Source organism: Macrotis lagotis, chromosome 2, assembly GCF_037893015.1.
Source record: "Macrotis lagotis isolate mMagLag1 chromosome 2, bilby.v1.9.chrom.fasta, whole genome shotgun sequence".
Lineage (NCBI taxonomy): Eukaryota > Metazoa > Chordata > Mammalia > Peramelemorphia > Peramelidae > Macrotis > Macrotis lagotis.
The window spans coordinates 221,379,984-221,496,136 of NC_133659.1; the positions used below are offsets into that span (position 1 = coordinate 221,379,984).

Below are 116,153 nucleotides of genomic sequence, written 5' to 3' on the forward strand. Positions count from 1 at the left end.
TCAAGTTGAAGAATTTTCCATCAGTATGGTAGCTGATCTTGAGGCCATGTTCATCTTTAGTGAAGGCTTTTGATAACATGGCTGAAAACATCTTGCTAAAAAGTATGGAAGCAAGAACATAAAAAGCATGGGAAATCTCAAGAGCACTGTCCACTAATCCAGAACCTGGGTGTGTATGCTGTCGTGAAACTGATGTACAAACCTGATGAATTTTTGGGGGGCAACCAAATTTTGGCATAATTTCCCATAAACCCTCACAACTGATGGTATCAAAGACCTTGGTCAGATCTACAAATGTTATATTCTGATCTCTTTCTGTTCCTGGCATTTTTCTGCAGTTGTTGGCCAGCAGACATCATATTGACTGTTCCTTCACCCTTTCTGAAGCCACACTGGCTCTCAGGGAGGTGACCATCTTCCAGGTGAAAGATCAGCCTATTGAGAAGGACCCTGGCAAGAATCTTACCAGCAATAACTAAATGAGAAATAAATACCCCTATGATTGTCACAGGACAATCTATTCCCTTTACATTTATAGAGATGGACATGGAGGTATCCTTAAATTCTTGAGGGATAACCTCTTTATGCCATATAATCTGGAAATAAGGTTGAACCTGCGGATAGCTTGACTTTAGGAGTTCGGAGTTTTGGGAATCTTCCCATAATCTAGCACAAATATGGTAAGCTTCTGGGAGTGTAGAACTAAAGTAGTCTGTCTAAGGAAATGGACTCAGGTTGAAAAAAGAAAGTAGGCTGAAGCTTTTATGCTGATAAGCACTGGAATTGGGTCAGTGAGTGGTGGCTGCACTTGCAGCCTGGGCAGACTGAGAGAAAGAAAGAGAGAGAATGGTGTGTGTCTGTGTGTGTGTGTGTGTGTGTGTGTGTGTGTGTGTGTGTGTGTGTGCCCTGATTTCAGGAATGAGCAAAAGAACTTAAAAAGAGGGGCAGCTGGGTGGCATAGTGTATAGAACACTGGCCCTGGAGTCAGGAGGACCTGAGTTCAAATGTGGCCTCAGACACTTCATAATTACCTAGCTGTGTGGCCTTGGGCAAGCCACTTGACCCCATTGCCTTAAAAAAAAAAAGATATTAAAAAAGAAGGAACATTATACAAGAATATTGAAAACAAATGTCAGGGCAGCTAGGTGTGCAGTGGATAGAACACTGCTCCTGGAGTCAGGAGGACCTGAGTTCAAGTCTGCCCTCAGACACTTAATAACTTCCCAGCTATGTGACCTTGGGCAACTCACTTAACCCCACTGCCTTAATAATTAGTAAATTTTTAAAAAAGAAAACAAATGTCAAAGACTGGGAAATTCACTCATTCATAATCTGTGAATCACTTGATCTATATATTTACTGTAGAAGACAGTACTTGGGAACTGATCTATATAGCTAGATGGAAAAAAAGGGATATCTAGATGTGGAATTAGAATGATCTGAGTTCAAATCCTGTCTCAGATACTTACTATAAGACTCTAGGGTTGTTTTCAGGATTCAATGAGTTAATAATGGCTATATATACATAATATTTATATATACACCTAATATTTATACACATTTATATTATATATATTTCATACAAGATATCTGCAAAACGCTTTGCAGATTTTAAAGTGCCATATGAGCACAAGCTATACATCTCCCATTGAGGAAGAATTGTCAATCTGCAAAATGACTTAATGATTAAAAGAAGCTGAGTGGAGTATATAAGTCAAAAAGAAAATTCACCTTTAAGGAGAGTCAAAAGTGCTGGGTCTCTTATCACCAAATAAGCAAATAGATAGGGAAGGCTGAAAGTAGGCCTCCAGAGTTGGACATGAAATAAAATATCATGGAATAAAATACCACCTGTGAGAGAGATTAAAGGTAGATATTACCTTGATGAGAAACACCACAAGTTCACCTAGAAATGTTATTGGAGGACACACCATGTTTCCCTGGGGAAGTAACATGGGAAGTTTGCTTTGTTTTTATTGTTGTGAAAAAATATGTCCAGCTAAAGGTTTCAGGGGTTTGAGCAAATGCGAAAGAATTCACTTAAAAGATTGTCTTTGGAGGGCTGAAGGGCTATTGTTGGAGTACTGTAGAGATGAAAGGAGAGTATACTTAGAGAGACTGAACATGAAAATAGCATGAAGAGATATCTTTGCTTGATGCTTTGGCAACAATTGGAGGCAATGTGTTTGTTGGGGTGGGGGATAAAAACGTTTCATGAAATTTGGCTTTGCATGATGCTTTGGCTCATGATGACTGTGTGTCTATGGAGGGTACTTGAAAAGGAGGAAAGGTATAAAATGATTATTATTTGATGTGATTCATGACTCTTGCTTGAGAAGAGTGTTTCTAATGAGATGGAAGAAGGGAGGGTACTTAGTAATTATGAGGCAATGCTGCTTATTAATCAATCAATCAACCAATCAATCAATCAACTTTTGAGAATAGTACTTCTACAGGCAGCTAGGTGGCATGGTGGATAGAGCACTGACCTTGGAGTTAGAAGGACCTGAGTTCAAATGAGGCCTTAGACACTTAATATTTACCTGGTTGTGTGACCTCGGGCAAGTCACCTAAGTCCATTGCCTTGCAAAAAAGAAGCAACAAAAAAAGAGAATAGTACTTCTATCAGGTCAGATAAAAGCAGTATATTTTGACAAAGGGAATGTTAGGTACAAGGGTTAAAATAATAAAAGCATAAAAAGAAAGACTATACTAGGAGAAGGCTAGGCATTAGTGAATAACACCAGGTGAAGAAACACAAAGACCTATTATAGTAGAGGAAAAGAAGGGAGGGTGTAAACACTGAGTAAATCTACTCAATAGATTGACCCAGAGAGGGAATAACATACATTCCCAATTGGGCTTAAAAATCTATCCTACCTGGAGAGTAATTTGGAATTATGCCCAAAGGGCAACAAAAATGTGTATACCCTTTGATCCAGCAATACCACTACTGGGTCTATACCCTGAAAAGATCATGAAAAAGGGTAAAAACATCACTTGTACGAAAATATTCATAGCAGCTCTGTTTGTGGTGGCAAAAAATTGGAAATTGAGGGAATGTCCAAGAATTAGTAAATGGCTAAACAAACTGGTATATGTATGTCATGGAATACTATGGTTCTATTAGAAACCAGGAGGGATGGGAATTCAGGGAAGCCTGGAGGGATTTGCATGAACTGATGCTGAGTGAGATGAGCAGAACTAGAAGAACACGGTACACCCTAACAGCAACATGGGGGTGATGATCAATCTTGTTCATTCCATCAGTGCAACAATCAGGTAAAATTTTGGGGTATATGCGATGGAGAATATCATCTGTATCCAGAGAAAGAATTGTGGAGTTTGAACAAAGACCAAAGAGTATTAGCTTTAATTAAACAAAATCCATTATCTTATTATGTAATTTTGCTATCTCCTATATTTATTTTTCTTCTTTAAGGATATGATTTCTTTCTTATCACATTCAACTTAGATCAACATATTCCATGGAAATCAACAGATCAACAGACTACATTCTATGGTGGGGTGGGGGGGAGGAAGCAAAATTAGGGGAAACATTGTAAAATTCAAAATAAGTAAATAGATAACTTTAAAAGAAAATTTAAAAAGTAAAAAATAAAATCTATCCGACCCTACAGGGAAATAGGGGGGAAAGGGAAAGAAAAGGGAAGAGGTGATTGATAAAAGAGAAGATGAAAGTATAAATAAAAGTAAACTTAAAGTTAAAATTAAAAAAAAGTTAAAGGGGAAAGGGGGCAAAAACATAGATGAAGAGAAATAAGAGGAAATGAAGGAGAAAAGTACATACAGGAATGATAACATGAAGGAGAATAAAGAAGTAGTAATCTTAACTATAAATGTGAATAAGATGAACTCTCCCATAAAATGGGAGTTGACAGCAGAGTGGATAAAAAACAAGAATCCTACAATATGTTGTTTATAAGAAACACACCTGAAACAGAGAAATACACATAAAGTAAAGGTAAAAGGTTGGAGTAAAATATATTATGCTTCAGCAGAAGTAAAAATATCAGGGGTGGTGATGCAGATCTCAGACAAAGCAAAAGCAAAAACAGATCCCACTAAAAGTGATAAGGTTGGGGGCAGCTAGGTGGTGCAGTAGATAGAGCTCCAGCCTTGGAGTCAGGAGGACCTGAGTTCAAATCCTACCTCAGACACTTAATAATTAATTAGCTGTGTGATCTTGGGCAAGTCATTTAACCCCACTGATTTACAACACCTCCCCCCCAAAAGGATAAGGAAGGAAACTACATCTTCTTAAAAGGCACCATAGACAATGAAGTTATATCATTCTTAAATATATATGCACCAAGTGGTAGAGCATCCATATTCTGAGAGGAGTTGAATGAATTACAAGGAGACATAGGCAGCAAAACTATAATAATTGAGGACCTCAACCTTCATCTCTCAGAACTAAATAAATCTAACCACAAAATAAACAAGAAGGAAATAAAGAAGGTGAATAAAATCTTAGAAAGCTTAGAGATGATAGACCTCTGAAGAAAACTGAATGGGGATAGAAAAAATTATATCCTTTTTTCTGCACAACATGGCACCTCTACCAAAATTGACTGTGTACTAGGGCATAAAAACCTTACAATCAAATTCAGAAAGGTAGAAATAATAAATGCATACTTTTCAGATCATGATGCATAAAAATAACATATAATAAAGGGCCAGGGAAAGATAAATCAAAAATTAATTGAAAACTAAATAACTCAATTTTCAAGAATGAGTGAATCAAAGGGGCAGTTAGGTGGCACAGTGGATAGAACACCAGCCCTGGAGTCAGGAGGACCTGAGTTTAAATCCAACCTCAGACACTTAATAATTACCTAGCTATATGACCCCCCTTGCCTTGAAAAAAAACCAAAACAAAACAAAAAAAGAATGAGTGACTCAAACAACAAATCATAGAAATAATCATTTCACACAAGGAAATGATAACAATGAGATATTATACCAAAATTTATGGGTTATAGCCAAAGCAGTTTTTTTTCCTAGAAAGATTTTATTTATTTTGAGTTTTTTGAGTTTTACAATTTTCGCCCTATTCTTGCTTCCCTCCCTCCACTCCCCCCCCCCCGAAGGCAGTTTGTTAGTCTTTACATTGTTTCCATGGTATACATTGATCTAAGTTGAATGGGATGAGAGAGAAATCATATCCTTAAAGAAGAAAAATAAAGTATAAGAAATAGCAAAATTACATAATGAGATAATGATTTCCCCTCCAAAATTGAAGGTCATAGTCTTTGTTCTTTGTTCAAACTCCACATTTCTTTCTCTGGATACAGATGGTATTCTTCATCGCCTATAGCCCAAAATTGTCCCTGATTGTTGCACTGATGGAATGAGCAAGTCCATCAACGTTAATCATTACCCCCATGTTGCTGTAGGGTGTACAATGTTTTTCTGGTTTTGCTTATCTCACTCAGCATCAGTTCATGTAAATCCTTCCATAGCCAAAGCAGTTTTTAGGGGAAATTTTATATCTCTAAATGCTTATAGGAATAAAATAGAGAAAGAAGAGATCAATGAATTGGATATACAACTAAAAAAGCTAGAAAAAGAACAAATTAAAGAGCCCCAATTAAATATCAAATTAGAAAATCTGAAAATCAACGGAGAGATTAATAAAATTGAAAGTAAGAAAACCATTGATCTAATAAATAAAACTAAGAGTTGGTTTTATGAAAAAGCCAATAAAATAGATAAACCCTTGGCTAATCTGATTTAAAAAAAAGAAAGAAGAAAACCAAATTACCAGTATCAAAAATGAAAAAGGTGAACTCATTACCAGTGAGGAGGAAGTTAGAAATAATTTGGAACTATTTTGCCCAACTGTATGGCAATAAATTTGATAACCTGAGTGAAATGAATGAATATTTACAAAAATACACTACCCAGATTAACAGAAGAGGAAATAAAATACTTAACTTCATTTCAGAATAAGAAATTGAGGAAACCGTCAAAAAATTCCCTAAGAAAAAGTCTCCAGGTCCAGATGGGTTTACAAGTGAATTCTAACAAACATTTAAGGAACAATTAATTCTAATTTTACATAACCACATAAAATAGGAGAGGAAGGGGTTTTACCAAATTCTTTTTATGAAACCAGTATGGTGCTGATATCTAAATCAGGAAGAACCAAAACAGCCAAAGAAAATTATAAACCAATCTCCCTAAAGAACATTGATGCAAAAATCTTAAATAAATTTTAGCAAAGAGATTATAGCAAGTTATTACTAGGATAATGTACCATGATCAGGTAGGCAGGGATGGTTCAATATAATAACACATAATTGAACATATCAATAATAAAACAAACAGAAATCATATGATTATCTCAATAGATGCTGAAAAAGCCTTTGACAAAGTCAACATCCATTCCTATTAAAAACACTACAGAATATAGGAATAAATGGAGTTTTCCTTAAAATCATAAGTAGTATCTACCTAAAACTACCAGTATCTATTATGTATATTAATGGTGATAAACTAGGAGCATTTCCAATAAGGTCAGGGGTGAAACAAGATGCCCAATATCATCATTATTATTCACTATATAATTAGAAATGTTAGCTTTAGCAACAAGAGAAAGAAAAGAAATTTAAGGAATTAGAATTGGCAGTGAGGAATCAAAACTTTCACTCTTTGCAAATGATATGATGGTATCCTTTAGAGAACCCTAGAAAATCAACTAAAACACTTCTTGAAACAGTTAACAAATTTGGCAAAGTAAGAGGATATAAAATAAAGCCACATAAATCAGCAACATTTCTATATATAAACAACAAAGTCCAAGGGAAAGAAATGGAAAGAGAAATTCCATTTAAAATTACTGAAAATGATATAAAATACTTGGGAATCAACCCTGGAGTCAGGGGGGACCTGAGTTCAAATTCTACCTCAAACACTTAATAATTGCCTAGCTGTGTGACCTTGGGCAAGTCATTTAACTCCATTGCCTTGCAAAAAAAAAAAAACCCAAAAAATACTTGGGACTCTACCTCCCAAGACAAACCCATAAATCATATGAACACAATAACAAGAGACTTTTCAAACAAAGGCATTCAGATCTAAAATGTCAATTACTCATGGTTAGGTCAAACTAATATAATAAAAATGACAATTCTACTCAAATTAAATTACTTATTCAATGCCATACCAATCAAATTATCAAATAACTTTTATTGAGCTAGAAAAAAATAGTAACAAAATTATCTGGAGCAACAAAAGATCAAGAATATCAAAGGAACTTATGAAAAAATATAAAGGAAGATGGTCTTTATTCTACCTGATCTAAAATTATACTATAAAGTGGCAGCCATCAAAACTGTCTAGTACTGGTTAAGAAATAGAATAATGGACTAGTGGATTAGGATAGATATAAAAGAAACAGTAGTAATTGACTATAGTAATCTATTGTTTGACAAACCCAAAGACATTAGTTTCTGGAATAAGAACTCACTATTCAACAAAAATTGTTGGGAAGACTAGAAAACAATATGACATGGACCCATATCTCACACCCTATACTAAAATGAAGTCAAAATGGTATAAACATAAAGAGCAATACCCTAGACTAATGAACAGATCAAGAAATATTCTATGTCAGATCTATGGAAAGGAGAGAAATTTATGACCAAACAAGAAATTGAGTACATTATAAATTGCAAAATGGATGATTTTGACTGTATTAAATTAAAAAGGTTTTGTACTAATAAAATCAATGCTGCCAAGATTGGAAGGAAAACAGAAAAATGAGAATTAATTTTCACAGCTAGAGGTTCTGATAAAGATCTTATTTCTAAAATATATAGAGAATTGAATCAAATTTATAAGGTTACAAGTCACTCCCCAATTGATAAATGATCAAAGGATATCAACAATAATTTACAAATGAAGAAATTAAAGTTTTATATAATCACATGAAAAAATGCTCCAAGCCATTACTAATTAGAGAAATGCAACTTAAAACAACTATGGGGTATTACCTCATGATTATCATATTGGCTAAGTTGAAAAAAAGAAAACCATCAATGTTGGAGAGGTTGTGAGAGGATCAGGACATTAAATGCATTGTTGGTGGAGTTGTGAGCTAATCCAACCATTCTGGAGAGCAATATGAAATTTTGCCCAAAGAGCAATAAAACTGATCATACCCTTTGATCCATCAATATCAATACTAGGCCTATATCCAGAAGAAATCATAAAAAATGGGAAAAGTCCCACATATTCCAAAATATTCATAGTAGCCCTTTTTGTAGTGGCAAAGAATTGGGAATTGACAGATGTCCATCATTTGGGGAATGACTAAACAAGTTATGGTACATGAATACCATGAAATACTATTGTTCTATAAGAAACCATAAATGGTTGGACTCTAGAGAAGCATGGAACAAATTACAGGATCTGATTCTGAGCAAAGGGAGCAGAGCCAAGAGAGCATTGTACGCATTAACAAAACATTGTGAGTTGATCAACTTTGATGGATGCAGCTGTTCTCAGCAGTTCAGAGAACTAGGACAACTGGGAGACCTTCTATGGACAATGCTATTCACATCCAGACAAAGAAAAACAAAACAAAAGTAAACAAAAAAACAAACTACAGAATCCAAATGAACACTATGTTTATTTTTTTAATATTTCTCTTACATTTTTCCTTCCTATCTCAGTTTTTTTCTCTTCCCTTAGTCCTAATTCCTCATACAGAAAATGATTAATCCATAAACATGTTAACACAAATGCATATGTATAAATATTCACCAGATTGTTAGCTGCTAAGGGAAGAGGTGTGGGGGGAAGGGAGGAATTATATATATATATATATATATATATATATATATATATATATGCATATGCATATGTATATGCAGGTGGATGAATGTTGAAAATTTTTTATAACATGTAACTGGAAAAATTAAATTAAAAACAAAAAAATGATTGACTTTGACCTAGAAGAAACGTTAAGGACAAAAAGGCTTATTTAAGAATTGCAATGATTAGCAGAAGCTAAGAGAAAGACTAAAGGCAGGAAACCACCGATCCCTAAGTGGCCTAAACATTCTAAGCATCCTAAGTGGCCATGAGAGGATGAGCAATAAGGAAAAGTATAGAAACAAGAGAAGTTATACTCTCCAAGATCTGGCAGCCCTTCCAAAGGAAGATGATAAGTAGTAAAGAAGGTCACAGGGAAATGAGAGATAATTTGGGAAATCTTGTTCCCCCAGAATGGGCTGCCCAAAGGAGTGAATGAGCTTTTAAAGGGGCTGGAAGATAAGTAATTTAGGTACTTGTTGATGGAGAACAGAGATGAGGTAATTAGGGATATATAGTTGAGGAGTAGTAGCTCAAAGACTTAATCCTTTCCGGCAAAGGATCCATTGTTTTATTGATAAAGTCCTTGCCAGGGAGGGAACAGATACTTTACTAAAAGTTCATTGACCTCATCTCATTGCTTGGACAATGGGATTGGGAAGGATGGAGGTCCAGTGCAGAGGGAATAGATTAATTATAAAACATATTTTTTCAGACCAATATTCCCAGTACTTCATTATGACCAACTAATTTCTGGAAGTGGAAAAATTTGATGGAAAACTTTAGCAAAGCAACTGGACAGAGGTGCAAGGTCAGGCAACCTGATATTACAAGATGAGACTATATGCTATAAATGATATTACAAGATGAGACTATATGCTTAAGATATAGGGTTAAGATAAATTGACAGAAAATATATGTTGAACACGAAGTTTTATTCTTTAGGTAGAGGCCATCATGGTAAGGACCATCTCAAGCTGAGAGAGAGAGAGACAGGTATATTTATACTGGGGCTGGGGGGAGAACTAAGATATACACAAGAATAGACAAAACCTCCCTGGAGGCTAAGGTTATACAAAAACCTCATCAAAGAATATCATCCTTATACAATGCTATCTTGTCTTAGTGAAGATACATTCTTAGAATTAAAGTACAAGGGAGGGAGAACAAGTATTCCTTTCTAAGTCTAGAGGAGGCACACTCCATTCTTTACACTAGCTAAGAAAAATCAACCTTTGACAAAGAATATAGTTGTGGAAAACTTTTTATACTCTGACAATACCAATCCTAAAGAGTCAGTTCCTTGATGATGAGGCTCCACAAGAACTGATACTAACAATATTAACAATTCTATTATTTAGCTTGAAAGAGAAAAGCCCTGATTAGTTATTCAGTTATTCATAGATTGGTCCACAGAAACGAAGTGGTACCTGACAATGAGGATTTGGTTGATTATAGTAAGAAGAGTTTTGATGTACAGTGTGGACATATATTTTTTGTTTATTATTCTTGAGACCCAAAGGACACCATTTTCACTATTTATTGCACATAGTCTGATGATGCTTGTTCTTCATGCACATGAATTGGATTTGAGTGAGAGAGATTCCGTGCTTAGTCACCAGCCTCACGTTCTCCTCCAGAGCCATCTGGGTCAGTGGCCAGATATCAGGATGACTGGAGATGGTCCTAATTTCCAGGCAACTAGGGTTAAGTAACTTGCACAGGTCATACTGTTAATAAGTGTCAAGTGTCTGAGGCTAGATTTGAACTCGGGTCCTCCTGACTCCAGGGCTGGTGCTCCATCCATTACACCACCTAGCTGCCCATGGTCTAGATAATTGAATGTGCAGCTGAAAAGTGGGATTGCCACTAAGAAGGCCCAACCTAGATCAACTTTGCAGCCTCTCATATATTGATCAAGAAAAAAGGCAAAGAGATTCCACCATGAGCACATATTCAGGGCCTCCAAATCTTTGAGAGATGAAACCATGTACAAAACCACACCAATTAGAGCATTAAAGACATGAGAGAGTGAAACCATGAAGGCTTTACACACAAACAGAGGATAACCAGGGTAGATCTACAATCTATTACAATCGCAGATGGAAGTTTAAAGGTACATTAGGTGTATTTTTGTAGTTTTATTATTGTAGAAGCTAAGGTTTCTAGGACTTGAAATGGAAAAAATAAAAGATAGGAGCAATCATCTTGGACCCTGAAAACAGCGAACATGACTTTATCATCAATCATTTATATGCCTATTCTATGTAAGTCCCCATCTAGATGAGCTGACGTTGAAGGATGTATAATACACTTCTGTGCTGGAGAATTGGAGCACAAATGATCATCATTTCTCAATCAAAATTTAAAATCAAGCTTAATGGATAATGAATAGTTATATACATATAATATTTACATATTTTAATATGAGATATTTATAAAGGGCTTTCCAGATCTTGTTGTTCAGTTGTTTTTCAGTTGTGTCCCATTTTTTGTGACTCCATTTGAGGTTTTCTTGGCAGAGACACTCAAATGATTTTCCATCTCCTTCTCCAGCTCCTTTTACTGATGAGGAAACTGAGGCAAGCAGGGTTAAGAGACTTTTCCAAGATCACACAATAAGTGTCTTGAGGACATATTTAAACTCAAGAAGATTAAGTCTTCCTGATTCTAGGACTAGTACTCTATATACTGTGCCATGGAGACAGCACTATATAAAGGTTAGCTAAAAATCATCCTACTGAGGAGGAAGTGTTGACTAGTAGAATAGAGGCCTTAATGACTAAAGGAAACCGAGAAACTCAGAAAAAGACAATTCACCTGAAAGGAAGGTCAGAGTGGCTAGCTTTCCTTTATTTGTGGAAACCTGGATAGCATTCTACCTTCTTCAATCCTGCTCTATTTCTCCCATTCTTCATAATCTCTCAAAGACAGTAAGCTTTGAATCCAAAAGCCATTTCTTTTTAATACCCTTAGAACAGAAAGTTATCTTTATTACTTGTCTGGGCTAGCAGTTCATTAGCCAGTTTTAGTCCATCTTTTGTAGTCCAAAGATCATTCTCCGTGGCAGAGAAGCAAAATAAGCCAGATGGGGGAGGATCTGAAGAATGGAAGAAATTGCTGAACCTTGAACTAAAGAACATTGAGTATACTACGCCAAGTAGTCACGATGCCCAGACTAATAGGATGCAAAGGAAACTTGGAGAAATGGTTATGTACGTTGCCAGATGACAATGATGCTTTCCAGTGTAATGAGTGTCTTGCATGTTCTTTGACCTACATTTTATTACCGCTCACTCTGAATGCTGCTGTTTTTAATATTTTCTTCTTCATGCTTATTTGCTTTTGTGCTAGAATCATTTTTGTTTGGTACATATATTTTTTTCTATTATATGTGCACAATTTTGTTGTTTAAATATACACTATTACATACACATTTTTTTATTCTGTAAGCTTATTGACATTATTATTTTTTCACTTTTGTTTTATTGTGTTCCTCTAAATTCACTCACTAAACTTCCTCCAACCTTGTAAAAATGCTTATTCATTGCTTTGTCTTTGTTCAGGGTCCTTTGTCTGGATTCTCTTATTATTTTTTTCCCTATGTTTGGGGAAGGGGAGAATTATGACAAAAATCATCATAAAAATCTCTGAATCTGAATATTTATATATGGGACAGTCCTGTGGCTAGAGTCCCCTGGAGACTCATCTTCAGGAATTCAAATCTGACCTTCCATATTTGCTAACTGTGTGATCCTGGGCAAGTCACTTAACTAAGTTTGCCAATAGTTTCCTCATCTATAAAATGAGCTGGAGAAGGAAATGGCAAACTACGCCAGTTCTTTGCCAAGAAATCCCCAGATGAGGTCCTGAAGAGTTGGACATGACTGAAGTATATGTGTATTGCTGTAGCATGGTTCTTTAGACCTGTAGTCACTGAAGCACCCTGTTGAGAGATGATGCTATATGCTCTGTATAGTGAAGGTATTTGTTGACACCTTGAGTTGATTACTTGGGACTCCAGGTTAATAATCATCCTTGTTTTATTAGGTGCTGGTGTTTATTTTTGATGATAGAGTTAGAGCTGGAGTCAGGAAACCTGGAGTTCAAATGCAGTTCCAAAAACTTTCTAGCCATGTAACCCTGGGCAAGTCATTTTACTTTGCCACCATTTCCTCATCTGTAAAATAAGCTGAAGAAGAAAATGGCAAACCACTCTAGTATCTTTGCCAAGAAAACTCCAAATAGGGTCGTGAAAAGTCGGATGACTGAACAATAACAACATTTACTAGCTGTGTGACCATGGGCAAGTCACAACTTCCACCTGCCTCAGTTAAAGTCCTTTGCAAATTCTATGATGATGCTCATGTGGTATATAATCCTAGCTATTGAACATATTGTGGCTGATTTTGCAATGAACCATAATATTTTTAACCCCTGGAAAGAATATAATAAATAGATCTACCAAAACTTAAACTGAGTTTTTAATTTTTTGACATTGGAGAGCCTGTGTGGGAAAGCTCAATTTTCCCTCTTCCTGGCAGTTATAACAAGTTACCTTCCTAGGAGGTAAGAGCAATATCTTACTCACTCAAAGGAGATGGCATCAGTAGTGTACAAGTGTTGAGGTTAACTGGAACCATCTTAGGGGGAACAAGCCTCAGGAAGACTTCAGAAGACACTTAGAGGTCTCAGTTTGCTAATAATGATGATAGCAAAAGCTAAGTCTTGCCACCCTGTCTCCTGCTTTACTTTGGCTCTCTCCCAGGGAATCTGTTTTCTATTCCTACTTCTTTTACCATATTTATTTACTTTCTGCCTTTCAGTCATTTATTTTTAAAGAAACTAGTTATTCTAAACTAACATGTTTGTTGATGATACAGTGGATGATAGTGTGTGACCTGAGGGGGTGGGGATGGGGAGAATTAAAAACCTCTGTAAGGAAGATTAACAAAGCCAGATTTCAAAAATGAAATATGTATGTATTTTATTTTTGTTAGAGAAATTCTCTGTGGTTGAGGTTGAGACAAACTAAAGAGATTTTTATGATGACTATTATAATTCTCCCAAAGTAGGAAAAACAACAAAGGACCTTGACAAACCACTCTAGACTATGCTATGAGTAAGCAGTCTTACCTGGTGGGAGGAAGAATGGTGAATAGAATCTTTAGGAAGCTCTGGGGAAGCGGTGGCCTGTAGGCAAATTTTTGGCTTCTTTACTATAGGCTAAAGAATGCCCCCTACTGACCTCCCCCCCCCAATACTGGTCACTTAGGGAGAAGGAAAAAGTGATGGAAAATATTTAATACCCTTGAAGACTCAAGAAGGATGAAGTTGGGAAAGAGTAGTAATCCCTTCTCCCCTCTTTTCCTCAACCTCATAAAAGGATTGAACTAGTTCAGGTAATAAAAACTGGAGTCAAAAGAAAGACAGTTTTCACCCTTCTATTCTGATGAAGAAGACAAAATACTGTTGTCTGTATCACTGTCTCCATTTTGGGGTTTTCTTGGCAAAGAAGTTTGGCATTTCCTTCTCCAGCTCATTTTACAGGTGAGGAAATTGAGGCCAAATAGAATTGAGTGACTTGTCATGGATCACACAGCTAGTATAGCAAGAAGTATGAGTGAGGGCGGTGGCAGGTGAGGCAGAGCAGAGCCTCACCTATGATTTCGAAGGGTTGGGTGCATACACCTAACACAATCAAGTGCCTGCATGTCCCTAATTAAGCGTCTGAGGCAAAATTTGAATTCTTAAAGATGAATCTTCTTGATATTAGGATTGCAACTCTATCCAGTTTGCCACTTAGGTGATATGAAATGAGTTTCCTAATGCCTAAATCACAGATCTGATTCAACTGTTTGAACATAGTAGGTGATTTTTTTAAAAATTAGACCTGATTTTTTTTTTGATATAGGGAACTTCCAGTGAGGAAATGACACTTTGCAACTTAGTCTCAAGAGCTGGTTGAGGGGGCGGCGGCTAGGTGGCCCAGTGAATAGAGCACGCGCCTTGGAGTCAGGAGTACCTGGGTTCAAATCTGACCTCAGATACTTAATAATTACCTAGCCGTGTGGCCTTGGGCAAGCCACCTAACCCCATTGCCTTGGAAAAAACCTAAAAAAAAAAGAGTTGGTTGGGGTTCTGAGAGGATGTGACTTGCCAAAGGTCACAGGTGTCAGAGATGGAGATTGAACCCAGCTCTTTCTTAAAGAGATTCTGGAGTAAAGGGGCAGCTAGGTGGTGCAGTGGGTAGAGCACTGGCCTTGGCGTCAGGAGCACCAGAGTTCCAATCCAACCTCAGACACTAGCTATGTGATCTTGGAACAGTCATCAACCCTGATTGCCTCATATCCAAGGTCATCAGTTGCCCTGATTCATATCTGGTCACTGAACCCAGATGACTCTGGAGGAGAAAGCGAGGTTGGTGACTCTGCACAGCACCCCTTTGTTTAAATCCAGTTCACACGTATGACATGGCATCACCTCCCCTGATGTCATGATCCTCTTTGAGAACAAACAAAAATAATAATTAAATGTATTAACCTTTGGTTTGTCCTAGAAGGGACAAACCTTCAAAGCCTGTCCTTAAGAAAGAACAATACATTAATAATTACCTAGCTGTGTGGCCTTGGGCAAGCCACTTAACCCTGTTGCCTTGTAAAAAAAGAAAAAGAAAAAGAGGAATGCCTTATCAATTATGCTAAAGACCCAGGGGATGCGGAGGGTGTAAGAAAATTATATAACATAAATAGGCATGTGGACGAATGTTGAAAAACTTTCATAAAATGTAATTAGAAAAATAAAATCTCAATAAAAAGTTTTTTAAAAATTATGCTAGGGGCAGCTAGGTGATGCAGTGGATAGAGCACCGGCTCTGGAGTCTGGAGGACCTGAGTTCAAATTTGGCCTCAGACACTTAATAATGACCTAGCTGTGTGGCCTTGGGCAAGCCGCTTAACCCCCTTTGCCTTGGAAAAATCCTAAAAAAAAAATTATGCTAAAGACCTCAACAAAAGCAGCAGGAATCTTCCCCTCCAGGTGGTCAGCGCAACCAGTGACCCTGATACAATGGGCATCGTTATTAGGGGTCAGCACTGATTTCCAGTGCTTTGGGCAGTGGATGGAGTGCCAGGCCTGGAGTTGGGAAGACCTGCGCTCATACACATGGGCTGGGTGACCCTGGGCCAGTCACCTTCTCTGAGCGGCGCGCGGCCGAGCACTCCAGGGACTTTGCCAGGTGGCATCGGGGCGAGCCAGGCCGACTTTGTTTCTCTTTGCCCTCCCTCTCCGGATGGCAGCCTTTGGCCCGTGTGAGCACGATTCGCGCACTGGGGGAAGAGCCAGGCCGGGCTGGAAGGGCACCGCCCTGCCCGGGGCAGCCTCCGGGAGGCGGCGCGGGGGCGGGGCCTGCGCCGGGGGCGGGGCCTGCCCGCGGTGGAAGCCGGAACCTTGTTTCCGGCTCCGCGTGCCGGGGGATCGCGTTTGAGTGTGGCACCGGAACGTCGGCTGCGGGCCGAGGCCGGGCGGGCGGCTGCGGAGCGGGCGGAGGAGCGGGGCCGGGGCCGGGGCCGGGGCCGGATCTGCGGCTGCGGGACGCTCGGGGCGGCGGCGGCCATGGCCGAGAGCATCGTGAGTCAGCGGCGGGCGGGCGGGCCGGGCGGGCGGGCCGGGCGGCCGGTGGGGCGCCCCCGGCATGAGGCAGCAGATTTCACCGCCGGGGCCTGCGGACCCGCTTCTCCCCGGGCCCCGCCATCCGGGCCCTCCCTCGCGCTGGGCCGGGGCGCGGGGGGCGATCCGCCTGCCCGACCTTGGAGGCCGGGGGGAGCCCCAAACGAGAAAGCCCCGCGCGGCGGCGGTGCCCCGCAGCCTCCCCTCCCCCTGCCGCCCCCCACCTCTTCCTCAGGGAGCGGAGCGGCTACAAACAAGGCCGGACCGAACCTCCCCCGCCCCCCGAGACTCGGAGCCCGGCACCAGCGCGGCACGCTTGACTTGTAATTCTCGAATGCTAAAAGCCAAGTTTATTTTCCTTCCCTTGACCTCAGGCAGTCAGAGTTCATGGCCCCCTTACTTAATCCCTTCCAGCAAAATTAAGTCTCAATCAAAAAAGCACAGAAACTGCTCATTTCTTAGACCCTGACAAGTATTAAGTGCTTTACCAAAGAAGCAGATGATTCAGGAAGATTAGCAGGGATGGCCGGGGCAGAAGCATTTTAGGGGTGAATAAAAAATTCGAAGGGAAGTCTTGTGGAATGAGATGAGTGGTTCTTGCACCTGCTGTTCAGGGTGAAATCGACCCTCCCTGGACAGGTCTTAGGTTGAGCCCAACTTCTTGGTTCTAGACTTTTCACTAACCTCTACTGCTCCTAATTTAGGTTTTTTCCCTAGGGCCCCAGATTCACTGGTAATTCTATTTTTAGGGAGGAAGAGGATAGTTTATTTATTTATTTGAGAGAAAAATCACAAAAATGAAAGTATTGATGTTTTTAAATAAAAGGTTGTAGAAATAAAAAATGACTTGAAGCTAGAAATATTAGGAGCTGTTGGTTGTTTAAAAAACTGCATTAATGCCTTCCCTTTACAAGGAAAAACTAAACTCTTCATTGATGTTAAAATGGTCAGATCTTGTTACTGAGTTCTTAATCTAGTGGTATCCAAAAACAGACCACTTTTGTAAGGCTATAACTTTAATAGAACTAGATGCCTTCTAGAAATATTTTGACTGAATAAACACATTTATACAAACTACTCTGTTGAAATCTACTTAACTTTTAGGAGAAAAATGAATTTAGATAGATTGTTTCTTCTAAAGCATACTGAATGTATTGTTGAGGTCATCAAATCAGTTAAAAAAACAGGGATTCTTAACCTAGGTAATAGAATTTATATAAAAATATTTTGATAACTTAAGTATGTTGATTTCCTTTGTAAACCTATGTATTATATTTTATGGATTTAGAAACATAATTCTGAGGAGTACACCAAACTACCAAAGGGATCTATGTGCCCCACCCCACTCCCCCAAAAAAGATGAATGCCCCTAGAATTTAATTCTGAATATTATGTTTCTATGAGGTACATACTAAGCAATCATAGTTGTTCCTGTTTTAGAGATGGAGAAATTTTGTAGTTCCCCACTCCAGTCTGTGTCCCTTCTTGTGTCTTATAGAACCTAGTATAAATTAGTCTTTATCTTTTATTACCAGAAAACTTGAAATTTGTTTAGGAGCACATACAGCTCTACTATGTTTAAGATGATCAAATCAAAATAATTTCTTCAGTTTGAGGAACTATTTCATAAACCTGGAATTTAATCTCATAGAAGAAAAAGAAATACCATGTGTTTTTAAGAAGAATTGTTTGGTTGAGGAACTAGTTTTAATATCCCTAATTATTGTAAGAGAATCAGTTGCTGAACATTTTTTTAAAAATTTCATTTACTTAAGGCCATGGGGTTAAGTGATTTGCTCAAGGTCACACAACTAGGATGACTAGACACAACTATTACGTGTTTGAGGCAGGATTTGAACTCAGATCCTCCTGACTCCAGGGCCGGCACTCTATCCTATTGCGCCACCTAGTTAACCCTGAATATTTTTCCTAGTTAATTTAGAGCTAGAGGATTCAAATGTTAATATTTTTGTAAGTATGCATATTTTATATTGAAGTATTGAAGTGCTTTTTAAATGTGAAAACACTTGCAGAAATTTGATTCCATATATAAGACAAACAATCCCAAAATTAAAAGTGCTAATCTGAGTTAAAAAGTTTAGGGAAAACATGTCAATTTTTTTCTAAACTTTTGATGAGTGGGAAATTCATAATGTTCATTCAAAGAAACAAATTGCCTCAGACTTAGAAATTGACAATTTTTACACACAAAAGTTAGTGATTTATTAGACAACAAAGGAGACATCCCATTATTGTAGAAGAATAATCTCTGCATTGATGGTGCAGTGGATAGAGCACAGGCCTTGGATTCAGGAGGACAGAAGTTCAAATCCGGTCTCATACACTTGACACTTACTAGCTGTGTGACACGTAACCCTGACTGCCATGTATCCAGGGCTATCTCTAGTCATCCTGATTTTTGGCCACTGGATCCAGATGACTCTGAAGGAGAAAGTGAGCCTTGGTGGCTTAGCACAGCATCCCATCACTTAAATCCAATTCATGTGCTTGTCATGGAATCATCTTCCTGATGTCATGGTTGTCTTCGAGAATGAAGGACAAACATGGAGTCAGGACCTGAGTTTGAATTGAATCATCTACTTGTTATCTGTGACCTTGGTAAAAAAAACATCCTATGTCTCTAAATCTGTTTCTTTATCTGTAGAGTTGAAGGGGTTGGACTAGACCTTTAGGATTCCTTTCAGCTCCAAATCCCATGATCCTTTGTTTGAGGAGGACATGACTTAGTCTTGATGAATTTGATAACAATGTATCATGGTCAGGGAATCATGAAGCAGTGGAGCATTTTGCCATGTAATAGTGGAAATAATTTTTTAATAGGGCTTACATTTTTCGTATGAACTAACACTTTTATGCAATAAAGCACAATAAGTGTTGAGTAAAATAACTAATAGAAGTGCTTTCTGCTAGTCTGTTGTTGCATGGGCAGTTTCTGTTGCCGTGGTTAGAGCAGTATTTATCCACAATATTGTCCAGTTTCAGTAGCACTCTTTGAAGCGATATCTTTGATTCAAGTGAAAAATTTAAGTCCTCCTAGAAAGTGGTGACCTCTGCTCTGTGTCTAAACATATCTGCTTCCCAACTCACCTTGTACTTGATCTTTTAGGCTTGCAATAAAAAGTATAGAGGCAATATGGCATAATGGATAGGGTCTGGAAGAACTGGGCCCAAGTCCCACCTCTGTCAAGTGACTTAATCTCTTAGGGACCTAGCCAACACTATAGAACTAAGTTGCAGAGAGATGTACCTGACTGCATTGGCAGAAGTTTCTCTATTGTGGCATATAATACTATATTTCTTAATTTTTTGCACTTCTTATTAAGGATAAGCGGGGTTTAATTTCTTGTACTACAGGTCAGCTGGTGCTTTTGTAAAAAGATACCAGAATCAAGTGAATTTTTTTCAGAAGGACTTTGAATATTCTTTCAGTAATGATAGATTTTTTTTCATGAATAAATCTTAAAGGCTCAAAATAATCGTATCCCAGATCTAGTCTTTTATAATTCCTAAAATGCAAGCTGTGTTATTCAGCACAAAACATAAAACCATTGCTTTTTTCAAAATAATCTTAATCTTGCAAGTCAGGGCCAGGCTTTTAGATAACACAACATTACTTGGTGATGATTGCAAATCTACCTTTTCACCATTTCATTTTCTAGAAAGAATTGATTTGGTGTTGAGAAGAAAGACAAAAAGTATGGTTCATGACTTCTGAAGTTTCAGTGACAGTATTTTAGTGCTGAAAAGCTACTGTCATTTTTGTCTCAACCAGATAGTGGGACAGGGCTTTTATGTTTTTCTCAGTAACTCTTTTTTGTTTCATTTTTGACAGATAATCCGTGTCCAATCACCAGAAGGGGTGAAGCGGATCACTGCAACAAAAAGAGAAACAGCTGCAACATTTTTGAAAAAGGTATTTATGATTTTGATGTTTATCTTTCAGCAGTTTACCCTTCTCTGCCTGCTATTCTTCCCCCCTCCCCCCAAGCGTAATCGGATCAGCATTCTGGGGTTGGGTTTGTAGCAAAAACTGGTTGGCACTTGGGATCTTACAAGATGACTTTATTAACCATTTTTTGAAAAGTAAATTAAAAGATATTAAACATTTTTTCCATTTGTTATTGATACTCTTATTACCTATCCACATGGTAGGAAACAATTTGAATATATAAACAATATGAATAAAAGAAGAAAGTCCATAAAATAGTAACTGCAAGGGTCAAAGGAGTCTTACTGAAATTTTAAATTATTCATCTTTGCTTTTTTAACCTGAGTAATAGACATTTGCTAGCTTTTTTAAGAAATGTGAGTTGATAGTGATGTTCTTATTTTTAGATCTCTTCATAGACTACTTGAAAGAGAGATAAAAAGATTTAACTGAACTTAAACGACTGTTACTAAAAAAGGTTGTAAGGGAGAATATGAATTAAAAATATGAAGAGTAAATTGAATGAATTACTCTTTACTTTGAATTTTTGGAATCATTAGATTACCACAAGCATTCTAAGATTGGACTCTTATTTGCTAGAGGCCTTGATGTTCAGTTTCAGAAACAGAATTATCAAACACTGAAATAAGAAATATCAATATTGTTTTTTACCTGGGGGAAAATTAGAAGACAGTTCTTGGAGTTCTGACTTTGATTTACTAGCTTTTAGCTTGATTTATAATCCCAATATTTCCCTCTTAGCAGTTTTTGTTGCATCTTTGCCTTTCTTAGGGAGAGTGCATACATAACAGCCCCAGCTGTTGGTATTCTGGAGGGATTATATTGATGGGATGTGATTTGTGAGCATTGTTGTTTCTACTCTCTTCAGCAGACCATCATAGAGCACCTGTTGGCCAGGTGAAATTTCCCAGAATTATTCATAAAAATAAAGGCAGAACTGGTCTGAAACGTGCTTTTAAAGTGCACCCCATCCTGTCCCTTCAAAAAAATTGCCTTAAGAAAAGTAAGGGTAGTAAGTATTATTAACTCTTCCTATTCTATCTGTGTCACCATTTTATAAATAATCTCATTGATTAATATAAATGTCTTGTCATCTAGTCCTTAATAGCATCATACTTGGTAACATTTGGTAACCAGTTTAATATTTTACTTTGTTTCACCTTGGGAATTTAATATTTCCAACTCTGGTTTTAAAAAGTTTGTTGCATATATTTTATAGAATTTTAGAGATCTTACAAGTTTTATTCAGGTTTCCCATACAACTCATTAATCCCTTCTACAACATTTCTGACATTGTTTACCTTTGACTTTATTGAAAGTTGTTTTTAAAATCAAAATAGGGGACTGATTTAGAGTTGATCATTTGAAAGATGAAAGATGTGATTCTTGTGTTTCTGTTTTATGTCTTTAGAGCAACTGTTTAATATCAAGTCAGTCTATTACAAGATGCTCTTTACATTGATTTGTTTTTTTAAAAAAATTCTTAAAAATCAATAAATTAAGTTGCATTATCTACTTTGACTTGTTTTTTTATTTTAAAACCATGTAAAAAAATGAGTGAAATTTATAGAGATTTTCATTTTAAAATACAAAATGAGAAAATACACTTTTTTTCTTCCTTCTTTGTCTCTTTGCTCCAATCTGTTCAGCAAATGGATGCCAAAAGTAATCATCTTAAAGTGCAACTTTGATCACTTACCTCCATTACTTAAAAAACCTTCCATGTTTCTCTATTGTCTATTGAATAAACTACAACTCTGTGAACTTTACAGCCAGGACCTACCACAGTCTGGTACCCACCTTCCTTTCATTTAAACTGACAGTACTCCCCACTCCTTATGTCTTTCATTATCCAGTTAAATTGGTCTGCTCATCATTCCTGTGAATTTGTCCCACTTCTTTATTTCTTCATGCCTTTGCTCTGTGCATTGACTGTATCTCCCACCCCCATTCCTCATCTCTTCCTGTTGAAATACTTCTCATCCTTTGAGATCCAGCTCAGCTATTGCCTTCATTAGGAAGTCTTCCTTGATATTTCACTCAATACTGCTCCCCAGAAAATAACTCTCAGAGCAATTCAGAAAGCACTTTATTAAATCAGAAATCATCATCATCATTATTATTAGTATTATTATTTCCCTAGTAAAGTCCTATTCCAGTATATCATCATGATGTAGAGGTGATCCTGGATTCTTGAAGACTGCCAGAAAAATCACAAACTTTGGCAGGTTTTACCAAATTGAGTGGATTCAAATAGGGACAATTGATTGTAGGGCTGATATCCAAGGGCCAACCTAGCAAAGTTTAGAGAAACTCATCATCAGAAGGTTGATTTTTTTTGGGGGGGGGTCGGGGAGGGGAAAGCATGAAAGGGATTATGGCTGATTAGAAAGATTTATATTAACAAGCAGAAGATTGAGATCTTTTTATAATGGAAATACCTACACTAATGAAATACTGAATACTTGAAATAGTGAAGTATGATCATTTTTCTTTTTACCTTTTCTGTGCATTTATATTCTAATTTGTATTACAGTTACTTGTCTCAATTTCCCTGTTAAATTATATTTTTTTTGAGGTTAGAAACTATTTTATTCATCTACCTTGTATATAATGGTTACTTAATAAATATTGAATCAAATTGTGATTATATCCTGTTGCTTTATATTTTAATTAAATTTATTTTTACCTTATGTTTTGTTGATAGTATTTATGTTTGTTCAAGGGATTGACTTCTTTGAATTTAATTTCCTTACTCTAATTGACTCTGGAGTGAGCAGCATATATATAGGAGTGCCACCTGTCTTTCAGAGGAAATTCATTTTCTTGGAAACTGCAAAAGTTAGTGAAGGATCCTATTAAATGCAGGATTTTCTGAAATTAAGATTTTAGAAGACCTGAATGTGTTCTCTCATCTGTATGTGTGTTTGTGTGTGTCTGTGTGTGCTTGCTCAAGCACATGCACGCACACTCCTTTGTTTATGTGTGTGTATTTATCCCTTTTTTCTGGGCTCGTTTTAGGTTGCAAAGGAGTTTGGCTTCCGGAATAATGGTTTCTCAGTTTACATCAATAGAAATAAGACTGGAGAGATAACAGCATCACCAAACAAATCCCTCAACCTGTTAAAAATTAAGTAAGTACTCAGTGGGAAGACTTTCATGCTGCAAATGTCTATTGGAGGTAGATTCATTTGTAACTTAGCTCTTCAAGGCAGCCTAGATAATTTCCTATTTACAGACCAATATATGGGCTGTCATATTTCTTGCAAGGTGTTAAGCAGTCAAACTGAGTCTGCAGTTACTGTTGAGCTAGATTTGATTGACTTGCATTATTCTGAGAGATATGTCATTTCGGGAAAAGATTTGTAGCCTAAGTGTACTGAGATTGGTTAAACTGCACACTCAGCTTCTTAGGAACAAAAAGACCTTGAATGTAGTCCTTTGGGAGGAAATCAAGTCAATTAACTTTTTACTTGAAGACCTCCATTGCATTTGAGTTCCACAAGCTGCTGTTTTTTGTTTTAGGTGCTAGAATCCTCTTGAAGACATTACTTCCCTCTGTATCCAGACTCCGGTTCCAGTGTCTCTATAACCTCATCTATTATTCCTGCTGCTCCACCCTGGAGCAGGTTTTCTGGCTGTACCAGAGTCACACTTGTAGCCTGCAGAGCTCTTAAGTTAGTACAGTCTCCAGACACTGTGGACTCCTGGGATCAGTTTTGAGATTCTTGTATGGGTTTTGACTGTCAAGTAGCAGGTGTTCTTTGATAGGCATTAAGATCTCTATAAAGCTCTATGAGTATCTTACTTAGTAGGAGAAACACATGATGCTTTAAGTGTAGATTATAGGAACTCTAATGTCTGACACATAGATGCTTAATACATGTTTTTTGATTGATATCACATGTAACATTACTCTGACCAGTGGCATTTCTTACGTTATTAATTTGTCATCAAGAGACCTCATTATAACATTGCAAGACCCTGCTGTTTGACCGCTTGTGAGAGTTGCAAATTGTATAGTCAGCAATAATCCTTGCAATTTTTGGTTCTAAACACTTATAAACCAAGTATAATTGGTAAGTGGATGTTAAAGTGAATATATGGTAGCAGTAAATTAGGTCCTGGGGGTGGCTAGGTGGCACAGTGGATAGAGCACTGGCCCTGGAGTCAGGAGTACCTGAGTTCAAGTCCAGCCTCAGATACTTAATAATAACCTAGCTGTGTGGCCTTGGGCAAGCCACTTAACCCCATTTACCTTGCAAAAACCTAAAAAAGTTTTTTTTTAAAAATTATCTTAACTTCTAAATTTCATAGCCCTTCTCTATAGATTTGAAGTGCTTTGAGACCCAGGTGCTCCTAGGATGATTAAAATGAAGCAAAGATAATTTTTATCTAGTACCAGATTATAGCATTTTAGAGTATTGGGTTTTCTTTTGAGTTACTATTCTAAATCTGCTAGAGAACAGAGGCTTGAAGTTTTACATTTAAAATAATGGAAAATTTATTGCTATTTTGTTTTTTGGCATGAAGCACCATTAGAGATGAAAAAGTATTAAATTTTTTATGTTAAGGGACAAATCCAACAATTAAGGATGCTGGCATAATGAAAACTTGAGCCTTCATTGTAATAGTTGACAAAATCATTTGCTTATGTTATGGGACCCTACATAATTTAGTTTGTTTTTACATGGGTTTCCCAAATCATTATTGATAAAAGCATGTATTTGACATTTATTTGAATAGACATGGCGATTTGTTGTTCCTGTTTCCCTCGAGCCTTGCTGGACCCTCATCTGAAATGGAAACTTCCTCCTCACAAGCACTTCGTGCTTGGGGAGCTCCCAATGTGGTAGAAGATGAGATCGATCAATACCTCAGTAAACAGGATGGGAAGATTTACAGGAATCGAGACCCACAACTGTAAGTGTTAAGTATGATCAAATAGTTCAGTTTTTTTCTTTATTTAAGCAATCTTAATAAAGACAAATGATAGGAGGAATTATGGACTTTATAAAGGGACAGTATAGGCCAATAATTAAAATTAGAAATTGAAGTGAAAGTCTGAATCTAATAAGTATTTAATGGAAAAACTCAAGTATTAAATTTGAATAGTAATTTCTAAATCAGTTCTCAGATAAACTTGCTTTAAGTCATTTGATTACTTTTCTGTCAGTCTCAAAATTTCTCAAACATGTTTTCAGAAGAAATTTGTAAATTCCTGATCATTTGAAAAATGATCAAGGGAAAGAATAAGCTTAAGTTGATCCTTAAGAATGATTATACTTAAGTTCTATACTCTAAAACTTACATTGGCCATTTAGCAAATGAAGCTTGAAAAGTTTGAAATGGACAGAACTGAATTTTTTGCCAAAAAGTTATGACTGGGGGGGCGGCTAGGTGGCGCAGTGGATAAAGCACTGGCCTTGGAGTCAGGAGTACCTGGGTTCAAATCCGATCCCAAACACTTAATAATTACCTAGCTGTGTGGCCTTGGGCAAGCCACTTAACCCCATTTGCCTTGCAAAAAAACCTAAAAACAAAAAACCCCCAAAAAGTTATGACTGTAGTTTGGATTTGTAACAACAGATTTTTGATAGCATGTAAGTAGGATGGTGTTCCAAATGTTGAATTTTTCATTGATCAAGAAATCACTTATTCTCTGACTGTGTATGTAAATCACATGATTATGTGGGTTTGTTTTTTAAAGATTAAGCAAAAGTCTCTTGGTTTACACTCATATCAACATTTTTGAAATTGTCTCTGTTGTACTATATAACTCTTTAACTGTCAGTATGATGTAGTGCTGCATTGAAGCACTGAAATTTCAAATGCTGCTTTAGCAACTTTTATTTCTTAAACAGTCACAAGTGGGATTCTTACTTATAGTTGGCTTTTTTCTGTCTCAGCTGTAATCATTAGCTTTCCTCATCCATTTGGGTGTCCTCCTAGAAATCCAATACTAGCTTTCCTTTATTACCTGTAGCTTCAGCGGAAATCTTTTCAAACTCGAATATGCATTTTTTTTTTAAAACTTTGACATGTTATAAGTGGGAGATTTTGTTTTAGAAGACATAGACGTGATGGGGAGAACCCTGCATATGCATAATGTTGAATTTTTCCAATGGAAATGGCTGGTTGCTGATTTTTTTCTTTAAATTTTTTTAAAAAAATTCTTTGTTACAAGAATAATTCCTGTAGTAGAGAGGGATAGGGGGGAAATTTAGGTGAAATAAAAAAGATATCAATAAAAATCTTAAATTATGAAACAGAAAAAAAGATGCTCTTAATCTTCTGAAACTTCCTACATAATAATGTTTTAAATCATATTTATTTTAATTGGTAAAATGGTAGTGGGCAGCAGTAGCAAAACAAATTAATCTGTGCTCATTTTTTTGGCCTGTGATCTTCCTAGTTGCCGACATGGTCCTTTGGGAAAATGTGTGCACTGTGTACCTCTCGAGGTAAGAATTTTATGAGAGAGAGAGAGAGAGAGAGAGAGAGAGAGAGAGAGAGAGAGAGAATATGCATATATTTTTAGTGCTGGTTGATGGTTGCTTTCAAAGAACTGTCTAAATACTTTCCCTAAATCTCCCCTTGATCAGTAGTAGCAATTTGAAGAACTTAACGTATTTATTGCCCTGGGCCTCATATTCCCACCAGTGTGAGCTTTCAGAAACAGGATGAGTCCTTATTTATGGTAGTGACCTTCTCTGTGGATTATGTATGGTTAAAGCATTTGTTTTACTGTGATAAAGAGGCAGCATTTTCAATAGAATCCCCAGCTCATCCTTTTAAAAACCTGACACAAAGCTGTACTTGTCAGTTTTTATGTTTGTCATTGTATTGATTTACTTCTGCATGGAATCTTGGGTCTACTCTACCAATTTGCCCTGTTGAGATTAAGAGTTTCCATAATAATGCTGACTGGTAACCAGGAGCCCTGAATTGCTATAGCAAGACCACCCTGATTTTCTGGATGGGCTCATCTTATTTCTTATATCACTTTTCTGTAAAAGTTCTTCCTTGAATTGCGGACTTTCTTGGTGGAGCAGATAAGTATAATGAGAAAATTTGGGCTTTTGAATAGAATGGTATATTAAAATGAAGCATCCATTTTTCCTTTTCCTTTTTTCTCCCCTGTCATTAGTGCCTGTTTTATAGAGAGAGCACATGTTTCTAGGTTATTTTTCTCTAAGCAGTTCCATCCAGTTTGCTTGTTTTTCAGTAACCAGCATGTTTTCAGACAGGTACATAATCAACCTTTCTTAATATTTGCATTTTTGGCAGCCATTTGATGAAGATTACTTGAACCATCTTGAACCTCCTGTGAAGCATATGTCCTTCCATGCCTACATTCGAAAACTGACCGGAGGGGCTGATAAGTAAGTAATTAGACTATAGTAATTGCCACTTAATGGGAATAGAGAGAAATGTCCTTTTTTTTGCATAACTTGAAGTCACCTCATGATTGTTATAGAAATGATAAAAATATTTGATTGATTTAATTTGTCATATGGGAAGAAATCCCCAAATGAGTTAGTTTTGCTCAAATTAGGAGGGAAAAAAGAGATTAAGTTGATGATTGGTAATTAGTTAACCAGTGCTGGAGGTTCTGAAGAACAGTAAAAATGTCTATGAGAGGCTGTATGGCATGGACTTAGGAGTCAGGAAGACCTGGTTTTGAATCCTACCTCCAAGGTTTGTAATAGCTGGTTGACCCTAAGCAAATCATATAACCTTTCTGAACTTGAGGGACATGGGGGTATATTAATGATCTCTGAGGTCTTTTCCAAGTCTCTATCTGTGATTCTGTACTTCTTGTTGGAGAATCAGAAACCCCAAATAATGACTACTGGGGAATCCTAGTGGAGAATTTTAATGATCTCATCAAGCTCCTGGGGTTAATGGCTTAAAGGTAGTAGATGAAAATACCAGAGTTTTCTGCTATGGAAACATCTCATTATGGTTTTGGTTCATGATTTCTCAGCCTTTACCACCTCTTTTCTAGCTATAGCTCTACTTCTTTTCCAAGTTAGTCTTCTTACAGAGAAAATTTCTTGTGAGAATGGTGGAACTTTAGCAGTTGGTGTTGGAAATATTTTTTCTCACCAAGTGGATATTAAAATGGGAAAAAAAAATGGAACCATAAACAAAATCGAATTTGATGGCTTTGACTAGAAAGGATTGGGTAAAAACATTTTGATCTGACCAATCTCAGACATTGCCTGTGCTGTTTTCTTCTGTGTACTGGAGACCTATCATATTAAACAAATGAATTTAAGTTGGTTCTTTTATCATTCTTGTTAATATAGTAAGACCAGGCAATGACTGAATTCAAATCAGCAACATTGAGTGAATAAAGCATTGTCAATCAAGCCACTGATATCTTAGAACACTTTGCCTTTAGTCTTGAGTTGGAGGGAAAATAGAATCTCACTCTAATTCTTGCAGTGCAGTATGTAAAATTCTAGATTACCAAAGTAGAAAGAAAGGTTTATTAAATGGGACTTGAATTTTGTAAGGCTTTTATTAATTAGAGGAAGGGGCAGTCTGATAGACCATACACATTTTAAAATTTATATCTTTTAGTCCATAATGGCTTTATGGTGAAAAATCTGTTACAGTAGGTGATACATTTATTGTGATATTATCTGGAAATAGGCTTTTATGTCTAAAAGTGTACATTTAGAGCTTAGCTACTGATATGCTGACTGATATTTAATTATGAAAAATGAAAATAATGCCCTTATGTTCACTTGTGTATTTATGATACTTTGCCCTTAGGCAATTGTTACTTGTTCAGATTGAACAGATCTAGTCAGTGATAGAACCACTTGTTTTCTGGGTTGTTACTTCTAACTTTGGTTTTGACAAATAGAAGAATTTTGTGTTTTACTGAACTAAGATCTAATTTTCCCAGTTGTTACTCATGAAAAAATATTAGGGTAGAAAGTTGATAATTAATGAAATTCATTAAACCACCTTGCGACAGTTTTTTAGCAGAAAATATAGTATGGGGGCAGCTAGGTGGTGTAGTGGATAAAGCACCAGCCCTGGAGGCAGGAGTACCTGAGTTCAAATCCGGTCTCAGACACTTAATAATTACCTAGCTGTGTGGCCTTGGGCAAGCCACTTAACCCCGTTTGCCTTGCAAAAAAAACATTAAAAAAATTTAAAAAAAATAATAACTATTTTGGGGGTGGCTAGGTGGCGTAGTAGATAAAGCACCAGCCCTGGAGTCAGGAGGACCTGAGTTCAAATTTGGTCTCAGACACTTAATAATTACCTAGCTGTGTGACCTAGGGCAAGTTACTTTATCCCATTGCCTTGCAAGAAAGAAAGAAACAAAGAAACAAACAAGAGAGAGAGAGAGAGAGAAAGAAAAGAAATTATCCAGGAAAACTGCTCTGATATTGTAGAAGCTGAGGATAAAATAGAAATTGAAAGAAACTGTTTACCTCCTGAAAAAAGATCTCAAAATGAAAACTGCCAGGAATATTATAGCCAAATTTCAGAACTCCCAAGTCAAAGAAAAAATATTGCAAGTAGTCGAGAAGAAACGATTCGAATATTGTGGAGCTACAGTTAGGAAAAGAAGTGGATGGAAGAAAGGGAAGGTAAGGGGGCATGAGTGAGCCTTACTCTCGACAGAATTGGCTCAGAGAGGGAATACCATATACAATCAATTGGGTATAGAAATCTCTTCCCCTAGAGGAAAGTTGAGTGGGAAGGGGACAGTGGGGAAGGGGGTTTAGGGGAAAGAAAGGAGGGAAGATGGTGGGAGAGGGTGAAAGGAGCAAGGACTTTCTTTTTTTTTTTAGATTTTTGCAAGTCAATGGGGTTAAGTGGCTTGCCCAAGGCCACACAGCTAGGTAATTATTAAGTGTCTGAGACCGGATTTGAACCCAGGTCCTCCTGACTCCAGGGCCGGTGCTCCATCCACTGCGCCACCTAGCTGCCCCGGGTTATATTTATTTTTACAACATGGTTACTATAGTAATGATTTTCATGGCTACATATTTTTTTTAACCAAAACTGGTCTCTTTATTATTTAGTTCATAATTACATCTTCCTTATTTAATCTTTGGGATCCTGGCATGTTCTTAAAAAAAATACAGGTTCAAATAATGTTTACTGGGGTGGCTAGGTGGCGCAGTGGATAAAGCACCGGCCCTGGAGTCAGGAGGACCTGGGTTCAAATCCGGCCTCAGACACTTTAATAATTACCTAGCTGTGTGGCCTTGGGCAAGCCACTTAACCCTGTTTGCCTTGCAAAAACCTAAAAAACAAACAAACAAAAAAAGAAAATATAGTGTAGGTAAAGAAGTAGGTTTCAAACAGTTGAAAATATTCATAGATATCAATGATAATGGGTAGGTCATAACAATAAAAAATTAGAGTTTTACGATATAACTGGTTTTTCCCTCTTGAATCCAAATGAACAGAAGCTCATTTTTTAAATGTGCTGGAATTTTAGCTATTTGTAATAGAATAAATTTTAGCACATGCTTCCTGCTCCTGTCTACCAGATGTTTAGCTCCTTAGAGAGGATTCCATTCATGAAATATAAGGTATTTAACATATTCTTTTGCATCTCTTTCTACTCTCCCCAGGCCACATTTTGATATTTAATTAAAGCTGCTTTTTATTTAGGGGGAAATTTGTTGCTCTGGAGAACATCAGCTGCAAGATTAAATCTGGTTGTGAGGGCCATCTTCCCTGGCCTAATGGCATTTGTACCAAGTGCCAGCCAAGTGCCATCACACTGAACAGACAGGTGAGTGGTTACATTGTCTTAGGAGACTGTCAGAAAAGTACTTCTTTGGCATAAGCAATAAGCAAAAAAGGCATTTGGAGAACTAATTGGTTTGTTGACTATTCTGGAGTCATTTTACATACACACACACACACACACACACACACACACACACACATATATATACATATATAAAATTTTGGCTTTTGAGGGGAGAGAATCACAGACTGCAGGTTTTCCTTTTTCATTGTGCAGTGTAGTACTGTGTTCTCTCTTACTTGATAATGTCTAAAATATCATCATTGTACTGTACTCTGTATTAGAGAATGACAGACTATATAGCCCTAGTTTGATTCCCTCTAAAATAAGACAATTAACAATCTCTTCTTAATTGTGCTTTTAAATGCTTATCAAAAGGTAAGTTTTAGTGTTATAGCTTAGAGAACAAACTTCTGGACTCAAAGGATATAGTAAAAGATGGAAATCAAATGTAAAGCTAATCAGAATACCCTGAAATAGAGTACTGTCCTTCATGGTTTTCCCTACTTGCCTCTCAGGTTTCCTTCCACTTCCTTTTAAAAAATTTTAATAGTATTTTTATTCCCCCCCCCCCCAGTTATATGTAAAGATAGTTTTCAACATTTATATTTTTTAGAAAGATTTTATTTATTTTGAGTTTTACAATTTTTTCCCTAATCTTGCTTCCCTCCCCCCCACAGAGGGCAGTCTGTTAGTCTTTACATTCAGCATTTATTTTTATGAAATTTTGAGTTCCAAATTTTTTTCCCTTGCCAAATTGGACTGTCTGACTTGGGTTATACATGCACAATTATATTAAACTTATTTCCATATTAGTCATTGTGAAAAAAGAATCAGAACAAAAGGGAAAAAACAAGAGAAAGAAAAAAACATTTAAAAAAAGTGAAAATAGTATGCTTTGTTTTGCATTTAAACTCCATAGTTCTTTCTCTGGATGTGCTTGGCATTTTCCATCACATCTTTTAGAATTGTCTTTGATCACTCTATTGCTGAGAACTAAGTTTATCAAAGTCTAACTAAGAACTAAGTCTGTCTAGCATCACACAATGTTATTACTGTGTATGATTTTCTCTGGGTTCTGCTCACTTCACTCAACATCAAATCTTTCCAGGCTGTTCTGAATTCTGCCTGCTCATGATTTCTTATAGAACAGTAATATTCCATTATAGTCATATACTGTAACTTGTTCAGATATTCCCCAATGGCTGGGCAGCTCCTCAGTTTCCAATTCTTTGAGACCACAGAAGGAGTTGCTTTGAATATTTATGTACATAGGGGTCTTTTTCCCTTTTTTTATGCTCTCTTTGGAATGCAGTGGTATTGTAGTGGTATTGCTTGATCAAAGGGTATGCACAGTTTTATTGCTCTTTGGGCATAGTTCCAAATTGCTCTTATCTTGGTTTAGATATTTAATAAGTATATTGATCTGTTTTAGGTCTCTTTAGTTCTATCTCTATCACTGTTCCTAAAGCAGTCTTAGTACTTTTTCTCTCTTTTTTTTTTTTAGGTTTTTTTGCAAGGCAAATGGGGTTAAGTGGCTTGCCCAAGGCCACACGGCTAGGTAATTATTAAGTTTCTGAGACCGGATTTGAACCCAGGTACTCCTGACTCCAAGGCCGGTGCTTTATCCACTATGCCACCTAGCCACCCCAAAGCAGTCTTAGTACTTAAAGATTCTTCTTAACCCTTCATTTTGACCCAGATATTTATTAGTTTTATTTAATGATACTTATTTTTTATCAATGTTAATTATTAATGATGCTTATTTTTTAACAGTGTTAATTTTTGGTGATGCTTCTTCATAAAATAAAATACATAGGAAATAGTTATAAATGTATTAAGCTAGGAAAAATTATTTCTATACTATTGACTTTCATGAATCTCTTGAAATGAAAGTCATTCTGGTGAACCTGTTCATTTGTTTCACAGAAATATCGACATGTAGACAACATCATGTTCGAGAATCACACAGTTGCTGATCGTTTTCTTGACTTCTGGAGAAAGACTGGGAACCAGCATTTTGGGTACTTGTATGGACGGTATACAGAGCATAAAGACATTCCCCTTGGCATTAGGGCTGAGGTTGCTGCCATTTATGAACCCCCTCAGGTACAAACAAATAAAAACCTGCAAGATTTGGTAATTCTTTGTCATCTTTTTTTGTAGAACTAAAAGAAATCAAATTTCACTTGCATTTACCATTCCTCAAGGCTGTTTGTATGCTGTTTTCAGTTAGCATTTCTAATTTTCACACTGAAAGTCCTCATTTAAATTAAGCCCCCTCCCCCCTTATTTCATTTACACAAGAGAAAGCTTCCAAATATATGTGCATTTTATTTAACTTTGGAGTGGAGCTGAAAGCATCTGTAGCATATTGAATTCTGTTCCCAGTGATCTCATTGCTTTTCATGATATTGGGGTGCTGAGAATTCAAAGGTCTACACAGGTGCATGTGGATGCAATATAAGATGAACTTCTTGTTAGATATTGTCTTTTTATCTGATTTTTCTAGAGCATTTCATTCATAGTTCCTAATTAGGAAATCCAGCCAGTGGTATTTATTACAGAATATAGTCAATGAATAGTATTAACTGCAGAATGTATATGACCACCAATTGGAATATTGGAATGTCTTTCATTGCCACGTGTGTCATGTTTATTTGGTAATATTTATATTTGTTTTTAAGCTGAAATTAAATCCTGCAGTGTATTTTTATTTGAGAACATAGTGTAGGGTATTGTGGATTTTTTTTATGATGACTCATCATTTTGCAAAAGAGTCACTAGGTGGCAATGGAGACACTAGTTAAGAAGCCTTGGATACTTTCTTTCAATTTAGATCACGTAGTACCATCTTGAGATAACTTCAGATTTGTAGAATATTTATCTGGAGCTATTTTTCATAAACCATTTGTTAGTTTTAAAACATTATTTTAAAAGTAACAGCCTTGAGATTATTTACTTGTAATTTTTTCTAAGTTGAAGTTGCTTGTCCAACATCCCCTTTATGGAATAGAATGATCAGGTCTCTAATTTGGACATTCTAAATATTGGAACAGTTGACCTTGAGCTCATTAGGAGTTGAAATTCATGCTGCTACATATCATGAAACAAATATTTTTCTCCAGATTTGTAATGAAGTCTTGATTTGACCTCTGCCCTATAGGTATAAATGATCTCCATATGTGAGATATTCAGACCAACATAACAGTACTTTTGTTGGTTTGATAGAATTTGTCCAATTTACAAGGATATATTTAATTAGTAAAACTCAATCTTGGGATTAACTTTACCTTCCCATTCTTACCACTGGGAGTTCTGCTAAGTATGGTACTTATTCTTATTCTTAGTGTGCTACAAACTGCATTTAAGTGAAGATTAAAGTTCTCCAGTAAATTTCTTGACTAATAGGGAATTGGAGAGTTGATGTTCTTTGATCAATTTGTATGTCTTTAGGAAATAAATTTCATGAGTAAATGCATATTCAGAACACTGTCACAAATCTAAATCTGGCTATTCTGGTGAAATAAGATCCTTATTTTGTTGAGTCCTTTTGAATTTTTCTGGATTGATTGATATTGTCTCTCTTTCCTGCATAATATTTACTTTTCATATCCTTTAAATGGTGAAGTGACTATTAAACTGAGAGTTATTTAAACTACACAAAATTTTTTCAGGCTATTATCTGGTTTTGTTTTCTTTTTTGGTCTTACCACATGCATTGGCTTCAGTTTTGCCCTTGTCTTCAGTTGCTTCGAACTGTACATGCCCATTATTTGGAACAGGATTTCATATCCAAAAAAATTTTCAGGGGGTGGAAAAGGTGAGGAAAACCTTCCATTAGTCTTCAGTGATAATATACTTCGAAAAGAGCTTTTATCCCTAATCTAAACTAGTATAAACATTGTTTTCATATGCTTTTTTCTTTATCTTTCTCAGCAAAGCTGTGTGTTTTGCAGATCTGGGAAAGTTGGAGATGGTTTGTTTATATTTTCATTTGGTTTCTTAAGAGTTCTTTTTGTTGACAATTCTTTTCAGCATATTTGCAGCTCTGTGCTCATAAGAAAGGAAAGTGAAGAAGATACCCATGGATTCTGGGTATCAGCCCAGTGGTTAGTCTGCAATACATATTCTCTTTCTAATTCCCCCACAGATCGGTACACAGAATAGCCTGGAACTCCTTGAAGATCCCAAAGCTGAAGTAGTAGATGAGATTGCTGCCAAACTTGGCCTGAGAAAGGTATTGGAGCTTTCTGTCAACTGGTCTCAGTCTTTGCAGGAAGGAATGTTAAGGTATTGTATCAGGTGAATGACAGGCAGGAGGGGACTTACCTCATCTGGTATCAATTCTCCCCAGCTGCACAAGGTCAGTTGCAGACCTGACACATTTTGAAGCCTCATTTGTGTTTATTGGGCGCCAATAGCTTTTACTTTTTTTTTTTGGCCTTAAAATGAAATGGGAACATTTCTATGAGCATAAAAGATCCAAATGCCAGAGCTGTTGTACTTTATGTCATTGGTCACCTTTCTTAAGTATTACATTAAAGAGTATTAGAAGGAAGCCCCATTCTTTCTAACCCTGGCAGGAGTATATTCCTGAAGTGTATCTTTTGACATTGCTACTCTGATACAGTTCCCTGTCGTGGTTTCTCTTTTCTTGTAAGGTGTTGTGTGTATTTTTTGAGGTATTAGTACTCTCAAAGATTTAAATCAAACTAAGTTCCATTTTCTTTTTTCTATGGTTGTAGTTCCAATCCAACTGTCATTGAATTTTCTGTAGTTTAGATTTCCAAAAGACAAGGCTTATTGTTTTACTTAGACTAATCATAAATGAAAGCAGCTAAAAATTTTCCTTTTGGTTATGTTCATCTTCTACACCTTTGTAAAATTGCTGAATACTGCAGATATATGGGAGAAGAAACATGTGAAAGATATGCACGAATAGGACATCTTGGAAATTGAGGCAGTATGGTGCAGTGGAGAGAGCATTGAATGAAGATATAAGACTTCGAAACTCTGATTCATGACCTTGGATCAGTCACATTTTCTGACCTAGGTTTTTTTCATCTGTAAAATGAGTTGAACTCGATGTCCCTATCCATTTTTTTCTATTTCTAGGTCTATGAGCTTGTGATCTAACACAGTTTAAATGTCAGGACTTGTCAGATATGGAGTCTTCATATATTTAGGTCAGTCCAGCTGGGAGGCGAAGTTAGATTCCTGTACATAGAGGGGAGAAAACCTATAATGATTTTCAAACCTGAGCTTCTGTGCCAGAGTTGGATCTCCTCAAAGTTCCATCTTTGTCTTCCAGATTCTGACAGAAGAGTCAGAAACTTGACTTTTGTAATGTCTTTTGGCTCCACATGTTAAATCCTTGAGGTTTCTCTTGTTTGAAAGAGAAATTGATGTTTTGTGTTAATTTCTTCTACAAATCTATTAAGAGAAAAGGGAACAAGCACTTAAAAATGTGATATTGTGCTAAGTACATTAGAGATAACCCATTTAATTGATAATTGATGATCATAGCACCTTTTAGTGTTTAAACCTTTTCCTAAAGAGACTTTAATTCCTAATTGGGTTTTTATAATGTTTCATTTACTACTTAACCAACTTGTGCCATAAACTTTATTTTTCATTATTACCAATTTTCTCCAATAGTTCATTTTTTTAAAAAAGAAATTTCAAATCCAGATTCAAAACTTTTCCTGATTTTGAGAGACTAATTTGAATTCCACTGCATTATTGGTTGTATTTCTGAATACTTTACTATAGCCTCCTTATTTGTTTCCTAGACTTCTTTTAGACTAAGTCTGTTTGCCTTAATAATTTTGGGGTTTTTTTTTTTAATTTTCCAAATGATTGAAAGTCTTTTTGAGCATCTTTTTAAAAGCCTGGTAAGCAAAAATTAGTCATGATGAACTTAGGTGACCACATTACATCAGCTATAGTAAATGGTACTAAATGTTCTCCCAAGTAATTGGGCTTTGTTGGTAGTAGTGGTAAATAGTGGGTTGCAATCTGTATATATTTGTGTGTGTCTTTTTATAAGAGATGAAAAAGTCTTCTCTTCAATTCCTCTCCATTCCCAAGTTGGTGGATATGATTGGAGTGCTTTAGCTGAGAAAGATATAAATCCAGAAAATTTTAAGTGACTTATTTCTAGACCTTGTTAAGAGTAATTTTTCAAGGTATAATATCCCTTGTAGTTTCTTATTTCCTCTTTTCCTCCCTTCCTCCCTCTGATTTGTTTACCTTCTAGATAGGAATGTAAGTAGAAGTTGGCCAGAAATTGGTAGTCTTTGTTATTTGCAATAAATGTAATCTTCAAGATTGTGAGAAAATTTAATTTTTAAAGATTCAGAATTGAAAATAGTTGTTTCTTTATAAAATTTTTGGCATTTAGAAGCATTCTTTCCCACATCCATCAAGTTCTCCTAATTTTATGACTAAAAGGAGCTGTTCCTTGATTGAATAGGCTAATCAAGCTATTGGACCTATAATTCTTTCTATAACTCAAATCCCATAAGAAGAAAAAAACTGTCCTCCTTCCTAGCAGGGTTAAAGAAGTGTGGTTAAGTGCAAAGAGAGATCCAAGTTCAAATTCTGACCAAATCACTTAGTAATTACGTGATCCTGGGTATGTCAATTACTGCTGCCTCAGTTTCCTCATCTGTAAAGTTGAGATAATAATGCTGATGATTCTGTTGATCTATTTACCTTTCATATGGTTGTTTTGGGGAAAGTACTTTCAGCCTATTTGATTCTGTAGGACATGAGGCTTTATTGTTTTATTTGTCAAATAGGTAACCCCCATGCCTGCTCAGTAAAATTAATTTTGAGAATTGGAAGAATGGTTTTGGTGAAGAATTGATATTAATGTCACCTAGTACTTCTTGTGGCTGACTCTTGAAAGAAATGAGGCATCCTAGATGTCAATGATTCAGCTATTTTAAACTAGACAAACTAATCTTGAATTATTGCTTGCTCTATACCAGTATAAGATATATGGGGAGTATAGCAACTAGGTCAGATGCTCTGCTCTCATGCACAACCTAACTCATGTCTTCCTCATACTCAAAGTATGCTGCAGCTGTTCTCACTCTCAGCCACTCCCCTGCTCTCATGCCAAATACCTAAATGCATTTCCAAGGTTTTCAAGTCCCACATTCAGCCACTTTTCACTCTATTATTGCTGCCCAGATTCTCAGTCTCCCATTCACTCCCAAACCACTCCCCTCCTCTTATGCGAGCCCTAAAATGTATTGTGGAACTTTTCGAGCTCCACACCCAACCATTTTTGCCCCACTGCAGCTGCTCAAGATAGCTTCACACTTAGTATTAGGCATTCCCAATATATACCTTGATTGTAACCATAACTCTCCTTCCACACTTAAGTCACCCTGGGTCTCTAAACCACTTTGACATATACCAGTCCTTTGTCTCTTTCTTATGCTCCTGATTGCCCCCCAGTTGAAGTACAATCATTTGTTCTCCTTTGTGACACTATCAGGAGAAGAAATCTTCTCCTAACAGGGGTACACTTGCTTTCATCCTCCCTTTTCATTTCTACAACATCTCAAGCTTTTGCTAGACTTTGGCAAAGGATAAGATGTTTGAAAAGAATATATTTAACTCTCAGAATGAGGAGAGTGAAGAAGAGTTATGAATGAAGGTGTGGTAATGATGGATGAATTGAAATGATTAATTCCATGCCTTCTAATGTGAGAGTTGAATCCATTGATAGATTCTGATACAGAGAACTTTGTGTAAGGAATTCTTTGGTGTCCAAAATGATAATGCAAGATAGTACAAGGAAGAGTTCCGCTCTGAAATGAATTGTTTCCTGACAGAAACTTGGCTTATGTGGAAAGAATTTTATGATGTGAGATTCATAGGTCTTCTGGTTTAAATAGGTACAAGCCCAAAACATTGTGGACTGTTAATATAAGATTCTTCTCTTTTTAAAAGACATCCAAAAAGATGTGTCTTTTCTTTTTTATTAAGGTTGGCTGGATATTTACAGATTTAGTCTCAGAAGATACCCGAAAGGGTACTGTCCGATATAGCAGGAACAAGGTAAGGAAAATGCAGAGTAAAGTGAAAAATTTCCACTGTGTCTAACTTAATCAGCTAGTTTACTTTAGAAATATTTGTAATAAACCAGTTTTATTTTGAATCGACGAGATAATTTTACAGTCCTTCATTGAGTTTCATGTTATTTTTCCAGAAAAATCCCTATGATAAATTAGGGTTGGAGTCATTGAGTCTCCTGATATTAGTGATGTTTGATCCATTTTAACCTTAATAAATGCACTTTATCTGTGTGTGTGTTCATGGGAGATGCTTATGCTTTTTCAGACTAGCAGTTCTGGATAGTCAGTTTCAGTGAATGCCATTCATTTGGCATTAAATACTATGCATTAGGACTGTGCTTCATGCAGGAGTTATAAAAGTGAAGTCGGACAGTGCCGGAACTAAAAGCCCTGGTAGAGATTAGATTAGATATGGACAGAAGAAACTAACCTCTACTTTAGAAAAATGTCCACAAAAGACTTCCACATTGAGGGACTACAAGAGATTTGAGGAGAGATCAATTGAATCTTGAAGGAAGAAAAAGATGTAAATAAACAGACATGAATGTAAAAGGGGGAGTCCACTCCAAGTAGTTGAGGCATTTTTTCCTTCCTTTCCCAATCTCCCCCTCAGTTAAAAAGGATGTCAGTTAAAAAGCCTTTGGAGGGCTTTTTCAATCCATTTCTTCATCTTTGTCTCCTGCGTACTTAGCATTTACCTATTCATGTAGACAATTACTAAATGGTGATTGAATTTTATCTAACATTTATCAGTCTTGCATTGTATTTTGTTGAAATGAAAAGGAAATAGGAATGTATTCTAGTTTGGATTCTTCTGTTCTAGGACACATATTTTCTGAGTTCAGAAGAATGTATAACTGCAGGAAACTTCCAGAACAAGCATCCCAACATATGTCGACTTTCTCCAGATGGTCATTTTGGATCCAAGTTTGTAACTGTGGTAGCTACAGGTATAAACTGGTTCAAAGTCAAATTTGTAATATCACTATTTTGTGTGTTTGTCTATTTTTAAATTTATTTATCTTATATCTTTAAGTAGTTCATTTTACTTACCTGGCATGATCCATATCATTTCTTTTAATTGGCCAGTGAGGAACAGAGGAGACAGTTATTCTCTATTTGCCCGTCTAACAGGACTCAGCACAGAAAAATGACCTTATCAGAGTCTTCCTTAAAATTAATTGCAGACATGGGAATCCAATCTACTCTTATGGTCTGGAGCTTTCTCCATTAGATTGTTGCTTTTGGCAAATTAATTTTTGACTCCCTTGGGTCTGGACATAACTTCTCCCCATTCCCTCAAACAAGAATGTGAAGTCCAGCTGTGTGGGAGAAGGGTAATTTATTGTTTCCCAATGCTCCTGAAATTTGCCTCTGAACACCCCAATGACAAGAGGCATTCTCATTTTTTTATAGGGGTCTACAAAAAAATACATATTAGGGAAAACTGATATTTTTTGTTCTGTAATCCATCTTACTCCTTTTGTTTTGCTGAATGTAGTGGCCATTATGAAGCACCATTTCCATAATGGGAGCTTTGGAGAATATATAACATATATATATCTAAGTTTCTCTGTATCTTTGAGCACGCACACACAAACACATGTGTGCATGTGCATGCAAATTTATGGTAGTGTTATTAAAAGATTATGGCCTGAAAGAGGTATCACAAAATGACTTCCACAGAGTCTTGAGATATTACTGTGTAAAAGAGTAATACATAGAACCATCTGTTTTTTGAAGAATCAAAATTTGAATTGGAATCCTAATTTACAAAAACCATCCATCAGTATTTATGGAATTCCCATTTTATACTCACTGTGCTAGGCATTATGGCAGGAGTTTCAGAGAAAACAGACATCATTTTTGCCTTCATAGAGCTTATATTCTAATTCAGTTAATTTAACTTTAATTCTCCTTACATGGAATCCAAATTAGAATGAGGAAATCTTTGACTTAACGGATACAAAACTTATAAATAACTCATTCATACAAACAGTTGTTTCTACCATGCCTTTTTTCCACACCGCTGCTGACCTCTCCTGGGAAGCAATATAAGAAACATGGAACTCTTTAAGAGGCAACTCCTAAGGATTCACATGAGGGGGAGGGAGGAACATGTCAAAAACAAACACACTTAGCAGGAGGGGAGGGAACTGAGGCTTCTGAAGTGGTGATGACTTTTGGCCCCCAGGGTTTTTCATTATTGCCTCACCTCAGGGCCAACCTTAATCATTTGAATTAAAAGCTTTCAGGTTTTTCTTTTCCTGGTCTGTTTATATTGTTGCCATTGGGTTTTTTTTTTAACTGTTCTGCTTCAGTGCATCAATTCCTATCTTCCCCTATTTTCTTCATAGTTGTTATTTCTTACATAGCAATAATACTCCATTACTATGTGCCACAGTTTACTTAATTATTCTTTTAGATGGGCAGCTACTTTTATAAATATTGTCTTAAAAATACAAATACCATTCATTGGCTAAGAGGCTTACAGTCATTCACACATTTGTATGAATTAGTTCAATCAGTTCATCTTTGTTCTTATACCTTGCATAGTTCAACTTCCATGAGGGAATAGCAGTTTTGATTGAGTAGAGAGGAAGTAGGAAATTTTGAAGCATAGAGCCCTTTGGAAGGATGAGGAGCATCAAGCCAGGATATGATAGATCCAGAGAAGGCAGAAGGAGTTAGACGTTAAGGGCCTTTTCTAGTCTTTTTTTGGGGGGTGGGTGACTGGGGACAGAGAAGAGGAGTAAGGAAAGGTTGGAGGATTCCAGAGCTAGACTTGGCTTTTTTCAAAATTTTGCCTCGGGCTACAAAGAAAAGGAAAAGATATTTTTCCTTCCTTTTTTCCCTATTTACGCCTTTCACCAGAGCACTTATTCATGTCATCAGAATTACAGTCCTGTTCTATTATAGGCTAAATAGACTCTTACGAGCTAACCTGAGAATCTAATAATCATTTATATTTTATTTTCTATTATTTCTATTAGATGAGGTCCTATGGTCTGAAAAACCAATTTATAATGTAACTTTTCTTGAGTTGGAAACCATACCTTCACCTCTTAAGAGACAAAAAAAAAAAGCTGGACTTGCAGTCAGGAGACTTAGTTTTGAGTCTCAGTTCTTGACAAATCATTTAAGTTTTAGCCTTTGTTTCCTCATAGAATGGATACCATATTACATGTAGTACTTCTCACAGGGTGATTGTGCCTAATGTCGAACTTTTATAAACTGCAAAGTCTATTCATGTTGTTATGTGTTTATTACTGGAGTATTATTATTATTATTATTATTATCACTATTATTATTACTGAACTCAATATTCTTACTGCTTCATTCCATTATTACTAGATGTTTGTTTGATAGTCATTTGACAGAGCTAGGTTAACAATTCTAAAAGTATAAATTTGAAAGGTCCTTTAGTTGGATCTGCCTCAGAAGATTAGTGTTTATAATGTGATCTGTACTTTTCTTTTTGATATGAATTAATTTTCTCATTATGGTCCTCGTTAGTATTATATTCAAAATGAAACTGTTTAGTGAGCATTTTATTTTTTTAATTTTAATAAATGTCTAAGGGAGAATGGATGGATCCCGGTTGGTAGATTGTAGGTGGCTTAAATTGTGAAGAGGATAAAGTTCCTTAGCATTTGTTATTTTGTTTGTCCTTTCTCTAACCATATTCAAAATACCTCCTGCTTGAGCCATTCAGTGGTGGAAAAGCTTTCTTTTTTTTCATTTTGTGGGGTTTTTTTTGGCAAGGCAATGACTTTCCCAAGGTCATACAGGCTAGCTAATTATTGACTGTCTGAGGCCAAATTTGAAGCCAGGTCCTCCTGACTCCAGGGCTTTATGTCATGGAACCAGAGAGTAACTCCTAAGGCCAGAGTGAGAGTTTCATGTCCTTAATTAATTTCTTTGTCTCTTCACTGGGTGTCACAAGTAGCTCTATCAAAATATTTTGAAATTTACTTCTTTTTTGTTTTATTTATTTTTGGTGATGGTTATTTTGCTTTTACTTTTTGAGACACATAAAACAAGTTAAAATTATAGTTTAGCTACAGATTCAGTGATGTAGCTTCTTAAAAGAACATAGCATTATAGTAGATAATAGCAAAAATCTCACATTTCTATAATGCTTCTTGGTCTGTAAGTTTTCCTCACAGCAACCCTTTGTGGGTTGTTAATATAAGAAGTATTATTCCTGTTTTTCATTTGAGGAAACCGAGGTTCCAGAATATTAAATGACTTGCCCATGAAGCCATCAAGGGAAGATTCAAAACCAAGTCTTTTGATGCCAATTCTTTTTTTTAAAAATTCTTTTCTTTATTCAGAACTTAAAATAACAATTTTGGAGGATTGTACATGAAATTGTGAACCTCTGTTAAAAGATTTTTCCTTTTATGTGCATAAATAAATTCACAATGTGACTTTCAAAGCTGTTCTGCTTGTCTTTGTTTCTTTCTGGCCTTTTGGTTTCTCCTGCACATTAAAAAAATACTTCAATGGCCCTCATTTCTTTCTTTTCTTTACTTTCCTTTTCTTTTGCAATCTTATAAGTAACTCCCTTTTCCCTTGCTTCTAAAGAGCTGGATTTTTTTAAACAAAGAAAAAGTTCGCATCAAATACAGCAGAGCTTATTGGGTTTTTCTATTGCTACCCCTTCTTCAAATCTCAAATTTTTGTATGACTTAAAAATGTCAGAAAAGAATTATGTTTTAAGAACTCTCTTTGTTAGCCTAGTAACCTGTATATAAAATCTGTGCTGCCATAGGTATTACAGGCTTTTGAGGACTTTTGACTCCAAATGGTGAATTAAGGTAGAATCTTATAAAGGGAAATGATGATTAATTGATTCAGGATTTTTTTTTTTGAGTCTTAGCTCATATTTGGTTTCTGAGAAAGTTGAAAATTGAAGGTTAGGAAAAACATTTGAAGGGTTGTCTATTCCAGATAACTTCACAACACCATTAAATAAATTGTCATGACTTCAATTTCTTGATATTCTACATGATGGAGAATTTACAATTCATCTCATTGAACCTTTTGGAGTATCACCATATGATTAATTTTGCTTTCCTTAACAGCCTTCAATTTTTCAAGTTGCATTTCCCATTTTCCTCCCATTCTCAAAGGTCAGATTTTTTTCCTCCAATGTTCTGTTTCTTGTTTAATGATAAATTTGACCACTTCAAATTATAAATACTGGATTAGTTAACCATGTGGTCTTCCCTCCCATTTTCCCCTTATCTCAATCCATTTCATTCTCTCCCCTCCTTCCCCTTCAAACAAGTAGAACCAGGTGTTCGCATGTATGGTACTGGCAAAAGGTTGTGTTCGTGTGTGTGTGTGTGTGTGTGTGTGTGTGTGTGTGTGTATTTATATTTACATACACATTTCCTGACCTCTTTGGAAATTGCAATTCATTTGTATGAAGACAACTATTTTCCCTTAAATACTCCCATAAAGGCCTTACTTAGGTCTCCCAATTAGTTTAACACATAACACTGAAATCATTGTAGGCCAACAGAAGGTGGGTAGTTTTGGAAGTCACATGAATATTCTTGTTTTTTAGTAAACATAGTTTGCTCTATTTTTTTTAGTTCCTTCTATTTTTGTGATAGCAAAATGGAAAAAAAATAGGCAATGATTTTCCAAGAACATTCAAAGAGATTTGTCAGATCTGCCACTGAAAGAGATAATTTTTGTTTTTGAATAGAGGATGCCTTTCCCTCAGTAGGCAATGTACCTTTTTCATAGTGCTGCGATACTAACTTTACATCTCCCAAAAGGTTTTTTTTCTCATGAGCTAAGATTTTTTTTAAATAACATTCTGAATCATTTTTATTTCAGGAATTGAGTTTATTCTAGTATCCTATTAACAGTCTATCTTCATTACACTTCTCCCCTACAGCTTTTATCCTTTTTTGGCTGGATGGTGTAATAAAAGAGAAGAGTCAGAAGACTTGGGTGCAAGTTTCATCTTTATCTCTTTCTGCAACTTTGTGCAGATCATTTTAACTCCTCTGAGTCTCCATTTTTTTCTTCTGCAAAATAGGAATAATACTTCTTTATAGGGTTGTTGTGAGGATAATGTATGGGAGTCACTATTTTTATAAACATAAGCTATTATGTCCTCTACCTGATAGTTCTGTTTTTGTTTTGAGGAGGGGACAAGAGAGCCAGCTTTGCATAGGACTGCTAGGTACAATTGATCTTCTTAGCATGTGCTTTTTTTTTACAAAATTCCCTGAAGAAATGGGGTTTTCTGACATTTGAATTTTTCCCTGCTATTTGAAGGAACACATATTTGAAAGGGTTGCTTTGATAGTTTACTTATAGTTTTCCAATTAGGAAGAGGGTACCATAGACTTTAGCCTGCGCATGAACTTAAAGAATGTCTGCAATAATCTTAATATAGTAATGTTTGCTTAAAGGCACTTTTTTGTAAAATAAAATTCTTTACAGTTTCAAAAAAGTATACATGGAACTTAAGTCAACTGTGAGGAATTATTTTTCCTCTTTGAAGAAGCTGAAGAACAGAGCTGAAAGAGTTTTTATATAATTTTATATAAGATTTCCTGCAATGGGTTTGTTCTGAAGGTTTCTTTTTCTTCCAGGTGGTCCAGACAACCAAGTTCATTTTGAGGGTTACCAGGTATCTAATCAGTGCATGGCGTTGGTCCGGGATGAATGCTTGTTGCCCTGTCGAGATGCACCTGAGTTAGGTTATGCCAAGGAATCCAGCAGTGAGCAATATGTGCCAGATGTGTTCTATAAGGTAAGAAGTTTATATCAAGAATTTATCTAACATAGGCAGTTGTCTTCATTTTGAAATACTCAGATCTATTGTGTGATTAGCCATTTGTCTACCACAATTAACTGTTAGAACTCTTCTCTATGAACAAAGAGAATATAAAATTCTCAGGGATTATAATTGGCTACACAATCTCATCTTCATCAAGAATCCTGAATGAATTATTTGTTAGTTTTTGGCAGTTATCCACTGTGGTCTGAATTTTATACATATTTTTGGTCTTTTTTCTTTTGACCAGTACAATGGTGTAGTTAAAATCAAGCCATTACAAATCCTCTTTCAGATTCCTCCAAATGGGAGGAGTCAGAAAATATCAAGATATATATTTTTATGATATTAGGAATTATGATGTTTTAAAGTTTAACTTAGATCTTCAATTCTGGCACAGAATTTTAAATTATTTTAAATCTATTTAAACAGAACTAGCAAAACTGGATTATCTATAGCAGCCAAAATGCCTTCCAACTGGGAATTTGGTTGGTTTGTCTTAATTAGTATTTAATTTTAGATATCATACTATTTTTAAAAAACGAGAGTGCTCCACTGTCATATTTCTCTTACTACTTGGAATGAAAAAAAAAGATAAAGGAAGAGGTTTTTTGGAGACTAAGAAATGTCTTACCCATTTTGAAAAATATAACATGAATCAGTTTCCTACTTTTATTGTGTCATTTTCATTGTCTTGTTCAATTTGTGAATTTTTCCTTGATTATTTCTGTTCTTGACTTTGTCAAGAGAGAGATTTTTTTATTATGTTCCTTAAAATTAGTTTAGTTTACTCTTGTAACTGAGAGTAGGATACATAAGAAGAGTCCTTGTGTTCCCATAAATGCTGCTAAATATTAATAATAGGATTTGCATTTTTTTTCCAGTTTTCTTCAGTTAGAATGACAGGATTAGAAAATATGTTCAGTGGTGATCTAGGTTTATTTTGTATAAAACAACTACGTTTTGTTTATGTGACATGAATTCTTTTCTTTTGTGCTTCTAATTGCATCCATTGAACCCTAAGATTAATCATAAGGAAGTAGAGTTCATGTTGTCTCAATCTTCTCCTGCTCTATGGTCCTTTGAAGTTCTTTGATGTCCCTTTGGTTTTATATTCTAGATAACTATATCTTGATGAGGCTTGAGGATGATCTCTGTTATTTAGTTAGCTTACTTCCTGTGTTATTCTAAGTTTCTTCTTCTTGATACAATTTGAAGATTGTGATTTTGATTAACAGCTGACAATTATTTAGACTTGAGTGCCATTTAACACATTTTAGACCATTTAACCCACTTTGACCTTAGTCATAGTATAATCTCATATACTGTTTCTTACTTGATGAGACAAACCTACATTCTAAGACATTGGTGTCTATATCAGCTTTCACTGAAAAGCAAGCTTGTTAATCTGGAGTATGTGAAATTTAAAAAAAAATTATTTTCTGGTAACTTCATTTAAATGCAGTTGGTTTCCTATATAATCTTATGTATTTTATATTTTATTTTTTACATTTTAAATATATTATTATTTTGAGAAGGGATACTTAGTCTTCACTGGTTGCCAAAGTGGTCCATTAACAAATAGTTAAGGTTAAGAACCCTTGCTTTAAAGCAAATAGAATGAATAAGACCCTAGTAGCATTCTGTGGAAATTTCTAAGCTCTGAAAATTTTTTATGACTTGAGAGACTTTGAATTTGGGTGAAGAAACATATTTCATTACAAGTCATAATTGAATGTATTTTTAATAATGGACATGAACACTTCATGAAGATTTTGTTACCATTTGTTATTCCTGAAATTTGAGTTTAAAATATTTTCTGTATTAGGAGCCTAATGGGTAAGTTTTTAAATAATATTACTAATTTTGTTTTTAAGGCATAAGAAGGACTTTTATAAGTTCACATAATGAAGAGAAGTATGAATGCAGGAAGTCTTGATTCTCTCAGACCTGTTGTCCATACTCTCTTAGGGCATCACATCTCATTTGCTGAGGCATCACTGAGATTAGTCAGAGCCAGATGTATCTATGATCTTCTGTGGCACAGGTCCCCTTGCTGAGCAGTTGGAATGTGGATTGCAGTAGGTCTATCTCCTCAGGTCAATAGGGAGCCAGAAAAGCACTGTGAGCTCTTTCCTGTTTTTGAGCAGCCAGTGTGTTTATCAAGATTAAATTCTTTGGGGTGGCTAGGTAGTGCAGTGGATAGAATGCTGGCTCTGGAGTCAGGAGTACCTGAGTTCAAATCCGGCCTCAGACACTTAATTACCCAGCTGTGTGGCCTTGGGCAAGCCACTTAACCCCATTTGCCTTGCAAAATCCTAAAAAAAAAAAAAAAAAGATTAAATTCTTTGTTGCATTCTGAAACACAACTTGTTCGGAAGATTTATTTTTGTCTCCAAACAGAAGTAGATGTTGAATTGTTTTAATTTAAATTGTCCATAAATGAATCATATTGTCCTTTTTTTTAAATAGGAGAGAAGTAGTGCAGGTTAGTTATGATGTGAAAAATAAAAAAAAATCTTCCTCTATGGGAGAGTGATTCTTTGCTTGTAGATTAGCTTGACTTTCCCATTAAATTATTTCCTCTAAGCTTTTTGGATTGAAAGTTTTACCAGTGCCTTTGAATTATATTGATGCAGTAATCTATAGTAGTAACAATCAAAGCAGTACAGCTGGAGATAATTATTAAAAATATTAGGTCTAGTAAAGCAAAGAAGGTCTTCAAAGATGACAGGCATGTTTTTTCTTGTGAGTTATATTGTCTGTATGCTTTATGGAACAAGATTTTAAGGCTTTGCCATGTTCCAACCATTTAAAAAAAAATAACTCACAGTGAGATTCCCCCTGTTGCTGATTCATTTGATGGCCTCTAATTTTAAGTCTAAGGCAAGCAGAGGAAAAAATGGCTTCTATATCAGTTATGTAGGAAAACACTTATTAAGCCTTTTTTTGTTTGTCTTTTTTATGCTCTGGGAAAAAGCTTTTTTGCCATTGCTACTTTTGTGTTACTATCTTAACTTCCTTGTAGAGCAGACCTTCCTGTCTTTTGATAGGAAAGTATTTATACATGAGTCAGAAAACTCATTAAATTAACATCTAATTTGAGGAGCTAACCATTCTTTTCACATACGGTGAACCATTCAAAAGAATGTTGCCTAACCTATAAATTTTATAAATAGGTTTGACCCATTTTTAGAGCCTGATGGAAGATCTTGACAGCTACTAACCAACTATTCACTTAGATTTGGGATCCAGTTAGTGCATTTTAATCAATCTTTTCAGTCCATGGCTTGAAAACCAAAAGGGCAAAAGTAGTGTTTTCATTGGAGGATTTCTTCAAGCCACCTTTGATTGGTTCCTTTAAAAGGTGAATTCTGAGAACTAATTTGAATAGGCTTATTCAATTTGGGAGAATATTTTTTATATTGTTTATATTGTTTACTATAAAGATATTAGTATGAGTTTTTAGAGTATTGAGGTATACAATATTTCTGTGTTTTTTAATTAGAGAATTCTTGAATTCTTGATTTCAAGCTTCCTTTCCTGTTTACATATAATACATGCTATTTCCTTAATAGCTTTGTCTCTTGGGGCAAGATAAGATTTGAAATTAGTCATATCAAATTTTTTATTGAATTTTGGTGTCAAAACATTCATGAAGTGGATTTGTGCAGGCAGGGGGGAGGTTAAACCATGAAGTAATAGACTCTTGGGAATATTTAAGTTATCCCATGTTAATACTTTTGTCGCCTTTTCTTGGGTTGACTTTAAAAATATGCCTTTCACTATTAGCAGTAAGTAAAGATATCAGCCTTTTAGTAAGATGTCATTTTATTGCTGTTTTCATGTCCAGAGATCTTTTTTAAAAAATTTTATTTATTTAAAGCAATGGGATTAAGTGATTTGCCCAAGGTCACATAACTAGGTAATTGTTAAGTGTCTGAAGCTGGATTTGAACTCAGATCCTCCTGACTCTAGGGCTCTATGCACTGCGCCACCTAGCTTCCCCTATGTCCAGAGATCTTACCAAGAGATGCTAACTAACTAATGCAAGGGGACCATTTCATCTGGGCAACTTTGAATTCACCACCCACTCTACACTCTCTAGACTCCACCTCCCACCCCTCCAAGATCCTTTTCTCACCCATTCCATCAGAAGCTAAGTCTGATGGACATGATCATTTTTTTATCTTCCTGAGCATTTTCATGCTAACTGGTTGACTCTTATCTAACCTGGACAACTATAAGATGAGCAAGAGAGGGGGACATCTTGTGATTCAGAACCTTCCTGATCCCCATCTAACGATAAAATCTAACCTACATTTCCTCTTTTTTGGGGGGGGTCTTCACTATATCATTGAGTTTACTAATCCATGACCTCTTAAAGTTTCCATGGTGACTCAGTAATCAGACATAAGTTCTTTTTTTTTTTTTTTGCAGGGCAAATGGGGTTAAGTGGCTTGCCCAAGGCCCCACAGCTAGGTAATTATTAAGTGTATGAGGCCGGATTTGAACCCAGGTACTCCTGACCCCAGGGCCGGTGCTCCATCCACTGCGCCACCTAGCCACCCCCAGACATAAGTTCTGACCCAGTTATCAGGATTTTGATAAGTTGGAATAAAATCTATTTAATTTTCTCTTCAAATAAAAAAATAATCAAGAGGATTATTCCTTCCAGAAAAGATACTTAATGCATTCCAGAAATACTCCTTGGATTGTTTTTTATATTTGTGAGACTGGTGAACTTTATTTTGGATATCAGCCCCAATAGACATTAACCATTAAATTTTAATCCTATTTCAGACTCTAGGCAGTTTAGTTTCATCTATTCTTATGCAGTGATTTTATATCTTTTTAATTCCTACAATAAGCAATTTATAGATCCCAGACTGTATCGTAGACCTGAAGTGTACATTAGTCATATGCATTCTTACACATTCAAGTTCTTAATCAGGTTACATATCTGTTTCTTTCAGTTGTCCAAAGAAAACTCAGCTGTGTCTTTGATACAGGTCCTTTTGGGTGTCTTGTGTCCTAGATTCCAAACTTTTAGATCTGGGTTGTAATTTACATGCAATTTTTGATTGCCCTTTCAAATGTATGCTGCTCTGGTATAAGGACCCTGGAGAAAATATAGAATATAGGTTGCTTCTTTCTAGCTGAATAGCTGACATTTTCCTGGGAGTCAGGACTATTTCAATAATATATGCTTCCCAATGTCTAGCATTATAGTAGGTGCTTAATAAATGCTTGTGCTTGATTCATTGAGCATGTTTTCCTTTTAAAAAATTATGCCAGGGCGGCTAGGTGGCGTAGTAGATAAAGCACCGGCCCTGGGGTCAGGAGTACCTGGGTTCAAATCCGGTCTCAGACACTTAATAATTACCTAGCTGTGTGGCCTTGGGCAAGCCACTTAACCCCATTTGCCTTACCAAAAAAAAAAAAACCTAAAAAAAATTATGCCAGTTTGTTTCTATGTAAGTTTTTGTCATCAGTGACTTTTTTGATTGAATAGGAGTTTGAGAGTTTGAGTAAGAGTTCACAGGCCTGTGCCTCCTCTCAACTTTCAGAACCACACAGCCAAGAATTCTACAGTTATATGACTCATTAAGGCTTCCAGAAAATGTGAAGAATAGTCAACATTAAGGGTGGCTAGGTGGCGCAGTGGATTGAGCACTGGCCCTGGGGTCAGGAGTATCTGAGTTCAAATCCGGCCTCAGACACTTAATAATTACCTTAACTGTGTTGACTTGGGCAAGTCACTTAACCCCATTGCCTTGCAAAAACCTTAAGAAAAATAGTCAACATTTGTTGGAGACTTGGCTTGAATGAATGAATGGAAAAACATTTAACTGCTTACTTCCTTACTCTTCCGTACTCTGAAGAAGAGTATACATTGACTCTGCTGTGTGTAACCTGGTGGGGAGCAGTAGGACCTTATGTTTTATCTCTTGCCTCCAGGCTTTGGTAACATAGTGAAAGCATATGTTGAAAATTTTCAGTCAATGTTGGTTGCAGTTTGTCACCTGGAAGTACTTGAGATGTTTTTGTAACATCATCTTGTGCATAGTCTGGTTTAAATCATGCTAAAGAAAGTAACTCTGGGGCATCCAGTGTATTAGATCAATTATACTTATTATCAAAATGCTTTTGTGATAACAGGACACCTTATCAGCCCTGTGTTTGTAAAGTTAAAAGAATCTGTTCCCTGTAATAAATGAGACCATGTGGAAGGTGCTATTTAAGAGTCTCCTGCTCAGAAGGATAAAGTAACCTCTCATTTTGTGCAGATTTCAATGAAGGGAAGAATGTCTCCACAACATATGGGAAGTAGTTTAGTGTCGTTGCAAAACATTAACATTGCTCAGCATCATAGCACTTATCCCTAGTAACATTGTTCACCACTGCTGCTATATTATAGTTTGTTATTTTCTCCCCAAATACTTTCTTCTCAAAAATTAATTTTCTTATTGGTTTACAGGAAAAGAAATTAAGATCCAGGCAGAACTTCAGGAGCATCATTAGGAGTTTGTAATTATTGTCTTGCTACTCTGCATTTATTTTCCTTTCATTGTCCAAAACCAGAGCCATAGACTTCCTTAAAGTAAAAGGGGTTTTAAAATTTTTGTGATGTGATGGAGTAATTGAATTTAAGAAGACTTTTGGGGAAAATAGCTGATTGTTGGATACCTCATAAAAGAGTATGAATTACAGTTCTGTTTTTTAGGTGTTGATGATGTTATTACTTATATTTAATAGCAGCAGCTTCCTACTCTTTAAGCAGCAACCTCTGACTTGCTTAGTAAAATCACCTGACATAAGAGATTTGGAGCTATAGTATGTTTTTATTTACAATTTTAGTCATTATATTCAGAATTAGAGGAAGGGATGGTAAGAAAAATCCTGTGGATGGAGGATAGTTTTTTTTTAAGGTTTTTGCAAAGCAATGGGGTTAAGTGGCTTGCCCAAGGCCACACAGCTAGGTAATTATTAAGTGTCTGGGACCGGATTTGAACCCAGGTACTCCTGACTCCAGGGCTGGTGCTTTATCCACTGTGCTTTATCCTAGCCGCCCCAGGATAGTTTTTTAATCTATAATTTTAGAATATTGAATTGAGTTATTAATAATTTAATATTTATTGAACCTTTAGTGTGCTGCATGCTATTTAGCAGCTTAAAACATATTGAAGATATAGACTTTAGGGGGTGGCTAGGTGGTGCAGTGGATAAAGCACCAGCCCTGGAGTACCTGGGTTCATATCCGGTCCCAGACACTTAATAATTACCTAGCTGTGTGGCCTTGGGCAAGCCACTTAACCCCATTTGCCTTGCAAAAAAACCTTAAAAAAAAAGATATAGACTTTGCCTTATACATTCAGTAAGGAGGGAGCTCACGCCTCAGGTTGAATGTTTTGCTCAATGCTAGGCACATTAAGTGTCCAGTAAGTAATAACTTTCTTAGCAATGCACTCACAAAATGTTTATTCAAGTTGTGCAAATTTTTGAGCAAACATTTTTCACCACAGGAGATTCTGTTTGTAGCTTAAATTCTTCATAAAAAATTTCAGAATTCGTTAATTCCAATAGGGAAATTCTGCCAGATTGAGTTAAGTGATTCCCATCTCATGAAAAATGATCCTTTGTTTAAATGTCTTGGTCTGAACAGGCAGCTTTTAAACTAGGAACATTAAAGACAGCAAGGATCTTATTCTTTTCACTTTAAAGGAATTTAGACTGTTAGCAAGGACTTAACCTAAGACTTTCAGGAGATGGAGTGTTTGCTATACCTTCACTTCTTGACTCTCTATGCTGGGAAATCCCAGAGGAAGCTGCTAGTGTCACTGGTTTCCTATCCTTGCCAGTACCTTGAAAAAGAAGCCAGTGTTTTAAAGATCTCATTCTCCTTTTCTAAAAAAAGATGATGCTATCAGGTCTATGGAATTTCCAGCCCTCCTGTCCCAATATCAACTGCTTTTGGTCCCCCTTCAATACCTTCCCCCCCTCAAGAGACAGACAGACACCCACACCCTTATTTTCATTGATTCCTGCCATCTGGTACCTTTGCTTCTAAACAGTACATAGAGCTGGAGAGCTTAGCAGTGAAGAACTTTGATTTCTGACCCTTCCTTGTATCTTGTTACAAGTATAGATAAAATTGCTGACACTTTGTTGGTTGCCAAACTTTGAGTTAAGACATCTCCCTCCTAGTGTACTGGGTCTGACATTTGCTAAGGCCCATAAAATGTAATTGCCTTTTAAAATGGTACATGGGGTTAGGGATTGGCTGGCAAAGGCATTGAAGCAAGGGAAAAGGGAGAGTTAAAAGTTACCTGTTTTTCTCCAGGGAAAGGGGGGATTCAAGTACCCTTTTTTGAAAGGGGGGGGCAGGAAGCAGGTTTCACTTAGGTAGTTAAATTGAGAGGGAATAACATACCATACACAGAAGAGGGGGCATTTAACATGAAAATCCCTGGAGGGGAAGAAAGATTAAAGTGAACAGGTGCTGGAAAAATGTTTCTGCATATTAGAACTTAATTAGATTTGAAGATGATTTCCAGATGGGCTAATTATGTGTGTTGTTGCAGGTTATTTCTTGTAGGGGCAAGAGTGTATTTTTGGAAATGGTGATTTAGTTTGATTGGATTTGATTCCTGCCTACTATATAACATTGATCTAGAAGCTTCCTCTTTTGGGACCTGAAATCCCATTCAAAAGGTCTCATGTCTTAGACTTCTCCTGTCAAAACTTGTAGGACCTAAGAAAGCTAATGCCCCCAGTCACCCTGACTGCTACAAAATAACTCAGAAAGACAGCCACCTGTTATGTGAATGGATAAATGATTCTTACTCAGATTGGTTGGAAAGTCATTTCAGTTATGAAGGGAAGAAAACTGAAAGAAGTGACACACTTCCAGAAACCTACCTTTGAATCATGGTGGGTCATTATTTTAAATTAAAAAATTTTTATTTTCAGTTCCAAATTTGAATTCTATGCTCTCCTCTAACTTTGAGGAGGCAAGAAATATGATACCTATTATACATATGAAGTCATTTAAAACATTTCCACATTAATCTTGTTGAGGATAAAAAAGCAAGAAAAATTAATGAATAAATAAGCTTAAATGTGCATTCAGAGTCCATTCCCTGGAACATTTTTTATGAGTCCTTTGGAATTGTCATAAATGTTTATATTGACCCAAGTCTAACTAAGCACGGTTAATTATCCTTTTACTCATTATAATGCTGTTATTTTGTACAATGTTCTCTTCATTCTGCTTACTTTATTTGCATCAGTTCATGTAAATCTTCCCAGGTTTTTTTGAAATCATCCCCTTCATTATTTCTTACAGCACATCCTATTCTAACACAATTTGTTCAGCCATTCACCAGATGATGAGCGTCATCTCAGTTTCTAATTCTGTGCTACCATAAAAAAAAGCTGCTAAAAATATTTTTGTACATGGGTCCCTTTCCTTTGATCTTTTTCTGGGGTACAGACCTAGTAGTGGTGGTAATATTGGGTCAATGGGTATTTACAGTTTTATAGCCCTTTGAGCACAATTCCAAATTATTTTCCACAATAGCTGAATGATGGATCATTTGAAGGAAATATGGGAATCTAAAGTATTACTGCTCTGGAGGTTATTGCCATTGTTATTATAGAAAGCAAATGATGGTAGTGCTAAAAAGTGTGTCAGATAGTTAAATTTGAGTAGGGAAAGAATACTTTGGGACTTGAGATAGGCCTTGGAGACAGGAGAAAGAGGATTCTTTGAAAAATTGAGTTGGTAATAAGCATATTCCACCTATAAGGAAGGGGGAGAGGGAGCCAAATGGGAATCTGTGAATGCATAGAAATGAAAGAGGACAGAGAGTATGAGATTGGGGAACAACTCAATTTAAGCTAGAATGTAGATGTGGATGTATAGAAAGCCCTTATGCCAAAAAATTTAATTTAAAATAAGAGAGGTCCAAATTGGGGCCAAAGGATTTCTCATTCAGATAATGGAATTGTTTTGGCTCACAAGTACCTTGTGGTGATTGCCTCAGAAGATGATAGTGATACTGACTTCTGAACATTTTCCTGGAAGGATGTTAATGTGTTGGATGATACTTTAAGCCACACTATATACCTCAGGGAGATTCTACTTGTAACCACTTCAGTGCCTGAAAAGCCTTAATAGCATAAACTTTTATGTAGGTCCCTATAATTGGAAATTATGGATCTATAATTTATATATGATTCAATGAATGATTTATATAATACGTGATCATTTAAATAAAAAAATTACTCTCCCCTCCCCCTGCAGAAACTTTAATGAAATGCATCAGTTCTTGTGAATTTATTTCTTGAGCTGTGTTTGAATTCAGAATGTTTGACATAAATCAGATCTAATTGTCATGTTATGATTAATGAACATATGCTGGCCGTTTTTCCCCATAATTAAACTTTATGTTTGAAGCATCTGACAAAGCAACACAAGTATAGACTTTGACAGATTGTCAGTTTTTTTTAAAGTTCTCTTTATTTTTTGTATGTCTGTATTCATTTGTTTGTTTTTTTAATTAATTTATTTATTTTGAATTTTATAGTTTTTCCCCAATCTCATTTCCCTCCCCCCACAGAAGGCAGTCTGTTAGTCTGATATTGTTTCCGTGATCTAAGTTGAATGTGATGAGAGAGAAATCATATCCTTGTGGAAAAAAAATAAAGTATAAGAGATAGCAAAATTACATAATAAGATAATGTTTTAAGTTAAAGGTAATAGTCTTTGGTTTCTGTTCAAACTCCACAATTATTTCTCTGGATACAGATGGTATTCTCCACTGCAGATACCCCACAATTGTGCCTGATTGTTGCACTGATGGAATGAGCAAGTCCATTAAGGTTGATCATTACCCCCATGTTGCTGTTAGGCTGTCATTTGTGCTTATGTTTATCTATTACAACACTTATATCAAGATTTTTAAAGGAATGCTTTCAAAGATGGGAATGGAATTATTAGGTAATAGTAACTAAATGTTGCTTGTAAAGGACAACAATAGTACAAATCAGCCCTGAGTGGAAGAAGAAACAGGTATCACTAACCTATCAGCTTTTTTTGCTTAGCCAGCTCATAGTGCCACTGTGATACACTGAAGTTCCACCATTTGGGAAGGAAGCAGGGAAATGTTTTTAATTCGTACTCCCAATAGTGTCTTAACTAGTAGCCAGTAGTACATCTGCTTTCCTATCTTATGACTGTATTAAAATACTCCAAGAAATGATGGAAGATGGATTATTGTGAAAATATAAGCTCTGTTTTCATGAGCTTAAGAAGAATTGAAATGATTCCAAGACTTATTATGAAGGAAAAATATCCTGTCCTTCACTATTCCTGTATCAACAGAGTGCTTAACCTCTGACTTCTTTTTCTTTTAGGACATAGATAAGTTTGGTAATGAGATCACTCAGCTGGCCCGCCCCCTCCCGGTGGAATATCTGATCATAGATGTAAGTGTTTCCCTTATATTTAGTCTTCTGGATTAGTGTTAGAAGTTGTAATACACCATGAAGAACAATTTAGATTACAAATCTTAAGCAGCTCTGATCATGGCTGGAAAAGTTCCTAGGGGAAAAAAAAATTAGAAATTTAACAAAGAAAAAAAACATTCCAAGGCATTTGTTTTGTTCCCTTAAAAACAGTTGAAGATCCCCAGCCACCCCCCAGATGGCAGACCATTTAAGTCACTGATCTTATACTTTATGTAAGGATGGATATGAGAAAGCAGAAAGAAATATTGAAGTTGTTGTTACCCTAGAAAATAACATTTGGCTACTCCTGTCAAGATACTGAATTTCTTATCAATGGATCCATTTAAAAGTTCTTCAGTTTTGATTGTTGTGCCTTTTCTTCAAAGAAATCAGATCTAGTCTCAAGCCCATGACTTCACTATCTTTACTTGCAGGAAAACAACCCATCCCCTCACTTTTTTTTCCAAAAACCTAGGAAATAACTGATCTTTTGGTTCCCCCCCCCACCAAAAATGGTTTTGTTAAGTTTTTCTTGTCCTTACTCACAACACTTATCCTCCAGTGTTCGTCTTTTTCCAAGTGTGCTCTTCTACTGTGCCCTCAAGGACTTCTGATTCATAATCAATAAACTTCAGTTTAGACCCATCATGCCCTTTCCATCCTCTGACACAAAGATCTGGTTTCCAGGATGACATATATCTCTGGTCATCTTTTTCTGGTACCAGTTGTACCTTTACCTTCTCTCATACACCCCTGATTTACTGGTCCTCCTTTCTTGAATAATTCAATACAAGACTCAGTTTTCTGTTCCAAAAGTGGGGTCCTTATGTTGGGAGACTTCAGCATATAAACTAATATTCTTTCAAAATATCCTAGCTTCTCACTTCCTCAATTTTCTCAACTCCCAGACCTATTCTGCCATTGGCTACACTTGGTCTTCTCATTTCCCATATGCTTTCAGTTTACCTGATCAAGAACTACTAAATTTTTTTATCTGATCTTTCTGCCTGTTGTTTACCACACCTAAAGCTATCCTTCATCCCCAGCATGACCTCTTATCTCTCTACCCTCCCTACTTTCTCAGGTGATCACCCCTACTCTTTGTTCTCCTCTTCCTTTTTGTGCCACATGCTGTTTTAGGTAAGAGGGATATAAATGCAAAGAATAAAGAAATCATTATTCAAAGAGCTTATGCACTACAGGGAAGACATAAAAACATATATGATAACTATCAAGAGAGTAAGTACATGGTAGTTAAGCACAAGACAGTGATGGTGAAAGAATGCTTTCAGTTGGGGATGAGCTAAGGTTTCATGAGAGGGAAGAGAGAAGTATTCTCTAAAATAGAGGAAGGGATAGATTCCAAGTGAGGACATTGGTTGATACAAAGACACAGATATGGGAGATAGAGTTTTATGTGTGAGAAACAGAGAGAAGATCATATCCAAGCATGTCCATTGATGTGGACAGCTAACTTGAGATCAAGTTTTTGGTAGCTTTAAAAGGTAAATAGAGGATTTTGTATTTGATCCCAGAGGCAATAAAGACCCATTAAATTTCTTGAAAAGATGACATAATTTCATCTCTATTCTTCTGGAAAATCATTTGCTAGCTTTTTTGGAGGATTGAATGTTTTAGGGAAGAGACTTGAGACAAGAAGACCAATTAAGAAGTTGTGGCATTTATCTAGTCTTGAGATAATGAGTGCTAAGAGTAAGTAGTGTCTGTGTGAGTATCTGATGCCAGAGCTATTGTTGAGGTAGAAATGGCAAGATTTGCCAAGAATGAAGAGTGAATAGTGCTATGGTTATGAACCTGAGAGATGAAGAATGACACATTTGAGGGGGAAGGAATAAATCTATTTTAAACTCCTACTATATACTCTAGACACAACATATCCAAGTGGAATTCACTGATTTCTGCCCATTATTTTTTTTTTCTTTCAGGATATCATCTTTCTTCTAGTCATCTAGGATTGCAATAATAGTGTCCTCTTTACCTTCTCATTTTCTCCCAACTTCACCTATTGTCTTTCTCCTCTACCCTTGAACTCCACTCTCCCTTTCTTTCTGCCCTTTATTCTCTATACTTCCCCTGATATGCCCCAAGGGGGCACCTCTTCCCTTCTCCTATGTGTCCTCAGCTTTAGAATCAGCTCCTTGTAGACAGGGGAGGACTCTCTTCTTTTTGTTTGTATTTGTTTCCCCAGTACTTTCTTAGCACAGTGCCTGATATTTGATGAGCACTTAATGCTTCTTGACTTGACTTGTCACACTGTCTCTTATACATCTAATCAATGGCCAGATCTTGTCCATTCTGCTTCTTAATATAATTCTTACATCTGTTCTCCTCTTTCCGTTACACAGTTGTCTCCCTAGTTTATTCTTTGATTGCCTTGCCTTTTACCTGCACCATGGCAGCAACTGTCTGTTTGATCCCTGCCTCAGGTCTCTCCTTGTAGTCCAGTCATCCTTCACCTGGCTTCTAGAGTAGGAGTAGTACAAGGGAGTGAATAAGAAGACAAATGTAATGGCAGTAGTAAGTCCAGTAAAACAGGATATAGTATTGTTAACCTTGTCTGACTTGATTAGGTTAGCATGCCAAAAACTTTGATTCTTTTCCTTGTTTCTTGCATTTCTGTTGTGCCCGGGACTGTGTTTAGACTTAGATTAGGCATGTGATTAAGGCAGAAAATTATCATTGCTTTTAGAATAGTGGATCCTTGAGTAACAGCTATTGACAACCCATTCCAATTGACAGCTCCAGAGAACATATTTATTACCCCATCAGTAAAGGCATCTGTTTTTATCTACCTAGGGTTTAATCAAGTTGAAAACAGATTAATGGAATATATATTTAATGTAAGTCAGGGTGATTCAAAGCCAAATTTATGAAATGCCTTTCCCTCCTTTTGAAAATGAAGTTAAACCTCTTGCTGCAGTGGAATAATTGTTGATTTTGTGTTCAGTTACAAAATAAGAATAGTTCCATTCCCTGTAACCTTCTAAGATCTCTGAGTCAAAGTGCTTGAATCACCAGAACACCCTGGGTGAAAGTAGATCTATAGCAAACTGCCAAATAATACAACCCATAGAAAGCTAATGATAGATAGCTCAATAGAAAATAGTTAGCATGCTTGTTTTGTTAAAGAACTTCTAAAGGATGGCTCATTTAAAATGGGCTCAATTTTTAAGATTTAATTATTCCCAAATAGTGCACTAGGTGTTCCAAAGTTGTGTACAAATCTGAATCATCATGTTTTGAGAACTTCCAGAGTTTCTGGAACTGGACCAGAACCTGGTCAATTCACCCTGAGGAGAAATGAGAATCTGCTGCCGTTTTGCCAAGACTCTTGTCTAGAAGAGTGACCACCAGCTCATAGAACCAGAGTATCAAACCTTAGACTATGTGGCTTCCTTTTCTAAAGCTCTCCAAGGTAGTAATGAATGATGGCACATTAGCTCCAAGTTCACTTAGCAGTAAACATCTTGGAGCCACCTTTCCATTTCTTTCTTTCTATCCCTTTCCAAGTTCAAGATTTAAAATAGGATAATGCATTCCTAATCTTTTATCTTTTGTTTTCACACTTGACCATTGCAACATGGATCATAAACTTAAAAAGAATTTTGAAAATCTTACTCTCCCTTGACTGAGACTCTTTTGATGGTTCAGCCTATCCTCCTTTGGCAACTGGCACAATCACAACAGAATCCCAGGCTGGCTAGCCATGAAGCAGTTCGCTGCCTTTGCTTCTGTAGAAAGCTGAACAAAACAACATTTCTGAGGCTTAGAAATAGTCCCAGAGGATCTGGAATGGCCGCCCTAAATCTGAGATAGGTGTAATCTGCTAGTGCTGTAAGTGTCATATTACAGCAGAAAAGCTGTGTCAACCAAAAGGTGGTTAATAGCTCACACATGGGTGCTTTCATGGGGAGGGCATCTGCCAGTAGGAATAAAAAACCCTATTTGTATTGATTCCTGTACGTTTACCACTGTCCCTGTCACATGTATTGATTGTATTTTAGATTTAAAATGTTCTTTGTCATCACTTAAACCTTTCTGAGCCAAATGAAAGGATTGAGACTCGGCTTTTGGCATCAGCTCTTGAGACCAAGCTTTTTCCTTCATTGAAGGAAAGCAAAGAAACTGTTCTTTATACTTTTTACTTGCTTTTGTTTTCCTTCCCTTTTTGTACAGAACAAAGACTGCAAGGGATCTGTTCCTGGGCACTAAAAACTATTATCTATTGCCATTAATGGTTCTAGCAATCTGACTTTTAACGTCTTTCCATTTCCTAAAATTGTCACTAGTTGAGACTTCATGGTCCCAAAACCAGTCACAAGAATTTGAGCCTCTTAGTGCCTTGCAGAGATACCCTCTTATCATTCTTCTCACATAGCTTCCATTAATGCTGATGGGAGTTGAAAACCACCTTTTAGTGTATAGATGATAATAGAAAAAAGCCCTATGTTAATAAAAGGCCCATAATGGAACCTGCCTACCAACACTATCCAGGTAAGAACCGAACTGCTAAAAAAAAAAAAGGGTAGTGATAGGGTCCAGAAAATTGTCTCCAAATTTTGAGATTTTGCCATTAATTTTTTTGCTCTGAGAGCAACATAGTTTCTTAGTCTTCCTTTGGGAATGACTTCCACAGAAGTTAAATTTCTTTTATTTTATTGTAAATTCATTTATACATTTTATTTCAGAATTGATACGAGCACCAAGCTTTGGGGTCTTTTAAGTGTTCTGAGTTGAGTGGAGATATTGGAGTAGCTTCCACATCCCTGTCATATAACCTGGTTTACTCTAGATTCATGTTTGTTTATTCACGTAGATCACGACGACTTTCCCCAAGGATCCAGTTTATACTTTTTCTATTTCACAAAGTCCATTCCCTATTGAGAACCGAGATGTCCTAGGCGAGACACAGGTAAGCTCCTCATCCCCAGAAATATATCTTAAAAGATCTGAAGATTGACCCGGTGTCAGTGGTATTTTTCCAGAAAGTGCCAAGTACTTTATCTGTCTTTTTTATTCATGCTTCTCAAAGAACCTAACCAGACCTTTGACTGAGACAGTTTTGATCTTAATTGCTACAGGGGCTGTCTTCAGGTGACAAATTATTTGCCAGGCCAATCTCTTTTAAATCCTCAGAAACCTGTGAGACCTTGGAGGAAGGACCTTTTCAATTGACTTCACTTTTCCCAAAACTCAGTGGTTATGTTAGTACATTAGTAGCAGCCCCAGTATATTAATTGAGACAAACTCCTGTACCTAAAGAAGTGTAAATCAATGCTTTTCTTCTCCAGGGGCTGCCCTACACCCTGAAATGCCATCTTGTCCCTCATAGACATTGTATAGTAATTAGTGGTCCATGTTTCTTTAAAACTTTTCATAACTAATATTTCTAGAAGTATAGTCTTAAGAAATTTGTAAAGAATTGTTCCTCCTTTATAATGGAGGAAAACCAAGGCTCAGAGAGCTCAAGTAACTTTTCTTGAGTCATATAGCTAGTAAATGTTGAATACAAAAACTTAATCTGTTATTTCACTACACCATAAGGCCTCTTTTTTCTTTTTTTAATGTTTAAAATAAATGTTTATTTTTGAATTTTACAATTTTTTCCCAAATCTCACTTCGTTTCCCCACCCCCAGTCCCCCACAGAAAGCAGTCTGTTAGTATTTACATTGTTTCCATACTGTACAATTGATCTAGATTCATTGATCTAGATTGACTATGTTGAGAGAGAACTCATATCCTTAAGGGGAAAAAAAAATAAGAGATAGCAAGATGACATAATAAGATAAGGTTTTTTTTTTAATTTAAAGGTAATGATCTTTGGTCTTTGTTCAAATTCCACAATTCTTTGGATACAGATGATATTCTCCATCACAGATACCCCTGTGTATTGTCCCTGATTGTTACACTTATGAAACAAGCAAATCCATTAAGGTTGATCATCAACCCCTTGTTGGCTGTTATGGTGTACAGTATTCTTCTGGTTCTGCTCATCTTGCTCAGCATCAGTTCATACTAATCCCTCTAGGCTTCTCTGAATTCCCATCCTTCCTGGTTTCTAATAGAACAATAGTGTTCCATAACGTATATATACCACAATTTGTTCAGCCATTCCCCGGTTGATGGACATTCATTCAATTTTCAATTCTTTGCTACCACAAATAGAGGTGCTATGAATATTTTTGTACAAGTGATGTTTTTACCCTTCTTCATGATCTCTTCAGGGTATAGACCCAGTAGTGGTATTGCTGGATCAAAGGGTGTGCACATTTTTATTGCCCCATAAGACTTCTTTCAATGAAATTTATTTGTTGTCTTTTTGCCAGAATTGAGAATTATGGCAGTGACTGAAACATATCCTTTTTTTAAAAAATAAGTTTTCATCAATATTTTGTTTGGTGGGGTTTTTTTTTGGTAAGGCAATGGGGTTAAGTGACTTGCCCAAGGTCACACAGCTAGGTAATTATTCAGTGTCTGAGGCTGTCTTTGAACTCAGGTCCTTCTGACTCCAGGACCAGTGCTCTATCCACTGCGCCACCTAGCTGCCCTCTGATGTTATTCTTTAGTAGATTTTGAATACTTGGAATGAATGCCATAGATCTCTAATTCACATCACTCAAGTTAGAATAACTACAATATTTTGCCGTGTGTGCATATTTTTTGAAATCACCTAGCAGCAACTAATATATAAATAAAGATCTTACAAAATAGTATGAATTAACTATGTTCATAAATTAAGTTTCCTTCTGAAATGGTCACTTTTATAGATATCCAAAAGTGATTCATAGACTTGGCCTTTTTTTCCCTAACAACATCTCCAAAAAATTTAGAGTCAGGGATAAAATTCTCATAGAAGTGGTTTCCTGCCTAAAGTCTAAATCTTCTGCCACTCTCATGTACATTTAACCCTTGGTCCAGAGTGAGGAAAAGGTTCAAATGGACTAAAAAAGCTAAAAACTTTACCTTTTTCCCTTAAATGAAACATATCATTTTCCCCCAGATGTCTGACACTGAATTAAATTATGATCTTTTTTCCAGCTATTTGAAGGTATCTTCTTGACATTTGTGTCTTAACTACCTCTCGAATGTTATCCCTAAGGTTCTCTCTAACCTTATGTCTAAGATTCAGAAGAATATCAGACACTCTTCTAAAGCTATTCTTTCACTTTGGATCCCATGTTTTTAATCTTTTGTTTTAAAAAAAAACAAACCTTGTACTAACCTTTATTTGTTCAAATAAATCTACATTGGAAAATTTGTTATTTTCCTGAATATGGAGCTGGAAAACTGAAATAGAATATTTAAGCTTCCTTTTTTCTCTCTCTGATCACTGCAGGACTTTCATAGTTTGGCTACATACCTGTCTCAGAACACCTCCTCCATTTTCCTAGACATCATCTCAGATTTCCATCTGCTCCTCTTTCTGGTCACCAATGAAGTCATGCCTCTTCAGGTATGTAAACCAAAGAGAATTCTTGGCTAGAAACTTAAGCTAAGCATATGGAGTTCAAAATTGCTGTATGAGAATAATATTTAGCTGGGAAAGTGTTGCCATGCTCTCCTACGTCCCTTAGGAATTCTCCATAGTAAAAACTAGAATGTGGCCTTGGTTGTCCTAAATGGAATTTGATTCTAAAATTTCAAGTTTTGAGAATGTGGAGAGTAGTTTTTTTTTTTGTTTTTTTTTTGGCAAAAAAGAATGTTAATTAAGTAATTAAAAGATGAATTTTCTGATTTGGAATCTTCATTGGGAAGGCTTCATAAACTTGCTATATCTAATCATAAACAGTCAATTCTGCCCTGAGGTGGAAAATATTAGTAATATGAGAAGTAAAAATTCCTGTCATAGTTGAAAATTATAGCCTTTATTTTTTTCTCTTATACCTCTCTCCCAAAATATGCTTTAGTGTTAATATCTTGGCATAGAGAGCTTAACTGAATACCAGTCGTGGAATTAACATTTGCACAGTGGTATTTTTTGATTTTAAAGACACATAGAGGAAAAAAAGGCATATACTGAGAGTTAGAGACTGTCTGCATGTGCAGAACAATTAGACTGATAGTGGGCAGCTGATTAGCATTGTGACTGGTATCCTTCAACAATTAGCCTTTCATTTTTGGGAAGCTACCAAAGAAGGAAGGCTAAATTTGAAGTTCCCCGTAAGTTAAAGCATTGACTAACAACTCATAGTCTAGAGGATAGATTCTTCTAATACTGAAGTAAAGTAGATTGCTCCTTCCTTCTGCCTTTGTGTAATGTGGTGGGAGGCTTTCTGGTAGGTGCTACTTGGTTGGTCTTTGCAGCTCCCATTTTATCTGGCAGTAGCCTCATTTGTTTTCCTTTAAAGACCCATCTTAGTGCAGAGAGGTGGCACAGTGGATAGAACACTGGCCCTAGAGTCAGGAGCCACCTGAGTTAGCCTTCAGAGGCTAAGTATGTAAACCTGGACAAGTCACTTAACCCCAGTTGCCTCCAAAAAAAATAAAGAGGTAAAGACCAATCTTATTCATAACCCATATACCACTTTAAGCTTGCACTTTTTCTTCTCAATTATGTCCCAGTACTTAGACATCTATTTGTACATCTGACCAGACTAATCATCTGAATTGATGAGGTAGTTTGAAGAACTTTACAAATTTCTGAACTTTTTTTGGAGGGGGTTTATGCAAGGCAATGGGTTAAGTGACTTGCCCAAGGTCACATAGCTAGGTAATTATTAAATATCTGAGGTTGAATTTGAACCTCAGGTCTTCCTGATTCCAGGGCTGAAATTTTTGAACTTTTTATTTCACTAACTCTATTAATAAAATTTACCCTTCCTCAATTTACCTATCTGGAAAAAATACTTTGCAGAGTAATGGGATATGATGGAGCAGCCATCTGTCTGGATGTTCATTGTTAAAAGAACCTTGAAGGCATCACCTTTTAATTTTGTAACTTTTAAAATTAGCCTTTGTTAGCCTTAAGGAACTTGGGCGTGAAGTGTGTTCTTAAAAGCCATAATCCCCAAGATAAGAAGGAGCTGAGTTATATGAGGAAAAAGCTACAATTATATCACTCAATCAGCTCATATACCTATGACTAATTCTTTGTTTGCCTGTCCTAAGAATATGCACCCCCAGGATAAAGAACCCTCTCCTTTATCTTCTAGGATCCTGAACAACCTGTCAATACATGAAAGACAGATCCAGCATTCCTCACTTGGGATTATTTAGGAAGGATTTAGAAGCTTGATTTAGCATATGCATTTATAACCCAAAGGATAGTTTTTTGAACTTTTGTGGTGTGGGACACACATAAGATTTCTTTAATTCCCTCAGAATTTCTCCTTTCAACAAGAGTCATAGGAATCTATTAGTATTTTGTCTATACTTCATGAACAGGTTTAAATTTACTCACTTTGGGGTCTTTCAGGACAGCATTAGCTTATTGCTGGAGGCTGTGAGGACTAGGAATGAGGAGCTAGCGCAAACTTGGAAGAAATCTGAGCAGTGGGCCACTATTGAACAGCTCTGCAGTAAGTACCTTCACTCCATTCCCACAGCTCCAGCACCTCCTACCCTTTCTCTCCTCTCTTATTTCCCCCCTCCCCCTTTTCCAATTCTGGGAGTCATTATGCTCCCTACTGAAAAGAAGAAACAAAGCCTTGGAGTCTCTAAATGCTACCATTTGGTGTTTTATAAACTTAGTGTTTATTTCTTCCTGCTAGGACTCAAACCGTGGTGGAGTTTGAAGATATTTTTGATAGAGCAGGTTCAAACTAAAACTGTCTGCCATGACTTATTTTTAAACTTCTTAGAAACAGCTTACCAAACAGAATCTTGGTATTTTGATAAGTACTGTCTTGGCTAAAAGCCACATTTGGGCATTTCTGGCAGAGGAGAATGTCTCATAGACAGACCTTTCTCTATACCTACCCTTTTTCAAAGTGTCCTTGGCTAATAATAGAATATATCACAATCCAAAGTCCAATTTAGATCTTAGAAATATTATGACATCTTCAACTTCTAATAAATGTTTTTTCACCTCAACTATCACACACAAGCACTTTGTCAGTTTACATTGGCTACAAAAACATCCTAGTTTAATACCTAAGTTCCATTCCAATTTGAAAACTTGAAACAACTTCAGTTCCCGGCTCTTTGTAGTTGTAGGTTTTTTCCTGCAGTTTTGAGAATTTACCTAAGTGTCCTATACAAAGAAGGTTGAAAAAAGATGTGAGGTTGTTTTTTTTTTTTAATTTAGACTTTATCTTCAAACCAGTTTAGGTACATGGATTGTTCACCAGAAAATGAGGGGATCCCAATGGGCAGAGATATATTAGCCTTCTGTAGTAAAACAGTGAGAACTTTAGTAGTCAAAGAACTCTCAAATTAACTGTGAGAGAATACAGGGGAGGAGGGGGCATGTGGGGATGAACTTTTGTATTTACATAATAAAGCTCTATTATAAAGCTAGTAATATAGCTGACTAAAACCCCATTTTTTTCTTATTATCCTTTAGGTTGAGTTATTCTGAAAAATGACAAAAAATTAGTTATTCCCTCAGGTACCCAGAGCAAAATACCTTGGCAACTTCTTGCATGCCAAAGTGAGCAGGTGCTGTGAGCTTTTAAGTACAAGAGCTCCAGACCTGGTAGAAAGACAGTCACATCAGCTGTCACTGAGCACTTAGTGATAGTGTTGCGTAACAGCTTACTTTTCCCACAGTATTATTTTTCTGCCCTTTTAACAAGAAGCACGAAATATCAACCAGGCCAGAAAAATGCTAGAATTTATTATTAAAATAAAAATGAGTGAATGTTTAGAAAAGGAAAGTGATCACAGAGAACCCATATGGGTTTATCAAAAACAGATTGTGCCAGACTGATTGTTTCCCTTTTTGACAGTTACTAGACTGATAGATCTATCTATGTTATAGATTACCTAGATTTTAGTAAAGCGTTTGATGAAATCTCAATCTCTATTAGTATAAAAAAGAACCAGAATAATCAGTAGTTCAGTTAGGTGCATTCTCAACTGGCTGAACTTAAATAGTAGTCATTAATGATTTGATGACAGGAAGTCTCTAGTGGATCTCCCTCAGGTTTAACAGAAGGGTGGAATATACATAGCAATTCACCTAAAAAAACTTCTTTAGTTCTTAATGGAGTGTGTGTGTGCTCTTGCAGTGCAATATGGAAGTCAAGTAAGCTGAAACCATCTTAAGTTGTAACAGCAGGCAACTAGGTGGTAGAGTGGATATAGAACCCACCCTGGAGTCAGGAAGAACAGAGTTCAAATCTGGATCAGACACTTATTAATTGCCTAGCTGTGTGACCTTGGGCAAATCACTTAATCCCATTGCCTTAAATAAATAAAAAAAAACATTTTTAAAGATGCAAACTGCATTCAGAGCCCCAAAGGAGATGATGTAGATCTCACTTCCCTCTGCTTTTGTTAGACCCCATGTGGAAGATTGTGTTCAGTTCTGAATGTCAGTTTTAAGAAGAGCATTTGTTTTATAAGCTACTGAGTGACCAGAGAAGGATCACAAATATAGAGCTGAAAGGGGCCTGACTGAGAGGCCATCCAATCTAACCTGCTCATTTTACAGATTAGAAAATGGATCCAGGAAGCTTGAGTAAACTGCCTATAGCCTAATGTAGAAATTGTCCAAGGTGAGAATTGAATTGTAGGCCTCTGATGCTGGAAGTACTCTGGTGAAGGAATCTAGGCTCTTGCCATATGAAGATCAGTTAGAGGAAATGGGGATGAGAAAAGAAAATAAAGGGAAGGTCAGGATAGTTATTTTCAGTTATTCAAAGAAGAGAGAGACTTAAATTTGTTTTGCTTGACCTCAGATGAAAGGGTTAGAGATGATGGATAGTAATTCTGGAGTTGGCTCAATATAAAGAAAAACTTCTCAACAATTGGTACTACCCATATACAAAATGAATTTGCTCTCAATTGAAAATTTCAAGTAAAAAGGTTAGATAAGCACTTGACAGGTGTTTTGTAGGAGGTCCAGGTTTGGGTTGGATTGGATGGCCTCTTAGGTTCAATGATTCTGTGAATTGGCATTTATTAGAACCCTCTGCAACAAGACCTTGGGGAGAGTGTGAACAGAAAGATTTAGGAAGGCAGGAAAAGTTGATTTGTTTGCAGAAAATTTTAGTGTGATTTAAAAGAGAACAAGAAGAATGTAAGCTACAATAACTTTTGTACTTACTACAGGTTTATAGCTATCAAGAAGGAAAAACAAATATGAAAGTATGTCAATCTCAGCAATTTCTGAGAGCTTAAAGTCCTTATCCCTTCTTAGTCACTATAGATTACCAAAGGAAAAGGAAATCCTAAATCTGACATGATTTTACTTGGCAGATGAGTCTGTTTTCCCTTTTCAATTGATTGTGTGTCTCTGGCTCCATAGGACAATTGAATTTTAAAATTTTTATACTTATTAACATAACTTCTTTGTTTTTAACTTTGTTTTATTTGAAGTGTGACTGACTACCTAAAAAAAATTTATATCTTTTGGGTTTGCATAACCTTCTTTTCTAAATATAGTCCTCTCTAATACCCAGAGAGCCATCTCTTGAAACAAAAGATGGAAAAGAAAGAGGGGGTGAAAGCAATTAGCACAACTAATATTATTAATTGAGGTTGATAGTATATGCAGTGTCTCAGACTCATAGCCCTATCCTTTTCTTTTCTCCCCCTGTTCCCTTGAAGAGAAAGAAGGGCCATGTATTTTCTTATTTCTTTAGGGCCAAACTTGGCCATTATCCAATTATACAGCTATTCAGGTTTTATTTTGGTTTTGTTCTTTCCATTTTCCTTATTTATAGTCTTACTTGTTAAGAAGGGATCTCAAACTTTTCTTTTGAAATCCAGATATCAGACCCCAGTTTTGTCTAGGGGTACCAACCTTTTAGATATATTCAATAACCAGAATTGTGAAAGGAATAGAAGGGTGATGTTGCATAGGGATTTTGATGTTTCATCCAAGTTTCATATATCTACATATGTATATATGTGTGTATACATATATGCATGTTACCAGAGTATCTTCACATATTATTTCATTTGCATTCTCTTACATCCCCATAAAGTAACCAGGGCAGCTGTCATCCTCCCCATTTTTTTTTTTTAACAGCCAGGGAAACTGGTTCAGAGAAGCCAATTGCCTAAGTTTACAGAGAATAATAGAACTAAGACTAGAACCCATTTTTTCCAGCACACCTAGATGGCATCATATTTAACCTCCTTTTCACATCTGGGATCACAATTGTTTAAACTAAATATTTTTTAGCTACTTCTATGTGCTAACCAGTGTGCATGCAGAGAAACAGAAGTAAGTTAGGCACAATACCTATCTTCCAGGAAGTTTATAGTGTAGTAGAGACAGGAGCTTAAGGCAGATGGAACTCAAGAACCTCAGACACACAATACTACTGGAACAAAGAGAAAGTGTTCTTTTGACTGACACAAGTTCCCTAAATGAAGATCTCTTTATACAGCACCTATCCACATCATTCACAGGGGTAAAGTGTCCCTTTCTATCTTTCATGGTATGTTAATGAATAAGAAACTTTTAGGAAACCAGTATTTCAAAATACATAGTCACCACCTTACATCTTCCTCTGGGAATCTAAAAATGATTAGAATGAAGTAAGTTCTGGTCATGTCCAAAAGACCTCATTTGAATCTGCCTAAGGTATCAATTACAGAACCTTGGGAAAATCACTTAAGTGATTGCTGTTTCAGTTTCCTTATAAATTGAAAGTGATAACTGCCCCTACTTATTTTTTTTTAATTTTATTTATTTAAGACATTGGGGTTAAGTGACTTGCCCAAGGTCACAGCAATGCCAGAGGTCTGTGGTAGTTTGTCCAAGGAGATCTTTCAGAGCAAGGTAGATGGTCAAATGGTTAGTAAATAGTGACCAAGAGATTCTTTAGAAGTAAATGAATAGGAGCAGCTAGGGCTCAGTGGATAGAGCACCATTCCCTGGAATCAGGAGGACCTGAGTTCTTTAGAGTTCAAATCTGGCCTTAGACACTCAATAATTGCCTAGCTGTGTGACCTTGGGCAAATCACTTAACCTCATTGTCATAGATAGATAGATAGATAGATAGATAGATAATTTTTGAAAAGAAGTAAATGAATAAGAGAAGAGATATGTAGCCTTATCAGTAGAACAGTTTTTAACAGATTGCTTTAGCTGCTTCTTGTATTCCTCTCTTTAATGAGAATCCTTAGGGATGCTTACTTGAGGCTTGCTAGTAATGATGACTTCAAGACAATTGTCTAGTTAATGCAGGGTGGGTAGCAAGCAAAAACATTTCTTTGACTGTAGGGCAGAATTGGAAAAAAAAAAACTATCCTAGCACAATTATAATGGTAGTCAGGGAGTGGACTTCATATGACCATTCTTTATCTCATACAATGGTACCTTCAGAAACATTACTATTATTATGAAAAATGCTAAGAATTCAGATGGACTGGCACATCCTCCTTGTTTTCTTCTCTATCCTCAAGTGATAGGGTGACTCTGGTTCTCTTCCTCTCCCCACAGGTACTGTTGGTGTTCAGCTTCCAGGAATGCAGGAGTATGGTGCCATTGGGGGTTCAACACATGCCACCTCCTCTGCAATGTGGGCTTGCCAACACTGCACCTTCATGAACCAGCCAGGCACGGACCACTGCGAGATGTGTAGCCTCCCCAGGACCTAACACTCTCCACTATCCTCCTGGGCAAAGCTGGGGACCAGACTCACAACCCTCTTAGAAGCCAGGATCGTTTCTTATGATTCTTCCCCTGTAATGATGCCCCAGTGGCAGACCTGAAGGAGGGGAAAAGGCTATCCTTGGATCTCTGACCCACAGAAGCATCCTGGCACTGTTCTTTTCAGAGAGTACCCACTAGATAGAAGGATCCAAGGCTGGGTTTTCTGCCAGGCTGAATTTAATATCAAAACTGGAAATCCCAAAACTGTATCCCCAATGCAAGAAAGTCAGACATTTAACCTCAGTTTACAGTTTTGCAATTTGTATTTGATAAGAACTGCGCCCTTCTATATCACCTGGAATTTGCTTTTCCTGCAGCCTTACCCTTTCTTTTTGCAATTTTCACTTTTTTTTTTATTTTCTTGCTCTCTCTCCAGACTCCTCCACATCTTTACCCTTAATCCCTTTTTTAAACCTTATTGGCCCTCTGCCCTGTCCTCTGTTCTCTAATCCATTAACAGGTGTTAGGCGGCTGCTGACAGTGGTGGATGTTTCTATCCTTTCAGCTCAGCCAGTCATCTGGTGAGAATGAGAACCAACACAATCAGATGAGCTTTGTCTTGGGGCAGGAGGCTTCTTGTTGATTTGCATGATTTTTTTTTCTTTTCACCTCTTTTTTTTTTCTCTCATCAAACTAGGAGGTTTAAAAATCTGCATTAGTTATGACAGCAATTTATAATTCCTGCAAAGACCCTACAAAAAGGGCCTATAGGTTCTTTTGGGGTTTTTTTGGTTTTTATTTTTAAAGAGAAAAATACTGCACAAAAGGGAAATGTGAGAGGCTACTTTCCATTTCCCTTTCCCCCTTTCTCTAGCTTTCACCTTAATAAAATCCCTTTTGGGGTGTGTGTTTTTGGATGGGCGTGTAGGGGTGTATGTAGGTGTGTGGATCCACAGTTAGTTATCCTTTGAAGTAAACCTCAGTGCCTGAGTCTTTCCACCAAGATACAGAGTAAGGACAATTTTAAAAACAGAAAAATCTAGATTGGGAGAACAGAAGATTGCCACCCAGGCAAGTGGAACACTGAAGCTGAGCACTGGAGTTGGAGTTGTTTTGGTTTCATTTTGCTTTTTAAATTTTTAATTAGTGCTGATAATCCCTTAGGTCTACCAGAAGTGAGCTCAGCTCACCCACAGTATTCAGTTTTGTATTCCTACCCACACACTTTTTCTCCTTTTCCTACATCCTGAGTCCTTGGCCTTCTGAATCATTGGCATGTCAACTGTAGCCATCCTAGGAGGGAATTTAGGGTTCTGTTAAGTGTGAGGTCTGTGCAGAGCCCCTTGAGAAGGCAGCTGAGGAGTTGAATAATGACAGCCATGGGGCAAGAACAGATGTCCTAATGGGATCACTGGCATCCATTTACTAGCCAAGGCTCTGCCTGCAGGTAGTGGGTACATGGTAGCCCAGCACCTCCTGGAAAGTTCTTTATAATTTTCCCTCATGTTGAGCCAGTTGGCATGGCATAGGCACCTTGTTACCGTTCTTGACTTGATGCCAGCTGCAAACTAGCCTCAGTCCTTTAACATACAGGAAAACAGGCATGCTACAGGATGCTTCTAGCACGTCTACATATGATATTTCTTGCATATGCTGAGCCCCCTTTTCCTCTTGGGTTCTCGAGAGAATGTTTGCATCTGCTAGTTTGCATGTTGACTTCTGATATGTTATAGAAAGCTCAGTATAAGCTTTGGCTGATATCTTTGGGCAGTATTGACTAGTGGCATTAGCAGCTTTCCTGGTCAAAGGTTTGGTTTGGATGATCACATTTTTTGCCTGGGCAGTGATTTCTGTGGGGGCATGTGGTGCTGTTGCAATAGAGGATCCAGAATCCTTCTGCATGAAATCCCACACAGGGAAGCACCCTTCCAGGTAATCAATTCCAGAGCCATTGAAAATGGTACTGAAGTCTGACTTTTTTTGGATTATTGAATATCCTTATCAGTAGTTCAGTTGTAATCTTTAGGATCTTTCTGGAAGTTTAATGCATCTAGTTAGTGATCTTCCTTTTGTGCGCACACTGAAATCATTCTCTTTATTCAGTTTTCAACCAAGTGTAAACTTAAACTTGGAAACTTCATACCACAAATGTGGAATCAGATCACAAGAAAGAAAGACCCAAGCTCTTTCTCTGCTTGTTCTAGTCTCTCTTATTTGTTGCATTGTTTCACTTTACTTTCAGCCAACATTTTTCCCCTCTTATCTGACATTCACATAAGTCTTTGTCCTCTTGATTTTATTTTTCTTTTGGTTTGACTACCTTGGTTCAATAATGGATTTAGTTCCATTATCCAAAGAAAGCTCTCAAAGGCACTAAATGAAGCTATAACCAAACTCCTGGCTGTTTGCTGCAGAGTAGATGACTGACAGCAGTTCCACTGATGAGTGCAAACTCCTGGCTGTTTGCTGCAGAGTAGATGACTGACAGCAGTTCCACTGATGAGTGAAGACATAATTCAGCCTTCCTAAATTGTAGAAAGCTTATTAACTGAGCTTGCATCTTGTGCTATTAGCATAGACCAATTTCCCTTTGTTGTCCCAGCCAGAAGCACATCTCCCAGGATTGTAATCCATGGCAATGCCTACAGCAGAACCAGTAATGGTCCGCAAGTCAGGAAAGTGGTGCCTCACAAGTGCTCAGGATGGAGGGGCTCCTGCAGGCCATTCCAACAGCTCTTTTTGACAAAGATGTTGATCTTTTCTCAGCCCACCCTTCTCCCCTTACAGTTTGCGTAGCTAAAAACTAGCTCTGGGGGTGTTGGTGCTCCAGCTTTGCCTGTTTGCTGATGTGCATTTGTTGGATTTGGATTGGAGTTATCTTAATTACAGCCCTGTAAGTGAAACCTAATAAAAATAACTGAAATGACTGACTGAATCCCCCACTTTGTTGCCCCTCATTTAGTGTTTTATTTTTTTTTCAATAAACCATCACCTTCCCTGCCTCCCTTCACACTGTAAAAAGAAAAACAAAACCCTCATAACAAATACTCATAGTCTAGCAAAACAAATTCCCATATTGGCTGTATCCAAAAGTGTACATCTCACTCTGCATCTTCAAGTCTATTACTTTATCATCATTGCTCATGGATTCTCTGGAATTGTTAACCCATCATTAATCAGAATTCTCAAGTCTTTCAAAGTTGCTTGTCTTTCTTTACAAGGTTGTTAATATATAACTTCTTTTGGTTCAGCCCACCTCATGGTATCTTTTCATGCTCCAGTTTCTTTTGTGCTTCATTTCTCACTGAATAATTCCATTACATTCATATGTCATGATTTGTTTAACTTTTCCCCCCATTAAGACCAGCTATAAATAATTTTAGACACATTTGTCCCTTTCCTTTTCAGGCTCTTTAGGATATAGGTCTACAAGGGGCCAAGTTAGTTAGTGATTTGGGGAAGTAATTCAAATTGCTTTCCAGGATGCCTGGACCAATATATATTCGACCAGTTAGTTCACTGATGTTCTGTTCACCTATAGCCCCTCCAATGTTTTCCTCTTCTGCAACCTTTGCAAATCTGATAGGGGTGAGGGAGAGCTTCAGAGTTGCTTTTTTGCATTTTTCCAATGGCCTTTTAGAGCATTTGTTTTCAATAATTGTTGAGAGCTTGCATTTCTTTCTTGGAAAATTCATTTTTCATATCTTTTGACCATTAATTACGTGGAGAATCTACTTCTATTTACTTTTGAACAGTTGCAACCAGGACCTTTCCCACCCAAATCATCTTCCTTAATATTAAAAAATCACCACAAGATTGTGGCCTTTGCTTCACAATATAATTCCATCGTTTATTTTCTGATGTTTTACTGATGAAAAGCGATCCATTTGTTTCTACAAGTTAACTCTGTAACTTTATTAGAGATGTCCTCAGTGAACTTTCTTCCTCTTGTCCCTTAAATTCTATTTCTCAGCATATCTTTTTCACTATCTTTGGTTGGAAAATTGGTTGAAAATGCCATTTTTTTGCATATAATCTTGAGTAGTGAGGGAAGAAATGGTTTGTTTGCTGGTTTAATTTTTGGGCATGCTGGTGTGAGGGTGTTAAAATATCAAAAACTAGATTTATGTTCAGTGTGCAATTCCCACATATCACTCTCTGCCATTCCCAGCTATAAAGCCCAATGAATTAGTAAAGACTTGGCTGCTGTTTTGCAACTTTCCCAAGTTGATTTCTATGGACAACGTGATATTCAAAGACGATAACAGATCTGTTACATCTCTCTCTAGTCTGATTACTGTTCCTGACCCTAGAGGGACTACTAAGGAAGCAGGTGTGAAACCAGAGAAAAATGCTCCAAAGCAATGAATGCATTCAGAGGCGTAGTATCAACATAATCCTCTTTGATGACATATCCCTTAGAATATTTCTTTTAAAAGATATTTCTGGGCAGCTAGGTGGCGCAGTGGATAGAGCACCGGCCTTGGAGTCAGGAGTACCCGGGTTCAAATCCGATCTCAGACATTAGCCGTGTAGCCTTGGGCAAGCCACTTAACCTCATTGGCTTGAAAAATCTAAAAAATAAAAATAAAAAATATATATATATATATATTTAATTCTTTAAATATCAAGCCCCCAGTTAGCATACATGCAAGACTTGCATTGTGTACTCCCATAAGTTCTTTTGTTTTCCTATTTAAGGTGTATCAGAAGGTAACTTAAAATTCAGCAAACATTACTTTCTACATGAAAGGCACAATACAAAGCTGAAAAACTTTCTGCTCATCAGGAGCTTATGGTCTACAAAATTTAAGCATGTGCCTAGTTAAGTAAATAAAAAATGTTGGGGCATGGGGAGGGGACTAATAATGAAAAATTTAGCAAGGTCTCCTATAAAAGTAGCCATAAAGGGAGACTTCAGAGGTTCCCAGAGATAGATGTGAAGATGGAGACCATTGCAGACAAGAACAGCCTGCGATGAAGAGCACAGGCCAGTTTTTTATTAAATTATTTTTCCAATTACATGTAAAGATTGCTTTCAGCATATATTTTTGTAAAGTTTTCTACCATGCTTCCCTACCCCCAGCCCTGAGATAGCAGTCTGATATAGGTTATACATGCATAATCATACCACACATATTTCCTTATTTAGTAATGCTGTGAAAGAATTGGAACAAAAGGGAAAACTTTTGAGAGAAAAAAAATTTTAAAGATGAAAATAGTGATATTGGGGAGCAGCTATGTGTTGCAGTGGATAGAGCACCAGCCCTGGAGTCAGGAGGACTCAGGCCTCAGATACTTAATTACCTAGCTGTGTGACCCTGGACAAGTCAATTTAATCTACTACCTTGAGAAAAAAAAGAAAAAGAAAATTGTAAGCTTTGATTTATATTCAGACACTATAGTTATTTCTCTGGCTATAGATGGCATTTTCCATCACGATTCTTGTTTTTGTTTTGTTTTTGCCAGGCAATGGGGTTAAGTGACCTGCCCAAAGTCACACAGCTAGGTAATTATTGTCTGAAGCTGAATTTGAGCTCAGGTCCTCTGGACTTCAGGGCCAGTGCTGTATCCACTGTGCCACCTAGCTGCCCCCTACACAATTCTTTTAGAATTGACTTTGATGGCTGTATTACTGAGAAGAGCTAAGTCTATTATAGTTGATCATCACACAATGTTGCTGTTACTGTGTACAATTTTCTCCTGGTTCTGTTGATATCCCTCAGCATCTTTCATGTAAGTTCAGGTTTTTCTGAAATCTACCTGCTCATGATTTCTTATAGTACAATAATATTCTACATTCACATACCACAACTTGTTCATTTTCCAACTGAAGGGCAACCCCTGATTTCCAATTCTCTGCCATCACAAAAAGCTGCTGGGAATATTTTTGTACATGTGAATTCTTTTTCCCTTTTTTATGATCTCTTTAGGATATAGACCTAGTAGTTGTATTGCTTGGACAAAAGGTATATACATTTTATAATCCTTTTGCCATAATAAGGAGGCCTGTTTGATTGGATCTTAGAATATATGAGCAGTAATGTACACTGGAAAAACAGATGAACCAAGTTGTGAAGGCTTTTGCCGAACAGGATAGTTTTTTAAAGAGAGACCTGCCTGCAACTATATATACCAAAGATGGTCTGGAGAGACCATGAGTCTTCTGGCAGGGGAACCAGTCAACAATTCAGGTTTGTGAAGTAAGGGCTTGAATCTGAGTAATAGTGTGAATGGAGCAAAGGAGACAAATGTAAGAGATGTTGGGGTGAAATCAGTAGGTCTTGAAAACTCAATGATTGTTGGGGAAAGTTGTGAAGATGGAGTGTGATATTTTAAACCTGAGGGAATGGAAGAATGTTCAATCAATATTAAGTGCCTACCGTGTTAAGCATTAGTTGTGTCCTTGACAGAAACAGGAAATTTAGTTGGGGTATACATTGTTCTGGAAATGTAAGAGTTTAAGATGTTCATAGGACATCCAGGTAAAGATGTTCAGCTAGCAGCGAGAGATGCAGGACATGGAACTCAGAAGAGATGAAGGCTGGTTATGTAGATTGGGGAGTTCTCTGCCTAGGTAATGATAAGTGTACCCAGGCGATCAGTCATTAAAATCCTAGATCCCAGGGCACTGTGCTGAGTGCTGGTGATATAATGAAAGGGAAAAGCCAATCCCCTGCTTTCACGTAGCTTTAAATCTAATGGGGTACAAACAACGGATATAGGATAAACATCTTCACAGAGGGAAGGCATTAGCATTAAGGATGATCAGGAAAGGCATTTTCTATATGATGGGTCTTTAAGAGGGACTTAAAGGAAGCTAGGGAAACCAAGAGACAAATCAGAAGGGAGAAAATTCCTGGCATGGGGGGATAATGGATGAAAATTCCTGGAGTCAGGAGATGGTGTGTACCATGCAAGGGACCTGATTTGCCTAGGGAATAAAAAGAGACCATAGATAAATCCCATTCATACAAGCCATAGATGATGATTCTGGAAAGGAGAATGAGTCAGACAGGAGGAAAACCCAGAAAGATAGCATGAAAACCCAGGGAGGAAACTGGCTAAGAGAGTCAAATGCTTTAGAGTTGAAGGATGAGATGGCAAAAAGACTATCTTTAGAAATAAAAGTATCATTGGTGACCTTGGGGGAAACAGTGTAAGCTAAATGGCAGAATGACAAGGATAGAGAAGTAGAAAGTGAAAAAGTAGAGGTGATGAGCATAGATAAGTTTTTTAGGAGTGTAAAGTGAAAGAGAAGACAGTAACTTTTTAAAAATTATTATTTTTAAATAAAAAATATTTTATTTGTTTTCCAACTACATACAATGGTGGTTTTTACCATTCATTTTTTTAGCAAGATTTTGAGTTTTACAATTTTTTTCTTCCTCATTCCCCCCCCCCACACACACACACAGGTGAGAGGACAGTAACTTAAGGGGATGATTGGAACCAGTTAAGGTTTGTTTTTTTATTTTAAAGAATGAGTGTCATCTGGTAATATTTGTAGCAACAGAAAAGGAGGCAGAACATCATGAGACGAAGAGATATTCAAAGGGACATAATAAGGGAATGGGATCAAACACACAAATTGGCATTGGCAATTGCCTCTGAAACTCCAATAAAGGGGAAAATAAGGGATGTTGTTAAGATAAAGAGTAGAAGAGATCTTGTGATAGATAGCCCTGAGTTTGTTTTTTCTATGAATATGGAAAAAGGCCCTCTAGTGAGGGAAAGGTGAGGTGTAATTAGCTTGAGATTTGGAAAGGGCTTCTTAAGGAGTTAAGGAAGTGAGGTGGAATAATGGATAGAGTCTGGACAGTATCTGGAGTCAAGATGCATCTTCCTGAGTTCAAATCTGGCCTTAGAATCTTACTGTGTGTTTGTGATCCTGGACAATTCACTTAACCCTATTTTCCTCACTTTTATCATCTGTTAAATGAGCTGGAGAAAGAAGCAGCTAACCACTCCAATATATTTACCAAGAAAACCCAAATGGGGTCCCAAAGTCGAACACAACTGAAAAATGACTGAACAACTTTTGAAGAGTTAGATAATCAGGAAATACTAAAAGGATTGGCATGCAATAGTGAGAATACAGTTGAGATTAGATGTCAGTTGGCCAGGTCAATGCCATTGCAGTGACTTCTAAGAGCATACAAAAACTCAAGAAAATGGAACAGTAGAATGAAGGGACAAGTAATTCAACAGCTGAGAACAGTGTAAAAGCATTTAAGCAGAGGATTGAGACTTTGAAATTTAACCAGAGGTTTAAGACTAAAAAAATACTAGAAGAAGGATGTCTGCCTGAGAAAGCCAGGATGGATAGAGTGATTGGAGATCACAGTCAAACTAGAGTCAATACAGCATGTGTGATTCAAGTCTAACAAAAAATGCCATGGCTGAGCATAGTGGTTATGGAGCCCTTCTCAATTCAGACCAATAACTTGGTAGGATCATGTGCAATTTAGGGTCAGCCTTATCACCTCAGTGATCATTTTTTTTCTTAGTCTTTGACTTTCTACATTCTGACCTTGGTGTCCAGGGATAAGACACTTCCATGTATAAGACACACCTTAATTTGGGGGCCTGAAATTTGAAAAACATTCATTACATAAAGTTATTGAATTCGTTTTATTCATCATAAAATTCATACATCTCCTTATCACTGTCAAAACTCTGATCCATTAGTTCATCCTTATCTATGCTTGATGACTAGTCACTGTCTTAGGAGAGGCTCTGCCTGTTCTCCTGCTTGTGCCCTGATCTGTGGTTGACCACAAGCTCTCCTTGGGCAAGTCTGGTGCATGAACGTGTTCTGTTTCATGAACCTGAAGCACCAATTGTGTCCTACTTTGAAATCAATCACTTCTTTTTCATCAGCAATTCTTGCCTCATGCTGAACCATCTTTGTGGACACAGGAATTCCAATTGCCCTTTGCTCTTCAATTCCTTCTCTAGATCAGACCATTTTGCTGACTTACCTCTCATGACTTTTCCTCTGCCATGGCATTTTCAGTAGGATTTCTTCTTCCTATAGCCAGTCTTGGATTGTTTTCTCAATTGGAGGAAGACCAAACTTATGTTCAGCAGCACAATTTCCATTCACTTTTGCAGACTGGATCACTTTGAACTTGAATTCAGTTGGACAAAAATCTTTTCTGAGCCATTTCTGGGAAGAATGTGAAAAAACATAACCTAATATGCTAGTAACAAATGTAAAACAATGAGCACAAAAACAGCAAGTGGGAAAAGGCAGGAAATGCAAGTTAAAAAAAAATCTACAACCACTGAATAAGATGCTCCCAGTTTTTAGACTCAAATTTTTCAAAAAAGAGTGTGTCTTTATACCTGGGGAAATATGATAAATATTTAATTCAGACTCATAAAGTCTCCTCCAAAAAGGAGCAGAAAAATTCTTGTTCTTTCTATCTAGATGTGGGACAGGAATTTGTTCCCCACTTAAAAGAAATGCTTAGTATAAAAGTTCTCACTAGTTTAAATGAACAAAAAATAATAGTCACACAACTACTGTTATACTGATATTGACAGAAATTTAAATAATCAATGATAATAATTATTGTTATACTCTGTCCAGAAGTTGAGATTTTTCAAGATATTTTATATTTTACTTCTGCTTGATATTGCCTCCCTTAAAATCCATGCCTTTTGGCAGGGAGGTTGGAGATTAGGCTCATTTTTCCAGCCAGTGATCATTTCCATGAATAGTAGAGAAGTTGACAGGGACTCCCTCCAAAGACTGAAGATCTGGGATCTCCAAAACTGAGTCTGAATGTATCCATCTTGGCATCAGCACTCATTTTCCTAAGGCCAACAAAGAACAAACATCAAAAAAGCTGGCCAAAACCCAGTCTTGGGTAAAACATGAACTTTGGCTGCCATATCTTTATGATCATATCGTAGCCAAAATGGAAGGAATTGTCCTATCTCCCATGCCTCCTGGGAATTAACTCAAAAATATTTCTGACATGCAGTCAGGAAAAGGGAGAGGAAATAAGAGAGCAGGGACCAGCATAACTTCTTCTTGTTAAGATCCCAATTCTTCCTGCTCAGTGATCAATACAGGAGTTAATTCTTCATCTCAAAGCTCCAAGTACCCTTACCACTAAATCTCACACACACATGGTCAACAAAAATGACAGTTCTAAGTTTACTGATTTAGCAAGGTATAAAACAGATTTTGTATCTCCTACACCTGGAACAGATCCTGGCAAGATAATTTTAAAATAAATTCTTATTGATTAGTTGGTTGATTAATGGGGTCAAAGAATAGAACCAGCCATACAAAGTGTTCTAGGATAATTTGGGGAGGAAGAGAACTGGAAGATTCAGATGGACTTGATGGACTTGATGGCTCTTGACTTTGAAAGAGGGGGAAGCAAGCAGAGAGAAGGGAGTGCATTCCAGCTAGAGGAAATGGACTGAGAGAATACAAAGGGGCAAACCAACCATAAGACATGTTGAAGCCAAATTATGATGTATTTTCAATGCCAAGATAAGGACTTTATGTCTTCCTCAGGGATGAATGAGGCCATTTGTGATTATGAGGATTTTCTCTGACTAGAGTACATTTGTTGGATCTTGCCAATGAGAAATGGGTTTGGTTTGGTTATGTAGCCAAAGCTGAAACTTCTCATTCTAGTTATCCCACCAATTGACTCTACATATTCTTGTGCCAGTTGAACCTTCTGATTCTGAGGCCTCTCCATTGGAATACAGGTAGTATCCTGATAATTCCACTTACTCAACCAGGTGTGGAAAAAATTGAGCCTTGCTGAGGGTTTTCTTAGAGAACCTTAGAGAAATCCCATGAGACTTAGAACTCCCTCTCATAAACTAGCTCATGATGGAGAAGCGAAGCATTTTCCTAGGTGAGTTAATTTATGGGATAAGTAGAATTCAAGAATTCCAAGTCTCAACCACTCAAAACCCCCCCTCTTCCCCAGCTGTCCTTGCAGAATGGGATATCAGCTATTTGATGATGTCATTTGCTGCTTCAGCATGTTCCCTTCAGTGATTCTCATCTGATATAATTGCTAAATTCCATCATGTAATTTCTCTGTCCTTAGGGAGATTGCACCAGCTCCAGATTTAGCACAGTTACACTCTGCATTTCAGTTATATATTCCTCTGTCTTTACTACTCCCTCCTGAGAGTAGAAAGTATTTCATTCTTTGTTTGCGTCCTTAGCATTTAGTACACTACCTGGCCTATAGCACTTAATAAAATGTTTGTTGATTAATTGATTAGCAAAGGTCTTGTAGTATACCTGCTCTCCAGTGTATTCCTTAGTATAGCATTCTGATGCCCTTTGCCATTCTACTTGTTAGCTGCCTTTCAGCTGATTACTTATCTGAGTTGGGACCAGACTCTACAAGCAATTTAAAGACTGGTCTTCAGACATTCCAACTTGTCCCTTTCTCCAGAATAATATGAACTGAGGTTCCTTACCCAGGAGAAAAGCTTTATTTATAATCATAAACCCTCATGTCCAGAACTATATGACATAGCTTTGTAATCTTGTGTGCAGAGTAATGGAAACACATAGGACTGATAGAAGTGGGAAAGGAAGAAAAACATTTATTAAGCAACTACTAAGTTATAGGCAGAATACATCACAATGTCCAAATATTAACTTATTTGATCATTACATAATCTTGGGGGAGCAAGTGATATTATTGTTCCCATTTTACAATTGAGGTAACTGAGACAAAAGTGACTTGCCCAGGGTCACACAGCTAAGTAAGTGTCTGAGACCACATTTGAACTCAAGTTTTCCTCACAGAAAGTCCTATGCTACTCATTTCCTCTTTGCTTTGACAGGATTAACATAGGGGAGTGTGTTTGTTGTTGTTGTTGTTGCTTGCTTTTTTTTTTTGCAAGGCAAATGGGGTTAAGTGGCTTGCCCAAGGCCACACAGCTTAATTATTATTAAGTGTCTGAAACCAGATTTGAACCCAAGTACTCCTGACTCCAAGGCTGGTGCTCTATCCACTGTGCCACCACGCTGCTCCTGTTGCTTGCTTTTTAATTTAAGAGAAGATTAGGAAGTTGGAATTGTCTTCTTCCAATCACCAGTTAAAGATATTCTTTGTAACATTTACAGGATCTTAAGATCATAGCATTTGGAACTGGAAAGTACATCAAGGGCACTTCTAATATTACTGAGGAAACTAATGTCATACTTATAATAAGCATTTATGAAGCACTATGTTAAGTGCTGGCAATACAAAAGAGGCAAAAAAATTCTATCTTGCTCAAAATCTAAGATTTTGAGATATGAAGCAAAGTTATGCACAAACAAGCTATCCACAGGATAAATAAGAGAAGAAAGGCACTAGAATTAAGAGGGGTTGGGAAAGAGTGCTGATAGGAGAAAGGAGCTTTGCTGCAACTTAAAGCAAGCCAGAAAACCAATAGGCAAGAGAGAAGGGAGAACATTCCATATGTGAGGAATAGCCAGGAAAAATGCTCAGAGCCAAGAGATGGAGCATCTGGTGTGTGGAACAGCCAGGAGGATGGTGTTACCAGATCAAGAGTAGAGTAGTAGAAGACTGGGTAAAGTAGGAGAGGGTGAGGCTATAGAGGACTTGGAATACTAAATAGGGTTTTGTATTTGATCTTGGAGATGATGGGGAGTCACCGGAGGTTGTTGAGTGAGGGGAGACATGGTCTGATCTGTCCTTTAGAGAATCATCTTGGTGACTGAATGGAGGATGGATTGAAGTGGGAAGACACTTGAGGTAGGCATATCCACTAGCAGTCCTTGCAATAATTCAAGAGTGAGGGGCTATACCAGAGTAGTAGCATTGTCAGAAGAGAGAGAGATGCACAGGTGAAATAGCAACATAGGATGAGAAATCAGGGACAATCATAGGGAAGTTAGGAAGGGGGAATAAGTTCAGAAGAAAAAATAATGAGTTCCATTTTGTACATGTTGAATTTGAGATGATTAGTGAACATCCAGTTCAAGATATCTGAAAAGCAGATTGGGGATTAGCAGAGAAGTTGGGGAAGCATAGATAAATATGAAAATGGTCAGCATAGAGATGATAAAACCAGGGGGGCTAATGAAATCAAATGAAGTAGTATAGAGGGAGAAGTGAAGAGGGCCTAGGACAAAGAGCCCTTTGGTTAGTGGGCATTATCTGGGTTTGGATCCAGTAAAGGAGAAGGAACAATCAAATAGAGTAGTAGCCCAGAAAACTAAAGAGAGGAGAGTATCCAGGAGAAGAGAGTGATGAACAGTGTCAAAGTTTTCAGAGAAGTAAAGAAGAAAGAGGACTGAGAAAAGAGCATTTGTTTGAGATCTAAGAAATCATTAGTAACTCTGGAAAGAGCAGTTGCAATGGAATAATGAGATCAGAAGCCGGATTATAAGGGTTTAAGAAAAGATTGAGAAGAGAGAAAGTGGAGCCACCTATTATAGATGCTCTTTTCAAGGGGTTTGGTCATAAAAGGCAGAAGAGATATGGGTCCATGGTTATCGGGATGAAAAGATCAAATGAGGGGTACTTTTGTGGATGGGAGAGACAGAGGCATATTTGTGAGTAATAGAAATAGAAAAGGAAAGATTGAAAATAAATAATAGAATGGAGATGACAAAGAAGGTTATCTTTATAGAAGACGGGAAGGAATAGGATCATTTGTTGGCATAGAGGTTAGCCTTAGTAAGGAGTAAGACCACCTTATCATGTGAGATAGGGGTATGGAGATTACAGTAATAAGAAGCATCTGAGTGATAGGAGATGAGGAAGAGGGAGGAAGAGGAAGTTTATGGTGAATGGCCTCTTTTTTTTTCTGTAACATATGAGGCCAAACTCTCAACTGAGTGAGTAGGGAAGAGAGACCCTTGGGAGGTTTGAGGAGGAATGAAAAGGTTTGGAAGTCATTATGGAGAGTGGGCTGGTGAGTTTATAAGGTATAATAGAATTGCCTAGCAGCAGTGAGTGCACAGGTGAGATTATATAAAATAAATTTGTAGTGGACCAGTCACAAAACAATTGTGCAATGATTTTTTCTCCATTCAGCAGCATGTGATTGTAAGAGCACAGCATGTGACTGTAAGAGCAAAGGAAAGATCCAAAGCAGAGGTTTGGCAATCAGTGATATGATAAGGACTCAAGAAAAAAGAACAGTGTTAAATTAAATCAAGTTTCATCAAGAGGTCAAAATGGGAAAAAGAAAAGAGAATGGCTGGGAGATAATGGAGAGGTCAAGGGATTGAAGGACAAGGTGAGAATGAAGAGTAGAATTTGGCAAGAGAAGCTAGGTAGAGACATAGGAAATCAATAGATAATGGCAGGATAAAGGGATTTCAGAATTCTTAAACATTTGTGGGTGGTGACAGGATCAACAATATGACCATATAAATGATTAAGACTTGGTGTCAGGAAGACCTGAGTTCAAATATGACTTCAGACACTATAAGGGAATACCTCACATCTTTCAGATAGGCTAATATGACAGAAAGGAAAAATGACAAATAATGTAGGGGATGTGGAAAAATAGGGACACTAACACACTTAGCGAACTGTGAACTGATTCAGTCATTTTGCTGAACAATTTGGAGTTATGCCCAAAGGGCTATAAAACTATGCACACCCTTTAACCAGTAGTACCTCTACTAGGACTATATCCCAAAGAGATAAAGAAAAAGGGAAAGGAGCTATATGTATTAAAAAAATTTATGGTAGCTCTTTTTTTGTTATGGCAAAGAATTATTATTTTTTTATTAAAGATATTATTTGAGTTTTACAATTTCCCCCCAATCTTTCTTCCCTCCCTCACCCCCCCACAGAAAGCAATCTATCGGTCATGTTATACATTGATCAAATTGAGTGTGATGAGAGAGAAATCATATCCATAAGGAAGACAAAAAGTCCAAGAGGTAACAAGATCAGACAACAAGATATCTGTTTTTTTTCCTAAATTAAAGGGAATAGTCCTTGAACTTTTTTCAAACTCCATGGCTCTTTATCCAGATACAGATGGCACTCTCCTTCGCTGACAGCCCAAAATTGTTACCGATTGTTGCACTGATAGAATGAGCAAGTCCATCAAGTTTGATCATCACCCCCATGTTGCTGTTGGGCTATACAGTGTTTTTCTGGTTCTGCTCATCTCACTCACATCAGTTCATGCAAATCCCTCCAGGCTTCCCTGAATTCCCATCCCTCCTGGTTTCTAGTAGAACAATAGTGTTCCATGACAATACATATACCACAGTTTGCTAAACCATTCCCCAATTGAAGGACATTTACTTGATTTCCAATTCTTTGCCACCACAAACGGGGCTGCTATAAATATTTTTTGTACAGGTGATGTTTTTATCCTTTTTCATCATCTCTTCAGGGTATATGCCCAGTAGTGGTATTGCTGGGTCAAATGGTATGCTCATTTTTGTTGCCCTTTGGGAGTAGTTCCACACTGCTCTCCAGAAAGGTTGGATGAGTTCACAGCTCCACCAACAGTGTAATAGTGTCCCAGATTTCCCACAACCCTTCCAACAATGATCATTATCCTTTCTGATCATATTGGCCAGTCTGAGAGGTGTGAGGTGGTACCTCAGAGAAACTTTAATTTGCATTTCTCTAATAATTAATGATTTAGAGTAATTTTTCATATGGCTATGGATTGCTTTGATCTCCTCATCTGTAAATTGCCTTTGCATATCCTTTGACCATTTGTCAATTGGGAAATGGCTTTTTGTTTTAAAAATATGACTCAGTTCTCTGAATATTTTAGAAATGAGTCCTTTGTCAGAATCATTAGTTGTAAAGATTGTTTCCCAATTTACTACATTTCTTTTGATCTTGGTTACAGTGGTTTTATCTGTGCAAAAGCTTTTTAATTTAATGTAATTGAAATCATCTAGCTGGTTTTTGGTGATGTTCTCCAACTCTTCCTTAGTCATAAACTGCTCCCCTTTCCATAGATCTGACAGGTAAACTAGTCCTTGGTCTTATAATTTGCTTATAGTATTGTTTTTTATGTCTAAATCCTGCATCTTATCTTGGTTTAGGGCGTGAGGTGTTGGTCTAATCTAAGTTTCTTCCATACTAACTTCCAATTTTCCCAGCAGTTTTTATCAAAGAGAGAGTTTTTATCCCAATAGCTGAACTCTTTGGGTTTATCAAACAGCAGATTACTATAATCGTCTCCTGCTTTTGCATTTAGTCTATTCCACTGGTCCATGTAGTGGCAAAGAATTAGAAACTCAGGGGATCCCCATCAACCAGGGAATGATTAAACCAATGTTGGTATATGATTATGAATATTGTACTATGGAATACTAATGCTATAAAAAATGAGAATAGGATGCTTTTAGAAAAACCTGAGAAGACTTCCATAAACTGCTGCAAAATGAAGTGAGCAGAACCAGAAGAACAAAATACACTGTAACAGCAATATTGTATGATGATCAGCTTTGAATTATTTAGCTATTCTCAGCAATATAATCATCCACAATTCTGAAGGTCTTATGATGGAAAATGCTGTCTATTTCCATAAAAAGAATGAATGTAGATAGAAGCATATTTTTTTTTATCCACTGGAGCACTTTATTTGTATATATGTTTTATACTCTTAGAAAAAGAATCCCAGGATTTTTCCTCCTGTGTGTTTTCGTCTTGCTTCCTCATGGTCCATGATGCCAGCTGAGGTTGTAAGCACAATGAACCCAAACTGACGGGATGGTAGCAGATTATTCTGCCATTTTTCCAGATCTTTCAATTGAACATCAAATCTGGGGCTGATTACACCACATTTGTTTAATCTGCCTGTGAGGTTCACAACAATTTTTCCTGCTCTATGATCATCAATGATCTCAAATTCGCCAATGTAACCATGCTTCATCATCACAGTTAAGAACTGGACGATTACTTTAGAGCATGGCCTAATGAGAACCTGGCATTTTCCTCACTTTTCTGCATTGTTGATGCTTTTGAGAGCATCTGCCAGGACATTCATGCGCACCATGGTGGCGGTGCTGCAAGATGGCGGAAAGAGTAGAAGCATATTTTTTAAACCTTCTTTATTACTCTTAGATTTTTTGATCTGTGTTTTCCTTTGCAACATAGCTAATTTGGAAATGTTTTACATGACTACATATATGTAGTCCATATAAAGTACATATATGTAATCCATATACATTTGATTGTCTTCTCAATGAGGGCAGAAAGGGAGGAGTTAGAGATTTTGGAAATCAACATACTAAAAAATAAGTATTAACAATTTTAATTAACAATAATTTAATTAACAATAAAATAAAAAATTAATTTAAAAATGTAACTATTTGATTTCTTTTTTCCCATTCCCTTTTATTTTTAAATTTCCCTACCCCTCCAGCTACATGCAAAGATAAGTTTCAACATTTACTTCCAAAATCTTGAGTTCTAAATTCTCTCCCTTCTTCCTACCCCATTCCCCCTCATTGAGAAAGCAAATTACTTGGTGTAGGTTAAAAATATGTAGCCATCTCAAATCATGTTTCCCTACAAAGTGAACCAAGTAACTGACAATAGGGGTTTGGCAGCAACTTTCCCCTTTGTAGAAGACATGTCTATCTGGATGATCTGTATAAAGTAGACCCTGCTTGAGTTTGGGAAAGGTCACATGTTACACAAAGTTTGGATACTCTCAATGTGTTATTCAAAACTAAGCTTCCTGTGCATAGTAAACATTATTTTTTTAATTTTTTTATTTTTAGAATTTTGCAAGGCAAACAGGGTTAAGTGGCTTGCCCAAGGCCACACAGCTAGGTAATTATTAAGTGTCTGAGGCCAGATTTGAATCCAGGTACTCCTGACTTCAGGGCCGGTGCTCTATCTACTGCACCACCTAGCCGCCCCAGTAAACATTATTTGAACCTGTATTTTTTTTTTAAGAACATGCCAGGATCCCAAAGATTAAATAAGGAAGATGTAATTATGAACTAAATAATAAAGAGACCAGTTTTGGTTAAAAAAAATATGTAGCCATGAAAATCATTACTATAGTAATCATGTTGTAAAAATACATATAACCCGGGGCCGCTAGGTGGCACAGTGGATGGAGCACCAGCCCTGGAGTCAGGAGGACCTGCGTTCAGATCCCGCCTCAGACACTTAGTAATTGCTTAGCTGTGAAATAAAATAAAATAAAAATAAATAAAATAAAATATAACCCCCTCCTCTCCCCAAGAGAGAGGTACCTCAAGAAAAATAAAGTGAAAAAAAAAGTATGCTTCAGTCATTCAGATACCATCTTTGGGATGGATAGCATTCTTTATCAAAAGCCCTTTAGATGGGGCAGCTAGGTGGCCCAGTGGATAGAGCACCAGTCCTGGAGTCAGGAGTACCTGGGTTCAAATTCGGTCTCAGACACTTAATAATTACCTAGCTGTGTGGCCTTGGGCAAGCCACTTAACCCCATTTACTTGCAAAAATCTAAAAAAAAAGAAAGTCCTTGCTCCTTTCACCCTCTCCCACCATCTTCCCTCCCTTCTTTCCCCTAACCCCCCCTCCCCACTGTCCCCTTTCCACTCCAACTTTCCTCTAGGAGAAGAGATTTCTATACCCAATTGATTGTATATGGTATTCCCCCTCTGAGCCAATTCTGTCAAGAGTAAGGCTCACTCATGCCCCCTTACCTTCCCTTTCTTCCATCCACTTCTTTTCCTAACTGTAGCTCCACAATATTCGAATCGTTTCTTCTCGACTACTTGCAATATTTTTTCTTTGACTTGGGAGTTCTGAAATTTGGCTATAATATTCCTGGCAGTTTTCATTTTGAGATCTTTTTTCAGGAGGTGATCAGTTTCTTTCAATTTCTATTTTATCCTCAGCTTCTACAATATCAGAGCAGTTTTCTTGGATAATTTCTTTTCTTTCTTTCTTTCTTTCTTTCTTTCTTTCTTTCTTTCTTTCTCTCTCTCTCTCTCTCTCTCTCTCTCTCTCTCTCTCTCTTTTGTTTGTTTGTTTGTTTCTTTCTTTCTTTCTTTCTTTCTTTCTTGCAAGGCAATGGGATAAAGTAACTTGCCCTAGGTCACACAGCTAGGTAATTATTAAGTGTCTGAGACCAAATTTGAACTCAGGTCCTCCTGACTCCAGGGCTGGTGCTTTATCTACTATGCCATCTAGTTGCCCTGTTAATTTCTTGAAAAATGACATTTAGGCTCTTTATTTGTTCCTGACTTTCAGGTAGTACAATGATTTTTAAATTTTCTCTCTTGGTTCTGTTTTCCAGGTCAATTGTTTTTCCAAAGAGACATTTCACATTTTCTTCTAGATTTTCATTCTTTCAGTTTTGTTTTATTATTTCTTGACTTCCCAACAAGTCATCAGCTTCCCTTAGGTCCATTCTACATTTTAAGGAATTATTTTCTACAGAGAGCTTTTATATCTCCTTTTCCATCTGGCCAATTCTGCTTTTTAAGACATTTTTCTTCTCATTGGCCTTTTGCACTGCTTTTTCCATTGACCCAAACTGTCTTTTAAGATGTTATTTTCTTCAGTATTTTTTGTATCTTCTTCACCTAGTTGTTGTTTCCTTTACTTCTCTTACTTGATTTTCAAAAAAATTTTTGAGCTCTTCCATGGCCTGAAACCAATTCATATTTTTCTTGGAGGCTTTGGATACAGAAGCTTTGATTTTGTTATCTTCTAAGTTTGTATTTTGTCTATGTTTGGATTTTTTTTTTTCCTTCTGTTATTTGATCATTTTCCCCAGTCTATGATTTGTTAACTTTGCAGCTGTTTTAAGGGATATCCCCACCCCACCCCAGGGACCTGCAAATTCTCAATTCCTCCAAGGTCTTATGAGAGGCTATAACTGCTCTTCTGGTCTGGGTTCTGTGCAAGCACTCCTTTTTTTTGCCCTGGAACCATGAGAAGGGTCCCTGTTCCACTCACTCTAGGCAGTGAGCTCTATTGTATTCTGTTCCTTTTCTTGAGATGGGGCCCCAGACTGTGACCCAGATCTGAGTATGGGTGAAACAACAGGGTCCTGCCTCAGGGATGGCAAAGAGACCGCTGCAATCTCCCCCCAACTCCCTCCTCCTCTTGGGTTGAGAGCTGTGGATGCAGCTGCCAGGTGACTCTCCAGGTCTGCTCCTGGTCTCCAGGGGCCAGGTTTATGCTAAGACATGAACTGGACTGGGTTCCACTCTCACTCTGGTGTGGCGAAGTTTTCCTGATGACCTCCAAGTTGACCCTGGCAATCCCTGGGCTGAAAGATCTGGAAACCATCCCTGCTGCCACAGACCCAGTGCCACCAGGGGCTCAGGCACCATGGGCTGTTTTGGATGGCTGGACCCAGTTTGCTCCCATGTGACCTGGGCTTCTCTGTGGCCCTTTCTAACCCTGGTGTAGCAGACCCTTCTTGTGGATCTTCCAAGTTGTCTTGGGCTGGACAGTTGTTTCACTCAGTCTTTTTGTGGGTTCTGCCCCTTTAGAATTTGGTTTGAGTCATTATTTTAAAGTATTTGGAGAGGGTTGGGAGAGAGCTCTTGGGAGATTTTTGTCTTTGCTCTGTCATCTTGGCTCTGCCCCCTGCCATTCCTTTTTAAACTACTCTTATCTATTGAGTTTAGAGTCAAGATCACAGTTTACCCAGAGCATGGACACGATGGCCTGATCTGGTGAGAGGTAAAGGACTCCCTCCCCTGCTCCCTCTTTTGTCCTGGCTAAGTGAAATGGACCTGGAGGTGTTTGTTGTGTTTGTTGATGTTCAGCTGTTTGTCCTCCTCAGTTTCTGATGCCTGAGGTGGAGATTGAGCCAGGAGAAGCCAGGGTTGCAGGTGGGGTGATGGAGCAGCCAAATTGGGATGGAAGCCCTGAGAAGCCAGAGTGCCTGGGCCTTGAACATGAATTTTGAACTTAAGAATTAGGATTGATTTTATAGGAACCTATTTAAACTATGGCTCTACTTCCCCTTCCCAGAAACTAAGTTGATATAAATGGGGATGAGGATTATTCCACATGCTGGGGGAGGAAGCTTGCATATTTGTGATTAAACTTTCCAAAGTAAATAATTCTGTGTTAAATAATCTGACTGTTAATGGTTAATGGGATTGGGATACAGGAGAGCCCTTCTTATAACTGAGTGTAGTTTGGAGCTATTTTCAGACATTTCTAGACATTCCTCAATCCCCTTAAGGTGAAGGGCAAGTAGTAGGTTATAGAGTAGTCAATGATACAGTCTAATATTCAATGGAGCCAAAATGGCAGAGTAGTAGGAGTAGGGCAGTGAACTTCCCTACACAAACTTCTCCAAATAGATTCAGAAAATATACCAGACTGAATCATTGTGGGGAAATTCAGAAAAAATTACTGTGTGTCATTTGTCTAGCCCAGCTGGACACTTTGGGAATAGGTTGGCACAGAAACATACTTGAATGGAGCATGCCAATACCTGGGGAGAGATTGTATGCCAAGGCAAGAGAAGGTGCCAGACCCATACTGGGTCACTATAAAGTGGACAGGTGAGAACTGGCAGCTTTGTTCCCTACTATGCAATTCTAAATCCCTCATTCAGAGTGAACTGAGAAGAGGACTGTTCAGCTGAATAAGTGTTCTCTAATAGAGAGGCCCTGGGCTGTGTGTGTGTGTGTGTGTGTGTGTGTGTGTGTGTGTGTGTGTGTGTGTGTGTAGTGAAAGAAGGAAGTTCAGAAGTAACAGCAATAGGGTGGCTCAAGCAGATCAGAGGTCAATAATCAAACTTTGCCCTGGATCAGACCACTTTGGAAGTATTGAAAGCTTGCAGGTCCCCAATCCATCCCTGAGTTCCTGAAATAACACAAAACTCAGTCTCTCAAAAAAGTAGTAACAAGACCAATCCAGATCTTCTCTCCAGAAGTTTGACATAGCCCAGCCCTAACATCAGATCTAAAGTCAGGAAGTAGATTGGAAAAATGGGCCAAAAAAATGTTGTGGTTCTCCCCAACATTAATGAGCTATTATGAAAGCAAGAATTATCAGGAAGTAAACATAGAAGAGATTGATCCAAAATATCTTTAAGTAATGCTTTGGAGGAAAAGATAGCTGGGGCATAAACTTAACCAGAATTCCTGGAAGAGATGAAGATGAGTTTTATTAAAAAAAAGTGAATAATAAAAATTTTTTAAAAGTAGTAAGAATGTTTTTATTTTTATAAATGGAATAGAAGAATTTGGGGGGAGAGTTAGAAAAGAAATCACTCTCAACTCTTCTCCCAAGGTAGGTGTCAGGTATCTGCTGCTGCTGCAGCTGCATCCTGAGACAAGATGATAAAGGGTGGAGTCAATGGATTTGATATCAGGTTGATGTTGTGGCTATCACTGACCCCATTACTGATCTCAACTACATGGGTCACGTGTTCCAATATGATTTCACCTGTGACAAGTCCAAGAGCATTATCAAGCCTGAGACTAAGAAGCTGGTGATCAATGGAAAGCCATCCCTATCTTCTAGGAGAGTGATCCTAATAGTATTAAATGAGGAGATGTGAAAGCCAAGTATGGAGTAGAGTCCACTGTGAAAGAGTACCACCATGAAAGAGCCTAGGGCTCATTTAAAGGATGGAGCTAAGCAGGTCATTATCTCTATGAATACCCTATGTTTTCATAGGGTGAACTATAAGAAACATAATTCCCTTATGCTTGCCAGTATTATATCCTGCATTACCAGCTGCTTGCCTCTCCTTGGCCAAAGTCTTTCATGATACCTTTGGCACTATGGAAAGATTCATGACCACAGCCCCTTCCATTACTGCTACTACAGATGGCCCCTCAGGTAACTTGTGGCAAATAGGTGTGGCACTGCCCAAAACATCATTCCTCTTCCACTGATGCTACTAAAACTAGGCAAGGTCATCCCTGAACTGAAGGGGAAGCTCAGAGGCATATTCTTCTGTGCTCTTACTCTCAATATATCTGTTGTGGATCTGACGTATGACCTAGAGGAACCTGTCAAATTTGATTATATAAAGAAAATGGCCAAGTAAATATCAAAAGGAAGTTTGAAGGACATCGTAGGCTGCACAGCAGACCAGGTGGTAGGTATCCTGTCACTTTTTCAGTGACCCCCACTCTTCTTTTTGATGGTGGTACTGGCCTTGTCCTCAATGATGAGTTTGTCAAGCTCATTTCTTGGCATGACAATGAGTATGATTATAGGAACTGCGTGGTCTCCAAGGAATAGAGTGGAAAGTCAGGGATCTTCATCCTCAGTCAAGAGAGGAGTTCCACCACTAGGGAGCCCAGATCTTTAATTTATTTCCCTACTCTGGGGATTTCATATGCTGGACACAATCCTTGTCCTAAGGCATTCTTTTAGTGAGGGGGGGAGGGAGGGGAAAAGTATAGAGTCTCAATATTATTTACCATCAATAAAGTCCCCATATTAGTGGGGAAAAAATAAAAAAAGAAGCAAGAACTATGGAAGAAAGTATTGGGAAAGGAACTAAATTGCCACAAGAGGTGCAAAACCTTACCCAAAGCAACACACTACCTGAAAATTAGGTGGACCAAATAGAAATCAGTGACTCCAATATCAAAACAAGTTTAAAAGGCTGAAAAAAAAATAGAAGAAAATATGAAGTAAAATCAGGGCAAATAAAAAAAAACTGACCTGGCAAACAGATCAAAGAGAATAAATTTAAAAATAATTGGACCAAATGCCTTAACCAAAAAAAGAGCCTTGACATCACATTTCAAGAATTCTTAGCAGAAAGCTTCCCAGATCCATTATAATTGGTGGACAAAGTAGAAAGAAGCTACTGGTTGATTGCCTTCTGAAAAACCTCAAAATATGGGGCGGCTAGGTGGCATAGTGGATAAAGCACCAGCCTTGGAGTCAGGAGTACCTGTGTTCAAATCCAGTCTCAGACATTTAATAATTACCTAGCTGTGTGGCCTTGGGCAAGCCACTTAACCCCATTTGCTTTGCAAAAACTAAAAAACAAACAAACAAACAAACAAAAACCCCTCAAAATAAAAATTCTCAGGAATTCAGCCAAAATCCAAACCTTCCAGTTCAAAGAAAAAATATTGCAGATATCCAAAAAGAAATAATTCAGGAGAAGCTAGGTGGCACAGTAGATAGAACCCAGGCCTTGGAGTCAGGAGGACCTGAGTTCAAATTCGACCCCAGACATTTCATAGTTGTGTGACCTTGGGCAACTCACTTAACCCCATTGCCTTACAAAAACCAAAAAAAAAAAAAAAAAAAAAGGAAATAATTCAAATACTCAGGAACCATAGTTAGGATCACATACAATTCACCAGCCATCATGATAAGGAAGCAGAAAATGTGCAATAGTGCAATATAATATTTCTGAAGGCAAAAGAGATGAGTTTACAGTCAAGAATAAATTACCCACCAAAACTAAGTATGCTACAGGAGGAAAAAATAATGAATCTTTAATGAAACAGAAGATTTCTAAGCATTCCTGATGAAAAGAAGAGAGCTGTGGAGAAACTTTGAGATTCAAACACAGTTCAAACAGAAACATTTACATGTAAGCATGAATTAGCAAGGATAAAGGACTAAATATGTTTAAATTGTTTATATCCTACTATGGGGAGATGATACTTATGTCCCCACTGAACCCTCTTTTCATGAAAGTTCATGAAAAAAGACAACCTAGGGAGTTGTTCTGTTTTATCTTAATGATCTTTAAAAAAGAACAGAAAGACTGACATGGGGAAGGAAAAGGAAGATTACAGCTGGGATATACAAATAAACATATATAACTGGGATATACAGGTAAACATCTATAGAAACTGGTGAAGGACTGAGAGGAAGGTCCTAACACTTGTACGTCCTAACACTTGTACCTCACTCATGCTACCCAATTTTTTATAGAGAAAGGTGAAGGACTCAGACTGAGATAAATATTTTTTTAAAACATGGTCAATGTGGAAATTTGTTTGAATTGACTATTAAAAAAGGCTAATGTCCCTTTTAGATTAAGTATTTCTCCTTCCTTCTCTTTATTCCAAAGATTTAAAAAAAAAGCATTGTAAATCTTTGCTTCTTCCCTGTTTCCTAATCATGGCCTCTTTTCCATTACCCTCCCTTCTCCTTCCTGTGGCCTTTTTGGTTTCAGCAGAAGAACCTTGTTTCCAGGCAAACTGCCTTCAGAATAGAGCTAGAAAAGAAGCTAGAGAGAAAATAGTAAAAACTATGTGTCCCAGAATATACAGAGTATATATAGCAAAAAGCCCAGAAAAAAAAAAAAAACAAAAAAGAAAGAAAAAAGAAACAAAGAAATTGCTATTCCTTTCCCCTTGTGAATTCAAGATTCACTTAACACCACAATAAGTGTGTGATATATTCAATATCTTCTGCAATCCTCACTTCACATTCTGATGGCGTTGCCATGGAAACTTGGGATTCAGAATGACTTGGAAGCCAAGCAGACATTTTTTACCCAGAGTTCCTAAATGTCTCTGATGATGAATTTGAAAATTTCTGCAAAAGAGAGACCTGAGGAAGGGAGTTGGGAAAGGGGAGTAAGGGTGTGTGAGTTATACTAGAGAAGCTTGGAAGGAAGGGCTACAGTCAGCTCCTCAATGTCAGAATCAAAGAAAGGTCATTGAGCCCAGTACCCAATGAATGGGGCTCTGAATAGTACAAATCATCCCAGGCCCAGGCAGATCATGGAGTCAGTTGGTTAAGCTTTCCACATGTGCTACCTGACACCATCATTTCCTTTCTTCCATCTCTGGGAGGTGAGGGATGAGGGTTAAGTGACCATCTGATGACTGTTTCATTTACTTCCAATTTCTCCTTCTTCCAGGACAGAGGAAAAGTAAAGTGAGGAGAAGCATATTATATTCTTGTGATAGAGGATTGGAATTTATTTCTAATGCCTTAAAAAGCTAGGGGCTACTAATCCTGTAAGTGTGATTATGGATTCTGTGCTTTTCTCTTTCATTTGTCCTAGGGACCTCCCTCTCCATACTAGTTTCTTTGGAAAATTGTATCCTCAACATTAACTTTTGAAACAGGCAAAACATATTTTCCTGTTAACCTTAAGTTACCAATAAAATTCAATAAACCAGAATATCTCAAAAAATTATATCATATCTTTTTAAAAGAAAAAATAAACAAACATTTCCTTCTCTATAACTTGTCCCTCAAGAATCATTAAAGGTTTTTTTCATCACCCTTTTCATCTTGACCCTCCTCTCTGCCTGGGACCAAGGGAAAAAGGTAGATAAAATCAAAATAATACCCCAACAACTTGGTACCTGAGGGAGGAGCTATAGGGAGCACAAAGGAAGAGACATAGGTTGGATAGCGTAGACAATAGGATATGAAACCACAGAGGCACATATTTACTGCACCTGGTTCATGCCCGTATGACCATGTAAGGACTGATCCACATCATACAAGTATACATTGAAGGAACTGGAGCATATTTAGCATGGAGAAGATATTAATAAGAAGATATGAATAAGGTAACTTCAAGTATTCCAAAGACTGTCTCACCATGGGACTAGACATTCCATTTCTAATACTCCGTTCTAACAAAGTGACAAAGAAGTAGCTTTTAGACTTGATGTCAAGAAAAACTTCCTAATAATTTGAACTTTCTAAAAGAGGAATAGGCTGCTTATAGAAGAAGGGTGTTCTCCCCTTTAGTTTTGAAGTAGAGGCTGGATGACCATTTGTTCAATATGTTACATTGAAGATTCCTTTCATGTATGGGCTGGGATTAGATGCCTACCAACGTCCCTTCCAAATCTGTCCAAAGAAAGGAGCCAGAGTCAGCTATAATACCTTTCACTCCAACAGCTGAGACCTTTTCACAGAGCAGAAAGGAACTCTTTCACCCCCAAGTTGCTAAGCGACTAGCTGCCTTACTCCCCAGGAGATGGCTGCTTTGATATAGATCCCTTTCTCTCTCTATGTGCTGAATGTATGATGCTTCCAAATAAAGTCAAACTAAGTCCAGGCTAAGGCCTGGCATTTTTCTTATTTCTGTCTGTATTCTTACAATAGCCTTCTAAAGGATTTTTCTCCCTTCCCTCTCTTCCTCCTTTACTTTGATGCTAACCTTATTGACCTTATATATAGATCTTGTAATATCACTCTGGTATTCAATACCTTACTCTCTCTTCTCCAATATATCCTTGAAATCTTTTCCCTCTTGGGTTGCTATAACACTGCTCTCATCTGGTTCTCCAATCATTCCTTTTCAGAATTCTCCTGATGAGAAGACTGGTTGAGTCATCCTTTCCTATCTTCCCCACACCAATCCATCATTGAAAGTGTTTGTATTTACTCCAAAAGGCAGAAAACTTGCCTTTTTTCTGGATGGAGAGAGATCTTAAGAGACTGGTGTGAGGCTGAGTTCAAATCTCATCCCTTTGAACCATGATAGCTTACCATATTTTTTTTTAGTTTTTTTTTTTGCAAGGCAAATGGGGTTAAGTGGCTTGGCCAAGGCCTCACAGCTAGATAAATATTAAGTGTCTGAGGCTGGATTTGAACTCAGGTACTCCTGACTCCAGGGCCAGTGCTCTATCCACTGTGCCACCTAGCCGCCCCAAATTTTTAACATTTTTTTAAAATCTTTATTTTTTAAATTTTTTTAGTAGCTTACCATCTTTACTATAATGAGACAACCCCTATATACATGTCTTTGCTCCCATCACTTCCCATTTTCTCAAGCAGACTCTCTGCCAGAAAATAGTTCCTTCAGCTCTGGACATAGCACATTCCTTCTTCCTGACCTTTTCTGGAAAGTTCTATGCTCCAGTAATATACACAATCATCCCTTCTCCCTTTTCTTCCATTTTTCCATCATTTCCTTTCCTACTATCCACAAATATCCCATCTCCCTATCCTTACAAAAACTCTCGCTACAATATATAATTTGCTCTAATTCTAGCCTTTATAACTATATTATCTTTCACCACCAAATCCTACAAGAAAAATTTGTCTCTGCTAGTTACCTCTGTTCTCACTTTTTACTCACTCATTTCTCAACCATCTGCAGTCTGGCTTCCAACTAAACCACTTAACTGAAACTACTCTCTCTAAAGATAGCAAGTTCTCTTTCTTTCCTTCTTTTTTTTCCTGGGAAAAATATTAACTTTTTGATTCAATATGCTCTTATGAGTTTTTTTAAGGTTTTTTTTTTCAAGGCAATGGGGTTAAGTGGCTTGCCCAAGGCCACACAGCTAGGTAATTATTAAGTGTCTAAGGCTAGATTTGAACTCAGGTATTCCTGACTCCAGGGCTGGTGCTCTATCCACTGTGTCACCTAGCTTCCCCCTTCTTGTGAGTTTTAAAGTTTTCATGAAACATGCTTAAATCTTTGCCCTTAGTCTTCTATTCACATGCCTTTCTCCATGTCTTTCATTTTTAGGAAAATGAAATAGAAGCTGGAGAAAACTTCAAAAGTCATGCTTTCTTATCCAAAATCTCATTATTTTCCTTCACCTCCCTTTTTTTTCACTATTAAAGACCCCAAGTTGAACAAAAGAATCCCATATTTCCTTTCATATAAAACTAAGGTGGTGCTTATCCATTCAAAGAATGACTGAAACAAATTATGATATATTAATAAGATACTTATATTGATAAAAGGGATAGATTCAGAGTAACCTGCAAGGACTTGTATAAACTGATTCACAGTGAAGTAAGCAGAATCAGGAGAATAATATTAAAAATGACTTCAACATATGAACTATTCTAATCAGTTTGGAGAACAATATGGAACTATCACCCAAGAGCAATAAAACTGGTAATATACTTTGACCCAGAAATACTTATATCTATATCCAGAAGAAATCATAAAAAATTGGAAAAGTCCCATATTTCAGCATATTTATAAGTGCTCTTTTTTTGTAGTGGCAAAGAATTAGAAATTGAGGGAATACCAATCCATTGGGGAAATGACTGAACAAGTTACAAATGCTATGGAGTCCTATTGTTTTATAAGAAACCATGAATGATGGAACTATAGAGAAGCATGGAAAGAATTGCAGGAACTGATGTTGAGCAAAGGGAGCAGAATCAAGAGAACAATGTACATATTAGCAACAACATTGTGAGATGATCAGCTTTCATGAATGTAGCTGTTTCTCAGCAGTTCAGAGAGCTAGAAAAACTCTGAGAGTCCTTTTATCAACAATGTTATACATATCCAGATGAAAAAACAAAAACAAAAAAAACTGCCACAGAACTGAATGAACACTATGTTCACTTTTTAAAAATTTCTCTTATGTTTTTCCTTCCTATCCCATGGTTTTCTTTCTTTTCTCTTTTTCCTAATATCCCAAACAGAAAATGACTAATATGTCAACATGTTAAACACAAATGTCCATGTTAAATTTTCACTATAATGATGCTGTTAAGGGGAGAGGAGATGGGAAGAGAGGGAAAAAATATGTAACTTATAAAAATGCATGTGGATGAATGTTGAAAAACTTTCGTGACATGTAATTGAAAAAATAAAAAAAATGAAATAAAACATCACTTAGAAAAGAAAAAGAAATCTAGCCTGGATTACTGTTCAATTTCCCTGTTACTTTAGTATCCACAGTAATGCATAAATAAACTTTTTTGCCCCTAAAAAATTGATTTCAACATTGTAAAGACAATCAATCATGAAAACTTAAAGTCCCTGATCAATGTAATGAGCAATCACAATGCCAGAAGACCAAAGATGAATTATATTATGAATCTCTTGATAGAAAGGTGATAGACTCTTAAGGTATACATGAGACATACACTTTCAGATATGGCCAACATATGTTTTTGTTTTGCTTGACTATGTTTATGGGTTGCAAGAAAGTTTTTTAAAAAAAAATTTGGTGGTGAGGGGAGAGAATATAATTATAAAAGGGGAATAGTGAGAGTAATGAACAAAAATTTAATAATAACATCAATGAAGGATTTTTTAAAATACACAGAAGAGAACAGAAGGAGGTTCAGAAGGAACTAGGCAATTAGATCAGCTATAAAACTGCCACACTGAATTTATTATATATGTAAAAATGAACAAGCTAATTCTAATAGAAATTTGTGTTTCATAAATAATGCTCTTTTTCTTTTCTTTATATGTGGAAAAGCTGGTTATTGGAGTTTGTCAAGTTCAGAATAACACAAAAATTGAAAGAAAATTATTAAAAAGATGCAATGAGGGGGCAGCTAGGTGGCACAGTGACTGGCCCTGGAGTCAGGACGACCTGAGTTCAAATCCAGACTCAGACACTTAATAATTACCTAGCTGTGTGACCTTGGGCAAGTCACTTAATCCCATTGCCTTGCAAAAACCAAAAAAAAAAAACTCCACAAGAAAAAGACAATGGATATGATGACTACAGAGAAGCACAGAAACACATAGGAACAGATGCAAAGCAAAATAGAATCAGGAAAACAAGGGGAGCACTTGTGAAGCTGGTGTAGGTTTTGCAACTGAAACTAATCTAATCAACAAGCTTGTATGCCTACCAAAAGGAATGAAATGACAGGCTAATGACAATGTGATTGCCACTAGCAGGAAAATATCACACCACTATCATCAGTGCCTATATTTCTGCCAGGATAATCCCTGATGAGATCAAAGAAAATTTTATAAAGACTTGGTGAATCTTATCATCAATGTGCCAAAAGAGGACAACTTTATAATTCTGGATGACTTGAATTCTAGAGTAGTCTCAGCTTACCAGACTCAGCAAGGAGTTCTTGGGAAGGAATGGAGTTGGAAATAGCAACAACAATGATCACTTACTACAAAAGACTTGGGCATTTCATGACTTTCTCATCACCAACACTGTCTTCCATTTACCTAAACACAATAAAACTTCTTGGATGTATTCTCACATCATTTAATAAACTATGTCATTGTAAGGAAAAAGAATTAGATAGGACATGAGAGTGCAAAGGCAATATGTGACACAGATTGCTGGGCTGATCATAGACTTATCCTTTCCAAGCTAAATATTCACATTCAACAAAACTGGCAGCCCCAAGGCAAAATGCCTTTACCCACTAATTGAGAAAGCAAGCAATATGATATTCATTATACATATGAAGTCTAACAAAACATATTTCATATTAACCTCACTGCAAAGAAAAACAAAACAAAAGCAAGAAAAATAAAGTGAAACACAGTGTTTCAATCTGCACTCAGTTCATTAGTTCTCTCTCTGATACAGGATAGCATGAGTCCTTTGGAATTGTTGGGGATCATTGCATTGATCAGATTAGGATGTTCATTTCATCGCTTCAGTTATATCTGACTCTTTGTGATCCCATTTGGAGTTTTCTTGGCAAAGATACTAGTAGTTTGCCAATTCTTTCACTAGCTCATTTTATAGATGAGGAAACTGAGGCAGAATAAAGTGACTTGCCTGTTCCTTTAATAGAATAAAATAGAACAAAAAAGTTTGTGTAGAACTATCACCTGTTCAAAAACAAAACTATAATTCACAACACCTCTGGAAAGTGACCAGACCTAGTGAGTGTCTGAAGCAAGATTTGAAATCAGGTTCTCCTAATTCCAGATCTGGCATTCAATAGAATGCCACTGTTCCACTTAACTACACTGCATGAGGGCCATGATTGAGTTCTTGGATAGTTCCCTTTGAAGACTCTTCAAGTGAGAGTCAGCTATTTGGGCATTCATCAAGCTTCAAGTTTGTTTTGAGTACTGAGTATTGGAGTACTTCTAGTGAGAAGATGGGAGAGGCCAATCCTACATCAGGTTGCTAAAGGAAAAGAATCTGGGAAGACATGAGAAGAGCCAACAGTCTCTCCAACATATATGTGTATATCTATATCTATATCTATATCTATATCTATATCTATATCTATATCTATATCTATATCTATATCTATATCTATATCTATATCTATCTATCTATATATATATATCTATATATATATATATATATATATATATATATATCCAGCTTATTATACTAGAAACTTCAGGGAGGACTCCAGGACTCTTTCTCTTGGATGAGCTGAGTTATTTTTCTCTCAGTGGGAGAGCTCCTTTACTCTATATCATCTGGGGGTATACTCTCCCATGTATACCTTCTCTATTTTTTCCATTATTTGGATAAATGGATTTCTTTGCTATTCTCTATATGTATTTAATTGTGAAACTAGTAATAGCTGGGAAAGGTGTCAAGTCTTGATTATAGAGGTTGGGGTTTCCTTTCCCTCTCAAAATGACAAAAAAATTAGATGGAAACCAATCATATTCTTTAGACAAACAATATTTAAGGGAATAGATGGATATACTTTGGGGCAGGTAGGTGGTTGAGTGGATTCAGGGTGGGTCAGAGTCAGGAGCCAGGAAGTCTTGAGTTCAAATCTGACTTCGGATACTTACTAGCTGTGTGACCTGGGTAAGTCGCTTAACTCTTATTTGCCTCAGTTCCTCAATTGTAAAATGAGGGCACACTAGGAAAAGAAATGGCAAACTGCTCCAGTACCTTTGCCAAGAGAACCTGATGGACAAAGTCAATGGAGTCATAAAGAGTTACTGGACACAACTGAATGAACCAACAACAATAGGTATGTTATTAGCCCAGTACACCCTCTCTGAGGAGAACAGAATGGTGGCTTCTGTCTCCAACCCTCTGTTTCCTCCCCAGCAGGAATTTAAGTCTCCCTTGAAGAATGGTAAGAAGAGAAGAAGCTTGGCATGTCTATTCTGTCTCCCACAGAGTCACACAAGGACATATATGAAACTTATGGAGCATCACTATACCTGTGAGGCCCCACTCAATTCAGTTACTATCATCATTATGGTATTGTTATTGTTAAATTATTATTATTATTAGCCTCCAGTGAGGCCTCCAGTCTACTGATGACTTCATTCCCTTCTACTGCACTTGGGCTGAGCTTAAGTAATGTTTATAGAGCAAAAGTTAGCTCCAGCTAATGTAGTGATATAAAAATTTAAAAAAAGTCAATAAAACTTTACTTTAAATAATATGAACAAGAGGGCAGCTAGGTGGTACAGTGGATAGAGCACCAGTCCTGGAGTCAGGAGGACCTGAGTTCAAATCCAACCTCAGAAACTTAATAATTACCTAGCTGGGGGACTTTGGGCAAGTCACTTAACCCCATTGCCTTGCAACGCCCCCCCCCAAAAAAGAATATGAACATGAACTGATGCTGAATGAGAAGAGCAGAACCAGAAGAACATTGTACACCCTTACAGCAACAAGGAGGGGATGATCAACCTTAATGGATTTGCTCATTTCATCAGTGCAATAATCAGGGACAACTTTAGGATATCTGTGATGGAGAATTCCATCTGTATCCAGATAGAGAGATGTGTAGTTTTTTATTAATATTTTATTTGTTTTTCAATTATATAAATAGTAGTTTTTTGTAAGGGTTTGAATTTTACAATCTTTCCTCCACTCTCCCTTCCCTTCCCATTTCCCCCACAGAAGGCAAACTGATGATCTTTACATTGTTTCCATGTTATACATTGGTCAAAATTGAATGTGTTGAAAGAGAAGTCATATCCTTGAGGAGAAAATAAAATAATAGAAACAGCACAATTATATAATACATAAGACACTTTTAAAAAAAATTGAAGGTAATAGACTTTGGTCTTTGTTTAAACTCCACAGTTATTCCTCTGGATATAGATGGCATTCTCTGTTGCAGGTACTCTAAAATTGTCCCTGATTATTTCATTGATGGAGCAAGTCCAATAACATTGATCATCACCCCCCCCCCCCATGTTGCTGTTACAGTGTACAATGTTCTTCTGGTTCTACTCAACTTGCTCAGCATCAGTTCATGAAAGTCATTCCAGGCTTCTCTGAAATCCCACCCCTCTTGGTTTCTAATAGAGCAATAGTAGAACTGTGAAGTTTAGAACAAAGACCAAAGACTACTACCTTCAATTTAAAAAAAAAGTTGTTTTATATACTACATAATTTTGCTGTCTCTAACATTTAATTTTTTACTCAAGGATATGATTTTTCTTTCAACACCTTCAATTTTGATCAATGTTTAACATGGAAATAATGTAAAGATTATCAGAATGCCTTCTATGGGAGGAGGAGGGAGGGGAAAAGAGGATGGGGGAAAATTGTAAAATTCAAAACCTTACAAGGGGCAGAGCCAAGATGGTGGCAAGAAAGGATTGAGTCTTAGGCGCTCTCTGATAAAACTTCTAAACTAAGGACTCTAACTAAACTTTCAAGAGACAGAACCCACAAAGGGACCCAGAGAGGCAGTTCTCCTACTCAAGGTAACCTGGAAAAGAGCAGAAAGGCTCTGCTCCCGGGGTCAGAGGGGTCTGCCGGAGGGGTGGCCTGCCAGAGCCAAAGAACTTCAGCCTCCCAGAGGCAGCCCCAGGGCGCTGGGAGCCTCAGCTCACAGCAGCGGGGGAGTTTCCTGAGCTACACCCCGGGGAGCATCAGGCACAAAATGGGGGAACAGTGGGGGACCTCTGCCAGAGCGAGCACGTGGAGCCCAGCCCTCAGGGCACACAGCAAGCAACTTGGTCTTTCTGCTGCCCAGAGCCAGGAACAGAAGCAGGCGGAGCCAGTAAGCAGGAGCCCCCAGGGCATGAGCCCATTGAGCTGAGGGAGGGGACTGAAGAGAGAGAGACTGCCGAGCTCTGTCCTCTGCCCCTGGAACAGGACTCTGGGGCTCTGACCACATTCAGATCTTGATCGCAGTCTAGGCCCCCCCTTAGAACAGCAGCACCCCCCCACCTCAGCCCCATGGCAGAGGGGGCGCTTATGGTCATTCACAGACCAGGAGGGAGGACAGAGCCTCACACATTGAGACCCTTGTGGGGGTGTCCCAAAAGCTCAGGAAGCACCCAAAACAGGCTTAGGCTGGGAAAATGAGCAAGCAGAGAAAAAAGAGGAACACCATTGAGAAATACATTATCTATGATCCCAAGAAGGATCAATATACTCAGTCTGAAGATGAGGAAACACAAGCTCCTGTATCTAAAGACTCCCAGAAAAACAGAAACTGGGATCAGGTTATGACAGAGCTCAAAAAAGACTTTGAAAATCAAATTGGGGCAGCTAGGTGGCACAGTGGATAAAGCACCGGCCCTGGAGTCAGGAGTACCTGGGTTCAAATCCGGTCTCAGACACTTAATAATTACCTAGCTGTGTGGCCTTGGGCAAGCCACTTAACCCCATTGCCTTGCAAAAAAAAAAACAACCTAAAAAAAAAAGAAAGAAAAAAAGACAATCTAATGAGGGAATTAGAAGAAAAACTGGGAAAAGAAATGAGAGAGATGTAGGAAAAACATGAAAATGAAGTCAGCAGTTTAGTCAAGGGAATCCAAAAAAATGCTGAAGAAACTAGCATGCTAAAAACCAGCTTAGGTCAAATGGATAAAACAGTTCAAAAAGTTATTGAGGAGAAGAATGCTTTAAGGTTTTTTTTTTTGTAAGGCAAATGGGGTTAAGTGGCTTGCCCAAGGCCACACAGCTAGGTAATTATTAAGGGTCTGAGACCGGATTTGAACCCAGGTACTCCTGACTCCAAGGCCGGTGCTTTATCCACTACGCCACCTAGCTGCCCCTAGAAGAATGCTTTAAAAAACAAAATTGGCCAGATGGAAAAAGAGATAAGAAAACTCTCTGAGGAGAACAAATCCTTCAGACAAAGAATAGAATTCGGGGAGATTGATGTATTTACCAGAAATCAGGAATCAATACTTCAAAACCAAAAAAAATGAAAAATTAGAAGAAAATGTGAAATATCTCATTAAAAAAACAACTGATATGGAAAATAGATTTAGGAAAGATAATTTAAAAATTATTGGAATATCTGAAAGTCATGATCAGGAAAAGAGCCTTGACATCATTTTCAAACAATTACTACAGGAAAATTGCCCTGATATTCTAGAAGCAGAGGGCAAAATAGAAATGGAGAGAATCCACCCATCCCCCCTGAGAAAGAGATCCCAAAAAACCAACCCCCAGGAATATTATAGCCAAGTTCCAGAACTCCCAAGTTAAAGAGAAAATATTACAAGCAGCCAGAAGGACACAGTTCAAATATCGTGGAGCTGCAGTCAGGATCACACAGGACTTAGCAGCAGCTACATTGGAAGCTCGTAGGGCTTGGAATACAATATACAGGAAGGCAAAAGAGCTTAGAATGCAGCCTAGAATGAACTACCCAGCAAGGCTGAATGTCCTCTTCCAGGAAAAAAGATGGACTTTCAATGAACCAGGGGAATTTCAAAGGTTCCTTTTGGAATGGCCAGAGCTGAACAGAAGGTTTGATCTTCAGATACAGGACTCAGGTGAAGCATGGAGATTGGAAGAGAAGGGGAAAATATGAGGGACTTGATGATGAACTGCATGTATTCCTGCATAGAAAAATGACACTGATAATACTCATATGAACCTTCTCAGTTAATAGAGCAGGTAAAGGGAGCTTTTATAGTTGAAGCACAGGAGAAAGCTGAATTCAAAGATAAAATATGGTGTAAAAATGGAGTCAATAGAAAAAAAGGGAAATGTAATGGGAGAAAGAAAAAGGAGAGGGGGAATAGGCCAAGATATTTCATATAATAATACTTTTCTTTATTACAATGAGATATTGCAATGATATGTAAGGGGAGAGGCAAGGGTGAATGAGGGAACCTTTGCTCTCATCAGAGGTGGCTAGGAGAGGAAACAGCATACATACTCAATGGGGTATAGACATCTGGAGTAAGAAGGAGGGGGAAGCAGGGGGAAGGGGTGGGGATGTGAATAAAGGAGGAGAGGATGGACCATTGGGGGAGAGTGGTCAGATATAACATGTTTTCTTTTTTACTTCTTGCAAGGGGCTGGGATTGGAAGGCCTGTCCAGGACCACAGGGCCAGGTGGATTCTGGGCCTAAGGGGTGGTATGGAGGCTCAGGGCTTCTTGGCCCCAGGACCAGGGATCTGTCTGCTGTGCCACTCAGCGACCCTACAGCAGAGTCAGAGTGAAAGGAGAGAGAAAATATAGTACATGGTGGTGGAGAAATAAGAAAGGAGGGAGTTGCGATCAGCAATGGCAACGTTGGAAAAATATGGAAGTAACTTTTGCAATGGACTTACCATAAAGAATGTGATCCACCTGTGACAGAGTTGTTGGTGTTGGAACAAAGACTGAAGCACATTTATTATTATTATTATTTAGGGGAGGGTGCAGGGCAAATGGGGCTGGGTGGCCTGCCTGGGGCTGCATAGCAGGGTGATCGTTGCGTGTCTGAGGCCCGGATTTGGACCCGGGTGCTCCTGGCTCAAGGGCCAATGCTCTGTCTGCCACCCAGCCACCCCTACTATTATTACTATTTTATTTTATTTTGGGTCTTTTTTTTTCTTCTTTTTGATTTTTGCAGGGCAGTGGGGATCGGGTGGCTTGCATGTCACATGGCTGGGTGATTGTTGGGTCTATGGGGCTGGATGTGGACTCGGGTGCTCATGGCTCCAGGGCTGGTTCTTCGTCCATTGCGCCACCTGGCCATACCTACAATTATCACTATTTTTTAATTTTAATTTTTTTTCTCTCCCCTTTACTTTATTGCCCAAGCAAGTCTATATTCATGGGGGGAGGGGTATTTCATTTACTCTTAAACAAGAATATTTTATTAATGTAAAAAAATTGTACAAAATGAGAATAAAAAATAAAATTAAAAAAACTTACAAAAATGATAGGTGTTTACTATTGTATATAATTGGAAAACAAAGAATAAAGAAAAAGAAAAATATAAACAGGCAACTTTCTCTTGACCCAAATACATTACAGTATATAAGTTCTCTACAATGTATTGACCCCTCCCTCCACATTGGAATTCCTAAAATACTCTAGTTCAGTATGAGAGGGAAATAAAGCGTCAGTTCAATATAGATTCTATTCATAGATCAGGCAAATCACCAAAGGGCTAAAATGACATGCAATTAGAGATAGTCAAACATAACTAATAGCTAGATGTCACAGTGGATAGAGTACACTGAGCTTGGAGTCAGAAGATCTTAGTTCAAATCCAGTCTCAGATACTTATTGGCTATGTGACCCAGGGAAAGTAATTTTAAACCTATTTGCCTCAGTTTCCTCTTCTTTCAAATGAGCTAGAGAAGTAAATACCAAACCATTCCAGTAATTTTGTTGGGCATGACTGAAAATGCTTAAATGACTAAACAACAACACATAACTTTTTTTTTTAAGGTTTTTTGTAAGGCAACCAGGGTTAAGTAGCTTGCCCAAGGCCACACAGCTAGGTAATTATTAAGTGTCTGAGACCAGATTTGAACCTAGGTCCTCCTGACTCCAATGCTGGTGCTTTATCCACTACGCCACCTAGCCACCCCTAAAAAAACATAACTTAAAGGAAAACCTTGGTCATAAAAATCATTCCTAACCTCATAAAAATGGAAAAAAATTTCTCCATAGTCTTCCATACTAAAGGAGAAAAGACACAAATTTACTGTTGATGGAGGAGACAACCCAATACTTTAAGGACATTGGAGATAGTGGGACAATTCTCTAAACAGTCCCTTGCCCTCTTGGCTATCACTTTCTTTTTTTTTTCTTTTTTTTTAAATTTCTTTTTTATTCTCATTTTGTACAAATGTTTTTCTTTACATTAATAAAATATACTTGTTTACAAGTAAACAAAATACCCCTCCCCCCATGAATATAGATAGACTTCCTTGGGCAAAAAAAGTAAAGGGGGGAGAAAAAAAATTAAAATTAAAAAAATAATAGTAATAATTGTAGCTATGGCCAGGTGGCGCAATGGACGAAGCACCAGCACTGGAGCCACTAGCACCTGAGTCCTTATCCAGCCTGGTAAACCCAATAATCACCCAGCCATGTGACATGCAAGCCACCTGATCCCCACTGCCCTGCAAAAACCAAAAAAGAAGAAGAAAAAAAGACCCAAAATAAAATAAAATAGTAATAATAATAGTAGGGGTGGCTGGGTGGCAGTCAGAGCATTGGCCCTTGATCCAGGAGCACCTGGGTCCGAATCCGGCCCCAGACACCCAATGATCACCCTGCTATGTGGCCCCAGGCAGGCCACCCAGCCCCACTTGCCCTGCACCCTCCCCCAAATAATAATAACAAAAAATGTGTTTCAGTCTTTGTTCCAACACCATCAACTCTGTCGTGAGTGGATCACATTTTTTATGATAAGTCCATCACAAAAGTTACTTCCATATTTATCCAACGTTGCCATTGCTGATCGCAACTCCCTCCTTTCTTATTTCTCCACTACCATGTACTATATTTTCTCTCTCCTCTCACTCTGACTCTGCTGTAGGGTCGCTGAGTGGCGCAGCAGACAGATCCCTGGTCCTGGGGCCAAGAAGCCCTGAGCCCCCATACCACCCCTTAGGCCCAGAATCCACCTGGCCTGGGCAGGCCATCCAATCCCAGCCCCTTGCAAGAAGTAAAAAAAGAAAATGTGTTATATCTGAACACTGTCCCCCCATGGTCCATCCTCTCCTCCTTTATTCACATCCCCACCCCTTACCCCTGCTCCCCCCTCCTTACTCCAGTTGTCTATACCCCATTGAGTATATTTGCTGTTTCCTCTCCTAGCCATCTCTGATGAGAGCAAAGGTTCCCTCATTCCCCCTTGCCTCCCCCCTTCCATATCATTTCAATAGCTCATTGTAATAAAAAAAAAATCTTATTATGTGAAATAGCTGGGACTATTCCCCCTCTCCTTTTTCTTTCTCCCATTCCATTTCCCTTTTTTTCTTATTGACTCCATTTTTACACCATATTTTATCTTCGAATTCAGCTTTCTCCTGTGCTTCAACTATAAAAGCTCCCTCTACCTGCTCTATTAACTGAGATGGTTCATATGAATATTATCAGTATCATTTTTCTATACATGCAGTTCATCCTCATTAAGTCCCTCATATTTACCCCCTTTCCTCCAATCTTCATGCTTCACCTGAGTCCTGTATCTGAAGATCAAACCTTCTGTTCAGCTCTGGCCATTCCAAAAGGAACCTTTGAAATTCCCCTGGTTCATTGAAAGTCCATCTTTTTCCCTGGAAGAGGACATTCAGCCTTGCTGGGTAGTTCATTCTTGGCTGCATTCTAAGCTCTTTTGCTTTCTGGTATATTGTATTCCAAGCCCTACGAACTTCCAATGTAGTTGCTGCTAAGTCCTGTGTGATACTGACTGCAGCTCCACGATATTTGAACTGTGTCCTTCTGGCTGCTTGTAATATTTTCTTTTTGACTTGGGAGTTCTGGAACTTGGCTATAATATTCCTGGGGGTTGGTTTTTTGGGATCTCTTTCTTGGGGGGATGGGTGGATTCTCTCCATTTCTATTTTGCCCTCTGCTTCTAGAATATCAGGGCAATTTTCCTGTAGTAATTCTTTGAAAATGATGTCAAGGCTCTTTTCCTGATCATGACTTTCAGGTATTCCAATAATTTTCAAATCATCTTTCCTAAATCTGTTTTCCATATCAGTTGTTTTGTCAATGAGATATTTCACATTTTCTTCTAATTTTTCAATTTTTTGGTTTTGAAGTATTGATTCCTGATTTCTGGTAAATTCATTAAACTCCCTGAATTCTATTCTTTGTCTGAAGGATTTATTCTCCTCAGAGAGTTTTCTTATCTCTTTTTCCATCTGGCCAATTTTGCTTTTTAAAGCATTCTTCTCCTCAATAACTTTTTGAACTGTTTTTATCCATTTGACCTAAGCTATTTTTTAGCATGCTATTTTCTTCAGCATTTTTTTGGATTTCCTTGGCTAAGCTGCTGACTTCATTTTCATGTTTTTCCTGCATCTCTCTCCTTTCTTTTCCCAGTTTTTCTTCTAACTCCCTCATTTGATTTTCAAAGTCTTTTTTGAGCTCTGTCATACCCAATTTCTGTTTTCCTTAGAGTCTTTAGATGCAGGAACTTGTGCTTCCTCATCTTCAGACTGAGTATTTTGATCTTTCTTGGGCTCATTTGCAAAATATTTCTCAGTGGTCTTCTTCTTGTTTCTTTGTTTGTTCATTTTCCCAGCCTAAGCCTGTTTTTGGGGGTGCTTCCTGAGCTTTTGGGACACTCCCACAAGGGTCTCAGTGTGTGAGGTTTTGTCCTCCCTCCTGGTCTGTGAATGACCATATGTACCCCGCTCTGCCACGGGGCCGAGGTGGGGGGGCCCTGTTGTTCTATGGGGGGGCCTAGACTTCACAGTCTAGGATCTGAATGTGGTCAGAGCCCCAGAGTCCTGTTCCAGGGGCAGAGGACAGAACTCTGCAGTGTCTCTTCACTCCCCTCACTCAGCTCAATGGGCTCATGCCCTAGAGGCTCCTGCTTACCTGCTTGTTTCAGGGTCTAGGCTGCCGAAAGACCATGCTGCTTGCTGTGTGCCCTGAGGGCTGGGCTCCACGTGCTCGCTCTGGCAGAGGTCCCCTGCTGCTCCCCCACTCTGTGCAGGTGCTCCCCAGGGTGCAGCCCAGGAGACTTCCCCGCTGCTGGGAGCTGCGGCCCCCAGCGCCCTGGGGCTGCCTCCCTGTGGCTGAAGTTCCTTGGCTCTGGTGGGCCACCCCTCTGGCCCAGGGAGCAGAGCCTCTCTGCTCTTTTCCAGGTTACCTTGAGTAGGAGAACTGCCTCACTGGGTCCCTTTGTGGGTTCTGTCTCTCAAAAGTTTAGTTGGAGTCCTTAATTTATGAGTTTTTTATCAGAGAGCTCCTAAGACTCGATCCCTTCATGTAGCCATCTTTGGCTATCACTTTCAAACTCTACCTCTACCTCTTTTCTACTTTTTGCAACTATTAATTATAGAAACTCCATGTTACCATACAAAAAACCTTGAAACTCTCTGAGAGCCATGGGATCTTAGTTTTATAATAGAAAGATTTCAGAGGTCAGCTGGTCATTATTATACAAATAAGGCAACTGAGGTTCTGTGATTTGGCCAAGCTTCCACAGGGAGTGAACATTAGAAATAGAATTTGAAGCCCACCTTCTTCTTTCTACTCTTTTTTTAAATAAAGATTTTATTTATTTTGTTTTACAATTTTTCCCCTATTCTTGCTTCCCTCCCTCCACCCCCCCACCCCACAGAAAGCTTTACATTGTTTCCATGGTATACATTGATCTAAGTTGAATGTGATGAGAGAGAAATCATATCCTTAAGGAAGAAAAATAAAATATAAGAGAGAGCAAAATTACAGTTCTTTCTCTTGATACAGATGGTATTCTCCATTGCAGACAGCCCCAAATTGTCCCTGATTGTTGCACTGATGGAATGAGTGAGTCCTTCAAGATTGATCATCACCCCCATGTTGCTGTTAGGGTGTATAATATTCTTCTGGTTCTGCTCATTTCACTCAGCATCAGTTCATGCAAATCCTTCCAGGCTTCCCTGAATTCCCATCCCTCCTGGTTTCTAATAGAACAATAGTGTTCCATGACATACAGATACCACAGTTTGTTAAGCCATTCCCCAATTGGACATTCACTTAATTTTCAATTCTTTGCCACCACAAACAAGGCTGCTATGAATATTTTTGCACAAGTGATGATTTTACCCTTTTCCATCATCTCTTCAGAGTATAGACCCAGTAGTGGTATTGCTGAATCAAAGGGTATGCACATTTTTGTTGCCCTTTGGGGTAGTTCCAGAGTGCTCTCCAGAAAGGTTGGGTGAGTTCACAGCTCCACCAACAATGTATCAGTGTCCTAGATTTCCCACATCCCTTCCAACACTGATCATTGTCCTTTCTGATCATATTGGCCAGTCTGAGAGGTGTGAAGTGGTACCTCAGAGATGCTTTAATTTGCATTTCTCTAATAAGTAGTGATTTAGAGCATTTTTTTTTTAGATTTTTCCAGGCAATGGGTTAAGTAACTTGCCCAAGGCCACACGGCTAGGTAATTATTATTAAGTGTTTGAGGTCGGATTTGAACCCAGGTACTCCTGACTCCAAGGCCAGTGCTGTATCTACTGTGCCACCTAGCCGCCCCCTAGAGCAATTTTTCATATGACTATGGACCACTTTGATCTCCTCATCTGTAAATTGCCCTTGCATATCCTTTGACCATTTATCACTTGGGGAATGGCTTGGTTTTTTTGAAAACTTGACCCAGTTCCCTGTATATCTTTCTACTCTTTTACTCTGTCTCTCCTAATATTTATTTTTCAACAGGTTTGTTCTGCCCTTTTCTGTAACATTCCCTGCCCCATTTGAGCCAGGCCTCAATAAGTACTCAGCATCACCTTGCACCCTCTACCTCCTGTTATTATTAATGATTTGGAGCATTTTTACATGTAGTTTTTTTATATCAGAGCACAGAAACCAGCTGAGTCTGCTTGACCCAGGTTCTACCACATTCCTATAAAATCCAATACCACTCGCATTCTGTTACCTTGATGAGCTGCCCTAGGGTGAAGGTGATTGTGAAGATCCTCCCAACACACACACACACTCACTATCCAAGGGGAATGACCAGAGAGTTTGGCTGAGCTGGCTGTGCCAAGTCTGGCCCAGCTTGAGCCCCTTCTTCCTGTGGCCTCCCAGACCACCCTGGGTATAACTTTTCTGCCTTTGTCCCTGCTTTTCCATGTTCCTGCTCCAGATATTTCATTTAGTCCTTGAACCTTCTTCCTGAATACACTAAAATGAACTCATCAATGGCTTTAGGCGCTCTGAGTTTTCACTTGGTTCTTTTGTGAAACACTTCTAAGTATCCAAACTGCTTCCAAGGGTTGGGACCTGCCTGGCCCAGGTATCAGTTGCTGCTGCTCAGCCTCCATTGC

The 116,153-nt window shown here is 37.5% G+C and overlaps 1 protein-coding gene and 1 pseudogene across 3 annotated transcripts; one reads left to right on the forward strand and one right to left on the reverse strand.

Annotated features, from left to right (window-relative positions):
• Nucleotides 1-16,377: 16,377 nt before the first annotated feature.
• On the forward strand, nucleotides 16,378-75,435 carry NPLOC4 (NPL4 homolog, ubiquitin recognition factor). 3 transcript variants are annotated; one of them, XM_074224923.1, is made up of 17 exons: nucleotides 16,378-16,473; nucleotides 20,366-20,446; nucleotides 23,504-23,616; nucleotides 25,229-25,405; nucleotides 26,898-26,946; nucleotides 27,773-27,867; nucleotides 31,139-31,262; nucleotides 33,210-33,389; nucleotides 35,434-35,520; nucleotides 39,288-39,359; nucleotides 40,200-40,326; nucleotides 46,000-46,160; nucleotides 57,606-57,677; nucleotides 62,536-62,631; nucleotides 65,057-65,173; nucleotides 67,136-67,238; nucleotides 72,281-75,435. In XM_074224923.1, exons 1-17 carry the CDS (start codon nucleotides 16,459-16,461, stop codon nucleotides 72,436-72,438), a joined length of 1,827 nt encoding a protein of 608 aa, XP_074081024.1. In that variant the 5' UTR covers nucleotides 16,378-16,458; the 3' UTR covers nucleotides 72,439-75,435. The 3 variants fall into 3 exon arrangements, with proteins under 3 accessions (XP_074081024.1, XP_074081025.1, XP_074081026.1); XM_074224924.1 differs by lacking the exon at nucleotides 57,606-57,677; XM_074224925.1 differs by lacking the exons at nucleotides 16,378-16,473; nucleotides 20,366-20,446; nucleotides 23,504-23,616 and adding an exon at nucleotides 23,634-24,159.
• A 13,557-nt stretch (nucleotides 75,436-88,992) lies between these two features.
• Nucleotides 88,993-89,451, reverse strand: LOC141511453 (small ribosomal subunit protein uS8-like; annotated as a pseudogene).
• Between the last annotated feature and the right edge of the window lie 26,702 nt (nucleotides 89,452-116,153).

Coding starts and splice junctions, on each gene's coding strand:
- NPLOC4 (XM_074224923.1), top strand. Junction 23,617..25,228: donor CTCAACCTGTTAAAAATTAA/GTAAGTACTCAG, acceptor TTATTTGAATAG/ACATGGCGATTTGTTGTTCC. Junction 39,360..40,199: donor TCCGATATAGCAGGAACAAG/GTAAGGAAAATG, acceptor CTTCTGTTCTAG/GACACATATTTTCTGAGTTC.